General features: G+C 41.7%; 1 long non-coding RNA gene across 1 annotated transcript; it reads left to right on the forward strand.

The window, feature by feature from the left end:
• The first annotated feature begins 42,929 nt into the window (after window positions 1-42,929).
• Window positions 42,930-106,596, forward strand: LOC149122241 (uncharacterized). Its single transcript, XR_016220484.1, has 2 exons — window positions 42,930-43,404; window positions 106,149-106,596. It is a non-coding gene; the product is annotated as an uncharacterized LOC149122241 (long non-coding RNA).
• Window positions 106,597-144,179: the final 37,583 nt, after the last annotated feature.

Here is a 144,179-nt window from a genome sequence, read left to right on the forward strand (position 1 = left end):
GTGCTGGATACTGTATTAGTATTGGTGATACAGGATTCAATAAAACAAAATCCTGCTCTCAAAGAGCATACATACTAGTAAGGAAAGACTGGCAATAAAAGTATGCATACAAGTAAAAACCAGCATATAGTATTCAGATGAGTGGTACTGTGGGAAAATAATAAGGGTAGACATTTGGCCTAGTGGGTAAGGCATTTTTGTGCACATGGGAGTGCCTGGGTTCACCACCCAGCTCTAGCTCCTAACTCCAGCTCCCTCCTGATGTAGACCCAGAGAGGCAACAGGTGATGTTTCAAGTAGTTGGGTTCTTGTTACCCAAAAGAGAAACCTACATTGAGTTTCAACTTCTGGCTTCAACCCTGGCCCAGCCCCAGCATTGTGGACATTTGAAGAGTAAACCCACAGATGGGAGCTCTTTGTGTTCTCCATCTGTCTTTCTCCGTAAGTCTGTCACTCCCTACTCCCTCCTAAAAGAAATTTTAAAAAAATTAAAAATAACAAAGAAAGATAAAGGAATGAGAGTGGGGCATGGTAAGGCATTCCCATTTCACTGGTGGACAGGAAAGGACTTGTGTCAAGGTGACATCTGAGTAAAGATCTACCTAAAACTGACGGAGCAAGCATTGTTGGTATCTGATAGATGTATATTCTAGACACAGAGCAAAACAAGTGAAAACATCCCCTTGACTTTCCAAGGAACGGCAGGAAAGTCCATGAACCTGGAGCAAAATGAGAAAGAGGAAAATCGGTAGAATCTGACATCAGGGGGCAGTGGGACAGGAGTTCACATGGGGCTTGACAGGGCGGAAAGGATCCGGGGATTGCCTTCGGACTTAGACGGAGAGGCGAAACGTGGAGCGACTGAAAGAGAGTAAGCGACTTCGGGGGAGCTCTTCGCACATAGGAAGTAAACAAAGAAAGATGGCAGCAGAATGAGGAGCGAGATGAGTGTCAGAGGAGCAACCAAAAGGAGCCTCAAAGTTCAGATGTGGGCCCATAAAGCTGTAACTATCTACGAGGAAGGCAGGGAACACTACAACAAGGGCCTTCTTTCCCAAAAGCCTGAGGGAAGCCACAAGCTTCTAGGCCTAGTCTCACAGGTGGGGAAGCAGGGTGTGGAGGGGATTATACAGTCCTGTGACAGGGAGCAGATCAGAGACAGAGCCTGACATAGGGCTCCTACTTCCACCAGGGCCTCTGAGTAAGGGCCTAAAGCGTCTGTACACCTCCGTGAATGGGGCTGTAGAGGTGCTGAGGGAACTGGTGGAGGAGCAGAGGCCTGAGGTCAGGATAAAGATGCTTTTGTTAGCTTCAAGTGTACTTGCAAGCAAACAGCCAGGACCATGGACTTCCGGGGTGCTTGTACAGAACTGATCTCACTCCGGTGGTCACCACCCATCCACCCAGATGCTGTCTGGGTGGAAAAGGAAATCCAAAGGCTTAGCAGCCTTTCAGAAGAGATCATCTTAAATGTGAAGAGGCTGGTTTTGGCCCTACCACCCTTCCCTGCCCACCACTAGGTGATGGGGAAGGTCATGAGAAAGAGGAGATTAATCACTTAGAGACTGCAGCATTGCATTGTGATTTGTATATTGTAACCCGCTGCACGCCCACAAGTTGTAAATCCAATTTCATATGTCAAGAATCTAAGATCTGCCTCCCATATCAAAATGAGCTTCCCGCTTTGTATGAGCTGTTACGTGACCAAGAAGTCCAGTTCGAAAAGTAAAAGTGCTCTTAGCTTGACTTTATAATCAAATCAAATTTAATTGTTCAAAAGCTTGACAGGACACCTGCTGCATAGAAACTTCTTATTATGTAAAATTTAGCCATCTCGGTCATTTGGTAAAATGCTCCATATGCTTCACACCAATTTACTGATTGGATGGGACTACTAAAATCATCAGCTTTATTAGTCCTGTAATCAAATGTTTAGATTTTAGCATTACATGACTTAACTGCCCCTAGCATGTTCTATCCATACCCAGCTGAAAACAAAACACTGGCTCTCAAATTCATTGAGGGACTTTTGCATTGCCTCCCTCTCCATTTACACACAAGGCAGATATCATTATTTGGAAAGTAATATTTGGATAAGATCAGGAAACCAGTCTCAACAAGGTCCTGCACATGCTATTCTTCTGGAACATCCACTGCTATTTTTGTATGCATTTTTCTTTCCCTCTTCCTTACAGTCCTTATAACTTGATCCTCACTCAGGTTTGTCTGTGTTAAAAGCAGATAAGCGAAAGTGAATTCGGGTACTAGCCGGAAGGCAGCAGGCAGGAGAAGAAAAAAGGACTGGTGGCCACAATCGAAGGCCCTGCCTTTCAATAGCAGCTCAGCCGCTCCAGGAAAGCCTCTTCATCTCCTTTCATAACTGCTGGTAGGACCACCTTTTTTCTCTTCCTCCACTGTCTGCAGGGCTATGAGCTGTTTGAGTATCATTACAAAAGGCAGGTCTGCTCCGGATCCTGTCAGATCATTCATCCCCGTGCCTGCTCTCTGGGTCTTCACCACCCCTCACGTCACCGTCACGGGAACTGGGCCTTCATCCTTTTTATCCGCACCAGTGTTGTGCGAGCCTAACCCTGTCTCAGGTGCCGCGGGCTTTCCCTGTGACGTCTATACAAATACCGGGCTCTGGTGGGGTGTCACCCAAGGCAGCCACAGCAGGTGTCACCTCTCTCATCGTGGAGATTACCATTCATGCAGTGAAGAATACTGCCAAAAACTGAGCTGTATTTTACAGAATCTTAGAGACCCATTTGTGCTTTCTTCATTTCTTTAATTAATTAATTAATTAATTTTTACTCTGAAGCCTTTTAGTTATGGTATACAAACTTCACGTATTTCATAAATACAACTTTAGGAACATGGTGATTCTTCCCACTCCATGTTTTTAATCACCTGCTGTCTTTGTCTGGAATCTCACAGCCTCACCCCAGATTTCACAGCTTACCTTTCCATTGCCTAAGCATTTGCCTTCCATTTGAATAACAGTTTAATCAGATTTTCTAAAGTGTTTATTACATTATTTTAGTGTGACATAAATAATATAAAGTAAGCCTGATTTCATATTGGATACCTTCTGTGGCGCTCACACTTGGTTATTATTTTTTTTTAATTAAGGTGATTCCAGCAGTCATTTTTGACTCTGTGACATCGTCTGCAAATCCTCTCCACTTTACTTCTCCACCGAGGTTCATTTGTGTCATTCAAATCTTTCCTCTTTAAATACCCACTTATGAATTTATGATGGCAATGCATTCGTATCTTTACATTTAACCCGAAACTCCGATAACAAGCAGGAGGTGGAATGAAGGAGTAGCAGACACACTTGACAAAATTAAAATGCTCTCCTGTCAGAGACCATGTGAAGTGTTACAAGGACAGGGGAGCAGTTCAATCTCAGCCAGTTCTTCTTCCTCTTTCTCACTCTTCACTCCACCCTCTCCGGCTATCTGTGGACCCTGGGACAGAAGATCCAGGCGTTAAGTGCCCAACATCCTCCCAGAAGCGTTGGGGGGCATTTGAAGATCATGGGTTCTGAATGACACAGATGAACTTCGCCGCAGCACTGGTGCGGTGGGGAATTTATCATTTTGTTAATTAAGAAGGGTTTCCAATAGTCACTCCAGAAATTGCCTCTGGAATATCATTAATTAACAGTCCCATTTCTACCACGGGAGGGAGGCGCAAAGCCGGGCAGCAAAACTGACAAAAGGAGGCACTAGGAAAGCACACACACATAAAAAGTTGAGAGGCACCATGAGAATCTGCAAAGTGGGAGGGAGGTTATTTGCAACCAATGTTAAAGCATCCTCAGAGTTAACAAAAAGAAAAAAAAAAAAACCTTCACTTGAAACATTAAAGCTACGCTTGTTCACAGCCCTGTGCTAGTCTCTAAACAACTTCTTTTTTTTTCTTTTCCAGTTTTTTTTTATTTAATAAATGTGAATTTACAAAGTGCAACTTTTGTATTGTTGTGGCTTTCCCCCGCCCCAACCTCCCTCCCTCACGAGGCCCTCCCCTCTCCCACTCCCTCTCCCATCCCGCCCTTCATCGAGTTTCATTTTCAATTACCTTCATATACAGAAGATCAACTTAGTATACACTAAGCAAGGATTTCAACAGGCTGTACTCACACAACCGCACAAGGTATAGGGTATTGTTCGACTAGTAGTGTTGTCTTTAAGTTTCATAGTAGAACACATTAAGGACAGAGATCCTACGTGGGGAGCCTGTACCCAGTGACTCCCGTTGTTGAGTTAACAATTGGAACTCTTATTCATGGAGTCAGCAATCACCCGAGGCTCTTGCCATGAACTGTCTAGGCTATGGAAGCCCCTTGGGTTCACCAACTCTGAACTTGTTTAGTCAAGGCCGTATCACAGTGGAGGTTCCTTCCTCCCTGCGGAGAAAGGCACCTCTCGCCTTGATGGCCTGTTCCTTCTGCTGGAGTCTTGTTCACCAGGATCTTTCATTTAGGTTGTTTTTGCCACCGTGTCATGGCTTTTCATGCCTGTGAGACTCTCATGGGCCTTTTAGCCAGATCCAAATGTCCTAAGGGTTGATTCTGAGGCAGGAGTGTTTCTAAACAACTTCTCTAGTAAAGTTTAAAAACTATTTATTTGAAGTCAATAATTCTCCATGTTGTTTGGAATTTGAAGTTTAGTTTTTTTTTTTTTCCACGATGCGATGACTGCTTTCTTTCTCAGGAAGAAGAAAACAAGTCTTTTTCTCTCCCAGTTTTCTTATTTGTTGAGTATCCAGGTAACCAACTACTTAAAATCAACCAAACAAAACTTGATAATTGGCCCCATCCCCATCCGAGCCACAGAAGAGTGTAACCATGGCAACTGGTGGTTTAGCGCAGACCACCTCACATACCTTTCAGAAGTTAAGTATGTGAGAATCTATCCATTCCTGAGAGCATTATCATACCAGGAAGCTTGTGTTCTTTATGGCAAGCAAGTAGGAAGGCAGCCTCTTAAACAGCCCTCGACAAGGTATGCAGGTGAAAAACAGGTCCAGGAGTTGTGAAGGACACAGATGCATGCACAGATCTGAAGTTCTTTCTGGTGACTAATAACACAAGAACGGACATTATCAAAGGCAATCAGTTAAAGCCCCAGTGGCTGCAGCGGAGTCGGTGGCTAAAACCTAGGTTTTCAAAATAAGACTCTTACCCTGTGAAAACTCCAGCAGCCTGACCTAAGAGAAGTGCCTCCTCTAGGTTAGAAGATCATGATCTTTGTCTCCACATTTAGCATACACCAGCGAGTACTATTCACCTCGTGTTTGTGTTGCTGCTGTGTTTTGGCACTCTCTCTTGATTGAATAATATATGGAAACAATTTTTGAGTGATAAAGCTTATATTGGCTTTATTTATCATAGACTCTTATTTAAATGCATTTATTTCTTTGGGACAGAGAAACAAAGAGAGTTCCCGTCCACTGGCTCCCTTGCCAAGTGCTGCACAATCCAGGTCTCCCACACAAGGTGGCAGGGAATCAGCCACTTCAGTCATCACCCTCTGCCTCCCACGGTCTGCAGCAGCAGGAAGCCGGAATGGGGAGCTGGAACTGGGAACTAAACCCAAGCACTCAGTTGTGAGACAAGGGCATCCCAAGCCGTGTCCTAACTGCTCCGCCAAATGCCTCTCCCGGTGCCACAGATTCCAATCTTCAGTTGTTCCATATTCGCAAAAGGAGCTTGACAAATGGTTCCTTGTTGAAGACACTCTTGGTTGGTTCGCTTCTTTGACCATTAAAATAGAGAAGTCAGGACTAAACTCTGTGATTGGTTTTCACTCCAGCAATAAATAAAACTGTCAGTCAACTGCTCCATTTCCCCAAGAGTAACTCTAGGGCAAGAACATCAAGCAAGCCTGGCAAATGAACAGATTGCGTTGTGGAGACGGTCAGAGTGGTGAGCTTAGGGGGAGCTGGGCGTGTTCTCTTCGCAGTCTCTGCACCACAGGGCTGGGATGAGTGTCTGGAGAAAACTCCTGGGTGCATTTTTGCCCTCTGTTGTTTAACATGCTTTCACACTTCTCTATCTACATCACTGCTGCGCCAGGATCACAGTGAACGGTGGCTAACATTCTTATCTACGTTCAGGACTGAAGCACCTGCAGTCGCTCTCTAACTCCTAGTCAAGTCCGCAAGTGTGCACTGAGCACCGACTGTGTGAAGAGTACTCAGCAAGGAGCACTGGGGTCTGCCAAGAAGCAGTACCTGATGTAACCTGAGGCTTAGGTAACTTCAGGGTTTCTGCCTCGAATGATCCTCTTCCCAGAAGCTCAGAGTCCCAGCAATTGTTAATTCAAAGAATTATCAGTGGCCTTTAAAAGTTCTTCTGAAGCTGTCTGGGCTTTAGGCTCCAAAAAGCCTAGATGAACTTCCCCATCACACCCCACTATGGTTTAACGCAAGTGTCTGACCCTTGGGTGATTTTTCTTTGAGGAGCTAGTGTAGGAAGAGTGCTGGGGAACAGTGCATTTGGAGACCCAAGGGGCAGAAAGAGCAGAGCCTGGACAGCATGGTTCACAGGCAGCCATGTGCCGCCTGACATTTGGGAAAACGGGGTGTGTTCTCTCTACGCACTCACGGCCGCATATAGGACAGTGGTCCTGTAGGATGCTGTTGCTTAGCGATGTCATAGCCATCTTAGCATACTCGGTGGTATTTAAACAACCAAGCAACTGCCTAAATCATCTAATGCTGCTGTTCTCAGAGTACAGACCCACGATTCCACACCATGTGACTACACAGAGATGAAAGCTCAGTAACGTAAAAAGCCTCTATTTTTCTGGTTGGGCGCCTGTATTTAAGAATTTTTTTTAATATGTGAAAGTTCTTAGAATTAATTTAAAGAAACCATTTGGGATATTTTCTTTTGGTAGCAAATGTATGAAGCCTAAAGCGAAGGAATGTAAATGCAAGAACATATAATTCCTATCAAACCTAGGCAATTCTAATCATAGGACTCCATTTGTTGACTAATGTAGTTTTGTGTAGGGCAGTATGTGAAAAGTTGTGTGTACACTGAATTATCTTTAAAAATCTATGCTTTGATCCTGAGATTATCTCTGGAGATTATCTCTGTTGCCAGAGGGATCTAGAGATGAGAGAGATTAGATAGCATTCAAGAAGTTATACTGCTTGTAACCACTTAAACTCTCATTAGAAAAAAAAGACTATCAAATTATAATAAAGAAAAAAGGACTTTTACAGGATCTTGATTTCAGATTATAAATTAGTAAAATCTCCCTTGAAAGCAATTTGGCCACAGTAGTTTGGTTTTTTTCATTTGTCTGTTTGTTTTTAACTAAAATACCTTGGGGGCCAATCATTCCATTTCTATCAGAATAATGGAAAACATGAAATTACACAAAGATCTAAAGCCAAAAATATTCACTTCAGCACCACAGATTCTAAGAAATAACAATATTTAAAGTTAAAAATACAGGATTATATTGGAATATGGAAGAAAATTTATATGTTAGGGTGACACAACCATTTGAAGTTTTGTTTCATTTCATCTGATATGGTGATGTGAAGACATTAAATGAGTACAAAATACATTTTTTAAAAAACAGACTGAAGCAAATGTGCCAAAGTGAGTTGTTTGAGATGGCTGCACAGGTGGGAAGGTTTTCTCTGCACCTGAAGGCATGAAACTGGGTCATAAGACAAGTCTGAAACCCAAAATAACGATGAAATCATCAAAATGAAGCTGAAGCCAAAATAAACCCACAGCATTAGGGGAGATGCCAGCATACTTCTTTTTTCAAATATTTGGTGCTTCTACGAACTTTTGAAATCTCTCATTTTAAGTTTATGTTACCTGTACAATAAAAAGATTTTAAAATGAGGGATCATTAAAAACTGAAGATATTGAAGGATTTCAAGAGAGCTGATTTTTCTTGGATCTTAAAATATCCATGAGTCTTACAGGAAGAAAAAGCAGAGGACAACTCAAACCCAATAGCAGAATGAGTGAAAACTGCAGTATGGGATATGCAGGTTGCAGCCACAAGCAAATGTCCTTATTTGATGGAATCTGGGATGGAAAATACATTTAAGCTGTGTGACACACAATTATTGCCACAATACAATTCCATCTTTGGAGTCTGAATTCTGTTTAGTAGCAGCTCTGGGTCTGTTAGAGCTGTTGAGTGGCACACAAACCAGGCCCTGGGAAGACAGCTGGAGCGGCCGAGTGTGGATGGGAGGAGCCACACAAGTCAGGGAAGGAGCACTCGATACTAGTCCTCAGCATGCAAGGATTCCTTTTCAAACCCGCTTAGTCACAGCGACAGTGCAAGGACTGTGCAGGCCCCAGGGTTAATTTTTTTTTTAAGATTTATATATTTTATTTTGAAAGTCAGAATCATAGAGAGAACGGGAAAGAATGAGAGAGATATTCCAGTCACTGATTCATTCTCCCTAGATGGCCACAATGATCAGCACTGGGCCACGCCAAAGCCAGGAGCCAGGAGCTTCTTCCAAGTCTCCCATGTGGATGGCAGAGATCCAAACACTTGGGCCATGTTGCACTGCTTTTCCCAAGCCATTAGCAGAGAGTTGGATTGGAAGTGGAGCAGCCTGGATGCAAAACCCGTGCCCAAATAGGATGCTGGCCTCACAGATGGCAGCTTTACCTGCTACGCCACAACGCCGGTCCCAGAAGCCCCAAAGTTTAGAGGAAGACTCTACAGGATTTGATGCACACGAATGTGTATGGAGAAGATAATAGGAGAAAACATAAGCCTTTGTGGAAGTCTTGAGTCCCAGTGATTTCAGGGGATCATTTTTTTAAAAAAAGAGATAAGGTACAGCTTATTGGGGGGGGGGGGGGGGGAAGAATCTCAAATTTAATTAGGCTTGGATTCAAAAGTTAGCACACCATGGGAGTAAGTCCCCAAGGCAGTTGAGACCAGCACACTGAAGCTGGGATAAGTTAAACAAAAGTTTCTCTTATGACTCAAACCAAGCGCTGAGCCAGAGGAAGGGGAAAGAAACAATACACTTTGCCTGGCATCATCAGAGGGTGTTATCAGTTACTCATTGTAAGTGTCACTTTGCAAACAGACTTAAGCCGACCTTTTGGAACCTAACCAATGTATAAATAGAAGTTCTGTAAAGAGGAGGCCCATTAACATGGATGCAAAAGTCAAAACCGTGAGTCACAGTGGATCCGGGGAATGCACAGGAAACACAGAGAGAAGGCCAAGACATAAGCTCTGGGCATGTCCACAGATATGAGAAGAACCAAGGATTTAATTCCCGAGCAGAGCGCCCTTACCCGTGCACTACTCTCAGATGTGAGGCTAAATTTGCTTTCCAAGTGAGATGTGCCCAACCCCACTGAAAACCTAGAAAGAAAAAGCCAGACAGGGACAAAGCCAATCCTTCTAATCAGAGCTCAGAGTGTACACTGTTTAGTGAAAAGCAAAACAGAAACAAAAATTCAACCAGTCTATGGCCATATTTCACAGAGGAAATTTATCACTAATACAGATAATCCCCGAGGAAAATAAGGGGCAGATATATTTCAGTTTCAGACTCAATTACAAAGATAAAAGAACACATTTACCTGGGAAGTGACCCAATTAGCTGAATTAACCTGTGATGTTAACCTCGAAGCCGTTACATTTTCCTTCGAAAAATACACATATGAACCGAAAGGACATAAAAGAATAATAAACTGTCCAATTTTCACAACCTTTTCTGTGGGTTTTTACAGTGACCTGCCTTCTGTGCAAATGTCCCTTTTCAATCACAACTTCAGAAAGGTACACTCAACTCTCTCTCCTAGCATCTCACTCTTGTGGATCCTCAAGTACTATTTCACTCTCACTCGAATTCGAGCAAGCGTGTTCTTTCTCACGACGCCCAAATCCCGAGAGGCCTAGTTAAGTTGAAGCTCGAGAGAGGTGCTAAGTCTCAAGGGCCCTTACTGAGGATCTGTGGGCGTGTCTTGTCCACAGGGCTATGGCAAAACCTAGCCCTGTGCTTGAAGCCTTACAAAAACTATTAGAAATGTCAAGCTTACTCTCAGATGGTATCCTGAAAAATAAGGCTACTTTAACAACTTTTTATTTGAATTTAACAATTGCCCATATTTTTCTGTTCTTTTTTTTCAAGTCATATTTTTAAGAAAGAATCAGTGCAGATAAATGTCACGTTTTCTATATCACCTCCAGACCCAGTTCACTCTTTCCCTCCATAAAGGCAAACTCTACAGGTGGATTTTCTACTTCAGAAGTCTGCAGTGGAGACTCAGCCTTGCCCATAACCAGGAACTGCAGATGAAAGCCACCTGACACTATTCTCCATGCATCCCATTGAACACGGTTTATAAATCCTGGCAATGTCAAGTACTGGTGCGTCTGTAACGGGAGTTCTCTTATGCACCTGCTGGGAATATAAGCTTGGAACTTTCATTTTGGGTAGGAGGTTGCCAATATCTTATAAATGTGTTCACCCCCTGGGGTGCAATCCCACAGCGAGGTGGAGGACATAAACCCGTTCTTCCCTCCTCCTGAGCAAATACTAGGATTGTACTCTCTCCTCACTCTTCTTGCACTTGGGCAGGGATAGTTCTGGCCAATTGTTTGGAGGCAAATAACGGATGCCATGTACTGCTCCAGGAACTTCTATCCTGATTGAGGAAGTCTATGCTGAAGTGTAGGGGCCCTAGAAGCAAGAAAGCCAACAACAATTTCCCACCAACATTTTGAAGTACTATCATATCCTTCGGATTCTAAGTAAACTGGTCCAAGATCCACACAACTTTGACAACAAGGAGTCCAAAATTGTGCCAAATTTCTGAAACTGAGACATAAGGGCAGCAGACACACAGTTAAGGAGAGAAGTTTTGTGGCACTAGCTTCCTTTTCTTTTTCTTCTTCTTCCTTTTTTTTTTTTTGACAGGCAGAGTTAGACAGTGAGAGAGAGAGAGAGACAGAGAGAAAGGTCTTCCTTCCATTGGCTCAGTCCCCAAATGGCTGGCGCGGTGCGCCGAACCAAAGCCAGGAGCCAGGTGCTTCTTCCTGGTCTCCTATGCGGCTGCAGGGCACAAGCACTTTGGCCACCCTCCACTGCCCTCCCAGGCCACAGCAGAGAGCTGGACTGGAAGAGGAGCAACCGGGACTAGAACCCGGAGCCCCATCAGGGACTTCAACCAGGGGTGCCGGCGCCGCAGGAGGAGGGTTAGCCAAGTGAGCCGCAGCGCAGGCCTCCTTTTCTTCTTAACAGTCTCTCAATTATGTTTAAAACTACAAAGCCTGATTCAGAGAATGGATGGTGAAAAAGAGACAGATGCCTAATAAGTACTGGCATTAACCATCTGAACTTGGAGGCTAAGTTGGATTGATTATTGAAAAGCTCAAAATTCAAAGCCATTTGCTCCGCTGATAAGAATGAACGTTTGCTGAAGATTGCCGTGATATGGCAAAAAATCGGTGACCCTCAGTGGTCGTAGCAAACTTCTGGAACCCCTGGAATAACACTGAATAGAATCCTACTCATTAACTCTTCAGATCTTTATGCTTCCTTTCTGTTTCACACTGACAATTATCTAGGATGCTAATATGCAGATAAATTCAATAGGCCTGATTTAATCTTCCATAATTTTTAAGACTGGATGTGAAAACCTAGGCTGCTGTGTTAGGAACATACTGTCAATGGCAGGCATGTGGTCACAATGCATTTAACTTTATTTGAGGATGTTCCTTTCGGACACATGCATTTGTGAGAAAGTGCTGATGGAAGGCCAAGTCAGTACCAGCTTGCCACTCCATTTTAAATGAACATGGCGGTGGTTTCACCATTTCATGGGGAACAGCTTCTTTGACTACTCTGTACATGTAATTACAAGAGGAGATATAAGTCATTAAAAATGTCTAAGGGCCAGCACTGTGGCGTAGTGGGCTAAATCTCTACCTGCAGTACCAGAGTCCCATATGGACTCCAGTTCAAGTCCCGGCTGCTCCTCTTCCAGCCAGCTCTCTGCTATGGCCTGGGGAGGCAGTTGAGAATGGCCCAAGTGCTTGGGCCCCTGTACCTGCGTGGGAGACCCAGAGGAAGCTCCTGGCTCCTGGCTTCAAATTGGCTGAGCTCCAGCCATTGAGGCCATCTAGAGATTGAACCAGCGGACAGAAGGCATTTCTTTCTGTCTCTCCCTCTCTCTGTAACTCCACCTCTCAAATAAATAAATAAATAAATCTTAACAAAAAAGTCTAAAGTCCTCTCAAAAATCAGGCAAAGGAGTTTGCCTTATCAACAAACTCTGTGTGAAACTAGTAGCATAAACATGTCCCATATGAATTATATAGCTTTTTCTTTTAACACATCTCTTTTCTATGATAATATTGATAATTAATAAGTATGTTTGTTGAAATAAAGCCGATTAGTTTAGGGATTTTAATTTTTAGAAAGTTAACACTATTTTGCCAACTAAACTTTATCCTTGGAGAATTTTATGTCTTGTAGGTTTCAATAGAAATAAAAACTCATTAACAGAATATTTTTTTACCTAAACCATTACAACTTCATCATTTTGAATCACAGCTCATTAAAACAATTATAATCAAACGTTTCATTTCTTTTTCCCTTGTGAGAAACAGCTGAAAAGGTTATATTTGCTTTTCTTTATGGAAATCTCTGGGGTCATATAAACAGGCTACACAGATTCTTGTGCTGGTTTTCATTTATCTTTTGACGTGTCTCTGATGCACGTTTGAATTATTTCATACTTGTTTTCACATTACTTCAGCAGAATTTCAAGACTCCATATTAGGAGCATAGTTGAATTAACAAGAACTTAATACCATCCTCTCAAAATTCAAATATTAGCAGGTGATTGCTTAATGGATTCAGTTCCATTCCCCTGCAGGTGTATTCTATTTTGGATCGCTCCAAAATTGAAAGAGGATAAATTCTTAATGGTTAGTTTGTCTTCTGAAGTACAATATAATGCACCGTGTTACCTGAGCAACCATGGGGTGGGGGTGGGGGTTGGCCAAGCAGACAGGGAGAGGGACACACTCTGGCTTCTGGTTACTTAACTGATCTGAAATTGAGTACAGCCATGAATATTCTGAGAGCATGGAGCTAATTGTGTTCATTTGTCACTTTTATTATTTTTAATCTCAAATACATATAAATTAAATATGAGTCCAAATTCAAGGTTATATTCAAATTGACCCATCCAGGTCTCTGAACACCTAACAAGATATTTGCCACCAGAAAGACATTTCAAACAGAAGCTTGGTATCTGACTGCAGCTTCCCAAATCAGTGCAATCCCATTATAATATGTCATATTTGTGGGATCCTCTTTCCTTTATTAACTACTCCAACAACATTTTGGTGTTTTAGTTAATAATTAACAGCAAGTATACAATTACCAACTTAATCTGACACAACTCTATACGTACAACTAAATATTTTACACCATAACTTAGGTAGTGTATGTAACTATTTTGCAGCTTTATATTAGAATATTTATCATTTAGCAAATATTTATAAGATAATTATTCTGTGTAGAGTATTGCTCAAAGGACTATAAAGAAGTGTGAGGAAACATACTATATATACTATAGTGTGTGTATATATATATATATATATATACTATGACAAGACCATCTTTCTTGAGTCACAGCAAAAGACTTTTATCAGAAGTCTTTCATCTGTTCTTAGTTACTTAGGTTAGTTATCATACTCACTTTGGACATAAAAAATATATAGGAAGAGTGAGATTTTGACATATTGTTTTCTTTAAAACATATTCATTCCAACTGAATTATTGTATCAACAACATCAGAGTATAGGACAGATTGCCGGCGCCGCTGCTCACTAGGCTAATCCTCCGCCTAGTGGCGCCGGCACACCGGGTTCTAGTCCTAGTCGGGGCGCCGGATTCTGTCCCGGTTGCCCCTCTTCCAGGCCAGCCCTCTGCTGTGGCCAGGGAGTACAGTGGAGGATGGCCCAGGTGCTTGGGCCCTGCACCCCATGGGAGACCAGGAAAAGCACCTGGCTCCTGCCATCGGATCAGCGCGGTGCACCGGTCGCAGCGCGCCGGCCCCGGCGGCCATTGGAGGGTGAACCAACGGCAAAGGAAGACCTTTCTCTCTGTCTCTCTCTCTCACTGTCCACTCTGCCTGTCAAAAAAAAAAAAAAAAAAAAAAAAGAGTATAGGACAGATTAAGTGAATAGATAAAATCCCAGGTTACTGTTATCAACTGAATCTACCTTTCTTTTCAAGTTTCAAATCATGAAAGAGTAAAAGGAAACCTCTATGTCACAATGTTTAAGGACTGAAGCTAAGATGACCTGACTTGAGTGAAATGAATTTCTTTCTAATGTACTTACCAAATGATTTCCTGTAACCTAACTTAAATTCTTGACACTATTTAAAATTTGCAAAAAAAAAAAAAAATCCATTTTTGCCCAACCAGACCTGTGTATATTTTCTATGGAGAATAAAATGGTTCCATAAATTTCTTCCTAAGGGTGACCATATCTAAATAAACAGTTTAAGATAGTTGAGTTCAGTTTTCCATAATCAAGTTATGTACCATGTATCAGTATACTCTTCTCCAGTCATTCAGGAAACCAGTAAGTCCAAAGACCCTACAAAGACTTATTCATCTTGGTTTTAAATATGCACATCTGTTATCATATTAGTGTTTTCTGTTCTGTGATAGGGAATATATATGGGCAATCACTGGTTACAGAACCAATTAAAAAATCAGATGTATCCATGTTAATCTTGATGATATATGTGTTCATTGAAAAGTTTATCTGAGTCTTCATAGGTAAGTCTTATCCATTGGAAAGTTTATCTAAATGTTCATTTCAATGATATCCAGAAGAAAATACGTACTAAAAATCTAATTAAGACTGAAAAAAATAATTTTATTCCATGAGCAAACAAACAAAAAAGAGCCCAGAAGGCAGATATTTGCAAAGGTCAAGTTAGAGAGGTGGGACCTAAACTTATACCTCCTGATTCCCCCTTTTCCTATTTCCCACCAAATCATAGGCTTCAGTCAGCATGGCTGACTAACAAATGATCCTTAAAACCTGGTAACACCACTGTCACTAGGATGACATTTATCCAAAATAGATATAACACAAAATATATACAACAATGGTTGGTTAAGATGGAGTGAAATTGGAACCCTCATAAATAGTAGATGGGATTGTGAAATGATTCAATTACTTTGTAAAATAGCTTAGAATTTCCTCAAAAATTAAATGAAGAGTTCCCAAGTGATCAAAAATCGTAAAAACATATTCTTACAAAAACTTATACGTAAGTGTTGGGAGCTGCATTATTCGTGATAGCTGAAAAGCACAAATAACCACGTCCAGGAACAGATAAATATATTTTTAAATGTGGCATATTCTTATAATGGAATATTATTCAGCCATAAAAACAGTGATGGGGTAGGAAGTTAGCCTACTAGCCCAGGAAGCTAAGACATGAGGTAAGATGTAGGTTAAGATGCCCACATCCTAGATCAGAGTACCCGGTTTTGATCCTAAGCTTCAGTTCCTGATTCCATCTGCATGCTCACCTGGGCCCCAGGAAGCAAGAGCAATAACTCAAGTTGTTGGTGCCCTTCCACCCTCATGGGAGAACTGGATTGTGTTTCCAGCTCCTGGTTTCAACCCAGCCCATCCCTAGCCATTGCAGGCCTTGGAAGAGTGAGCCAGTGGATAGACGCACTCTTACTCTCCTTCTCTTTCTTTCTATCTCTCTCCCTCTCTTTCTAATAAGTAATTTATAAAAACGTTTTAGGAGCTAAATACTGATATCTGCCACAACATGAAGCTCCAAAACAGTATGCTAAGTGAAAGGTGTCAAGCACAAAAGGCCACGTGTTATCCCATTCATTTAAGATTCCCAGAATAGACAAGTCCATAGAGAGAGTAGAGGTGGCAGCTAGGGCTCAGGGGAGGTGGGAATGGTGACTCCTGATGGGTATGGGGCATCTTTTTCAGGTGATGAAGATATCTGAAATTAGAGAGATAGATGGTTGCACAACCTTGTGACTAGACTACAGATCGCTGATTTGAAACACCTCAGCATGGTGAATTTGATGATATATGAAATGTGTCTTAACAACTGAATAATCAACATAAAGAAAATGCCTCAATACATATTTCATTAAATTTGACTTAAAACAACAATAATGTTTATTTCCTCATGAAGCTGTGGTCTTGTCTGGGTTTGTGGGAACCTGAAGAGGCCTTCGTGGTACTGAAGGCCTGGAACCTGGAGATTCACTCACTCTCGGTCCCTGAATCTGAAACACTGGAGACTCTTCTGTCTCCAGGGTGACTTCTAGGAAGCTGTACCTCTCACATGGCAACTCTTGCTTAATCTATCATGTGTCGCTAGAGAGAGAAAGAGACAGAAGCCACATAGCCTTTTACGACTTAGCCCCCAAAGTCACACAACATGAGTTTCATCACATTGTATTCATAGAGGCAGTTGCTAGCACAGATGGGCTCAGGTTCCAGCTCTGAGACCAAACAGAACCCACCTCTTAATGGAAGGGCATCACTGTCACATTGCAAGAAAAGTGTGAAGAATGGGATAAATAGCAATGCAGCCATCTTTGAAAATGAGATCCACATGGGAGACCAGGAGGAAGCATCTGGCTCCTGGCTTTGGATCGGCACAGCGCGCCGGCCATAGCGGCCATTTGGGGGGTGAACCAACGGAAGGAAGACCTTTCTCTGTCTCTCTCTCTCTCACTGTCTAGCTCTGCCTGTCAAAAAAAAATGAAAAGAAAAAGAAAATGAGATCTGCCATACCATAATTGGCACCCACTTGGGAGACCTGGAAGAAGCTCCTGGCTCTGCGCAGCTCTGCTGTTGCAGCCATTTGGGGAGTGAACCAATGGATAGAAGACCTCCATGTCCTCTTTGCCTCTGCCTCTCTATAACCCTGTCTTTCAAATAAATAAATAAATCTTTTTAAAAAAATGTAAGCAGCTAAGTCATCAATTAGGCAGAAAGAATCAAATGAAAGATTGACTACTTGGAGCTGGCTTTGACTTCCTGCATCCCTCTCATCATTTCATTCTATGTCTAAACTCTAAACCACTTCCTGCACTAAATTCTAAAATTTCAAGATGAGAGAACAAGTATTTAGTTACTCTTGGCCTCAGTTTCATATTGCCTCTTTAATTTAGGTCACTGTGTTTTGGCACATTAGGTTTGGAACAGTATTTTCTTTTATAAACTATGGAAACACAAAGTAATCTTTGGCAAAGGAGACAGGGTAGCTAAGATATGGATTATGAGGGAAATCTTAGCATTGGCCAACTTCCAAAAAAGGAAAGCATAAAAGGAATCAGTAAATAGAAACTCATCTTCACTTAGCAGACCGAATCCTGAAAATGTGACTCATTCCCAGTTTAGAATAATAATTTGAAATTAACGGAAGAATGAAAATAGGTAGGTGACAGATAGACACAGATATCAATATAGATAGATACATACAAGCATAGGTCATGTGATGCTATGATTATAAGTCTTCTTTTTATTTCACTTTATTTTACTATTTTCATTTTATTCCTCTGCATAAGAAAGAGTCTGGAAAATAAAGTTGGACCTTTTGCTGCATCAGAATAAGAGTGACACTCATCACTTTTGCTCATTTTTCATTGGCTAGGATTAGAAAGTAACTTTTCCTAACTGCTAGGTTACTGAGAAAATAACCTATTCTTAAAAGACAAGAAGAGAACCAGATACTGAAGGATCATAATGAGATTCATCATAATTTTTTTAAATTTATTTGAGAGGTAGTTACAGACAGTGAGAGGGAGAGACATTGGTTCACTCCCCAATGACCGCAATGGCTAGAGTTGCACCGATCTGAAGCCAGGAGCCATGAGCTTCTCCCTGGTCTCCCATGTGGGTGCAGGGGCCCAAGGACCTGGGCCATCCTTCATTGCTTTCCCAGGCCATAGCAGAGAGCTGGATTGGAAGAGGAGCAGCAGGGACTAGAACTGGCGCCCATATGGGATGCCGGCACCACAGGTGGAGGATTAACCAAGTGAGCCATGGCGCTGGCCCCATAATTTACTTCAGTTCCTAATCCATCCAGAAAAGTACCATGGGTATTCTTCACCAATACCCACATTTGGGAAATCTGATGAACTGGATCTTCCTGATATCCACCAAGAAGTCTTCTTTACACAGACCATAAAGGAATAGGGTAAATGGCTTGTTCGAAGTTTCTTACTAGCACAAACATGATGTCTGTAGTTAGCAGTTTCTCTGGAATTTCTGCATAACAACTCTTAAAAACAGCAATTTCGTTGGAACAGGGAGCCAGAGAAATAACTTAAGGTGTGTTTTCATAGCAAATATCTTCTCTGTATGTGTCAGATTTTATACTGAGCATTATGGAATGCTAAACTGCCACCACTGACCTCACATGGGTGAAGTTCTGACATCTTTTATTTTACTTTGTCATTTAATTTATATCTATATACAACTATTAATTTTTGTTACCTTCAGAATTTTCAACTACATTATATATTTGTTTCATTTGTTAATCAAACATCACATATGAACCCCCCAAAAGTGATTACAGCTTGCTTACCAGCTTCCTCTGTCCATTCTGTCTCCTGCACAAGTCTGTGATATAATACACCTTGGTGGTTGATATTCCATTAACCAACTGCTACTCTTTGAAATTATTTGGGTGGGTAGTCATCATTTGGATGCCTCCAATATGATGCCATGCAGGTGAGGAGTCCATTCCTCCAAATATATTACAATTATAAAATGCATTATGCTATATCACAAATCACTTGTCTCCATTCAGTAACAATTCCTAGGACTTAACTAAAAGTCAAGTACTTTTTTTTTCTTTTCTAAAGATTTATTTATTTACTTATAAGGCAGAGTTACAGAGAGAGAAGAGAGAAGAGAGAAGAGAGAAGAGAGAAGAGAGAGAGAGATCTTTCATCCACTGATTTGCTTCCCAAATGGCTGCAACAGCCAGGGCTGAGCCAGGCCGAAGCCAGGAGCAGGAAACCCATCCAAGTCTCTTATATGGGTAGCAGGGGCTGAAGAACTTGGGCCATTTTCCACTGCTTCGCCAGGCCACAACATCAGCCTCCACCGAGTATTCTAGTCTAAATACTTCCCATTACCCACAAGTACCTACCTCAGAGTTAGTAATTCTCACAGCTCTGGGGAAGATTCTAGCATTTTCCCCAATTTCATGAATAAAGAGATTATGTAACTTGCCTTGAAGCCAGCATTAGGTAATGGTCAAGAGTAAAATCCAGACAGTGTATTCCAGACACTCATGCTGTGTGCAGATTGCATGGTTAAAATTGCAGTTTGATTTCTCTGGAAAAGATCTGGGAGTACTAACTGCAGCTTGATTTCCCTCTTCCTCTCCCTCATCCTATCCATCTCAGCCTAGTGATTTCTGGAACAACCAGCTTTCCCATTTCCATCTCTAGGTATCTTGCTAGAGCCATCAGGCCTTTGCAGTTGAAGGAACTTCAAAAGAAACAAGCCACTTTGCTAAAGCACTCTTCCCTACACTACACTCCTGATCACAAATCTCTGGAAATAACTTATACACAGAGATATAATGCATTTTTATCTGCAAACATTTGGAAATGAATCAATACCTTCTGGTTCTCAATTACAAATGTCACATGGACCATAAAAATAGATCCATACAGAGAGATTGGGAGGAGCTGTGGTGGGGCATTGGGAAGGCAAGCCTGAACCAGTCTTTAAAAGGACTGGAAAAGAACTGTCATCACAATTTTTCCAACATTCCTCAGGTTTGCAATATTCCTAGAAATGTTAGGAGGCCAACATCAAAAACAGATATTTGAACTTCTTTCAAGTGCCCTTCCAGGTTTGGCTCCCCTAAACCCTTCTGCTGATAGGAATTATCAGAAAGCATCCAAACATTGAAGGAAAAGGAGGATAAACAGAGGAATATAACTACAACACTCAGATTTTCTTTGAAAACTGAGAGTCCAAAAACACCGGACTTTAGGGAACACCTTATTGATCCATTCCAGCAACCGCAAGCTTGTGAAGCTTGGAAGCGTACTGCAGACACTCATCCTCCTCACCTGCGTACCCCACCATCTTGTTTTCTTTAGTACCCCACTATCTGTTTTCTCTACAGTTTATCCTAAGCCTTCCCCTTGTCCTTCCTCCATGTGTCTACACTGTATCCACCATTCAAGAAGAATTATTTTTTATAGAAAACTTTTATTTAATAAATATAAATTTCAAAAGTACAACTTTTGGATTATAGCGGTTCTTACCCCCATAACCACCCTCCCACCCATAAACCATCCATCTCCTACTCCCTCTCCCATCCCATTCTTCATTAAGATTCATTTTTAATTATCTTTATATACAGATCAATTCTCTACTAAGTAAAGATTTCAATAGTTTGTACCCACACAGACACACAAAGTATAAAGTACTGTTTGAAGACTAGTTTTACCATTAATTCTCATAGTACAACATATTAAGGACAGAGGTCCTACATGGGGAGCAATTCTTTTAAACACCTCCTTGATAGAGTGGTCTCCAGATCTTTTTGCTCACTAGTCTCTTCTTCATAGGACATTTATGAACATACCATTGTCTCCACAGATATCAATTGCTGCTCTGATCTTTTCTGATAAAAACCATTAACCCTTTTGTATTGGAACAGTAGGTTTAACTTTCTGATATCCCTCAAAGGATATACTATTGTGCTTTTCATTAAGTAAGGCTTCAACATGTATATCTGGAATTTAAATTATTCCTTTTTGTTTTGTTTTTGCTACTCTTCCATACTTGGAAGTGTTGGAAGGTACCTATTGTAATTTGCATGATTATATCATTCTAGCAAACTCCTATGTCATGTATTTAAGCTATACTTTGTTTTGGAATGTTGACAAAGAAGTAATAAATTTTATTTATCAATTTGTCTTTCCAGATGGGAATGCATTTCTTTACTAAAGTATTAAACTGACTTGGACATTGCATTTGAACTTCAAAAATAAGTCGATTGTACATTTATATTTGAAGGCCTAGTTCCTTCAAAAGCAAATTACAATGTCTTTCTATAAAAATCACTTCAGAAGATATTACTTAAGAATAAAAAGTTTGCACTGACCCTTGACTTGGAAAACTCTCACAACATAGTTAGTCACAAACAATTAGTTATCATAAAACTCTTCTCTCTAACACTAGCCCTCAAGATTATCTCATTACTGAAATGAACAGAGTTTTGGAACTAAGAACAAATTCCTGACATATTCTGTCTCCAGCCCTCTGTGCCACTGGACATTGAATTCATTCCAAAAATGAATTAGTTTATCTAGCAATGTCAAACTGTCAATCGAGTTGTCATTCATCTATCTAGAACTGTCGAGTTTGATAAGAAAAACAACTGCTAAAAGAAGTAATAAGAATCATGGGGCAACTACTAAATTGTTCTTTTGGAAATGGGTACTGAAGAAAGGCCCCTATATGGCTCTTCTGATGCGCACCCTAATTTCCATACCTGAAGCCAAGACTTAATCATCTTTCCCATGCATCTTAGACTCTGAGGGCTCAACATCTTGGGCTTAAGTCTTGGCCTTTCTCATTTGGGGAAAGTTTGCAGTTGCACACCAATCATATCCTGCAATAAAGTAGAATGTAATACTATCTTTCCATGCAATCACTCTCCTCTTTGTCAAAAACTCTTATATTTTCTCTTCCAGCAGAGATTTCATTAAAATCAGTCTTTTGTATCCACTCAAGATCTACTGGTTTTTGTTTTTGTTTTTTTTTTTGTTTTTTTTGGTAAATAACTTCAGCAAATTTGCTATTTTAAAAGCTGCATATCTCCCTCTCTCTGAATTTATAATGGAGGATGTTAGGTCCACCTTCATCACAATTCAACTGAAGAAATCAGTTTTATGGGAGACTAAGACCTCAAAATTGTGGGAAAAACCATAAAAGATAGACATGACTTTTATGATTACTATGTTAGTGATATTTAATGTCAACATGAGCCATCAGCAAAAGGTATCAGAGGGGACCAGTGTCCCATATGGGCACTCAGCTGCTCCACTTCCAATCCAGCTCTCTGTTTATGGCCTGGGAAGGCACCAGAAGATGTCCCAAGTACTTGGGGCCCTGCACCCATGTGGGATACCTGGAAGAAGCTCTTGGCTCCTGGCTTCAGATCAGCCCAGCTCTGGCCGTTGCAGCCATTTGGGGAGTGAACCGACGATGGAAGACCTTTCTCTTTGTCTCTCCCTCTGTTTATAGCTCTACCTCTCAAATAAGTAAATCAATCTTACAAAAAATTAAAAAATTATCTTTAAATCTTTTTTAAATAGTAAGAAAAGATAATATATATCTAAATACTAACTTTAAAAAAATAAAAAAACTTATCTTTAAGAAGACAATAATATCCTGACTATAATATATATTTTTCATGGTAAACTGATATCAATATTAACCATTGTTCCTCTCTCACTACCAGAGATGTCTTTGCTCCAACACTTAAATGAAGGATTAGAGCTTTAAAGCCCAAACAAAACAAACAAGCAAAAACTGGCAAATGTATTTCACCTTTCCCCAATAATACTAGAGTGATAACATTTTTCTTTTTATTGAAAAGCTTTAATGATGTACTGCTGCTCAACATTTAAAAAAATACTTGAACTCTTTTCTTTAGCATCAGCTGAGTTTCTCAATGGGTAATGCATCATGCAAACACATTACAGAAGGTAGATGTTGCATTCTGTCATGCATTTGGATGCTTCTAGCTGGATGGTAAAACTGCCAGCACCTCTGGAGGTTACACTTATAAATCAGTGCACCTGCAGAAAAAAAATACGCCCCTATTTGAAATTATTGGTGTTCTGCATCTTGTTCTTCTGGTTACCCCAAAGAAATAGGAATTCCCCTACAGGAAAAAGATAGAAATATTTCATTTAGGGCAAAATCTGCCCCTTCTTTCATTAGAAGATATTGAGTTACATGGTTTTCCTTCAAGAATGATGCACTATATGCCAAATTCTCTACTGATTAAAAATAATAACAGTGCAATAGTTTTTTCCATAGTGAGATCCCTCATTGACATGAGCCAAACTACTTCCTTAAGTACATCAAAAGGTAACCTGAATAAAATTATAGTGAAATAACCCGTTCATTTCATGTCCGCAGCCACCAAGCCATACAGAAAAGGGTTAACTCATCATTCCTGGACTTCTCAGACCCTGCATAGTGCAAGGAAAGCCTCTCTCCAGAACAAGCCTCTGGCCTGGCTCCCTGGTGAAGCTCTCTGGGCCTGCAGTATGTTCTGCCTGAGAGGAACATCTTTGCCCGAGCGAGGCCTGGGGCCACTCAGCATCAGTGTGGGGCTAGAATCGAGGAAGCTGGTGTCAATCACACAGGTACTACATGTCCACACGAAGGACCCCCCAACAACCCTGCACACAAGCATGGCTGAGCTGCTCAGGTTGGCAACGCAACACATTTTGTCACACTGAGAAGCTTGCAACTGGTTTCCCTGGGCTTTGCCCTCCAAGATTTTCTTACTTGCTGATTTTAATTTTTGCCCTTTCATTGCAATAAACTCTGACTGGGAGTATCACAGCTTTACTGAGTCCAGCTAGTCTTTCCCTAGCTCCTGAAGCATCTTGGAGCTTGAGGGTGGTTTTAGGGTTCCCCAGCACAAAACTTGATAGTCTTCAAAGGAAATCCATGTGATTCTCTTCAGCCAAGTTTGCACTAACGTATAGGGGATTCCTGATCAGGGGTGTGGAGACCCACTTGGGCTCCCCTGACTGCTCCCCATGCCTGCTGACCTAGCTACAGCCCCCTTCCACCAGTTCCACACTGTGCACTCCAGTTCAGCTGTTCTGATGAAACTGGTGACCCAGGGTTGATGCATCATCACACACTTGGGGGTAGACTTGTGTCTCCAGTGACCTGGGAGTAATGACAAATAAGATAATGCATTTTGCAGGGGGTGAGATTTAGGAAATTCATGATGCACAAATCCAGGACCAGCATTGTGGCATAGTGGGTTAAGCCACTATGTATGGGATGCCATCATCCCATATGGTAGCATCAACTGAAGCCTAGGCTGCTCTGCTTCTGGTCCAGCTCCCTGCTAATGTACCTGGGTCCTGCCACCCACATGGGAGACCCAGTGGAGTTCCTGGTTCCTGGCTTCAGCGTGACCCAGACCTGGCTGTTGCAGCCATTTGGGGTATGAACTAGCAGATGGAAGATCTCTCTCTCTCTCCTCTATCACTCTGCCTTTCAAATAAATATTTTTGTTCAAATTAATAAATCTTTAAAAATACATGAATTCTGACACAAATCTTCACTACGTTAGAATTAAAAGATTTGCCCCTTACTGTTGACTTTACCTTAAACAAAAACTCTACTCACCCTCTGAAGCTGAGAGAGAGCCATCATCTCATTATGCTGGAATTCTCCTGAATGGCTTTATTTCTATTGAACACACACTTCTTTGAACTTACACTAGTGCAACACGTTGGCTTTTGAAATTCTATTCGTAACTGTTAGGCACCCTGAGACTACTTTATTTAGGTTCAGCTACATGAATTTTTCACAATAAAGACTGACCCTAAAGTCTCATCAAAAATAAATCAGTAGAGGCCAGCGCCTCGGCTCACTAGGCTAATCCTCCGCCTTGCGGCACCGGCACACCGGGTTCTAGTCCCGGTTGGAGGCGCCGGATTCTGTCCCGGTTGCCCCTCTTCCAGTCCAGCTCTCTGCTGTGGCCAGGGAGTGTAGTGGAGGATGGCCCAAGTGCTTGGGCCCTGAACCCCATGGGAGACCAGGAGGAAGCACCTGGCTCCTGCCTTCAGATCACCATGGTGCGCCGGCCACAGTGCACCGGCCGCAGTGCACCAGCCGCAGCGCGCCAGCTGCGGCAGCCATTGGAGGGTGAACCAACGGCAAAAGGAAGACCTTTCTCTCTCTCTCTCTCTCTCTCACTGTCCACTTTCCCTGTCCAAAAAAAAAAAAATCAGTAGAGACCATTTATTCTAATTAAATTATGTTTTTAAAATCACAGGTACGCAGCGTTCAGTAATTCTAAATAACATCAATTATTATTTTTACTACGGTACTGAGGTTCTGAGTTGAGTTTGTTGATTTCTCTAAGTTGATTGAGGAATTTTATCTTTCCAAAGATTCTAAAAGCGTTTATCAGGCTGAATTAAGTGAGGATCAGTTAAATGTATTTGAAATTTAACATAATAACATCATAATTTTTTAAAAGCCTAGACCCAGGTTTCCAAGTATAAGCAGAGAAATCTCCCTCCATCTGCCAAAAATGAATAACCTAGGGTTTGTTACTCGAACACTGATATTAATGAATAAAAGTAGTTGGTAATTAATTAACAGGACATATCCACATGCCCAATGCCGGTTCATCAGTTGTGTCTTCCGTGAACTTGCACAAAGTCAAGCCTTCAGCTAAAAAGGGACAAAATGCTGGTTCTGTCTTCAAGGTTCTGGGAAATGCGAAGGGTGTTTCCACTCGTACAGGGAAAGAGGAAAGGCTCACAATTCAGGGACAGGAAGCTACGATTTACATAATGAACATGGCAATGAGACCTATAAAGAAACAAGACTTAGATGGCAGAAAAATCACATTGGCTCCACTCCAAGGCACCAGGCACATCCCTGGAAAATTCTGACGTGCCGGAATATAACAGTATGTACTTTTCCCAAAGCCAGAATCAGTGCAATATTTGGCTTTCCTACTTACACTTGGAACATGGGATTCTTTTTTTCTCAGATCCTATCAGAGTCCCATTTATGTTTAGCACCTGCATGCAGCCCAGGAGCTCCAAAAAGACATTTTATATAAAGATACGAATTGCTTAACAATATAGTCACTTTGCAACACAGATGCATCCATTTTGATCATCTCCATACTCTTCATTATCTTTCATGAGGATCAAAGGGTTACACTTAACCTCCATTGTAAAACTCCCTTTAAAGTGGGGTTCTACAAACTCCCCCATCACAAATGGAGAGATGTTGTTCAGTAATGTGATACACACTGATAGAAGTTTATCAGATAGTCAAAGCTGGGCCACTACATAAAACTGGGCTTAAGAGCCCACGTCCTGAAGTGTGAATCTCTGCTTTACCATTTAGCAGCTCTGTGACACTTAGACGGTGGCATAGTTTCTTCACATGCCAGCTTTGCCACCCTTGAGTAGGGGGAATAGTTTGAACTGACCAAGTGCTTGGTTCACAGCAGGTGTCCACAAAAGTTAATGCCCATGGAGGCTTTGAATGCAGAAGGTCCACTCTTCTCTCTCTGCCACTCATGTTGGCACTTGCACAGGAAAAGACACTGAGTGAGGGTATTCAAATTCTCCAAAGAGAATGATGAAATCTAACAAAGAATTACTCTCCACTCTTTGAGAGCAGAAGGACAAATAGAGGGAGCAAAGCATCAGGGTCAGGTGGGCACAGATGCAGATGCCACACTGGGATAAGAGGCCAAGAGACCCGCAGGGGCTGAAAATGTGAGGAAACAGGAAAAGACAGGAGATGTAATCTATTGGTGTTGACAAAATCCTTCAGGGTCTGCTAATCCAGAGAATTATATGTAGAGATTGAAATGTTTGCCTGAAACATGTTTTTAATTTTGTTTTGTTTTGTCTTACAGCAGCACATTCCTGGAATGGATTTTTTCAGGTCACAGAGCACAGAGTTGTAATAAACTGAACTGTGCCCCCCTAAAAAAAATTCATGTTGAAGTCCTATCTCTGAGTACTTCAGCACGGTATTGCATTTGGAGGTAGTCACTAACGAGGTGATGAAGTTAAAATGAAAAGGTGAGGCTGGGCCCTAATTCAGTATGAATGGGAGACTTAGAAGAAGAAATTTAGCGAGACCCCAGGGATGGGCCTGTATAGACAAAAGACAATGGAAGGAAACAGCAAGAAGGCAGAAGAAGCCACGGAGAGAGGCCTCAGAAGGAACCAAACCTGCCAGCTCCTTGACCAGGGCTTCCTCGGTCAGAACTGGGAGAACATCATTTTGATGAGTCAAGCCACACGGTCTGTGATAATCTGTGGCAGTATCTACAGAGACAAGAGCGGTTTGTGTTAGTATTAGCTTTTAAAGGGGCAAATACACTCAGTGATTGAAGGGATGGGATAAGGAGGTTGCCTTGAATCAGACAAGTCTGCCTTTATTTTCTTGTCCCACGGCGTTTTCCTTGTATGGCCTTAAGCAAATTGTTAATTCTCTTTGTACCTAAGTTTTCTTGGTGGTGGGGGGGAAACAAATGAATATTACAATAGTGCAAACCTTGTTATGTTGTTTTCAGGCTTAAATGTGATAAAACACTTAATACTTATAGCAGTGTTAGGCATATAGAATTGATCGATTATCTTAAATAGTTTAAGGAGCTATTGAAATTATTTTTAAGGCCTCTGTCCTACATATCTGCAAGCTTATCTCCCCTGGGCTACGATTGCATTGTGCAGAGGAGCCCTGGTCAGTGGAAGTGACCATAGCTGTGGGGGACCAGCGAAGTGACACAGCTCGGCCCTAATCACCTGTATCAACAGCTCCTCACTGGGGCTACAATGGGGGAGTCTTTTCATTTGAGACCACCCAATTCATTGGAAGTAGGTATCCAATAAGGAAATCTGGATCCAAATCACGTTGGAAAGGCAAGAGAAAACATCGCACTTTGGTCTCCAGAATGTGCATTTGTGGCATACAACTTTTTTTTTTTTTTTTTTTTGGACAAGCAGAGTTAGTGAGAGAGAGAGAGAGAGAAAGATCTTCCTTCTGTTGGTTCACCCCCCAAATGGCCGCTATGGCCAGTGTGCTGCGCCGATCCGAAGTGTGGCATACAACTTTTAAGAGCTAGGTCTCGGCTGGCGTTGCAGCTCAATAGGCTAATCCTCCGCCTTGCGGTGCTGGCACACTGGGTTCTAGTCCTGGTCTGGGCACCGGATTCTGTCCCGGTTGCCCCTCTTCCAGTCCAGCTCTCTGCTGTGGCCCGGGAGTACAGTGGAGGATGGCTCAAGTGCTTGGGCCCTGCACCCCATGGGAGACCAGGAAGAAGCACCTGGCTCCTGCCATGGGATCAGCGCGGTACACCGGCCGCAGTGCGCCAGCCGCGGCGGCCATTGGAGGGTGAACCAAAGGTAAAAGGAAGACCTTTCTCTCTGTCTCTCTCTCTCACTGTCCACTCTGCCTGTCAAAAAAAAAAAAAAAATAGCTGGATCTCACTCTTCTTTCTGTTACTGTGCCTTCCTGGACGCTGAAGGTTGTACAGCTGGCAAGTAGCTGTCAGGACTCGAATCCCCAGGGTCTAAAGCCAGAGCCCATGCCCTTATGCACTCCGCGTACCAGAAGTTTGTAGAGTGTTTTCTCAAATGTATTGAACGCAAAATGTTTACTCCCAAGATGATATGGTACTGTCCTTTATGCTGGGGAGAAAAATATGTACAGTTCATTCATTTGAGCATTACACAAATGCAGATGCATTCTATTTCGCTGGTTAAAAACAACATTCCTGTCATTAAGCCAGCGTCCAAGACCTACATAAATGTAGGCAAGCTATGTAAGCTGATCTACATCAAATCACAGAAGATTGTTTGCAAGAGGTGATTAGGAAAGGTGACGAGACAGGAAAATCTAATCATATGCCCAGAGCATTATTGCTCACTTTGCTTAGAGCATTTAGGGGATACTTAAAGGAGTGGAAATAACTCTAAAAAGGTAGAATTAGAGTCAGCTTGGACAGCCCCTTGACTGAGAGTGCTGTGACATCACGTGTGATTTTTTTTAAAAGAGAATTCCAATAGGCTCTTGAGCCAGTATCCCCGATAGGGTGGGGGTGGGGGGTAAATGTAACAGGAGCAGCTTAGAATGAGTCCACAGCAAACACTTCAACTTGGCTGACAACAACAGCTGCGCCAAAACAGAAAACAATGAGAGGTGTTGAAGAGATTTGGCCACTCTTTAGGTAGGAGCAGAAGGAAAGGACAACTTAAACTTCAAAGAAGACTGAGGTTTGTCGAGTCCAAGTTCCTTGATTCACTCAAGTGCTATCAAGAGAAAGAAATAGAAGGGTATGCTTCCAAAAGAACTTCGAGTTTATGAAGCGCAGTTCACTTTTGATCCATATAAAAACATTTCAGATATTTGTATGTTGGGAACGTAAAGATAGTTCATATAAGTCCTAATGATTTAAAACAGCAAAGACCAAGAAGGGGCACCTTTGAATTAATGATATATAAATTCAACATTATTTGATTTTAAGTGAGCCAAGCAAACACATAATGAGATTTTTCCTTCAGGCAAACCACTTGCTATTGACACAAATTACTGTTTGACCAGGATGTAGGAAAAAAGAGGCAGAAGGAGAAAACAAATGCAAACACTGTTTAATCCTCTTCCTTTCTATTTTTTGCTAGGCACTTTACAAATTGTGAGTTAATGGTGACCACTTTCGGAGTTTAAAAAACAGTTGTTTGACATTAACTGTGTTTACAGGCACATTGCTCTGGGGATCAAATTTCCAAACTTCCTATTTGTAAAGATAATACAATCGGGATGCCAGGGGAATTGCTCTCAAATTAGAACTGGTTTTAAAATACCAACACTGAGTTAATGAGATTTTATTGAATTTTTAAGAATTTCAGAAACATGAGATTCTGCAGGAGCACTGAAGACCATTTTCAAAATTTACAGCAGAATCTCCGGAGTTTCTTTCTTTCCATGTTTTATTTTGTTTTAAACAGTCATTAGGCTTCTACAGAAGCCAGGCATTCTCTGGAGTTTAAACAGAGGACATCTTTCTCTCTGCCAGCAAAGGACTCCAGGGTGCATGACAGACCAATGAGTCACTCCAGCAAAACACTAAACGGGGGCCTGAAAAAGCTGATGCACCTCTCCAAATGCCAGATTTTTACAAAGTGGCCTACTTAGAACATAGGTGTCAGCCCAGAGTATTATACACATTAAATTTCTTAATAGCAGGCATTCCTTAATATCAAAGTAACAAATAAAAGCAAATACACTATGACGACAGTATTTGCTTTGCTGACTTCTCAAGGAAAAAACCGTTGGATAAGAACCTTGCAAAGCTTCCACCCATCCCCCAAAGCATAACTAAAATATAGAAGAATGTCAGCAATTTCCTCATTTTGGTGTTTAAATGTGTACAATTAGAATAGAGAGTAGCCCATCTTTAATTATGCCAAGAATACAGGCAATGGGTGCAGAGCCAGACCTCCCCACCAATGGGTTCACATCCACAGATGCACAAACCATGACTCAAAAATATTTGGGGGTGGGAGTGGAAACAGCAACTATTTTGAACCTGTAGGGATATTTTTTGTCACTGTACCCTAAGCCATCTAACGTAACAGCTTTTATATGGTGTTCACACTGTACTAGGCACAGTAAGCACTCCTGAGTTGGTCTAAACCATGTGGGAGGTTGTACACAGGTTACATGTAAACACTACACCATTTAATATGAGACATTTGTGGGTTTTGGTCTACAAGGGGACCTGGAGCCAATCCCTCAGATACCAAGGAATGGCTGTACATACATATGCACATGAAATTCTATTTATTGAAGCCATTCTTCCCAATATTTAATCTTGTGTTTGGGGGTAAAAGCAAAGTGTGTTGCAGAACGTGGGTTTGGGAATTAGCAGATCTGCATTCAAATACCAGCCTTGTTGCTTTCCAGTTTTGTGACTTTTGTGAAATTACTTAGTCCCTCGGAACCTCCCATTCCTGATCCATAAAATAACAATTACCCCTATAAGATTAGTTTAAATGCTAAATAATTACTCTAAGTCATGTAACATTGGGCCTACAAAGGGTACACAGTCAATAAATAGTGGCTTTGAGAATAGAGACTCTATTGCTTGTTTTATTACACTCATTAAACTATAAGTATTTGAAGGCAATAACTACACCATACCACGCTTCTATAATTCCATATATTGTGTAACACTGCACATGTGACTCCCAGGCTTGACTGATCACTTTTTGAAGATTGCTTCTCTCTTATCTGTGAGACACTAAGATATCTTATCATTCCCTACATTTAAATGTCTATGAAATTTATAAGGAAAACCAGCCCAAAGCAGAGATGTCACCAGTGTTTACTTTGAAAGCTGGAAACAGAAACACTGGGCCAGAGGCAGAGCAAATGTTCTGTCCAAAAGGTAGGAAAGCTTTTCCAAAGTTGGAGCCTCCACCCCCGTAAGGTCCTCACATAACAAACCAATAATACTGGGGCTGGCACTTTGGCTCACTTGGCTAATCCTCTACCTGCGGCACCGGCATCCCATATGGGTGCCAGTTCTGTCTCGGTTGCTCCTCTTCCAGTCCAGCTCTCTGCTGTGGCCCAGAGAGCAGTGGAGGATGGTCCAAGTGCTTGGGCCCTGTACCCGAATGGGAGACCAGGAAGAAGCACCTAGCTCCTGGCTTCGGATCGGTGCAGCGCCAGCCATAGCAGCCATTTGGGGAGTGAACCAACAGAAGAAAGACCTTTCTCTCTGTCTCTCTCTCTCTCACTGTCTATAACTCTACCTGTCAAATAAATTAAAAAAAGAGAATAATACTAATATTAAGAACGTGCTTGGTCATATTCAGTGTTTTCATTCATATAGGAAATATCACTATACTTCCATTGTCTTGGACAAAGTGTTGCCTGAACCCCTTCAGTGCTCATCCTCTTTGCAATTGTAACAAAGAGTTTGCCCTTCTGAGTTGGGAAGATAAGACTCTTATATGAAACAATCTGCAAGCTCTCTTGGAGGCAAAGCTAAATATCCTTGATATAACTTTAGAATCCTTTGAGAGTCAAACCCTCGGGAAGGTAATTACACCAGTGAAAATAGAAGTTCTGGACTCATAATCACACTGACAAAGGCTCTGAATTTTGGCCTAGATTATAGCCTTCTCCATACTTCCCATCAGCTCGAATGCATTCTAAACTTGGATGCCAGAGTGATCTTTCAAAACATGCATTTTATTCTGTCATGATCTTCTCCAAGGACTTTCATGGATCTCCAATTGAAAGGTGAAATCTAAGCCCTTAGACCAACACCCAGGTCATTATGGGTCAGCCCCTTCCTATGTCCTTCAGCCTCTTCTCAAGCCTCTTCCCATCCACACTAAGCGTGGGCAGGCTCCCATTTTCCCTTGTTTAGACTACCCTTTCCTGTCCCTTCAGAATCATGTTTAGTCAATTTAAACAGGCGCTTGGTATAGCAGTTAAGATGCCACTTTGGATGGCCACATACCGTTTCAGAGTGCCTGGATTCGAGTCCTGGCTCCACTTCTGATTCCAGCTTCTTGCTAATGCACTCCTTGGAGGTAGCAGTGAAGACCAAAGTGACTGGGTCTCTGGCTTCCATGTGGAAGACACAGGTTGAGTTCTGGGCTCCTAGTTTGATCTGGCCCAGCCATAGCTGTTCACGGTGTTTGGTAAATGAACCAGCGGATGAAAGAGCTTTCTCTCTCTCTGCTTCTCTTCGCCCTTCTCTCTCTTTGTCTCTCTACCTTTCAAACAAAATGGAAATTGACAAACAAAAAATTTTTAAAGAACTATTTCAAATATAACTTCCACAGGAAAATTTTTTGACATATCAAAATTAAATCAAATTCTCTTCACTCAATCATTAATTCAACAAATATCTGAGTGCCTACTATGTGCCAAATGTTCTCTAGTCTGGAAATAACAATGGTGACCACATTAACTCAAATATTTCCTGATTAACTCAAAATGTTTGCTCCTTGTGGAGAGCAAGAGAGAATAAATACACAAGTGAGACAAGTGGGTCAAAGCAAACCATGAGAGATGGCAGAGGGTCCTAGGCACCTTGTCCAGTGGAGTAGCTGCCCTGAAGTAGGACAGTCTGGGAAAATCTTACCGATAACAGGTTATATAAGTGGTAATCCCAAACAAATAAGGGAACGAGTCAGGTGCATGTTTAGAGCAAAACCCTCCAGACAAAACAGCAAAGGCAGGAACTTGCTTTGTTAAGTTTTAAAAAGTAGGAAAGATGCTGATGTACTTGCCTCTGTGTTTTCAGTGGCAGAGTGGGACTGGGAGATGGGCAGATATGTTGGGCTTTTCGCTCCATTGGCCCTGTGAGGATTCCAGTCCACTGCCTGAGGGAGTGGAGAAGCCACTTGGGAGATATGTGCTCACGAGTGTCACTATCTGACTTATTTCTAAATGCCTATTCTGGCTCCTGGCTCGACAATGAACTGTATTGAAACCAGTAAGAAAGCTTACAAATCAGTCTAGAAAACATATAACGGGGGTGGGGGGACGTGCGCCATGGCACAGTAGGTTAATCTTCCGCCTCTGGCGCCGGCATCCCATATCTAGTCCCGGGTGATCCTCTTCCAATCCAGCTCTCTGCTGTGGCCTGGGAAAGCAGTGAAAGATGGCCCAAGTGTTTGGGCCCCTGCACCCACGTGGGAGACCTGGAAGAAGCACCTGGCTCCTGGCCTCAGATCGGCTCAGCTCCGGTCGTTGTGGCCATTGGGAAGTGAACCAACAGAAGGAAGACCTTTCTCTGTCTCTCCCTCTCACTCTCTGTAACTCTCCTCTCAAATAAATAAATAAAATCCTTATAAAAAAAACTGTATAATGGTTAAGAGGAAAGAAAGGGGACTCCTGATGTACTCCTCTTGCAAGTGTACCCTCAGTCTAGCCTCCCATTATCCTGCTCTCATGCATCAGTCTTAATGAAACTATGACCTCATCCAGAAACTGGCTTTTTGTCTCTGTATTGTCAGCACTTCACCAAGAATTTGCCAAATTGTAGCACTCAAAAAATATTTAGTGAATCAATAAATATACCAACATAGTCTTTTAAAGAATGTCAGAACCTGAAATGCCCAAACATCACAGACATCTTAGCAGAAATGTATACGTAAAAAATAATTTTGGATGATTCACTGAAGGAGAGAAGAGCAGGTATCAGCCTAGATTTTTTGTTAAAATATTAATCCTCAATGTTATAAAATAAATAAGCAAAGGAATAAAATTGAGCCGTGAGCCAATCCCATAAATAGCAATTGAAGTAATAAAGGTAATAGATTTTGATCAGTACCAAAAATGAAAATATGAATTTGCATGGAAAATATGAAGTGACATTAATAAGTAAACATCTGTTTTGTATTATTAAGAACGGTTGGGGAAAAATCCAACTGTAGCAAATATATCAATTAGTGTTCTGGCAAAAGCATTTTAAATTTGAATGATAATGAAATGAGAAAAATCCATGAATCAAAGATAGCTTTAATATTCCAGATCCTTACTAAATCACATACAAGAATAAAAAAGCATTTGTGTATGTACCAGTTTGCTATTGCTGTTGTAATAAATTATTACAGACTCAGTGGGCCAATGCAACACAAACTTAACATCATACTGCAGTTGGTCAGAAGTCCGACACGGACACTAGGGGACAACAGGTCTCCTGGACTTTCCCAGCTTCCAGAAGGTTGCATTGCTGAACTCAGGGCTTGTCTTCTCCAGTCTCAAGGCCAGCCACTGAGGGCTGAGTCATTCTCACATTGCATTACTCAAGTCTCGTGCTCTGCCTCCCTGTTCCACCCTTAAAGGCCACTGTGTTTCCGTCAGGCTCATCCAGACCGTCTAACTGATCATCAGCCTTGCTCCCACCATGACATGAATTTCCCTTTGCCATGTAAAGTAGCATGGCCACGTGTCACAGGAACTGCTTCATGGACATATTTAGGAGACCATTATTCTTATTACAAGTGTAACTCGAGTACATGGGGTCAAAAAGTTCATGGCAAATCTGTATTATGAAAAAACTGTGCATGGATTTCAAAAATTTTTACAGAAAAATAAATTTACCTCTCAATTCCCCTTTTCCATGATCTTTTTGAAATACTATAGTGTATCGTTGAAAAGATAATGAGGGGCCAGCATTGCGGCACCGTGAGTAGAACTGCTCCCTACAATGTCAGCATCCCATATCAGATGGCCAGTTTGAGGCTGTCTGCTCCGCTGCCTATCCACCTCCCTGCTAAGGACCTGGGAAAGCAGCAGAAGATGGCCCATGTCCCTCAGACCCTGCCACCCATGTGAGAGACCCAGATGGAGCTCCAGGCTCATAGCTTTGACCTGACCCAGGCCAGATCCTTGTGGCCATTTGGGGAGTAAACCAGCAGACAGAAAATTCTCTCTCTCTCTCTCTCTCTTTCTCACTTTGTCTCTCTTTCCCTATCCACTTTTAAAGAAAAGATAATGTATTTAGAGAAACATATATCAAAGGACAAATTACAAATATGAAGAAAGTAACTTTGAAGAGCTTTCAACATCAAAGTTTACTAAAAGTAATACTTCAAAAAATGATTGCATTTAAATTAATCAACATTACATCTATACTAAAAATCTAAGATGCTTTAGATATGGTTTTCTGTTTATTCACTCTTCATACCTTTGCAGGTAATATCCATAGTTCATAAAACCTAACCAATTTTTCAATAATCTTATTTGTGAATAACATTTGATCTAGCATGAATTATCTAAAACATGAAGAAACACGAGAGAGACAGAAAAACAGAGAAAGAGAAGTTAGTGACTAAGTTAGGAATAATAAACACTGCAAAATGAAATGCTATTTTCCTCTACTCAGAAAAGTTTATAAAAGTCTTTAATATTCAGTGCTGGAGAAGACACAAAGACATAATCACCATCTTATATTGGTGACAGAACTACAACTTTGGTATTCTTTCTACTAAAAATTCAACAGTATAAGTTAAATCTCCAATTCATATGCTCTAAAAATTCCTTAAAAAGGTATTCATCACAGCAGAAGTATAAGAGCAAACATTAAAACTGGTACACCATCCACATGATGGAATATGATACAGTCAGTAAAATTAAGTTTATAAAATTTGCAGTTATCTTGTAAGATGGAAGTGTGCCTGTAATATGATTTCAACTACAAGGAAACTACACATGCATGGACAAAAGACCAGAACAAGATATATTATGGTAGCTATGATAGCTTCTATGTGTTATACTTTGAGTGGTGTCCACTTCTTTATCTTTTCCTAATTTTCAAGTGGACTTTGATAGCTTTTACTTTCATAAATGTATACTTTTTTAAAAACAATAGTACACATTTGAATTAATCATCCATGTTTCTATGTAAATATTTTATTTTCTCCTTTGGGTATTTTCTTTTTTCCTTCTCCCCAATCAAGCTGGAAGTAACTAATTGGATTTAAGAATGTATTTTAGAAATAAAAAACTATAAATTAAAAACATGCAGGAGTTGCATCTCTTAATTCATGACCCAAATTCTTCAAAGTACTATGTATCTTCAATCCAATGCTATTTTGGATTTCTTCGTGTAAGTTTCAAACAGTGTCTATTTTCCCTAAATTCCACTATCTTATTCTCTAGCTAGACAGTAGGTAACCTTTTCAGGAAAGACAGGATTTTAAGTTTTAACACTGCAAGTCATTCTCCTAACTTTCATGTCTGTTAAAATAGTGTAGCATCCGGTGATGCCCTGGCATCTACAACCCTGAAAGGCAGGATAAAAGAAGAAAAGGAAGGGTAGGTAAATCCATGCCTTTTTGTCCATTAAAAAGCACACAAAGTTTGTCTTTTATCTGCCAAGTTTAAATGCTGAAACTACAAAGCTGACATTCAAAATCATCTGAGCTACTTTTTTCCCACACGGTATATTTATGCCCCTATGCATATGTGCTATTATCTTCAAATAGGAAATAAGCGTAGTTTAATATTAGAGAGACAGTCCCAGAGCCATGTTCTTCTTTGATAATCACTCTTCTCCCACTTAAACAACCAGCAGCAGGGGGGAGCATTTGACATAGCAGTTAAGGTAACACTTGGGGTGCCCACATCCCATATCAGTGTATGAGGGTTCCAATCTCGGCTACACTCACAATTCTAGCTGCCTAAAAATAAACACCCAGAGGAACTCCTGCAGTAGATGGGTCCCTGTCACTCACGTGGGAAATTTGGATTGAGTTTCTATCTCCTGGTTTTCACCTGCCCTAGCCCCAGGTCCTGTGGGCATTCGGAGAGTGAAACAGCAGATGGAAGATAGCTCTTGGTCTCTCTCTGCCTTTCAAATAAATAAAATAAATTAATAAATTCATTTTAAAGCAAACAAGAAGCATATTTATTAAGGGTACAATCAGACTTGTCTTCTAAAAACTTACACAAATGCCTAGACTCTGCTATCTTAACATTAATGGTTGATGTATTAAGGATGAAGACTTGATCTAACTGTGGTTGCTAGGAGGTAGATCTGGTGGGAGAAAGGTGGCTTTCATGAGACAGTTGAGTACACATTTGAGTTTGCATTCTGCCTTAATTTTCTTCGCAGCTCACCACATGATCATCTCTTTGTACCACCATGATCAGATTCCACAAACTCCAGAATTTGGGACCTCCCAGTCCTGAACTATAATCTCCAAACTGTAAGCTGAAATAAACCTTATCTTTCCATTAAGCTTCTCTCAGGTATTTTATTTAAAGGAATTGGTGCTGGTACTTTGGTGTAGTGGGTTAAGCTGCTGCCTGCTCTGCTGACATCCCATATGGGTACTGGTCCAAATTCCAGCTGCTTCACTTATGATCCACCTCCCTGCTAATGCACCTGGGAAAGAAGTGAAAGATGGTCCAAATGTTTGGGTCCCCGCCACCGAAAAGGAGACCTGGAAGAAGCTTCTGGCTCCTTCAAACTGGCCCAACCCTGGCAGTTGTGGACAATGGGAGAGTGAACCAATGAGTAGAAGATTCCCTCTCTCTCTCCCTCTCTCTCTCTCTCTCCTCCTTCTCTCACTCTGTAACTCTGCCTTTCAAATAAATTTAAAAAACTTTTTTAAAAAATAAATGAATGAAAAGTGAACTAATACACTTCTCTTGATTGATCCAAACTTTCAACATGGTACACAGTTCTGCAGTATAAATTTCTATGGTGACTCTCAAGGGAACAATTTAAAATACTGACTTTTTAATCAAGACACCATAAATGCATATTATGGCTTTCTGAATGTCCTTACATTTATTCTAGACCAATTTCCACCAAGATCTAAGAGTGGTATTAAAAACAGGACAATTTGGCCCCACACTGGAATGTTTTGACCTTGATAAACTTGTCGAGGAAAGCAACAGGAATTAAGTCAATGGCTGTCAGTTACTCCACTTTGTCCTTCTCCTACTAACATTGCCTTCTAACATTGCTCCTGGGGCTTGGGTGCAAAACAGTGCAGGTGCAGTCCACCTAGTAAATCCAAATGCATGTTAAGATTCAACCACTGATTTGTCCATCGGAAGCACTTCTGCAAATCGTGATTACCATGGGGAAACTCCTCGACTTCTGTTTTCCAACTTTGTAAGTTTAAATCGAGACAAGACAACATTTTGCGACAGAAAGTAAGTACATTTAGTGAAGTAAGGTGCCTTGACATGAAAAAATAACAGAAATGACAGTCACCTGGAAGCCTTAGGAAAGCCTTGATGTGCTGAGAAGTTGGATGCTAATAACTGGGTTAAATCCTTTTACATATCAGATGCCTTCTAATTCTCTGCTTTCAATAAAATTGAAGAAAGCCCTAATCAAGTTGACAGTTTTAATATGATTCTAACTGTATATCACCATAGGATTTTTGACATATGATAGAGAAAGAATCAAGCAACCGTGACAGGCTTGTAAAAAGTAAACTTTTATCTCCATCTGCTTAGTCATTTGAAAAATATTTAGCATGTATTTTCACTATGAAAACAAAAAGGGATAAAATAGATGTAAACTTATCTTAGTAATAAATAATATACACATAAAGGTACTTTTAAAATTTAGTTTGTGGAAAGTGGAATTAAAATATAAGCTCATTTTGTGCAAAAAAATTTGAAATCCATGCGTGCTGTTTCCATAATACACATTTTCATGAACTTTTTGAACAATCCTTACATATCCATGAATATATGATGCCATTAAAAAACAATAAAAACCAAATAGGTTTTAAATATTTCATACTTTACAAAATTTATAATATTTACATATTATCTCATCAATTATGTACTACTACTAACTGTAATAACATTTCAATCTTAAAAAATTTTAAGCTACAGCTTTATGGTCACAGGAAATTAACTAATTAATATATCTTTGTTGCAAGGAATTAAAACAAGGTATACTATAAGAAGTTTTCAAGCATTTAAGTGAATTTTATTAGGCCAAATACCCTGGGGAGGGGTGAGTGTTTGATGTAGCAGTTAAGATGCCATATGGGATGCCTGCATCCCATATCAAAGTGATTGGGCTTACGTCCCAGTTCATTTTTGCATCCAGTCCCTGCTATGTGCCCCTTGGGCAGGAGCTGGCAATGGCTCTGAGAGCTGGGTCTCTGCATCCACAGGGGAGTCCAAATTGATTTCTGGGCTCCTGGCCGCTCTCTAGTCCAGCTCTAGTGGCTGTGGGCATCTGGATTAAGTCAGAAGATGGGTGATCCTTCTTGCTCTCACTCTTGCTCTCTCATTTAAATAAATAATAATTTTTTAAATTCCATGTGGAAACCGAGATAGTTGTATGAGGTCAGGGGCAAAACTCCCCAAATATTAAGACATCCAGTACAACAAACAGATGATGGTGCATTTGATATCAGTGTGGCATTTAGATTCCATTGGGCACTTTTAAAAGTGTGATACTTTAGTGTTTGTTTATAATAGAAATATTTATAATGGACTGGAAATTACACCCTTTGCAATTCTTTAAAATTAGAAGGAAAATTTTTAGATAGCAGCTTAAAATTGTGGAAGATACCATGCAAGAATAAAAATGATGACCACTTTAATACTGCATGCATCTCCTTTTTCTCTTTCAGAATAAATAGAAGAGCAGGCATCCAGAAAAGAAATTTATGACATTCTCCATTTAGGCAGATTTCTACAGAAAGGACCAGGTAAAATTTCCATGTGCAATGATTAGCTAGCTGTAATGGGCTGGATATGCAGGACATGATATATGCAATGCCTAGGCAGACCAAATAAACCAACAAGTACTGTCTGTTTGGCTGATGTTATGCCCATGTGGTAACTTTGAATGGTTGAAGGTTGACTAGTATAAATACAGCTAATTATCCAATATGGCTGATTAGTTTGGGAACACACTTAACTCAGAGAGCACAGAGCACCTATGAGCTGCCCAGATACGCTTGGATTGGGTTGATCACGATGTCAAAGGCAGAAGACTTTTTTCCGCATTTAACTGACATGAGCACTTCCTCTTAAACAGTGACTAAAAGTATGTTTTCTTTTAAAAATATTTTTGATGCATTTAATTTCTTTTCCTTTTATTGATAACAGAGAGAGAGAGACAGAGAGACCGAGAGTGAGAGCAACGGCGTGCGAGAGAGAGGGAGACAGAGAGAGAGAGAGAGAGAGAGAGAGAGGAAGAAATTGCACAAATCTTGAATGCATAGCCTAAATGACTTGTGAAGTGCATCTGTCCATGGAACATCCTTCCCGAGGGAAGTGCAGACTCTCCCTAACACTGCAGAAGCCTTTTCTTGCATCCTTCTAGGCATTATCAGTTCCCACTACTAGGTAAGCACTATTCTGACTTCTAGGTAAGTTTCATTTTTAAGATTTATTTTGTTTATTAGAAAGAGTGACAGAGAGAGGGAGAGAAAGAGAGAGCTGTTTCATCTGCTGGTTCACTCCCCAGTTGGCCACAATGGGCAGGGTTGGTACAGGCCATAGACATAGGCCCAGAACGCAATCCTTATCTCCCCCATGTGGACGGCAGAGGCCCAAGTACTTGGGGCATCTTCTGCTGCTTTTTCAGGTACACTGGCAGAAAGCTTAATTGAAAATCGAGCAGCAGAACTTGAACAGGTGCTCCAATATGGGATGTTGGCATTGTAAGCAGTGGCTCCACCCACTGTGTCACAATGACAGAACACAGGTAAGTTTGCCAGCTTAAGGAATTTCACAAAATAGAACCATACAATATATACTCCTTTGTGGCTGATTACTGGGGAAAAACAAAAACAAAAAACAGAAATCAGAGTGTGTGAGAGGACATTGGCAACACATACTGACTGGAGACTAGCACCCAGATATACAAATGCAAAACACAAAGTAAAAAATAGACAATTGGATTGAAAAATAGGCAGAGTCTTGAACAGGTACATTGCTAAAGAGAATATTCAAATGACATTCCATACTTGCTGGCTATTCAAGTCATGATAATAAAATATTCAGGATATCAAAAGCAATCTTCTACAGAGATCTTTGTTTTAAAGCAATTATAGTTTCCATATGAGAAGAGGAGAAAACTACTGCAGCAAACACCAGGAATCTTCAAAAAGTTCTTGGAAGCACATGTTATGAAGACACCATGCATGAATTTAAAAAATATTGCACCAAAAGGAACTTATCTTTTAATTCCATTTTTCCAAAACTTTTTTTTCACAGTCAGTCCGAATTATTCAAAGAAAATAAACTCGCAGAGGTCAACCAACTGCCAGCATGCACACAGACCAAAATCATGGCAGAGACCCAGACCCCAGCAGGCTGGGCCTTTTTATATCTCAGGTGGGCTAGGAGTGGGGTGGGAGCAGTAGGTGGAGGTGAGCTTCTCCATGCCAGTCCTTCAAGTTTGGTCCAGTGGCTTCCAAACCTGGGGAGAATGCAGGGGGTGGGTGGGGAACACTACAGGGTGTGAGATGGAACTGATCTCTTGGCAGAAGGCAGGTCTAACAAGAACCTAAAGCGGCTGAGGCTATGTCCTTGTTCCACCAATCCTGACTGAGTATAGATAAGGAGATGGGGCTTGGTTTCTTTCTGCTACTTCCTGCCCGATATGGGCATTGACATGGGCAAGCATCTAAACTTAGGAAGGGAGTTACTGGAGAAGAGCTGTCTTGTATTGATCCTATGTGATGGTTTAGGATATAGGAGTCATTCATTCTTGCAAGAACCTTTGGAATAAGTTAATTATACACGGCAGAAACAGGAGCATTATGATTACGAGGATCAAAGGAGATATTAGAGACATCGCCCATGGTGGAAAAGACTGAAGTTGAGTTCTTCAAGCTGAGTAGGGGCAGAGTAGGGACTTATGGTCAAGATAGGGTTCCAGCAGGTGGCCTCTTGAGGAGGCTGCGGCACCAGCTCACAGAACCTGTTTCTATTTGAGGTTTCATGTGCATGGCCATCTAGAATTTTATTGCTGGAGCAAATGAATCTAACAAGCAAAGTAAATACACAGGGTCTAAAACTAAGGACAGTCATTACTAGCAGACCCAAGAAAGGTGCTGTCCAAACCAGGAGGGAGTTTTCCCATTGAGAGGCAAAGGGGGGATGAACCAGTCACGAGCACAGAGGTGACAGAAACCTCTCTTACCAATCTGACGGATTGAGAATTAGGTCTGATGTGGGCATGTAGTGATGAGATCTGACAAAGGCTCTGGCTGTGAATTCGTTGGGAAATGAGAAGTGCAAGTGGGAGTGAGAAAGTGTTCTGGAAAGGCATCTCCCAGAGCCGTCTGGGTCAGAAGGGAAAATGAGATTGTAGGAAAGATAAGATAAGGAGTGGGCAGAGACAGTAAGAAGGGGAAGGAGTTCAGAAAGGAGAAGAAAGCTAGGACGAAGAGTGGGGATCCCAGCTCTTTCCCAGAGAACACAGGAGTGGCTGGTTTGGGCAAGATGCCAATCCCTTGCTCCCCTCTAACCAAAATATCAGGAAAAGAGGGCAGACTGGTACTGCCTGACACGGGGCACCGCATGTAAGGAAAAGAGGAGAGGAGCCAGGGTATGAACTCGCAGCTAGACTGAATCTATTCCAAGAAAATGAACTCACAGAGGTCGGCTGACCGCTGTCATGCTCACAAACCAAACCCGTGGCAGAGGCCTTCCCAAACTTTCTGAAGTGCTCTCGAACACACCAAAAGCTGTGAAAGTCAGAGCTGGACCTGCAGCGAGGAGGAAGAAAACGGAGAAGGAACAAAGGTGGAGCAGGAGAAAGAGAAGGAGAGGCAGAAAGAAAAGTCGCCTATCAAACTGGAAGTTACATGAGCTGAGGATTTTCCAGGGCAGGCCTTTGGCAAAGCAGTTAAAATGCCACTTGGAATGCCTACGTCTCACGTTGGAACGCCTCAGCATAAGCCCTGTCTCCACCCTTACTTCCAGGTTCCTGTTAATGGAGACGCTGGGAAGTACTTGGGTCCCGGCCACCCACATGCAATACCCTGGCTGAGTTCCCAGCTCCTGGTCTTGTCCTGGCCCCAGCTGTAGAGAGCATTTGGTGAGTAAACCAGTAAATGGAGACCTCTATTTTTATCTCTGTGTGTCTACTTTTCAAATATATATATATATATTTGAAAAGTATATATATATATATATATATATAAAGAAAGCAACCTCTTTACTCAGATATTTTGAAATTTAATTTTTTAATGGGTTAAAATCAAGTCTTGGGAAATTGTGATGAATGAAGAGGTTGGGCAACACACATTTCCTCAAAAGAACCAGAATCATAAATGTAAAGTTGCAAGAGAACATTTTCAAATTTAAAATGCATATGAGGCCGGCGCCGCGGCTCACTAGGCTAATCCTCCGCCTAGCGGCGCCGGCACACCGGGTTCTAGTCCCGGTCGGGGCGCCGGATTCTGTCCCGGTTGCCCCTCTTCCAGGCCAGCCCTCTGCTGTGGCCCGGGAGTGCAGTGGAGGATGGCCCAGGTGCTTGGGCCCTGCACCCCATGGGAGACCAGGAAAAGCACCTGGCTCCTGGCTCCTGCCATCGGATCAGCGCGGTGCGCCGGCCGCAGCGCGCCGGCCGCGGCGGCCATTGGAGGGTGAACCAACGGCAAAGGAAGACCTTTCTCTCTGTCTCTCTCTCTCACTGTCCACTCTGCCTGTCAAAAAAATAAATAAATAAAAAAAAAGAATAAAATGCATATGAAAAGTAAGAGAAATAATAATTGACAAAGCTGGAGATGCAGGATGTGATGAGTTCATGAAAAAGTGAATGACTGGGAAGGCTAAGAAGTCAGTTTCTGTTCTTGGCATCTCCTCCTCTTCCTCTCTGTCTCCTTTCCTTTCTTCCTTCCTCTCTTCCTCTCTCCTATACTTCCCTGCCCCTCCCTCCCTCTCTATATTCCTCATTGCTATCTGTGAACTTTAGCTTTCCTCCTATTTCATTTACAATGACACATCCGTCCTGATCATGATACGAAAGAATGCAGGTTTTAGTCTCAAAACTTCAAAGTTCACTTATCCAGATCAGCCAATCTCTTCTTTGGTATATTCATAACACATTTGCTGAGCAGCCACTACATTCAGGGCGCTATGTAAGTACAGAGGTGAAGCAGATAAAGGAAGCCCGTGGCCTCCATAAATGAAGCAGTTCTTGAAATGAGGCATGTACAGTAATGTTTATGCAAAGTAATAATGGTTCATATTCGGCACATACCAGTTCTCAAGTAACTTAGTTTCCATTCCCTTCTCATGTTGAAATGGTCAACCTGGAAGACCAAGGTGTCTTGTTTGCTTTTGTTGTGGACATTCTGCTACTGAACAGCATATCTCCAGTATGTAGCTTTACATAATGATTTTGAGATACAAAGCACAGAATTGAATATAAAAAAAGAAAAAGAAATGAGCCATGTAGAAAAATGACTACAACTCCTTGTAAAATAGCAATATTGGCTATAACAGAAATAAAATGATTACTGTTCCTATTTGCCATGTGGGAAACTGTTCAAATCCCCATTAAGCTATTAGGAGAATAGCTAGACAAATTATGGAATTTGATGGAATAATATTCAGCTACTTAAAGTCAAGATTTTTGAAGACTATTTAGTAACAAGGAAAAGGCTTATAATGTGACAAGAAGTGAAAAGACCAGGATTTTAAAACAAAGCCATGAGTAAAAGTGTAGGACATACACGGAGATTTAAATAGTGGCCATCGCTAGATGGTGACACAAAGAATGATTTTCATTAGCTTCTATATTTTTTTATCAATTTTACATGATGGGCATTTACCATTTTAAAAGCAAAACAAAGCACAAGTTAAAAATACATACATAGGGAGTAGCCATTCAGCCTAGCAGTTAAGATGCCTGACTTACATCAGAGGACCTGAGTTCAAATCCCGCCTCTGGTATCTGACTTCCCTTGCCCACCAATGCAGATTCTGAGAGGCAGCCCTGAGGGCTCACGTAATTTAATCTAATTCCTGCCATGTGAGAGTCTGGACTGAGTTTCCAGATCCTGGTTTCAGTTCCACTCCAGTTGCAGCAAAAAATTTAACCACCAAAGACAAAAACCAAAGTATTGGCTCCGACAGCCCCAACCTCTTGAGTATATTCACTCAGTTTTCACATATAAATGATCATTATTCACATTGTTTTTCTCCCTAAGAATGCAATTTTCCGATTTGATATGAAATAACGTGTTAAATACATTTGAGTTGGGATAACTAACTTAAGTAACTGTAGAAACAGTATTTTCACTTCCTACTGTCACAGCAAAGACAAATACTGCATGCACTCTTAGTAATAAATTTGTTTCACGGAGGGATATAGACTAACGACTGTAAAACTATCTCGTGTGTATGTTAGGATTTAGAAAATAAGTAAATATATTGTGAGTAATGAGAGACAAGTCCGTATTGTCAGAAAAGATTTATTAGGAAAGTAAAAGAGGAGGCTACTGAGCCATAAAAAAAGAATGAAATCCTGTCTTTTGTAACAAAATGGATGTAACTTGAGACCATTCCACTTAGTGAAATAAGTCAGTCCCCAAAAAGACAAATACCTTATGTTTTCTCTGATATGTGGTAGTTAATATAGAATGCAAAATGAAACAATGAATAAGACAGACACTGACATCTTATGATTTGATTACTGTTCATAGCCTTTGTCTATATTCCTATGGCAAAGTGTCTTTCTCCTTTTTACTTGTTGAACACTATGGTTAGTGGTGCATTGAGCCTGTGATTATGAAGTAAATTGTAAGTGTGTTATTGCAGAAATTAAAGGGAAAAAAGAAAGAAGAGAGGAGGAATTGAGAAAAGAAGGAAGGGAGGGAAGTATGGTTATCTTCTTATAATTGTCTCTATAATAAATACATGAAATCTGTTCTCTTTACATTAATAGAAATTTTTAAGAGAGAATATTAGAAAGGACCTAGTGGTTTCAGATTAGAACTGAATGTATCGGTATACATTTATTTTATCTATGTAATATATAATTATATGTATGATGTGTATGTATGTATGTGTTTACATGAATATATCTTTCCTAGTTCTGTTCACCAAGAGTGTCTAGAATAGATTACTCAGTAGCAATGAACACATATTGCTCCTAGAGTTTGGTTTCTAAATACCATTCTCCAAGGAAAGCAACCAGGGCTGGGGTTGCAAAAATACAATACGAGCCTGGAACGTTATGTGGATTAAGATAGAGTCTTCAGATATGAAGCCCTAAGACAGACACAGAATCACTTCTCTCAAGACTTGGCAGACACGACAATCAATCGCATTTTGGGGAAACTCGGTTGGACCAGGGCCAGATAAAGAACACTAGTGAGATAATTAGAGAAATGTGAAGGAGACCTGTCGATACATTAAAAGTAACAGGTTATTGTTAATTTCTCAGCTGCTTCTCTGCGAGAACATCAAATCGTGGGGGATGGCCTATACTGCCAAGAGGCCATGCACAGAGGCATTGGCTGCAGGGCCTGGGGCCAGGATGAAGGTCTTGGAGCTCCCAGGGGAAGGCTGAGGAGAAGGAGTGGCTCCCCTCACCTAACTGGGCTGCCCGGTTAAGGACAGGAAGATCACATCTCTGGGGATTTGTCTCTTCTTCCTGCTCATTTAGGAGTCTGGGGTCATTGACTTTTTCCTGGGGGCATCCTTCAGTGATGTGGTTTTAAACATCCTGCTTGGGCAAAAGCATAATCACACTGGTCAGCTAACCAGGTTCAAGGCTTCGGGACCCTCAGGGATGGCAATGGCCATGTCAGCCTGATGTGAGGTCCTCCAAGAAGGCAGCCTCTGCCATCGGAGGGGCCGTCATCCAGGTCAGTATGGAGGGCCTACTGAGGGAGCAAGATGGCAAGCCTCATCCAGTGTGAGGCGACAGGCTGCTGGGGCTCTGTGGCAGTGCACCCCCTCCTCCTTGCCATCAGAGGCACTGGCACAGCCTGGGCTTTGTGCACAGGAGGCTGCTGCTGAGGCTGATGGCCAAGGGCTGCACTGTCATCCTGGGCAATTTAAGTAAGGCCACCTGTGATGTCACCCAAGACCTAAGACTGTCTGACCCCTACCCTCCTGGGAGAGACTGCGTCCAGAAATTCACTGAGTACCCTCTAAAGACCCACCCCCAAGTCTCTCAGATAGAGGACTGTAGCTCCAACTATGGAAACAACATAGAGTTTTGTTTTTTTTTTTTTTTAACTTTTATTTAATGCATATAATTTTCCAAAGTACGACTTATGGATTACAATGGCTTCCCCCCCATACCGTCCCTCCCACCCACAACCCTCCCCTTTCCCACTCCCTCACCCCTTCCATTCACATCATGATTCATTTTCGATTATCTTAATATACAGAAAATCAGCTTAGTATACATTAAGTATGGATTTCAACAGTTTGCTCCCACACAGAAACATAAAGTGAAAAATAATAGATGATTTTTTTAAATGATGATGAAATCAGAGCAGACCTATTGTCAACAACATAGAGTTTTTACACACAAAAAAAAACTAAATTAAACTAAATACTAAATACTAAATTAAACTAAAATAATACTAATAATTTCCTGGCTTCCATAATTGGTTATACAAGATGTAAACATATGTAGAAGGTTGATAAAGAAACTCTATATTCTTTTCATATGTGTTTAAGTATGAAAATATTTCCAAATATAAAATTTTTAAAACCACATTTAATGTAGAATAGGGAAATTTGTTTAGTTTGATGGCACTCAAACTATCTTTCAAAAATTATTCCTAATTTTCTACTTAATTGCTATCTTATCTTTTTCAAAGATATTACTTGCTATAGCATTAATGTTCCTACAAAGAGAAGAGGAACCAAGAACTATTATGCAATAAAATCTCACTTTTTCTCACTCTAATAACTTTCTCCTTTCTTTTTAAACTACAAATTTGTTATTCTCCCATTAAATCCATAGGAGAGAAAAGCTCTTATTTTTTTTCTAACACTTTATGTATTGTAAACTTCCAACATCACTGAAATACTATAATAATGTGATTCTGGACACTGTGGTTAAATAATTGCTACTGTCTTGATAGCTGCTCAGAATAATGTAGTTAGAGCATTATTCTAAATTCTATAATTAAATAATTAGAGTTGTCTTGCTTGCTATTTTTATTATTAGCTCTGTTTTTCCTATTTTTTTTGCTTCCTGAGGCAATGCTGACATATCTTTGGAATATGCTGGATTTTGTTGTTGTTTTCATTTTTTTGATTTTTCATACTTTTTTTTACTATTTCGTAGCAAGAAATCATTCCACCTTTCTAGTGATTTTTCTTCTTTTCCTTTTCCTTTTGTTTTCTTTTTTCTATTGCTTTGTAATTTTTATAATCTTCATGATGTTTTTAAGTGTACTATTTAGTATCATTAAATATATTCACATCATCAAAAAACTCTGGATATGGAGTGCTTCTGCTGTTCGTGCACAAACAAAAAGAAGCAAAGCAAAAATAATTTGCTTAGTTCCAAAGGATCATTATGGAGAGAGTTTCATGAAGTTTTATTTAGATGTTATTTGGCATAATTCACATGAGATATGAATAAAAGTACTACATACAATTTTGAGATAAAATTATTAGGAACAAAATCAAGTATGTAGAAGTGGATAGCTAAAACATTGTCTCTCGTGTACAAAACAGGACTATCCAAGAACTCAACTAGGGGCTTCAAAAAGTGCATAAAAAAATAGAATGAAAGATAAAAATAAAAACAATAAAATTTATTCTCAAGATAAGCTCCATCAAGTTCAAGAAACTTCTGTAATGATACCAACAATGTAGTCCATCGGCAAAGAATAACTGTGTCAGCAGTCTTGTTAACATGATTGACAGGAGAAAATACGATGTCCTTTATTTTTTTCACTCATTTTGTTTTTTTTAAGCTTTTTAAAATTATTTAAGGAATAAAAACTTCATGCATTTCATATAAACAAATTTAGGAACACAGTGATTCTTCCCAACCTACCCACCCTCTCATGCTTCGTCCTCCTCCCTCTCCTATTCCTATTATTTTCTACCAAGATCCATTTTCAGTTAACTTCATACTCATAAGATTAACCATGCACTACATGCACTAAGAATTCAACAAATAGTATGAAAACAACAACAACAACAAACACTGTTCCTCAATAGTCAGGACAAGGGTTGTTCAAAATCATCACATCTCAAAGTGTCAGTTTCACTCCCAGAGAATTTGATGCCTTTTAAAGGGTGTTTCCAGTATAAGAAATCAGAAGGAGTCAAATGATGCACGTTGAGGCGGATGCCTAATGATTTTCCATCTAAACTCTCCCAAAATTGTTCTTGTTTGATGAGGTGAAAGAGCATTGTTGTGGCTGAGAGAGATTCTGGAGAAGCTTCCCCGGGTGTTTTCCTCCTAAAGCTTTGGCTAACTTTCTCAAAACACTCCCCTAGTAAGCAAGTGTTACTGTTCTTTCACTCTCCAGAAAGTCAACAGTTAATTACGTGAGCAGCCCCCAAAAAACTGTTGCCATAACCTTTGTTCTCGGCCAGTCTGTCTTTCCTCAGCTGGGCCTCTTCCCCTTCTCGGTAGCCATTGCTTTGACCGTGCCTTACCTTCAGGATCATACTGGTCAATCCATGCTTCGTCCCCAGTTATAATTCTCGGAATAAAGGCTTCAGGGTCTTGACCCCACTTGTTTAACACGTCCATTGAAATCTCTGTCTTGTCTGCAATTAATCCAGGCACAATAGTTTAAGCACTCATCGAGCAGAAGTGTTCCTCCACTTTAATTTTTCGGATGGAATTGTGCCAGTTGAAGCAGTTGCAAGGCCTATGAGGCTGGCTATTGCGTCTCACTCCCCTTCAATTACAGAATGAACAAAATTTTTTCCTTGCAAAGTGCTGTGGAGGGTCACAGGCTGCATCTGCAACATTATCACATCCTTTGTTACCCATTTGTAAAACACTGATTTCTCTGAGGCATTGTGTCCATCGACTTGTAATAAAACATCAATGATTTCACCATGCTTCTACCAAGGTTTCACCATAAAATTGACATTTGTTCTTCCTTCAATTTTAGCAGAATTCTTAGCAGAATTCTTGTTACTCTGTTAGGGACTTTCCTCAAATTGATGTCTAATCCTTCTGAGTGCCTCTACCTAGTTCCTATTCAGAAATGTTCTAAAAATTAGTATGAGGTGTGTAGGTTTTTTCTGGAGTAGGAAACAAAATAATTTTGGAATCCATACATAACCTTTTTTTTCCATAATACACACTTATCATGAAAATTTTGAAGTTTCCTGGACTATTTTTTCAACCTTACTAGAAAAAAATCACATAAATGGAAAGTCTCCAAGAGCAAAATTAGTGTGACAATATTCATGTTTAAGTTCATATCCTTCAGGTATAGAAGAATCTCATGTTTTTATTTAAGATTTTATTTATACTAAAGGAAAAATCACCAGAGACTAAAAATAGCAAACATGAGGTAAAATAAGGCACTCTAGCAGATAATATTCATACTATATTGAACATAAGAAGCTACATGTAGAAAGAAGCAGAAAAAAAAAACCATGAAAAGCCAACACAATGTTATTATACATAAATAAATGAGGGCATTGTTTCCAAATGAAAATTAATTTCATATTTCAAAAGTTCAGAGAGTTTTAAGTAATTAAGATATGTTATGCTTATAGTTATATAATCAGTGTGTTCTATTTTCATTTATTTTTTTGACAGGCAGAGTTAGACAGTGAGAGAGAGAGAGAGACAGAGAGAAAGGTCTTCCTTCCATTGGTTCACTCCCCTAATGGCCGCTATGGCCAGTGCTGCACCGATCCGAAGCCAGGAGCCAGGTGCTTCCTCCTGGTCTCCCATGTGGGTGCAGGGGCCCAAGCACTTGGGTCATCTTCCACTGCCTTCCCAGGCCACAGCAGAGAGCTGGACTGGAAGAGGAGCAACCAGGACAGAACTGGCGCCCCGACTGGGACTAGAACCTGGGGTACCAGTGCCACAGGCAGAGGATTAACCTAGTGAGCCACGGTGCCAGCAGTGTATTCTATTTTCAAATATAAGGGATAAAAAATTACTAATGGGCTACTTAAATATTATGGTATTGTCAGGTTTCATTTATGGGACATCTGCCTCATTTTAGGCCTTCCATTTAAAAAAAGTAACTTTTATTTCACTATTGCTCTGTTGTGTAAAATGTGATGTTTTGCACCAATGTGTGGGAAGAGATTCATATAATGATTTTGCACTAGAATCATTTTCTTATTACAGAATAATGTCACAGAACTAATTATCTAATTTAAAAAAAAGTCAGTAATGAGAAATTTTTCTTTCTTTTAAAATCTACTTTTTCCCAAATCTTAACTTTCAATTAAATGTTTTTTTACTGTACATGCAGCATTGGAACAAGATATTAAACATTGGAAAACAAAAGTTGAAGTGAAAACGGACCAGAAATGCAGAGATATTGCTCAGGAAATGATTACAGACATTGATAGAGATGTTTATGCCTCAGGTCGATGCTCTTAGACAAACAAAAAAAGCTTAAAAAGAAAGCCCCAGTGAGACTAAGCTCTGGGACATCAAGAACCCTGTCTCTTTGTCACTGTATGGCCCATTTCTGTCACATGGAACAAAGAATATCTGAGCAAAATTAGAATCTAGATGGGGTGCTTTTCACCAATGACTCTTCTTATTTTTCAGTGTTCCAGGAACTAAGGAGTTAGGACACAGGAAACAGCTAAACACAGTTTCATTCTGGACCATAAGTTGATTATTGTAACAGATCCTATGGATTCAATGTAGAATTTTTTTAAAACTAGCTCACAGATCTTCCCCCCAGAGGTTTAGTAATGATAATAATGATAGAAGAATACTATTTGTGTTCTAGTTGCTTCCTCAAATCATGTGCCTGATTTGAATGCATCCAACCAAAGAAATTTCAGAACCTGGGTCCTCTGAATTCTTTCAACATTGGAAATTTATGTCTAAGTAGCATATTTTTCTTTATTGATATATGTTGAGTATCTACTCTAACTAGTTTCTCATTAAATACTCTAAATTTGGTAGTAAGGAAAACCAACAAAATCTTCTCTCATGGATTCTATATCTTGGTAAAGAAGACAGACAAAAAAATAAAATACAAAAGAGTAATGAAATTAACAAAGAAGGAAACATAAAATATGGGAAACATAGGCTGAAAATAAAAAAGGAAGACCTTGGAGGCAAAGCAGAGTCAGACAGTCAGGAAAGACTTCCCTGAAGAGGTGACACTGAAGCTAAGATGTAAAGAAGAATGAGAGGCTTGATTTAAGAGAAGTCAGGAAACATGACCTGAAGGAGCCATCACACTGAGGAGTTGGGACAAGACCAGGTGGGCTGGAAACTGGTGACGAGGTCATGGTGAGCAATCTTTCACATTAAAAGCACTGAGCAGCCGTTGAGAGGGGAATAGACAGGGGATTCACATTCTAGATTTCTGTGGTCTGCTTAACATGTGGTCTAATTTCCTTAGTTCCTAATCTAACGGAAATAAATATTATTCATTTAAATTTGATTTCCTCTAAAAAATTCCTTCATGCATTTGAAATAAGGTCTTACCAATCTTTGTTGCTGGAGTATGTTTATGCCAAACTGAAACAATTTTAATGGCTGTTTTCCAAACAGCATCCCTTAATGAACTCACCAAACTCACAGCCACTTACGCCCACAATGTTTCCTTCTAACACCTTCATAATTTCACAGACACCTGGTCCCTGCTTGGTGGTAACAAGCAGCATCACCCATCTGCACTGAGGGGGGGCTCTTCATGGGGCTGGCAGCGTCCCCACCCTACTGAGGCCCAGTCCCCATCCCTGATGTCCTACAGGAGTCAGACATATCACTTGCTCAAGTCCTGCCATGAATAAAAATAACATTAATTGCCATCTATATTATGTATCCATATTTAATGATAATGGATAAGGTCTCTGATGACATTTTTTCAAAATTTGTTTCTCCATTTTCCCTTCATTTGGAAAAATGCCATCCTGTGTGTCTGTCTGTATTGTTGGTTTTAGAAATGCTCAATCTGAGCCGGCGCCGTGGCTCAATAGGCTAATCCTCCACCTTGCGGCGCCGGCACACCGGGTTCTAGTCCCGGTTGGGGCGCCGGATTCTGTCCCGGGCGCCCCTCTTCCAGGCCAGCTCTCTGCTATGGCCAGGGAGTGCAGTGGAGGATGGCCCAGGTGCTTGGGCCCTGCACCCCATGGGAGACCAGGAAAAGCACCTGGCTCCTGGCTCCTGCCAGGATCAGCGCGGTGCGCCGGCTGCAGCGGCGGCCATTGGAGGGTGAACCAACGGCAAAAGGAAGACCTTTCTCTCTCTGTCTCTCTCTCACTGTCCACTCTGCCTGTCAAAAAAAAAAAAAAAAAAAAAAAAAAGAAATGCTCAATCTGACTTTCCCCTAATGGTAGAGTTAGAAACCTGCCAGTGGATTCCAATTCAATCCCATCAAGGTGGCATGTACCATTGCCATCTCACTAGTCAATGTGATCAGTTTCAGTTCATAATTGATCATAAAGATAGGATTAAGAGTCAAAGGGTTCACATAAACAAGACTAGTGTCTGTGAATACTAACTGATAGAATAAAAAAGGAGAGAATGATCCAACATGGGAAGTGGGATACACAGCAGACTCATAGAATGGCAGATGTCCTAAACAGCACTCTGGCCTCAGAATCAGCCCTTAAGGCATTCAGATCCAGCTGAAAAGCCCATGAGAGTATTTCAGGCATGGAAAGCCAAGATACTGTGGCAAAAAAAAAAAATTATCTAAATGAAAGATCTCTGTGAGTGAGAGCCCAGCAAAAAGAACAGGCCATCAAAGAAGGAGGTACCTTTCTCTGAAAGGAGGAGAGAACTTCTACTTTGACTATGACCTTGTCTAAATAAGATAGGAGTTGGCAAACTCAAGAGGCTTCCATAGCCTTGGCAACTCATGATAAGAGCCTAGGGTGATTACTGACGCCATAAACAAGTGTGTCAATTGTTAAGTCAACAACAGGAGTCACTGTGCACTTACTCCCCATGTAGGATCTCTGTCCTTAATGTGTTGTACTATGTGAATTAACGGTATAACTAGTATTCAAACAGCACTTTATACTTTGTGTTTCTGTGTGGGTGCAGTCTGTTGAAATCTTTACTTAGTATATACTAAACTGATCTTCTATATATAAAGAGAATTGAAAATGAATCTTGATGTGAATGGGATGGGAGAGGGAGCGGGAGATGGGATGGTTGCGGGTGGGAGGTAGGTTAAGGGAGGGAAAGCCGCTATAATCCAAAAGCTGTACTTTGGAAATTTATATTTATTAAATAAAAGTTTAAAAAAAAAAACAGAAAAAAAATATTTAAAAAAGTATAAATGCAGGTCCACCCCCTAAATCCTGTATTATAATCAGTTCACACAACTGCCTTCAAAGATCTCAATTTTACCACCTAGAAGGACAGCAGGCCTCACATAACTGTTCAGGAAAGTTCTCTGTACAACCTCCAAGCAAGGAATCACACATGCAGCTAATATCTTTGTGTTTCTTCAAGGGAGCAAGATTGATTTTCTAGGACACAGAATGGTTTAGAAAAGTGATAGAGGGAGACACCTTTTTCTTCCCTTTAAGAATTATTTATTCATTAGAAAGTTAGAGTTACAGAGACAGAGGAAGAGACATTACACACACACTAACACACACACACACAGAGGGAGAGAGAGAGAGAGAGAGATCTCCCACCCACAGGTTCACTCCTTGGATGGCTGAAAGTCAAGTGCAAGTCAGAAGCCAGGAGCTTCACCTGGATCTCCCACGGGTGTGGCAGGGACCCAAACACTTGGCCATCCTCTGCTCATTTTCCCAGGCCATTAGCAGGGAGCTGGATCAGAAGTGGAGCAGCTGGAACACCAACCATGACACAACTCTGGCCCCAACATCTTTTTCTTTAACACATATGAGGCTGCATAATTTATACCTTCTAGCACCTGGCAATCCTCACCTGCGATAATCCTGATTCCCTAGACTTCATAGTCTACACCCTTTCCAAAGTTACAGGCAAAGGAAAGGTACCAAGTCAACATACACGGCATCACTCCTTACACCACCTGCTTGGGGACTCTTACAAACTGTCATTCCTTTGGCAAGACCACCTCTCTGCTGTGAGGACAGAGGAGATAATTTATGCAAAAAATACCTTGAAAGACACAACGGAGTGGGAAAACATAAATACTAAAGCCATCAGTTATTTGTCTTTGTTTTCCAGGGGCTAATATATTACCAGGGAAATAGTAAGTTCATAGCAGAGAGAGAGACAGAGGGCTCTCCTGTGAACTTACTGTACAAATATGATGGTATTTCAAGAAAATAGAATTGAAAGATATGTTTATCTTGATTATTAAGAGTTTTGAGATCAATGCAATGTTTAATAATATACACTTCTATGAACTTTTTTGAAGACCTCTCATGTGTCTGCACATGTGTGTATATGTGTGCATGTGTATGTGTGTGTGTGTAATAGATCAAATAACTGCATTTGAGAATTGACAATTGAATTTAGCTATTTTTTCTCTTTCACTTCTTATGTTATGGTTATTATCATAATGAAAGATTTACTATGTATTTTTGGCACTACCACCTCATCTTTTCCATGATCCTCTACTATTAGCCCCACTTTCCCCAGTATGCACGCATATATGTCCAGGGACTTCCTGGCTGGCACTTGGGGCCCCACACACAATACTCAGCACCTCAGCTCTGTTACCTCCAAACTTGGCATTGCCACCTCCCCATCAGCTATTCTGTGAAGAGCGCAAATCCAAGGCCAGGCCTTTGTGTCTCTACAACTCTTTTCACCCATCGCTGGTCATTTCCAAGGACTTTCTAGCTCTGATGACTCCATACTGAATGAAGGGCCTTACTGACATCCCTCCCAGCACTCATCATGCACCACTGCCTGGCCCACGGTGAGTAAAGGCTGTCATTCTTAGAAGTCACCTTTACGGATCAGGAAGCAAATGGGTCAGACTTTCAGAAACATGAGCTTTCTGTGTCTAATGGAAGATTCAGACGAGAACAGAAATCCTCTCCTAGAATCATCTTCAGCTCTTCATTCCTGTGCTCTTGAAGCCGGGGACTGTGAGCATCAGGTTTGAGGAGTCTTCGAGACACAAGCAGGTGTCTTATCCCTGGCTGACTCAGGGGCAGCTCCGTCACAGCAGACCAGCCACTAGCCAGAAGTTGTCAGGTACTCAGAGAGCTGTGGTCTCAGGGATTCTGAGCAGCTTTTCTCTGTTTCTTGGGAGGACTAAGTTGAAACACAAAGAATGCAGGATGGATTTGTCTAAGCGTAGCATACACAAATGGAAGGAAGTGAGCTTGACCAGTGGCAACACAAAGCAGAGACCTCTGAATTTTATTTTTTAAGAAAAGGGAAATTTCCCATTTCCTTAAAGTTGTATCAGGTTGGACTTGGGAAAAGGACTGCTTAAAAAGTGGTAGACTAAAAGCAAGATAAAGATCGCTCCTCCCAAAACACAACCCCAGTTCCCCTCCCAAACTCCTGCTCACCAATTTAAGGAATTGTAATGACAGCAAGTCATTACATGTGTGAAACTCACCTGTACAAGTTGATATGTGGTAGGATACCACTGAAATCAAGTATGTTTCTCAGGAGAATTTTAAGAAAGGGTACCATTTTCTCAAATGAAACATTGGAAGGAAACTAAATTTTGATATTCTTTGCAAATTGAAAATTCTCTCTCTGATGTTTATAAAAGCTAACTGACTTATAATGAAATCTCCTATATAAGACATTGCTTCCAAATACTCCTATTGATACTGATCATGTTTTGAGGCTAAAGCAAGATAAATGTTGTCACAGAAGCTATACATTGACATCTTGAGTTTAATAACCAGCTATTTGAATTGGCCAGATAGGCTAATAGCTTCAAGCCAAAGATATTTCAGAGAGATAACTGAACACAGCTTTGTGTTTTCCTTCCGATTTGTCTAATGAAAATAATATGGTCCAGTTATTGAAGTGAGTTCTAGAGGTATTTATAAGGTTGAAATTAATTTCAAGTTAATCTAAAATACAGAATGCAAGCTACTACTTGAGTTTCCTGAATGCCTTCTATTTTTAGTGCAGCATAGCTCTTTAGTTGCTGGTATTAGTTCCTCAATCTGTTGGAGGGAGCTCCTAAAGAGAGTTATACAATAGACATACATTTTTTATGCGACTTGTTTATCTATCCTCCCTGGAAGACAGGATTGCAATGAGATTTTATTTCTTGCTCTCATCCAGGGCTAGAACTTTATCAGGTCCCTGCCAGAGCTGAGTTCTGCTAGTTCCAGAAGGAAATCCTATAAGTGGTTTAGTAAATGCTAAATGGAAACCCTGGGATATCTGACTACATGAAATTCAAAAGTAATCGCTTAGTAATTCAAAAAAGAACTTCTGTGTCTCTTATGCCTACATGGTAGACAAAATGAAAGAGCTCCATAGTTTTAGCAGCTCAAATCCCACCCGACTCACCACAGTTCTAAGCAGTCCCCAGTAATAACAAGGCAAAGTATAAATGATGTGCCCAGTTCACCATGGAAGCACTCCAGCCTCACTTATTTTGCTGAAGTGTGATCACAACAGTCTTTGACATAAGTGTCCAATGATAGCAGACACATAAAAACAGCCACGATGCCTTTCTTTTTCTCTTTCTTTGTTTCTTTATTTTTCCTTTGGCCTGCCTGCAGTCACTATGTCTTCCATACCTCAAGGGCTTCGGCAAAACAATCTCTGCTCTTTCCTGTAATAAGGGTCCAATTCAGTCAATCACAAATTAGGCTCCAAAATGGCAATTTGATTTGGCTCCAACAACACAAATTAAACCAAAATCTCCATAATAAGGAGAGTATTTTGCGAAAGGGAATGGAAAAATTGCTTTTCCCTTTAATGAAAATATCATGAACTCTTAAATGGAGCTTAACACAACTGATCTGAATTTGGTTTTAGCTTTGACCTCAGGTAATTTTCCTTTTTTTTGTAGAAGGCATAAGAACTAACAGTTGTTTGAAATTTCATTGAAAATTATTTGGGTTAGGCTTTCTGGAAAGCCTGCAACTGATTCTCTAAATCAAAATTTTACTTGAGTAGGTAAAACAATGTAGCAAAATCAATTCTACTTAACACTCATTTCATCCACAAGATTTTTCGTATTAAGTAAAGTTTCTGGAAGGTAAAGCACCATATAGACTGTTAAAATAATTAGAACAGCACTTCAGATATCCAGGACTCCACTCTACAGAAGTCTTATCTATCAAGAATCTAAACAAGAACACAAATGTCTCCAAGCAGCCAAAATGGATGGCATGATCCATAAACAAAGCATGTGTCTGGCGTGTGAGAAGGAGGGAGGGATTTACATCCATTCCCTCTGGTTTTTCTGGCCAAGGAATATGCACTAAAAGAACAGCTGAACAGAAAAGTGAATATTTTTATTAGTTTGGGAAAGCGTCCCTGGTGTCTTTTCACTACCTCTGTTCTCTCCCTATACAACTTCCATCATAAGGAGCGAAGTTTAGAGATGTGCTCTCAGCAAGGATTCCCACTCATTTTCACAGAAACTAAGACTTTCGAGCCTCAGAATGTACCAAACGTGGTTGATTACCCAGCCATACATGTTGAGAAAGACTGAAACAGAAAGAGAGAGCTCAGGAGTTTGTAGAGTGAGCCAAGTTTGTCTCTAGAAAGCAGACTCATTTGATGTTTTTAATACAAGGGAGTCAACAGTGGCCTGAACAGGATTTGGAAAAAAGATGGGTCATGGCATTAGAGGTATAATAACCCTCCCTATCTGAAAATGTGGTTCAGTAAATGGCCTGTGCTTTAAACAATGAGACTATCAGCTCCTCCTCCCATAGGATATAAACAAGGAAGACAGAGAAAGAACAAACTAGCTTGCTCCAACAATTCCCTCAACACAATTCCCTATGTACTATCATCATGAAGTAGCTCCCCGGGAGTGTCCCTGAAGCCTATTCAATCCAATACTTAGAGGCAATTCTATTAAGCTGAGACTCAGCCTAAGGTAATATGGAATATGCAAACCATGGCAGAGAGAAGAGAGATCAATAGGGAAACTGAAAGGCAGGTCCACGGAATGAAAGTGTGGCTGGAAGAATAAAGGATAAAGAGGGACATCCTGATGTCTTAGAGCCTTAGCCCTATGAGCTCCTCGAAGTGGAGGCAAAATACCCTGGGGTCCCTGCAAGCTTCACTGTGTTAGGAGCCAAAGGATTTTCTAATCCTAGCCTTCAGTTGTAAGGAAAAGTTATTCCTGTATTTATATGAGATAGAACATAAACTAACAATACCAATCACTTTATATTTGTATACATTTAAAGGTTTTTTGGCAAATAGATGATAGATAGATAGAGAGATAGATAGAAAGATAGATGATAGATAGATAGATAATAGATAGATAGGAGAAATAGGTACACAGTCTTTTGTGAGTAGGTGAATTTCCAATTGACTTAATTCTTCTCAGAAACCAGAACAACTAAAAGGAAGAATTCCATGTTAAACTCTTTAGTTTATTACTTTCCATATAATTTCATGTGCCCCATTTCTTATATATAAATGTTCCTGGAAGGCTCAGTGGTTTTCTCTCATAATCTGAACTATATATGTCTTATAATCTGATGCAAGTGGTATGGCTACCTAGTTTCTGGCAAAATTCTCTCTGTATACCATAGAACAAACTCACCCAGGAAATCACTTTGAGTTTTCCATATGCAAAGTTATTTATCATGCAGATTATACATACTCAGATTTAAATCTTTACCTATTATGTTTCCAATCTGGTAATCATATGCAAAGGAAATTTTAGATAGATAGATAAACAGAAATCTTTCGCTGGTTTTCCAAAGCATATTATGACTATATTTTGTGTATTTGAATTCTACATCACCTGTTATTTGTCCCTGATAAAAAATGAAGAATTAATTTAGCTTTTAAAACTACAATTGACAAACACAAAAATCTCCCATCAAAATTATGAAATTTTGAAGTAATTCTAAGTTAGCTTTCTGAGACATTTTCAATGTGTTCAGTATTGAATATCATGACAAAATGCCAAAGATTATCTACATAAACCTGAGTTTATGGGTAAAATAGTATAACTTTTGGAGACAAACGTGAACTTACCACACTCTGTTCTGTTTTGATCCAAGTGCTTGTAGCCCATGGTTGCATTTGTATTTAAAATTTGATACCTGTGAGATAGCAAACAAGTATGAGGTCAGTTTGTTCTGAAAATTGTCTACAATTGGGGCTGGTGAAAAAAATCAGGTAGGTTGACAATGGGAAAGATACATTTTTCAAACCTCAGTCATCTAAGTATGGATGAATCAATGCTAGAACACAATTAATTATTAAGATGAGGAACTCTAAAAACACCAGAAACCTATAATCAATTGATATTTAGTAAACTATTTATTATTTTGGCCTTTAAGATGGGAAAAAACACTATACATTAAAATTACCAAAATAATTTAAGTTATTCACTTATTTCTCTAACTTTTCCTCTTTAAGTAACATAATTTTTAAGATTTAATCTTATTTATCTCGATACATGATTTGTAAAATTCATAATCTTAGCACCAAAGTTGGCCAGCAATATATCTTTATTTTCTTATGGGTCTGTTTCATACCAGATACATTCAGCTTTCTCAGCCCTGCTAGGCTCACATTATTTCAAAACACACCTGTTCTTTGTAGAAATTTTGGAATATTCTACTACTCTTGACTCACCCCGTGTATGCTAATTCAGTTTCCTATAAATGTGGAATTTATACAGCAAGACACTCAACTGAAACAAGACTGGTAAATCACATTTTAGTCCCTGAATATCCCTCTGGCTTTCCAAAGAGCATCTTAGAAGGGGCCTGACTACCCCATTTGAAGAACTGCTCAATAATTAGAGTTTTTCAACACTAATATTAGCATCTCAGACAAGTGGATGGTCTTAGCCTAAAAAGAAATGATAAAAACTAGGAAGTTTGAGGTTCAGAAAATAGGTGGATTGACATTAAGTATCAGAGGCAAGATCTGTAGCTGGCAAAGTATTGAAAGGTAAATGATTCTCAGGCATTCTTGTGATAATGTTTACATATGACAATTATACATTTTAGAAAAAGGTACTTTTGAAATCCGTTACATTATTGTGTCTCAAATTTTTTCCACTGTATTACACATATCAGATAATGCTTGCAAGAGCCATAAAATTTGGTGAGAAAATTAAGATTTTTTCTGAATTTTTTTAAAAAGAGAAAAAATAAATCAGACCAAATAGTGCTATTTGTTTAAGTTAGCATTGTATTCAAAAAAGTATTTTTTATTTTTTTTAAAGATTCATTTTATTTATTTGAAAGACAGAGTTGCAGAGAGGTAGAGACAGAGAGAGAGGTCCTCCATCCACTGGTTCTCCCCCAGATGGCTGCAATAGCCAGAGCTGTGCCGAGCCAGAAGCAGGAGCCAGGAGCTTCTTCCACATCTCCCACGTGGGTGCAGGGGCCCAGGGACTTGGGCCATCTTCTACTGCTTTCCCAGGTCATAGCAGAGAGCTGGATCACAAGAGGAGCAGCTGGGACTAGAACCGGCGCCCATATGGGATGCTGGCACTTCAGGCCAGGACTTTAACCCTCTGCGCCACAGCGCCGCCCCCAAAAAAGTATTTTTAAAGCATAAGAATCAAATCATACTTTTAAGGATCACAAACAAATAGTTTTATAAGGCAAAATAAACACAGCTAAGACTTTCTTGCATATTAAAATGGAATAGAATACTATTCAACCACAAAAGAATGCAATCCTGTCATTTCCAACAAAATCGATGAAATGAGACAATTATGTTAAGTGCAATAAGCCAAGCACAGTCATACAACGGTCTCATGATCTCACTCATAGATGAATAGAACAAAGTTAATCACACAGAAGCTGAGAGAACAGTGGTTACCAGAGGCTGGGGACGGCATGGGGAGATGAAGTGAGAAAGGTTGATCCATGGATGGTAAGTCATAAGTTACTGTTAGGAGAAATGCTTGTAGGTTGTGGTGTTCCAGTGCACAATGCTTTCAGTATAAAGAAATGATAAATATTTGAGAAGATGGATATTAAACATTACACAAAAGTACACATGTATTGGAATATCACATATTTCCCTAGAAGTATGTGTAATTTTTCTGTATCAGTTTCTAAAAATATGTGTATAAATGATTTCATTATAGGAATAACCTTGTCAATATTCAATCATTGTGGGCGGAACTTAACTCAGTCCCTGTTAGGTGACCCTACCATTAGAGAGTGGTCTCCCTTATGCTAATTGCAAATGAGACTTGCCAAACACAATTTGTTCCTCCAGACTGCCTGTCAGCACTTTTAATCCATAGTAAAGTAAGCATGCTTAGAAAAGAAAAAAAAACTAAATTACTTTCACAAAGTTTTAGAATGATTTATTAATTTTTTATAAATATGTGATATTTCGGCCTTTCATGCCTTGTCTGATCTTTATTGAGATTCCATCAGTGCTGAGGAAGTGGAGTCACTGCTTACCTTTGAGAGTTTTGTGTACATAAGTATGTGTGTGTTAGAAAAAGTCCTCACTGTCTAAAAGTGTCTCTGGAAGAAATCCAATAGAAGATATTGATTCTGTATGATGAATGACATGATAGGAAAATCTGAAAACCTGGAGTTCACTATTTAAATCCTGATTCCTGGAGAAGAGATTGTATTTCCAACAAGGGCAATCCTTTTCCCCACTCAAGAAACAAACTGTTCAAGTCCCTTCACAGTTGAATGCCTAAAATAATCAATACATCACATTAATTTACCATTGTACAGAAAAAGGTAAATGCTTACAAAATTTCACAAAATAAGTAAAGCTACTGCTTTTCTTTAAAATCATATTTTACCTCAATGAAGGTCTGCAAAAGCACTCCAAAAGAGACAGGAGCTACTGGATCCTTTTGAGCAGTTCTCTTTTGACACCTATAAATAGTCGTATTCAAGAATAGACTGACTGTTTTCCCCTTTTCTGGCAAAATGATATGGAAAATCATTGTAAATTATGACAAATAACAGTAGCAATCCATAAAATTCCCAATCATGTACAAAATAGTTTTTTCCTAAACTTCTATAATCTCAACTGCAAATTAAATTTCACTATCAGTGCAGGTTAACTTAAACACACACACACACACACACACACACACCCCTCTTTAAATATGAAAAAAGGGAGACTTCTTGAATATTGCTTGTGTGTTTAGCATCATGCTAAGAAATTTTGATGTATTACCTCACTTCATTCTCAACACTTGTGAGGCAAATACTATCAAAATCCTCAATTTACCCATTAGAAAAGGAAGTTTAGAGGGATTAAGCCACGCTTAAGGAAGAACTGCTTTAAACATAGGTCATTTTAACTTCAAAACCCAAACTACTTACCACCTAACACTCCTCTGTGAGAAAAGTGCCCCAGTTGGGCTCTTGGAAAGAACCCGTAAAATCTCAGTGTTAGAAGCCCCTTGGTGGTCCCCTAGCCTTTGAGTTTCCTCCCTTTACTCAAGGATCCAAGGCTAGTGTAGACTCTTGGTTTTATGAAGGCGAGGACAATATCTTACTTTTGGTTATTATTTCTTCCACACAGGACCTTGCTTTTCACATAGAGAAACTGATGTTTGATGCACTCACATGTTTTTGCCTTTCACAGTGTGATCCAAATCTCAGCTAATTCAAGGTTGAGTGTCTTCATCAATCAAGAAATACGTTTTCATGGATCACCTACTACAGGTTTTTTTGATTTTTGTACTTGAGAAAGTTTGTACATACAAGGATATGTCAAAAAGTTTATGAAAACATGAAATTAAAAGATAAGTTTATTTATACACACATACATACACACACAAAAAAAACAGTTTTGAAATCCATGTAGTTTTATCATATGCATTTTCCATGAACTTTTTGAAGAGCCTTGTATTTTCCCTATGCAGCAAGTAAGGGTACTCAAAATTCAAGATCATACTAGAGTCATAGGGAGTTCATTTACAATCCATACACATTAATAATTTAAACAGGCTGAAAAAGAAAGCTATCTGAGTTGATAGACTCATAGTTGTAGTAGTAACCTGTTATTCAGGCCATACACAGTACAAATAAGACCATCAACTTATTTAAACATTCCAATAGCATTTCTGCTTTAAAACACTCCTTGGAAAGGCCTAACCTCATCTGAAATGTAGATTAAGAAAAGCATTTATTACTCCTTTAGGCAACGTGATGCCCAGTATTTTCTTTCATCCCATATCCCAGAACTGTACCTCTTCAGAATGAGTCACTTCTTTCAAGATGTATTTCAAGGTATGTATTTCTCATGATTTCAGAGATTCGATTACACTGCTATGTTACCCTCTGGCAAGGTCTAGGGGAAGTGAAACCTGATAACCTCTTGACAAACTTTCCTCTCTCCTCTTAACTGGAAATGAAAGAGTGAAAATTTGTGTTGAATGAGATCCAACCTGAGGATACATCTACAAAAGAGAAACAGACATTTCAAACACATCCTCCCCTCTTTCTCTGGGAAAACATAAAGAGGACAGTTCTCCATGGGGACTTTTCCTTTCAGAGTAACAATACTTGAAAGTGGAGGCTTCATCCACTTTTACCACTTGTTTAAAATGCCCAAGCCTTCCTTGGCCTATTGCAGCAAGTGGTCTGTAAATTTGAGCAAACTCGGATTCCTTCCATTCCTCCCACCTGCCACATTTTCTTAACTGAAAGCAAAAAGAGTTGCAATTGTATGTATTCCCGTGAGCCTGCAGAGATTCACAGTTCTAACAGACATTGCCTTGCGTTTTTAAAATAGGACAAAGCAGTCTGAAAATAGTGAGGTTTTGGGGTAGCTCTGTTTTTTAAAAAAAGACTTAAATATGGTAAAATCAATCCAAACACTCTTCTCGGCAGCTGAGAGGCTGGGGATAACACCAGCACGGGGAATAAAGAGCGCTCTGAAGAGCCAGTACCAGTTGCTAATACTTAATCTCTTTAAATAATGAATTAGCTGCTCATATCTACTGTGGCTGCTAAGAGAAGGCACTTTCTTTGTGGAGTGAAGTAAAGCTTGAATACCCATGAATTATTCAATATAAAGTGTGCCAGTTAAAATGCCTTGATATTGGAAGTCAAGTGTAAGATTATCTCTTGTCTGTCAAAAAGCATCTCTACTGTGTTACTGAGCCCTAGAGGAGGGGCCCAAGGAGTGAGCAAAGAAAAGAGAAAATCCGTCCAGAAACAACATAATGAGGCACTAAGCCGTCCAAATGAGCTGGGAGCCTCTTCCTCACTATGGGGCAACTTTCACGGACATGCCCTCTCCACGCAGATCATGCTGCTGGTTACAGCTTCTGTTTATACCTGCCTCTGTCCTCCACGATGACAAGGCAAAGTTGACTAAGTTCTTTTCTTTCATGCCAGCCCTGGCTGACTTAAAGAAATTCTTTCCCTCCTAAGGAATCTGCTGACAGAGGTGAGTGATGACCTATTGGTCAATTTAGAATTTTAAATCAAAACTGATTGAGCACAAAGCATATTGGAATACAGACCCTGGCAACATTTCAATGTGCAGCATTTCATTAGCTGTTACTCTATGAAATGTTTGCCTGTTCAGCTGGATATCTTTATTCTTTTCAGTGTCTTCTTCAACATGGGCCTCATTCTGGATAACTCAGTGATAAAATCAGGTACACAAACAAATCAAAATCCTAAAAATCAATGCACTCTTTTTCAAAATGAAACACCTGAAAATTGTGCATGCTGTATGTATTCACAAAGCATCATTAAGCACTAGTTATGGGAAGGCACTGTTCTAGATCTTGAAAAGAGAAAGACCAATAAGAGTAGTCTCTTCCCTTAAAATGCTTGTACTGTAGAAGTAGAAACAGAGGCATAAAGATTAAATTCCTAAAGTATCGTAGGTGATGACAGAACATCATAAACTCTCTTCTGCTTGAGTGGGGAATGGTGATAGCCATGGAAGCTCATAGAAAACGCAGTTTTGGGGGCTAGATTTGAAAGAAAATGAGAAGCATTCATCAAAATAGGTGGGGGTAGGGTGAGAGGGTGGCTTTTATTAACAGACATGAGAATGAACAAAGAAAAAGTGCCTTAAAAAGCATCTGGCATGGCCAGTGCCACGGCTCACTAGGCTAATCCTCCGCCTGCAGTGCTGGTACTTTGGGCTCTAGTCCCAGTTGAGACACCGGTTCTGTTCCGGTTGCTCCTCTTCCAGTCCAGCTCTCTGCTGTGGCCCAGGAAGGCAGTGGAGGATGGTCCAAGTGCTTGGGCCCTGCACCCGCATGGGAGAGCAGGAAGAAGCACCGGGCTCCTGGCTTCGGATCGGTGCAGTGCCCTGGCCGTAGCAGTCATTTGGGGGGTGAACCAGAGGAAGGAAGACCTTTCTCTCTGTCTCTCTCTCTCACTGTCTAACTCTGTCAAGCACCTGGCATGTTTGAAGAACTGCAGCCACATAAGTGTCATAAGCTTCCCCTCCAGGCTGGTCAGCCAAAAACAGATCAGATTATAGTCAGTCATGGATACCCTAACCCCTTGAATTGTCTTTCGTAGAATAATGATATAATAATAGGTTATTTTCAATAAAGTTCAAGCTATTTAAGGGGTTAGGGCTAAGCCGATTCGTATGATGAGGTTCTTGCTAAGGAAACTATGGTGACATGGAGAGTAAACTGAGAAGGTAGAAAGCTGGAATTGGGGTGCTGTGTTCCAAGAATCAGTGACACTGAAGTGGAGATTAAAGGAATCAAGAATGATTGATAATTAATATATTATGAGGGAAGACAGGAACACGGAGATCTAACTAGAATTCCAGGAATCCAAGTCAGACAACTGAGGATAAGGTAACACTATTCACTAGATAAAGAGTAGAATAAGCATAATAGGTTAGGAGATACAAATAATGAGCTCAGCTTTGGTGGATGGTGCAAGCTTGAAAGTCATCAACTTAACACACAATGAATACAGACATAACAATGGGAGAATGTACAGAGAGAGTATATAGGCCCCTCAGAAAACCAGCACTTAAAGGGTAATAATAGGAAGAGAATAATAGAATGAAAACTTAAAATTTAAAGACACTCAAGATAATTAAAGATTTGAATTTGAAACTACAAGTAGAGGAAACATTAAGAAAAAAAGAGGTGGTCAACAGATTCCAATACCCCATAGAAATCAAAGATGATGAGAACTGAAAATTTTTTAGGGGATTTGGCAATTAGGGAATCATGGTGACTTTTGTCATAGTAATTAGTATAGAGTACTGGGAATGACAACCAGTTTACCCGGGAGTAATTAAGATGGTAAGAAACTCAAAACAGTGACTGTAGACAATTCTTTATAGAATAAGGGCAATAGGGTTATTCTAGATTGAATCATGTTCCCAAAAAAACATAAGCTCAAGTTCTATTCCCTGGTACTGTGAATGTGTCCTTACTTGGAAAAAGAAGTCTTTGTAGATGTAATTAGTTGAGCTGGCAACCCTTGACATTCCTTGGCCTATAACCACATCACTCCAACCTCTGTCTTCACTGGGCTTCCTTCACTCTGTGTGCCTCCACATCAGGATACCTGTTATGTTGAAGAGCCCATCCCATTCCATATGTCAGAATCTTAGATGATTACATTTACAGCGACATTCTTTCCAAATAAGACTGCATTCCGAAGTACTTAGGAGTTAGGACATCACCATATCCTTCTAGGGGTCACAATTCAACTTATTAGAATACCTTAGACAAAGTGATTTAGTGACTAGAAATAGAGGTGAAAATGGAAAAGGATATAGATAAAGATATAGATAGAGATAGAGATGGAGATAGAGATATAGATAGATAGAGACATGTAAAATAATTGAGGCCCAGAAGTTTTATTCACTCACCCAAGTAGCATAGAAAGTGCTTATCCCAGCCAGCACTAGAACCCAGGTCTGCTGATTCTCAGTTAGCTACACTTTCTATACTGTGGCACCCCTGTGCAACTCATCCAATGGCTTCATTAGGCCCTGCAGATGTGATTTGAATTCTTCAATGTGCTCTAAGGACCTGTGATACCTGGCCATAGCCTAACACAAGCCACTTTTCCTATTCTCCATGCCAAAGTAACACCAGCAGTTCCACAAACTTCCGTGCCTCCACACAGGTTCAGTCCCTCCTGCCCACGCTAGTCCCTCTCTCTCTGGGAAGGGGTCTCACTCCTTGACCAAGCTCACACTCCTTCCCTCTTCCCAACTCACTAGAAAGACATTTCCTCAAGAGAAGCTCACACTCCTTCCCTCTTCCCAACTCACTAGAAAGACATTTCCTCAAGACTGAGCACCAGGCTGGATTAAATTCTCCTGGCATATTCCTCTGGCATCTCTTACCCCTTGGAAAACTTTTCAGCTATCACTAAAGCTTTATGTGTTTACTGTGTAATGTCCCTAATAGATTTTAAACTCTGAGATGCCAAGAAGCATGGAAATCTCAAAAACCCCTAGCAGAGTATTTGAGGTGAGCAGGAACTTACCAAGCATTTATTGAATGAAAAAAGAGGCCTGAATTTGCAAGCTGTCAGGTGCCTGACGAGACAGGCTGGACATGAGGAGACACTTGGCACCCCGTTGTTCTTACAGTGCAAAAGTACAAGGGATGCTCTCTCTTTCTGGGACATGCTTACCCCACATGTCTTCTTAGCCTCATTGCTTAGCTTCTTCATGTTTGTGTTCAGTTGTCATCTCAGTGATACTAAATCTGAACTTGGAGTTATAACCTCATCCCCTTATACCACTCTACTTTTCCATTTGCCCATAGCAATTATCACCTTCCAAAATACTCTAATTTACTTATTGACTATTTGAGTATTCACTGCCTGCCTTGCCCTAGTGAACATGTAAATTCTAGAGCAGGAAGCCTTATCTTTGATGCCCAATGATGTATCTGACCACCAAGAAAGTACTGGGTATGAAGCAGCCCTTTCAAAAATAATTAGGGAATTAATGTATCCCGGCAGCATGGAAAGGCATTACTGGAGCTATCTTCTCTGCGAAATCAGTACAGACCCTCTATTGCCAGCATTAGAATGGAAAAGAAATGGAAACAAGTACATGATCTCAGTTTTATTTGATGTAATCTTTTTAGAGAAACAGGAATATGGCTATATTTTGTATGCTTTGTGGTCCACATAAAAATGTCAATTTCAATCAGAAAGAGAAGTACTAAAGTAAGAGAAATAGCGAGGCTATGTTTTCTAGTATTATTTGGTAAAACAGAAAACTGAGCATGAAATTCAGTAAGTGAACTAATCCCTGATCCTTACTGACAACTTAAATCACTTGACATATTGCAATATTTTTCTGCAATTTTCAGTGATTTGCTTAAAACCTGCTTCCACCTACTGCTCAATGCACATAAAGTAAAGCCAGCTTAGACATAGTAGTTTATGGACATTTCATAAATCTAACAAAACCATAACAATGATCACTGCTCCAATATTTACATTTAGATTTAAGGGTAAAATATAGTAGTAAAAGAAAACCTTGGCTCAATTAGAGCTAATATACTAATTTATGTGGTTCTCGCCCTTCCTGCTCTCATGGTCTCTTGTTGATGCTGGACCATCTGCAATTGCTCAAGGAAGACAAGATCTTAAAGTACCAGTTGAAGGTGATCCAGTCACCTACTGTGCCCCTTCATCACCTCAACATTACAGCTGTTGCTTCTAACTCCATAAACAAGCTTCTTAGAACTCACACTCTCCCTAAAGTATTTTGCTGTTTCTGCCAACACAGTCACTTTCTCCTTTATTAATTCTATTCCCTTGAAACTACCTTGTTCAATGCTCCACGTCCATAAGAGAGAGAAGCTGAGTAAGTAGAGGTCTTGTCTAGGGACTTTCTCTGCTCGATCAGGAAACCAAATTGATTCCATGGCAGCCCAGGATGGTTCTTTGCAGATCCTTTTCAGTACTAGCACAGAAGCCAGGAGTTTTTTCCATGGTAAAGCATGGCTATAGTCCCCACATGCTACAATCTCTCTGATGTCCCTGTGCTCTGAACAGTTCTGGATGACCAAATAACAAAAAAATCATGCAAAGAATAGAGATTATGAGATACTTTGACCATCCCCCCTTTCCTAATTTAACTTACTTTGCACAGAAATCTGTGCAAATGGATGTGGAATTCTGCAGCTAGGTTTCTAGTACAAGTCTATCAACTTAGTGCATCAAAGTTGTGTTGGGGAAGTGACCATTAATGCTACTGACTTATCATCAAACACTAACTTAGAGCATAATTTAGTTTAGTTTACTTCACTTATTTCCACGATAGTGGTATGTTTGCCTTGAATTCTCAAGAAATCTGTTGCCCATAGAATGCAAAGTTTTTGTTTCGTGAGATGCCCTTGAAGAATTAGAAGTCCAGTGTATGATTACAAAACTGTCTAGGTCTGTGCAAAACTAACTTGCTCTTATCACAAGTATTTTTTTCCTCTTTCTTTAACACTGTACTCTGCGCGCTGAGCTACGTCGTTCATACCAATCAACACAATAATGTTAGAAGAGCAGAACTGAAACATACCCTCAGATTTTGGGGATGGAGACTGCATCCACACTTAAACTGATAACAAAAGTGACTTCACTCACCATCTCATACTATTGTACCATACCCTAAGCCCTGGGGATTTGAGCTCCTGATGTAGCCTGCCTCTTCTGCCTTCCTGTAGTCACTCCTTGAATCAGGCTATCACATCTCTAATCTAGCTTCCTACAAGATCTCCTGGCCACATTCATTACTGAAGCCAGAAGGACCTTCTTAGGATGCAAATCCAGCTGTGTGATTACCCACCCCACCTACATACTCAGAATTCTCTGGTAGGTCTCTGTGGCTTGCAGAGGAAAGTCCAAACACTCCAGCACTCCAGCACAGCACCAAATGGGGCTTTTCCCAATAACATGTTCTCAGACTCTAACATCCCCTCCCTCATCTTGACCCCACACTTCAGTTAAAACACACAAGTAGCTACTTTTAAAATGCTCCACACCCTGCTCGTCTCCTATAATCACTGTTTAACATTTCACAGGAAGACATCTGATAGAAGATATAAGAAAAGAGACTCTACTAATTGCATGTTTTTCTACATCAGATGTTATTAACTGTGTTTTTATTCAAGTTAAAGGTAATGGAGCTGAGTAGATATAGAGGTGTGTGGGCAAAGTCGATGAGTGTAGCCATTTGTGTAACTATCTTGAGATACAAAATAATGTTTAAAGGCCATGCTGAATCCATTCTTATTCTCAATGTATTTTCTGTATAATTCTTTCAGAAATAGTTAAGGTTAAAAAAAATCTCAGATTTTTCTATGAATAAAATGCAGACAGTAGAGAATTTCAATTTGTCCCAACTGCTATCTGAACTGCCAAGTTCCATGCATCTCATGAAAATGATGTCCACCCCTGCTCCAGAGCAGAACAATATTTAGACTTGGATTTGATGTTGTTTTAGAAAGTACTCAGCAGAACGTTGAAGCTTTTAATGTATTTTACTTTTATAGATAGACACTAGGCTTTTAATATTCGATTTCCCATTTATTAGCAGAAAAATCTTTAATGCTTCAGCAAATTACGAATTACAGAATTCACATTGTTCAAATAATTAGAGACTTTTTGTCACCTTTCAGGATGAGGAGGGTGAAGGGAGGATTCCAGATGGGAAGAAAAAAGCAAAAGATTCAGATGAGGAGAGGGAAAGAAGAGGGAGGAGAGAGAGGGAGAAAGAGAAAGAATCTTGGCCAAATGAACTACTATAAAGCTGAATAAATGTTTTCTATTAGTACTGCACATAGCTTTAAAATTAGGACAATATTGGAAGAGGACAGGAATAAAAGAAATCATGCTTTTTAGGTTAGGAAGTACCAAAAAAGAAGGTGGGTATCCAAAAAAAGAAACCAGCTAAAAGCAACCAAGAAGGACTGAAACATGGAAGCTGCCAGGGAGGTATACGAAGCTGGTGTTGTTCCCAGTCCCACCAGTGAGGTCGCTATCTCTACTACTCACTCCGGACCAGGAAACAGGGCTCACTCACACACCTGACAAAAAAGAACCTCCTTTAACGATTTAGATCCACTAGATAACCCACATCCCCTTCATTGCTGAAACTCAATAAATATAAATATATATATATATATATATATATATATATTTGCTGGTAGCCTCAATACATCTTAGAATTATGCTTGTTCAGAGATGTATGTAAGAAATCTTAAAGGAGTAATCCAGGTAAAAATTATGCAGCTGAAATATAGCTTCCTTTTGAATTCAATTTCAAGTAAAAACTTCTAAGTTGAAGGTAGTTAATACATTTTGGGTATGGCGCTATCTTTGCATTTTCCATGATGATTCCAAATTAAATAAAGCCATTTCTCTGCTCAGAAATATCCACCTATGGAAAGCTATTGTAAAAGAGGTTTTCAAGTGATTTGAAACCAAATCCACTACATTTAAATCTAGTAACAAATTGTTATGACTTCAAAAGGATATGTCAACAAACTTGAGTTTCACAATCACAATCATGAACTTTTTTTTAAATAACAAAATAAATGTATAGTTTTTAAAATATTTGTAAAAGTATCTTGGTTCTTTTTTATTACTTCCATCTTAATTATCACATCATCTTGGTTTGAGATAAAATGTTCCTTTCTTTTAGAGACATATACCAAAAAAAAAAAAAAGAAAAATTATGGAAGTTTATTTCATTAAATACAAATATAAAATGAATGGCCAGATTAAAATATTTATTTCAGAGACTATTGATTGAGAATATAGATTTATCTTAAAGAATCATTATTGGAAACATTTTCATTCATTGAAAATGAGCCTATGAAGATTTTTTGTTATAAAAGATACTTGAGCAAAACATTTCTCCCACTCCAATACTTTTGACCAAAGTATGATCTCAGGGATTTGCTTCCATAGATATTAACATTCAGAAAAAAAAGGAGTTTACACATCACATAATATAGAACATAATAGCAATCTAGCTGTAACCATCCTTCTCTTTGATTCCTCTTTCTCCCATACACAAACTAAATGATTCTATATACGGAAGACCAGGCAAAATCTTTTGGTTGGGGACTTAAGAGCCTTCAAAAGCTAGTATTACAGAGATCAGCTAAGTGCAATGTTTCTTGTGGCGAGTGGAACTTTATTTTGGCAAAGCTCCAGATCAGAAGTTAGAGAGTAGCTATGGAGAAGCCTCTTTAATGATACAGTAAAAAAACAATCTCACCAAAGAAAAGTTTATGTAGAGCTCAACTACTTCACTTAATTAAGAATACAGACCCACAATTTAAGGCACTTATGCGCTGGATTTTCATATTATGCCAGCTTTTTCAAACTGTGTTTATATATACTATATATATATACATATGTTTGTGTGTGTTTACTGTATTTGATCCATTTATAAAAATGATATATGCGCACACAAATACAAGTTTACTTCATAAAGTTTATGAAAAACCGACCTAAAATAAGTTTATTTGGTACAAAAATATTTTGAAATTCATGCATTCAAGGGGTCTACAAGAATTTCATGGAAATGCGTATTATGAAAAAACTATAGCTGGCGCCGCGGCTCACTAGGCTAATCCTCCGCCTTGCAGCGCCGGCACACCGGGTTCTAGTCCCGGTCGGGACGCCGGATTCTGTCCCGGTTGCTCCTCTTCCAGGCCAGCTCTCTGCTGTGGCCAGGGAGTGCAGTGGAGGATGGCCCAAGTGCTTGGGCCCTGCACCCCATGGGAGACCAGGAGAAGTACCTGGCTCCTGCCATCGGATCAGCGCAGTGCGCCGGCCGCAGCGCGCTGGCCGTGGCGGCCATTGGAGGGTGAACCAACGGCAAAGGAAGACCTTTCTCTCTGTCTCTCTCTCTCACTGTCCACTCTGCCTGTCAAAAAAAAAAAAAAAAAAAAAAGAAAAGAAAAGAAAAGAAAAAACTATAGTTTACAAAATTTTTGCACCAAAATAAACTTATCCTTTAATTGCATTGTACCATGACCTTTCTGAAGCACATCATTTAGAGATATGCTATGGCATTATTGAGTGTAAATGAACATGTTACAAGACATAGAACTTATATCATTATGAGTCATCCACTCAACCCTGTCAAAGACTATACAGCATATTCCCCATTAACTCACTTACAATGCTGACAAGTGTTTAATAATCAGTGTGTTCTAGAACTCTGTATTTCCATTCAATGTCCATTGGGGAACAGAATATATTTTGTGAGTTAAAAATCATTACCATCGTGCTATTCAAAGACACAAATTAGTAATAGATCCAAAGAAGTCTTGAAGGAACGATCTTAGACACATTCAAACATGAATAAATGCATGAAGAAAGAAAGAAAGAAAGAAAAAGAATGTTGTCGTTGGTGCTGAAACCTTAAGTTCTACTCCTGCGCCTGCCCAAATGCTTATAATAATTGACGCCCCTCACTGGCACTGTTTTCTTCCAGAACATTTTCAGTTATAGTCACATTTTAATTTTCATCATAACTTTATAAAATACAAAAATAGTTGCTTTTCTGTTCTAGAAATAAAGAAAACACAATTATGTTAAGTTGGGTTTTTAAAGATTTATTTATTTTATTTGAAAGATAGAGTTACATAGAGAGACAGAGAGACATCTTCCATGTGCTGGTTCACTGCCCCAAATGGCCACAATGGCTACAGCTGGGCCAGACTGTAGCCAGGATCCAGGAACTTCTTCTGGGTCTACCACATTGTTGCAAGGACCCAAGCACTTGGGCCATCTTCCACTGCTTTCCCAGGCACATTAGCAGAGAGCTGGGTCGGAAGTGGAACAGCCCAGACTCGAACTGTTTCCCATATGGGATGCCAGCACTACAGGCAGAGGCTTAACAAAACATGCCACAGTGCTGGCCCCAATTATATTAAGTTTTAAGTTGCTTAAAGCCATACAGTCAAGATTAGAATACACAGGCCCAATAGTACAAGATTGTGTTATTTCTGTAGATTCACCAAGCACAAATACTTCTGATAATGTATGGGTTGTTTAACAAAATTTTTATCCTTTCGAATGCTACACAAGTAGAAATGAAATTGGGGAAATCAGATTTGATTCTTTCTTTTCTTCTCAAGTCATGGTCATTAAGTTCTCTGTTCTTAAATACCATTGAGTCCCACTGGCAGCTACTTCCCTGGCTAATGGTAAGCATACATCATGGCTGAAGTTTATATATATATATTTTTTTTTCTAATACATCATTATTTAAATCTTGTTTTGTCCATTATTATGAGGCTGGAGTAGTAGAAAGGTGACTATGAAGTTGAGAAGATTTCTCACAGAGAAGAGAATAAAGACAGAGATTACCCTTTGGGAATTAGGTCATGTGAAGAAATAGGTACTAGTACAGGACAACTTCTTTTTTCCTGAATGGCACTCTAGGAACCAGTCCCATGGGAAGTAGACATCCCAGATATCTTGAGAGGAACACTAAAAGCAAAAAGACTTTTCCTCTGTTCTCATCTGGAACTGCAGGAAGGTTTGGCTTTATGGCCATTTAACCACCATTAACTTGGGAGTTTCCAAAGAAGAATATTAGCGATGGGCAGAGAAATAACCTGACTTAATGCTGCAAAGGGGAGCTCCACTTCTAAGTGCTGTGGAAGGGACTTGAATGTTCCCTGGTGCACTGATACAGAAGTAGAAGGTAGCTGAGGGTCTAGCTGGGGAACGTGCTGATAGCATGGGAAAGACAGATGGCAAACGAGAGAACTAGTCCACTATTACTCACTCAAGAGGCAGGAGCAGCCTAAACAGAGCCATTAGAGAGGAGGGTGGGTGGGCTCCTCAGAAACGCGAGATCCAGAACATGAAAACAAATCATGAGGTACACCAACCATGGATTACAGCAGCAGGAGACCAGAACACCCAGTGCACTGTCATCTAACCACATATCAGTAGAGGCTAGCCACCCAAGGTCAACACAGCTACCCAGTAGCCAACATCAACATGGCACCAAGCCCTGAGGGTACCAGTGGTTCTTCTGAATCCAGGTGCCATGTTGGGAAAAAGGAAAAAAAAAATCTGTGGATCTGAGGACTGATCAAAAGATCAGTTAAACTGGAAGTCTAAAGTACACTAAACCTGTAAGTGGTGTTACAGATTAGGTTTTGGTTTTCGTTGTTGTTAGTATTTTCTCTCCATTACTTCACATGGTTAGGACAAGATGGGTAGGCACTAGAGACCCAAGTGATTCCAGTTACGAAATAAAGAGAAAGAAGTAATATTTTCCGTGGACCTCTAAGAAGACAAAGAATAAATTTTTAAAACACGACAGAGCCAATGCATATTTGAAATTCACAAAGATGAGATTCCACAGATAATCCTCTTTTTTTTTCACACTTTCCTTCTTTTCTGTTCCCCTCCATGCTTTGTTTTATTTGCCTTTTGAAATGAGATGACACAGAAGCTGAAAAAACAGAATGGCCCCTGCAAGTGTCTGAATATTTGTTCTGGCGTCCTATTAACTCATTTGGAAACCAAAGCAAAGAATTTACATCTTACTGCTTTCTTCTAAACTCCATAAAATGGAGATAGCTTAACAAGTTCACTTCATATTGAGTTGAGAACAAAACCTTTCAAAAAATGCTTGCCAATCATTTGCAAATGTTATAAAATATAAATAATGCTTTATTTTTCTAAGTGCTCCCATAAGAGAACCTGGGCTTCTCCTACTCTCTGGGGGTCAAGACAGAGTTAGGAAAGGAGGTCCCTTCTGCTCCGTTACATTTCCTAGTACCTATTGACCGAACCAGATGTTGGCAGGTATAAAATCTGAGACATCTGGTTATTCAACCCCTTAGGGCCAAATGCTCCAAAAAAAATCACTTTTTTTGCAGCACACATCCTAATTCAGAATCTCTAAGCTAATTATCAGGGTTGTGATTCTCAACCTAATCATTTTTACTCTGCCTCCAGAGTAAGAAGAAATCTAAAAATTAACACTTAGCATGCGGAATTGTACACAGACAAAATGCAGATGGCCTACACAAGTATGAATTCTTGAGTCAGTTTCTATTAGTGCCAATGCCTCTCTAGGTCTATAAAACCATCAAAGAACTATTTACTGAATACTTTCTGCATGTACTGCTCTTCATATGGACATCAAAAAGTAACCTATTTCCTATTCGATTCCTTTTTGAATTCAGAACCTGTAAAAGTTGTAATGCAGGTGAAGTGGCAGTTATGCACCTGACCTTGCACAGAATACAGGTAAAAATCACAAACATGTGATTTGTACAGTGGATTCGGACAGTGGATTCAGGCACAGGGCAATTGGTAATGAGAGGTATGGTTTGTGTTATTCTTTTTCTAGTCTTTCCAGAAAGACTGTGTGGAGATAACAAGACTGGGTAAGATTCAAAGCATGTGGTGAAGAATGAATGAGCTGTTGTGGCAGAGTTTGGTATTATGCTTATCATAGACACCAGCATTTGTAAAAGCTCACGGGTGAGAAGTGGAAAAGTGACTTTCATGACAGTTACTGACATTTTGCTTCACGCTATGAAGATACACAGTACTTCAAAAAGTTTGTGGAAAAATGAAAGACTGTACATTTACTATGAACTTTTTGAAGATCTCTTGTATATGTACACATAGTCCACTATACATCTGCATCAGCACACACACGGAGGGGCAGCTTAGTGTTCAGGGGTGGAGTCAGACTACTTGGAGTCAAAACCTCCAAGTAGCACTTCTACAACCCTTGACAGAGAACCTGCTTACCTTCAGTTGTCTCCTATGTAAAATGTGGATAAACTTGACCCCTACGTGTGGGTTGTCATAGAATTATCAGAGAATATATGTGAAGTTTTAATGTAATGCTTGGCACAAGAAATGAATGAGGTTACTTATTGGTGTTATTGTTGTTATTGTTATTCAGAAACGGATTCCTGGGACTGATTTTAGAAAAATGTGAATTATTCTAATCTGATTTTCAATCTCAATGTTATGTAGTACCTGACACTGCAAAGCCTAAAGTTTTGTCATAAAAATTAGGAAAAGATTAGGTCCTCCAAATAAGTGATCCTTTATAAAATAAGTATATTGATAATTTTGTAGCAATATTACTGACAATTAAATCAAAGCCTGCAAGGGAACTGCTTAACATGGTTTACAGCTCTTTAGTGCTGAAACACTGTGTGTTGTGCTTATCATCTCCACCATCATCATCATTTCTGTGATGGCGTTAAAACAGAAACCTTGACCCTGATCCCAGACAGAACTGCACCTATGCTTTACTACATGTGTTTCTGCTAAATGCTTTGCCAGCACTGGCTTTCATAATCCCCACCATGACCCCGGAAAACAGGAGCTAGCATCATCACCCCTGTACTGTCCCTCCGTTCTCCCTGGAGAGGTGTGTCTTGCTCAGAACCTCACAACCAGCAGAGGACACAGTCGAGACCTGAAGACGAGTCTGCTGACCATTAATTCAGGTTTTACCTCCCATGTGACCCAGGGAGCTTTGAAGGAGGAACTAGAAGGGAACAGAAGAGGTCTGTGAAACAGTGTTTGTAGCTTCAAAGTCAGAGCTACCCAAGACTTCTCCCTTTATGGACAGACCCATTCCTCCAGTATGTGTTTGGATTTCATCATTTAAAACTATGAATCCTTTTGGGACAGCTTTCCAGGAGGTTCAATGTTTGAAATTATTCTACTCATGGCAGCAATCTACTACAATCCCTACAGTGCCTTCTATAAACAAATGAAAAGGGAGATTGGGTTAATTTGGGGAAATTAAGTCTAGACACCAAAAGAAAAAGCAAATAAGTCAGTGACTATGTAAGATATGAGGAAATGCACACATATACATATACATGAATAAATTAAGCATTTGAGACAAGAAACCAAAATTAAAAGAAAACTCAACTACTTATAATCATGACATATTTTTCATTTTCAGTTTCTTCACCAATGAATGTCAAAAGTTGCAAATACCCAAAGGCCAGAAAACCACAGTATCTGAATGTTAAACAAGAATACATAAATACATACACTGTCAAGAGTATCCACAATTGATAAAATAATAAGTCATGTGAATATTTTTCCTTAGATATTATTAAATCAACTATAAATAATTTTTAAATAAATTGAATCTTGAATTTTAACCCCCTGGCTATGTGAATACAAAAGTAAGGACTAACTCATAACATTCCAATATTTTTCAACTCTGGGTCATTTTTTTACCCCATGTAAATGAGGAGAAACAAAAAAAAGTGTAGCATTTTATTAAGTACCAATAACTTTAGAGCACAAGTTACAGATTCCAGTTAAATTAAAAGTTGAGTCAAGCAGAACACACAACCACATCTTCCACCATCCTAATTAAATTTCAGTTCAATGGGGAATGCTGTCATTTCTTCCTCTGATCTTTGCATTGTAGGCCAACACCACTGATATTCTGCAGCAAGTACTTATAGATATCAGCCAAATAGCACTCTATTACCAGGAAGCGGATTGTTTAATTGTTTCTAATTTTCCTATACAATCATTGCTTTTGTGTGAATGATCACAGGTTGTTTCGGAACAGACCCCGGGTGACTACTTGGCAAAACTCAATAGGCAAAGCTGAGGCTTAAAGCTTTCTCTCGGGGCATCTCTGCAGTAAATTGTGTTCCTCACAGCAACTTCAGCTACCTAATTTTTGAAATCTTACTAGAATAACAAGTGGCAAATTAGTAGATAGGTTGCAGGAATGTTATTTGCAATTTACTTATAGTGCACCCGTACTTCACATTCAAGTTTTGTCGGTATGTAATTGACTTAACAAGCAAGTATTTATCACACTTACTGCTGGAAAACATTAATTACCTTTGATCTTGCTAAACCCCTCACCCACCAATTTTTTAGAAAATTTGACCAGGTTGAAAATTACTTCGATAATTACAACACATCTTTTATTAGCGATTCTTTAACATGAAATGTTTCACCTGTAGATGTCCCACAAACTCATTTAAACACATCCGTAGGTCTTAGGCAAAACATATTAATGATTTAACAGTAAATTTAAATAGCCCATGGGCTGGCGCTGTGGCATAGTGGGTTTAGCTGCCACCTGCAGAGCCGGCATTCCATATGTGTGCCAGTTCAAGGCCTGGCTGTTCCACAACCAATCCAGTTCCCTGCTAAGGTGCCTGGGAAAGCAGCACAAGATGGCCCAAGTCCTTGTGCCCCTGCACCCACGTGGGAGGCTAGGAGGGAGCTCCTGACTCCTGGCTCTGGAACTGCTCAGCTCCAGCTGTTGTGGCCATCTGAGAGTGAACCAGCAGATGGAAGACCTCTCTCTCTGTCTCTCCCTCTCCCTCTCTGTAATTCTGCCTTTAAAATAAACAAATCTTTTTTTTTTTTCAAATAGCCCAAAGGATATTGGACTATACAATTAAAGTAAATTCAATAGTTATTCCTTTTCAAAGTTAATGAGGCTGGAGTGCTTTAAAGGCTACAGCATATGGATGTCTTCATGTGACCACGTTCCTGACTGCCTGTTGTGAAATGCATTGCTCTTCTTTGAAACAAAAAATAAGACCCCATGATCTTTAAGTTCTGGGGCATCTAAGTTGTAAGCATTCTCTTCAAAACTCATTGCTAGTGATAAAAAGTCAAGCGTGGTTTCAGGTGTTAAAAGTGTTCTGAACACATATCCAGCTGTGACTAGCATTTAATTACAACATGAAAAAAATGATCAGGATGCCCGAAATACATTCCTTGCATAACTGATTGGATATTCAATAGAGTTGTAGCCTAAGCTCATTTGACTTATGCAAAATTACTCACATGCTTTCAACAATTTTAAAAAACGAAACAGGCCAGGTGGTTTTCTGCACTTTTCCATGCAGTGAGCACACCAGGGGAGACCAGCATGCCAGCTCCCTGGGCCTCTAGTCCTCCCTATTCAAGGAGCCCCTTGTCATCTGGGCGTCCCATCATGCTAAGGGCGTTCTGGTGCCAACAGCAAACATTCTCCGTTCAGTGTGTCCTTTGCAAAAGCCAGCTCGTCATCTGGTTCTCAACCAAGGAAAGAGCAGCCTTTTAAACACTGGGAGTGAAAGATGGGTATCTTGGACTCCATGAGACACAAGGTACGTCCAGGTCCCATGTAACAACTTCTTCAGGGGATTTCAGGGTCATCCTGACCCTCTGCAATTTTTGCCGCACTTGTTCATCTAAGAACCGAATCCACCTGTAAAAAGAAACTTTCCATTGTATCAAACCCACCACAGCCGTCTATTATCTCACGGATACCCTACTTCGTTTCTCAGTAGTGCCAAGAAACATTTCTCCTCAGTGCAAAGTAGATTATATTTGAATATTTACATATCATATAGAAGCATAACATACCCATAATGCATAGCATATTCATAATGCAACTTGATTTGAATATGTGAATCTCAATAAATATGAATATTTAAATTTCAAAGCAGATTTCACATAATGTGTCTATACTTGTAAAGCAATTTGATATTTGTCTGGTATTATAGAACAACTCAAAGAGTTCGTGCTAGCTGTCCATTGGAGGTGCTCAGTACACAAGCTTTCCCTGAACGCATGTGAGGGGCCACAGCAGGACTAGCCTCAACAGCATTCCATCTATGCCAGAGGCTTCTCTCGGGTGGAAGACAGAGGAGAGTTCAGTCACAATTCTTCCTGGAGAGACCAGGAAGGCCATTTTAACTTAGCTGAAACCCAACTGAGATAAAAACAAAATCAATTCACAAAGATGTAGTGAGTTTTTAGTGTGCATAGAACTATTACAGAAAATACAAGGGAATAAGTATTTTCACAATTATGCTAAAGAGCCACTTGAAAACAGGTCACAAGGATAGCAACAAGTAGGTTCTAGGGTAATTAGAGTCTGGTATAGTAAAGTAACAGAAAAGTGATGAAGTTGGGAGCGTGAGAAAGAAGTCAGAGTCATAGTTGGCTCAGTTCTAATTTGGGAGGGATGATGATTGCATTTAGACAGAACACAAAGGAAAAGTTTAGCTCAGGAAATATAGCATGCGTTTTGCTCTGTTATTTCTGTTTTTTGATATAGGGATTTGGTTGGAGAGTGTTGTCAATCACTGTTTTATGTGATTTCCTAGGCTTCAATAGTCTGAACTATTCTCACACAGATGATTATCGAACAAGTGGACATAAATATAATTATCCAATGAAAGGACAAACGGCATCAAGCATGAATTGAATCCATCAGTTTCTACACTTAGGGACCTACAGGAGGACTAAGAATGGTGATATGGATAAAAGAAAAACTTATGGGTTAGGATATTTGTGACACCAAAGGAAAAAACCAGTCTTAAGAGAGAGGGTCTTGGGCTGGCCCCGTGGCTCACTTAGTTAATCCTTCACCTGTGGCGCTGGCATCCCATATGGGCACCGGTTCTAGTCCCGGTTGCTCCTCTTCCAGTTCAGTTCTCTGCTGTGGCCCGGGAAGGCAACGGAGGATGGCCCAAGTGCTTGGGCCCTGCACCTGCATGGGAAACCAGGAAGAAGCACCTGGCTCCTGGCTTCGGATCAGCGCAGTGCCGGCTGTAGCAGCCATTTGGGGAATGAACCAACGGAAGAAGGACCTTAGGGGGAAAAAATGGTCTCATAATTTCTGTTCCTTGTTACATTGAAGTCACAGAACAGAATAGTAAACATACTGGCTTTGTCTTGAGCAATTAGATTATTTGCACTTTTGAGAAGCTAAGGAAAGGGCAAAGAGGAAAGCCATCTTTTTTTGGTAACAAAAAGGAAATAGGAAGTAATAAATGGAGATAGAGGAATAGCACAATCATACAAACAAGAAAGCAGAGAAATCAGATGGGCACTAATGCAAGATAAGACAGATATTTTTTTAAGGTAGGTGTATTTTGTTTGCCTTTGCCATAACAAAATATGTGAGGCTGGGAAACTTATAAAGCAAAGTGTTATTTTGCTCACAGTTTTGAAGATGGAAAGCTCAATAGTATGTCTCTGACTGTTTGCAAGGGTGTCCCTAGCTGATTACATTATGGCAGGAAACATCATGGCAGGAGCCATGCGATAAGAGATTACCCTGCAGGACAAGAAACCAGGAGTAAGGGGCGAGACTTGCTCGTTTATAACAACCCTCTGGCAAGAACTACCCAAGCTCCTGTAAGAACTACATGAAGACCTTCTGACTGTAGCACCAACAGTGACCAAATCAATCACCTCCCACTAGACCCCACCTCTTTAAAGTTCCACCACCTCTTAGCATTGCCATGCCAATTTCCAACACAACTCTTGGAACACAATCACACCATATCCAAATTGTAGCAGTAACAGAGCACCTTCCAATGAGGGATGATCAAGAATCATAATAGTTTCTGTTAAGGTCAATCTAACTATAGAGACTTTCAACTTCTCATTTGCACCCACTCAAACTCCCTCTCACTGTCACATGCTCTCATCTCCCTGCCTGAGCCAGATTTTCCAGGGGAGGCTAGACAGAGTGTGGCAGGTTAAGCACATACTAACAAACCTGATACACACCTTAGGTGATGTACTATGTCTTCCAGATCTCTTTGGGATGCACCTTCCGAAATGCGTGGAGTCTCCCCTGTTACTCTAAGACACTGTGGATGAGGAAGCAGGGTCATGGTTTAGCAGAGAATGCAAGCCTCACTTCCACGATGGAAGCCAGTCCCATCCGCTAATGGTGCTGAACAGAGATGATGCTAGATTATGTGTCCAGATCCTGAGAGGCCAAGTTAATCTCAGTAAGCACATTGGCAGCAGAAACTAGCACGTGGGAGAAGCATGAAGGCTGAATCCTTGTGTCCTTGGATCTAACACAATACCTTCCATGGAGCTTCAGTGACTTTTCTTTTGAATTGAACTGGATTGTGTGAACATTTGACCTGTCTAAAGGCCACGTTACAGCATCAAGAGCACAAGACCAAGTCACAGAAGATCAGTGCTTTCAGTTCATCCCTGCAACTTTGTGGTCTTTTATCTCTCGATTAGTCTTCTCAACTGTAGTCTCTTTTTGCTACTTTACAGATATTTAGATGGGAATACATAAAAAATACATGTGAAACTGGAATATTTGTGTAGATGTTAATGCACATTTTATTACTTTTTAAGGTGATCAGATGTTAACATAAATGTGCATTTTTTTCTCTAAGTTGGCTTAGCTACAAGTGTTATGTTGTTCTTATTTACCCCTGTTTATGGAACCTCTGTTTGAAATCTGCTAAACTATTTGCCTATTTATCATGGCAGCCCTAATTTGGAATACTGAGACTAATGGCATTGGAAAATTGCACTGAAAGGAGTCACCCATGTACTCTGATAGATCATAAATATGGATGACTGGAAAGTAAGTTGCTTCGCTTAAGATGCAAATTAGCAGAGAATGAGATGCAGTGAGTTGTACACCAGAGATTCAATTCCTGATGCAGAAGTCCCGTAGGGTCACCAGACAAAAAGCAAGTTTCTGTTGTCACTCCCTGGCGAGGCTATAGACACTGCCTCAGTCTGTCATGCAACACTAATGAACAGGCTGGTGATATGAAAGAAAGTGTGCCAGCCACATCCCTGAGTGAAGAGCTACAGATTCAGTCTAAGGAGGCTCTCCATGCAAGAGTCATGGGGCCCAGAACTACAATCCAGCAATCTACAGCCAGACCAACCACAGTAGCAGAGGGGCTGAGAAAATGAGGACGTTGGAGAGGGGGAGACAGAGGTTTTGTAGGCAATGCAAATAGTCCTGATGGGGACCCACAGTCCTCAAGAGAAAGTGTTCTTCAATCCAAACCTCTCCCTTCCTCCGTCCCGTAACTTTGGCAAAGTGCATCCCCCAAATCCCCATCCCACCAGTACCCACCCCCAGGTCAGAATCAGAGGAGGAAACTCCTGCTGCAATGTTTCAGATGACAGCGACCATAGGTTGGGAGTGCATGTATTCATGGAGATATGGCAATGGTGTGTAAATACAGCATCTTGCGTTTTGCCAACAGCAGGAGAGGGAGAGAATTTAAAAGTCAAAGACAAAGAAGAGAAACACCACTATGTGCAATCAGACTAAACCGTGCCTTCCCCGGGAACCCTCAATAGAGACAGAAAGTAACCAGAAAGCCACAGTCACTCAGTTCTTTTTGTTGTCCTTTTGCTCCACGTGTCTTCTCTTCACCGCCTGTTTGCAGTCTGTTCTCAGAATCAATGAGACAATCCACCCAGGCCATGGGCTTGGACATGTGGAGAGTAAGTGCGAGAAGCAAAGGCTAAGAGGAAAGGGAAACGCCAGAAAATAAGCACAGAAACAGAAACGAGAAGGAACAAAGGGGAATATAAGAACCAGGGTTTTGCTACCGTGGCCCCAGCTGTCAACACACTTCCCAGGAATGCAGACACACGTGCAGGTCACGGCACCAGGACCGAAGTAGGGTAACGAGCAGCTAGCTCCTGAGTCTGTCTTAACTGAGCCCATTCTAAAGAGCATCATCTGTTAAAATGAACTGCAGATTTCTCCAGCGCAGATCACTTCACCAGATTTCCAATACTTCCTGCTTCCAATCACAACATGAAATCCCCAATGAAACTGACTCTCTCCAGAACACAGAAACCTGACCTGGAATAAAAAGGCAAGAAAGGAGGGGGGGAAAAAAGAATACAGTTGGAGCTTTCACACACTCCAAGAATCAGAATCAGATTTCACAAGCATCTTTAATATCTTTTCAATAAAGGGGAAAATTAGAATCAAAAGTATTGTAATTTACCCAGATCATATTTAACACAACTATATTCAAAGCACTTCAAAACCAACAACCCAGTCCTCATTCTCTCAAGTAGCTATGTGGAGTGGTATAGATCCATTAGGAGAACTTTATTGAACCTCAATACAGTTATTTATTTATTTAAGAGGCAGAGAAAGAGACAAAACTTCCATCTGCTGGCCCACTCCCCAAATGACTGCAATAGCCAAGGCTGGAGAGTGAGAAGCCAGGAACTCAATCCAGGTCTCCCCAGTATGTCGTAGGGATCCAACCAGTAGGGACATTACCTTCTGCTCCCAGGATCTGTACCAGCCAGAGTCAGGAATCAAACCCAGGCAGTCTATAACCAGCATGGGTGACATACTCCAGATCAAAATACAAAATAGGGCTAGCGCTGTGGTGTATCGAGTAAAGCCGCCGCCTGCAGTGCCAGCATCCCTTATGGGTGCCAGTTTGAGTCCCGGCTGCTGCACTTCCAATCCAGCTTTCTGCTATGGCCTGGGAAAGCAGTAGAAGATGGCCCAGGTCCTTGGGCCCCTGCACCTGCATGGGAGACCCGGAAGAATCTCTGGCTCCTGGCTTCAGATCAGCACAGCTCCAGCCATTGTGGCCAACTGGGGAGTGAATCAGCAGGTAGAAGACCTCTCTCTCTCTCTCTCTCTCTCTCTCTCTCTCTGCCTCTCCTTCTCTCTGTGTGTATCTCTGACTTTCAAATAAATAAATAAATCTTTTAAAAAAGTGCAAAATAACCTGAATGTGATCTCTGTGAGGAACTAGCCACAACAGCTATAGAGTATGTGCCAAAAAAGGGCAAGGGGTCACAGCAGTACCTAACATCTACTGGAATCCCACTGCATGCGTGAGCATCAGGCACTAGGCTGACCTCACTGAATCTTTACCATAATATAAGATAAGCATTACCATTAGGAAATCAAGCCTAGAGTTATAAAGTATTTTGCTGAAGGGCACATAGTGACTGACTGGTGAAATCAGGCAGATTTCACACCCAGGTCCATGATGCCAGAGCCTGTGTTAAGCCCTGTGCTAAACACCCACTTGCTTCCAACCTGCCCTTCATCTGTCTACTCGTCCTCCCAAACAACCCAATGATCCGTTCTTCTACACAGATTTTTTTTTTTTTTTGCTCTTCCTGTAGATCTTTTTGTCTCAAGAATTATCTTGGTCTCCATTTGTTTCTCCTCTTTTTCAAAATTTCTCTGTCTCTCTCTCAGGTCCTCATAAATCAACTGAAACATGGAGTTCAAATAAACTCTTAAATGAATGACTCAGGCTGGTGCCAAGGCTCACTAGGCTAATCCTCTGCCTGCAGCGCTGGTAACCCAGGTTCTAGTCCCGGTTGGGGTGCCGAATTCTGTCCCGGTTGCTCCTCTTCCAGTCTAGCTCTCTGCTGTGGCCAGGGAGTGCAGTGGAGGATGGCCCAAGTGCTTGGGCCCTGCACCTGCATGGGGGACCAGGAGGAAGCACCTGGCTCCTGGCTTCAGATGGGTACAGCACACCGGCCACAGCGGCCATTGAGGGGTGAACCAATGGAAAAAGGAAGACCTTTCTCTTTGTCTCCCTCTCTCACTGTCTAACTCTGCCTGTCAAAAAAAAAAAAAAAAAAAAAAGAATGACTCTATTTTATATCTTTTCCTCTCAACTTAAAGTAGATTGGCAGTGCAGGAGAAAGGGGTACCCTTTTATACATCTATGTCTCTTCCCCCCACAGGAGAAAATATCAAATCTAACTAGCTTTTTACACCTGTGTGGCCCTTGAAAGATTTCATGCTATCCACAATTGGTCTTATGGTGGCAACTGTGTCCTACCAAAATTTTTATATTGAAACCCTCACCCCCATGCAAGTGTAGGGAGAACACATCTTTACAAAGATAAGTAGGATCAAATGATGTCATTATGGTATAGCCCTAATTTGATAGAGCTGGTATAATCACAAATATCAAATATCTCTATGTCTATCTACCAACCACACGAAGATATAGAGAGAAGACAGATGTCTCCAAGCCAGGAAGAAAACCCCCATCAGGAACCAATCTACTGGCACCATGCCTGCAGATCTGTGAGAAATGAATTTCTGTTGTTCGAGCCACTCCGTCTACGATATTTGTCAGGCAGCCTCAGCTGGCTAACATAATTGGTCTTAAAAATATGGCTCTTCTTTATGTGAAAATTTCACACTTTAAAATGTTAGTAGTAGGATTTCTACTTGAGCATTCATGCCATTACTGAACGGTTTTGAACTGTCTGAGCCTTGGTTAAAATATTTTCTAGACAAAAAGAAGAAGGAGAAAAAGAAGAAGGATTTCTTTCTTTCATGGCCAGCATTGTGGCACAGTGGGTTAAGCTACTGCCTGTGATGCCAGCATCCCATATGGGTACCAGTTCAAACTCTAACTGCTACACTTCCGATCCAGGTTCTTGCTAATGTGCCTGGGAGAGCAGTGGAAGATATCCCAACTGCTGGGCCCCTGTCACCCACATGGGAGACCCAGATGGAATTCCAGGCTCCTGGCTTCAGCCTGGCTCTACCCCAGCCATTGCAACCATTTTTGGAGTGGACGAGTGGCTGGAAGCTCATTCATTCTCTCTCTCTCTTTCTCTCTCTCTCTCTCTCTCTCTCTCTCCTCCTTTCAAATAAATGAAAATATTTTAAAAGAAAGGAAGATTTTTTAAAATACTTACATTTAAAACAGATCCAATATTTACATCACTTGTCCAAGATGTACCTGGATATTTAGGACTTAAAAACAAACAAACAAAAAAAAAAAACCCACTTCCCTGAAAAGCTAAGAGATTTTGACAAATGTGCCCTGGATTCTTCCTGTGAGAAATAAGAAGCAAGGAAAGAGAGGCCCCTGGATATATTTGCGTGTGGGTTTGAAATTTGCTGACTTTCATTCTGAGTTACTTTATTCAATATCCAGTGAATGACCCTGCTACCAATTTCATCTCCATCTGATAAAAGAAAAACAAACCACACAACCAGCTTAGGTCCCGAAACGAAGAACCTCGTGCAAGAGAGTGCTTTTTTTCCAAGCCCCTTTGCTGGCCATGCTTACAGTAGCATGGCAACCTCTGTGCAGCCACTCACTAGAGCTGTTGAAACATCAAACAGCTCGAGAAAAACCCAAATGGCTTTAATTATTTCTCCATTTGGAATCCGTCGCTTCACTCAAGGGGTATATATGGGTTGTCTGATGTCCAAATGGTAACAGAGAAAAGAAATGATACAGGGAACATCCCCTACATTGTCCCCTTCTGGGTCTCAGGAAACATCAGCACAACCTGATTAGAGCAGTCCTGCTTCCTCTTCCCCTGACAGAAGCTGAGACATTAGAGGGGAGGGGCCTTGCATCTGAGCCTGACTCTGATTCAGCCGGAACCTTTGCCTGGAGCGCTGGATGTTTCCTCCTAGGTAGTCCGCTGCTTCTCCTCTGGCTTACCCAAAATAGCTGGTCGTAGATTTAGTCCAGTTGGCATGCCAGTGTTTATAGGACCGAGTGTTGTTGAGTTGCTTTCTGTGGACAAGCAGAGGTTTTCCCAGACTGGCAAGGACCAAAGGAAAGGAGGTCTTGCCTTCTGGCTTTGATCCTTGGAAGGGTTACAGACCCACTCTGCCTCCTCACAAGAACCTCAGCATAAACAGATCTTTGCAAGACTTAATCTCCCGCTTGTTACCTTCTTGTAGTCTCTGCAAAATCCTTTATCCCATTCTGAAACCCCAGTGCTGGAATTACCGCATACCATTATCAATGTATTTATCATCTAAGATCCTGCAAAGGCTAGAGAGGCAGAGACATTCCTTTCTGGAAATTTTTCCTATGCATTATTTCTAGGTATTCTATTTTAAAATACAAAATCTAGTACTTGGAAGCAGAAAGATAGGGGGTAGAGAAAACAGTTCCCACTTTCAGGAGAGAAGAATAGAGTAGCTTTCCTTCCAGCTGTGTGTTGGTGGGGTGGAGGCGGGGAGCTGTTGTTTTCACTTACAGTATTTGCTGCTGCATTTCCCTCCTGGTCCTCCCTTCCTTCCCATCTCCCCTGCTCAATATTGCCCAATAAAGGCAGCGGCTCACTAGGCTAATCCTCCACCTGTGGCACCGGCACACCGGGTTCTAGTCCCGGTCGGGATGCCGGATTCTGTCCCGGTTGCTCTTCTTCCAGGCCAGCTCTCTGCTGTGGCCCGGGAAGGCAGTGGAGGATGGCCCAAGTGCTTGGGCCCTGCCCCCCATGGGAGACCAGGAGAAGCACCTGGCTCCTGGCTTCGGATCAGCGCGGTGCGCCGGCCTCAGTGGCCATTGGGGGATGAACCAATGGAAAAGGAACACCTTTCTCTCTGTCTCTCTCTCTCACTGTCCAAAAAAAAATATTGCCCAATAAAACACAAATACAGTCTAGGTCCTTCCCGCCTGTTAAACTCTCCCTCTCAGATTGCTGCTCCCCAGGCGTGTCCGTCAGGAGACGCTGCAGAACAAAAGGCAGGCTGGTGATTCCACTGATTCTCCTTTTGAGTACCCAGTTATTGATCCAGGACAGAGCTCTGACGTGGAGAAAAAAGGCAGGTGCTGCAGGTTACACCCAGGAGTTCTTCCCTCCTTAGAATCACTGCCTCTTCCTGTAGCCTCAAGAAGTCTGCTCAGTGGCTCCAGGGTGGGCGCATGACCCTCAGAGGCCCTAAGCACTCCTCAGGTCCCCGACTGCCCACCTGCAACCCGCCATTTGAAACACAAGCAATACCACACCAACAATGAGTGTGTTATGTTTCCCAAAATTACACCAAATTCATGTGCATGCAAAAGTCAAATTGGGTTCTATCCCTATGTGCAAACGTACGTGTGTTTGTGTCTACATTTGCTTTGCTGAGTTCCTCAGTGCAGGGGTTTTAGCATCGGTCTGAGACGAAGCCCTGCCTGTTGGATGCTGTTCCTTTGACTTCACTCCTACTTGAAATGAATGACCCAACCTGACACGGCTTGGTTCCATGGAGAATGTGCCAAGGAAACAGTGAGAAAAAGCACCAAAGATGATCAAAGACCCATGTCTGGGTCCAGCTACCAGTGCGATTGCTCCCTGATAACAGGACAAAGGCACCAGGAACACCACATGTTTACATTTATTTTAAAAACACCAGCTCTGAAAGGAGCTGCTCTTGGCAGAGCATGGCAACATTGATACTGGAGCTTTCATCCCCTGCACTTTTCAAGCATTACCTCATTAATCTTCAAAGCAACCGCAGAAGGCAGGCGGAATTATTTGCTCTGCAGTTTTAAATGCCCCCACTTAACAAGAGTGGAAGAGAGTGCAGGCACAGTGCGACCAGGGCTGACCCCGCATCCCTGGTTGAGGCTTAGCCTCACCCTTCCGGGTGAAGCAGTCTCTCCCAGAACTCCATCTGCCCAGCTTTTGCTGTCCATCTCCATCTCCCCACCACACTCCCTTCTTTCTTCTGTACAGAAACTTTTCTCAGTGCCCCTCATCCAAACCCGCTCAGCTGTCTGGAATCCCACATCTGCCTGTGTGCTGAGCAACACTGAGCTAATCAGAGAAACGACTTTGTGTTAAGCATTTAATATGCCCTCCATGTCACCCTTCTATTTATATTTTGACAGAGACCTTTGGAAGAGGATTTCTTCACATAAGGAAAGTGATAGGAAGAACAGGATAAACAGGAGGATCTGGTGACTGTCCCTTAAGTGGCATGAAACCACTGAGGGCTCTACCTGGTCATTTGGGTCTGCCAGTGAAGTGGGTCAGCTGGGTGGATGGAATGAACTTTCTCCACCCTTCATCTTCTAAACACGTGTGTAAGTGTGGGTGCACATGTGTGTGTGTGTGTACACCTTTAATTGAAGACTAATATTGCCCAGGTTTGTGTTCTACTTTTGTATTTTAGATACTAATTTTGCATCTGAGATATTCTATTTACTATTTGGTGCAAAGAGAGTTGATGCTCTATGCTTCTATCTGCCAGAAAACTGGCCAGTCCTCATCAGTTCTGAAATGGTTAAAGGCATCGGTAATATTATTGTATCCTTACTTTAATAATTGAGAAATATTAGCCTCAAGAATCATAAGAAAATTACACGATGCCATCTATTACTTTGTTCGTATTCTAAGTGTGCACTCAATATTTCAGCATCATCAAATCTTTTGCTTTCTCACTAAGATTTCTCAATTGAGGAGTTCAGTTTTAGTTTTAATCACCTAATAACCCAACATGGCTTGACAAAGGCAGAACTGGTCTCCTGGTATATTGAGGATGTTCTATCGAAATCCTGGCTTAGGTGGCTTAGATTATGTCTCAAAATTACATCAGAAATTAACATTTAATCCATATAATGATGCCATCCCACGTCCCCCTAAGAAATCTGCACAAAGATACCACCTAGTGCAAAAGGATTCCTCCAGGGAAAGCTTGAGAGAAAAAAAAAATCTTACATTAATCTGGATAAAAAGAAAAATCAAGTCCTCAGGAAGAATATTCTCTGAGCGGAGTGGTCTATAGGACAACTAAACTCAACAGCTCCCTCTACTCTTTAAAACTACACCTCTAGAGGCAGGCATTTGGCCTGGGAACTAAGATGCCCACACCACCTATCAGAGCACCGGGGTTCAAGTCCCAGCTCCCAATTCCAGCTTCCTGCTGATGTGTTCCCTGCGAGGCAGTAGGTGAAGACTGGCGTACTTGAGTCACTGCTTGAGTGCCTGGCCCCGCTCCAGCTGTTGTGGGCATTTGAGATGTAGATCAGCAGATGGGAGATGGATCTCTCTCTCTCTGTCCCCACCCCCACCTGCTCTTCCCCTCCCACTGTCTCTCTGCCTCTCAAAGAAATAAAAAGTGACCTCTTTAAAAAAGTTTACCTCTGGCCAGCGCTGTGGCTCACTAGGCTAATCCTCCACCTGCGGCGCTGGCACCCAGGGTTCTAGTCCTGGTTGGGGTGCCGGATTCTGTCCTGGTTTCTCCTCTTCCAGGCCAGCTCTCTGCTGTGGCCCGGGAGTGCAGTGGAGGATGGCCCAAGTGCTTGGGCCCTGCAACCACATGGGAGACCAGGAGGAAGCACCTGGCTCCTGGCTTCAGATTGGTGCAGTGCGCCGGCTGTAGCAGCCATTTGGGGGGTGAACCAACGGAAAAAGGAAGACCTTTCTTTCTCTCTCTCTCTCTCTCTCTCTCTCTCTCTCTCACTAACTCTGCCTGTCAAAAAAATAAAATAAAATAAATAAAAGGTATGCCTTTAATACTATAAGCAGGAATTCTTTATGGCCTTCAATATGTGTATCATCAGATGCATGCGAATGTCTCTAGTGTCCAACATGAAGCCTGATAAAGAAATGCTAAGCAAAATTTTTCTGAAAAAAAGAAATGAGTAGAAAGATATTCAAATCCCAAATATTTATCATTTTTGTACTATATTCAATTTCATGTTGCCCAAACTTCTATTTTTGTCCAGTAGAGAAAGTCATCAGCAGTTAGCTAGAGTTTAATTATATTTTAAGAGACACACAAAAAACATAAAATCTATGCTCCTAAAACATAAGCCAGAAATCCCTAACTGCCTGAGGCTGGTCATTTTCAACTGCCCTCCATTAACATGTTCCCTTATTGCCAGTTCCAGATATGTGTCTTAAATAAGTAATAAAATAATTATCTCTGAAGCATACACACCCAATTGGCCAACTATTAAAATAATACACGACCTTGAAAAAAATAATGCTTTATAAAAAGGAGTCATGGAAACTAAGTGGCAAGCACAATGATCCGGTTGCAGGGAGGGGCTGAGTGAGACAACCAAGTACTGGTCTCCATGACTCCACTTCAGCATGGAATATTCTGAATAGGGCAGGGGTCCTTGTGGACATCAGGAGATCAAGGATGTGGCTAAAACCAAAAGCCAAGCAGCCACGTGAGCCTAGGCAAGTGACAGCCTCCAGTCTTGGAGTCATTTTTGTATGGTTTGCTTTGTTTTTTGCACACTGGAGACACTGAATAAATATTTGACTCATCCCAGAAGTCTTTTGCAGGACTAGCCCTCAGTGTTTCTAAAATTTAAGAGTTTCTTTTACACAGGATCAAAGGCTTACTACAGTTACAAGAAATGAGGCATCTGCTGCTTTCTGAAATTCATCATCAACCATCACAAAGCACTGGATCTACCCAGAACTACAAATAGGGCTTTGCATTCTCTCTAATATCAAAACGCATCCATCCATTGTGGTAAAACTTAGTATATTTTGATTGCTATGAAATTACGTGAGCTTGGCTTCTTATTGTTACCTGAGAGACAGCCTTACTTGAGAACTGGTGTTAGAAATCCTGCCGTGGTCTGGAAATCAGCAGGCCAGGTTGCTCTACGCTGTGATCGTAACTAACTCAGCTCTTTCACGTTGCAGAGACATGTCTACACTAGCATGCCCAGAATCATCCAAATTAGGTCTTCAAGTAGCCCCACTGACTCAGCTGAACAAGGCTGACTGGGAACCATTTAGGTTTGAACACTGAACAAGTACTTACTGACCACTTCTCCTGTTGCTGGTTCCAAGCTAGACGGCGAGAAATCAGTATTGAAGATCTGACCCTCCACGTTCGTAGTCTGGGGTTACATTTGAGTAATGTGAGTACAGAAATACAGAGAGAAGTGCAAGGAAGAGATAAGAACAGGATGGTACAGTAGCACATGGAAGAGATACCTCACAGTCTTGGAAAGACAGAGAAGGTATCCTGAAGAGGTGATACCCAAGATGAGAACGAACAGACCAGGGAGTAGGACAAAATGGTCAGACCTTGGGGCAAAGCAGCCCATCTGCCAGAACGTGAAGTTCAGGGTTGACTGATGCTGGGGCAACAGACAGTGGAGCTATGCTTAGCTGAGGTCCCCTCCCACCTGCTGAGTCCCATTTTGTGGAGATGCTTACTGTGTACATTTCCAGGCCCAAGCCAGCCTGATAGAATCGGAATCTCTTGGGGTGCAGCCCAGAGTTCTGAAAGCAGTCACTTCGTGCCAGCAGCTGCTGATGCCCAAGGGCTGGTAATGGCCAGTTTGTCTACACAGGCAGATGGTCAGCAAGAGAAGATGGGTTGGGTTCCCAGGCACTGGTTTGGAGTTTTGGAACAACTTCAAGTTACTCAAGAAAAGGAATTGCAGTCGTGGGCAGGTGAGCAAGCCAGAATTGTGCCACAGAGGAAGATGTCAGCATTAAGGAATCAGAGCTGGAAGACAGCGCAGGCCCAAGTGTAGATTTTAATTAGATCTTAAGGTCAGAGATAAACTGGCCTCATGCTGTGCGTCAGGATGTGAAGGCAGACCAGCATCGAGGAGTCCATTGGACTTTGATGTTGAAGGAAGACTGCTTATGAGACTGAGAAATCAGGCAGGCCCCAGATTTCCTGGGAAAGGGTGCTACAGCGTGATGCACTGGGTTATGTTAACTGAGTATTCCCATAAACATGTGAATCCATTTTGCCCTACTATCATTCACAGTTCATGTAAATGAATGGCTCCCAATATTTTGAAGGTCTCCCCTTTATAAATAGTAGAAACTCCTTGTCAGACCTAAGTCTCAAATTGAAGTGATCTGAGAGGATTAGAGACCCAATTGTTTGATACTTGAGATACACATCTGTGATTGTGATTTGGAATCACTGATCAATGCTGGCCTGTCATCTTTTATTCAAAGCTGTTTTCTGACTTAATCTACAATTAGAGGGTAATTCACTTCACTCATTGTTCCTACACTAGCATTATTTCTTCTGGTCATGGAACCCACGCAGTAATGAACAGCTCTGGAATGTCCTGCTATATTAATTACTCCAACCCTGGCATTCTTGCTCTTGGCATCCTAGCTTGGATGACACACGTCTACCTCCTACATACACAGTAGTTTTAATCAAAAGGTGCATAACACACTCCCAAGGGCTCTGGAATTACAAATATCTGATTTCAATCTCATTTTGCATTGATTAACTTGTGTGAACTTTGGCAAGTTATTTTTCCCCAAGACCCTATCTGTGAAATCGAGGTGATCGTGTTACCTTCCTTTCACTGAGCTGCTTTGAGATTGCAATAATTGCACGTGAGTTGAAAGCATTCAGAAGAGCATGTGTTATGTTAACTACCATCAGTTTTGTTGCTGGTGTTATACTCCAGTTTACAGGTACTACGTGGTCACATTCCCAGAAATCACCCATGTTTTATTAGGATATGTATCCCTAATACAAAGCGACCCCCAGGTTTTCTTTTTTTTTCTTTTCTTTTTTTTTTTTTTTTGACAGGCAGAGTGGACAGTGAGAGACAGAGACAGAGAGAAAGGTCTTCCTTTGCCGTTGGTTCACCCTCCAATGGCTGCTGCAGCCAGCGCACTGCAGCCGGCACACCGTGCTGATCCGATGGCAAGAGCCAGGTACTTCTCCTGGTCTCCCATGGGGTGCAGGGCCCAAGCACTTGGGCCATCCTCCACTGCACTCCCTGGCCACAGCAGAGAGCTGGCCTGGAAGAGGGGCAACTGGGACAGAATCCGGCGCCCCCACCAGGACTAAAACCCGGTGTGCCGGCGCCGCAAGGAGGAGGATTAGCCTAGTGAGCCGTGGCGCCGGCCAGACCCCCAGGTTTTCTCTAAAAGGAATCTTGAAACTCCAGAGGGAATGTGGCCTATAAGCAATCTACTACAATGTGGCATCCATCATCACCTTCCGCTCTTGCATGGTGCTCCAACTTACATCAGCTATCCCTGCCTTGAGGGATCCACACCACTGACGCTACTGTTGGTGACAGTGCTAAAAAAAAACCAATGATGTCTTCATGTTCCACACCTAGACTAGGGGACTGGGCACAGTTTTCTGTGGGAACAACTTTTTTTAGCTGCCATGTGCAGTCTCACTCTCCACGCCAGCCAGCTCCACCATGGTTGTACAAACTAAACCAAGATAACTCTTTCTGAAAGAAGCCCTGGACTGTCCCTTAACCTTATTCCCCCTCCCAGGCTCTGTTCATTCTCCCTCCACAAATCAAGAGGACAAAGAACTAACTTGCCATCCTCCTACATGTGAGAATCTAGGCAGAGGCTGTCTGCCATCAGGAAGCAGCCACTCACCAGAAACCTATCAGACTGGCACCCTGACCTTGGATGTGCCTGCCTGCAAGACTGCGGGAAAGAAATGTTTGCTGTTTAAGTCAACTAGTCTGCGGTGTTTCACGTAGCCCAGATTCAATGAAACAACGCCTCTTAAGACAAAACCAGGTCTTCCTCAACAATTTAAGTGAGTCACAAAGGTTTCTATTCCAATACTTTCATAGCTTCCCTTTTAAATTTACTTGAAATGGCTACTATGGGCACAGCAGCTATTGGAATGATGAGAAAATAATATGGAACTCTGTTTTGCAAAGCCAGAAACCAATTATATCCTATGTAAGGTCAAAACATCAGGTTTACAGAAGATTCATTCTTTGTTCTATACAAATTTGCCACCCAAGCAGATTAGTTGAAAACTGACACATTGATTTAATTATATGGAGCCATTGTTCCCCAGATTCATTCCCTCATTGAAAAAAGGCAAACCATATGAGATGTGTTCACATACTTACTAAAGACAGTTCAGCCTATACTATTGATAGTATTTGTAAATCACACCTAAAATATAGTATTTTAATTTAATTTAATCATCGCATGCATTAGCCATGTAAGGAAAGCACAGCAGATACTGCTTTTATGTCACAGATAAGGAATCTGAAGCTCAGGAAGCAGAGTAACTAAAACATGACAAGTCATGCATCCAGAAATGCTGAAGTCAGGACTGGAATCTAAGACTTGAATCAAATCCCATCTCAACGTTTGTTTAGGGTGACACTGCTGGTTTAAAGTACTGGCTTTGATTATTTTGCTGTAAATGCATTTTTTTTTTTTGACAGGCAGAGTGGACAGTGAGAGAGACAGACAGAGAGAAAGGTCTTCCTTTGCCGTTGGTTCACCCTTCAATGGCCGCCGCGGCTGGCGTGCTGCAGCCAGTGCATCGCGCTGATCCGAAGGCAGGAGCCAGGTGCTTCTCCTGGTCTCCCATGTGGGTGCAGGGCCCAAGCACTTGGGCCATCCTCCACTGCACTCCCTGGCCACAGCAGAGAGCTGGCCTAGAAGAGGGGCAACCGGGACAGAATCCGGCGCCCCGAACGGGACTAGAACCCGGTGTGCCGGCGCCGCTAGGTGGAGGATTAGCCTAGTGAGCTGTGGCGCCGGCAGTATTTTGCTGTAAATGCATTTTGATAGGGTAATCCATCACTCAACAATTCTGCCTGACTCCCTTACTGCATTTATTCTATCATGTCTCACCATGTAATGCCAAGGAGCATCAGGATTCCTTGTCCTTCTCTGACCTCTCTTTTAAGATTCCTGCCTGGGAACTACCTGGGGCAAAGAGAATCCAGAAAGCTGTTTATGAAAGAGTCAGGAACCATGAGTCACAAACATGGAGCTCACCTGGTACTGGTTCAGAGAGTTATCTGAACCTCTTTAATGAACCGTGGTAAAGCAAAGTCAGGGATGCCAATTGCAGAACTTCTCAAGCTGTGCCCTCTTCTCAACTCTTCTTAATTCTAAGCCCATGATTCTTATCTCGGGTTGCACCTAGAAATTCCTGGGGAGTTCTGTCAAAGTGCCAAGGCCTGAGCTTTACCCCAGGACAATTAAATCAGAAATTATGAAGTGGAGAAGCCAGGATATGGATAATTTACAAAAGCTCCCAATTGTCACCAATGTGCAACCAGAATTGAGAATCAGGGCAAGACCTAACCACCAGAGCTCAGGGCAAAGAAAAGTTTAAGAGCCATAGCAGCTCTGGGAAGAAGCTCCCATCACTCCTCCAGAGAGGGGCAGAGATCTTGAGCCAATATGGCCCCAGGGGAAAATGGGAAGCTGAGCCAAGAGACAGACACATCCAGACTCATCACATCAGCCCTACCAGGAGGTGCTAGGATGGGACCTGTACAGGGGACATCCCTGACCTCATCCAGGCTAAGTTCCTTATTTTCATTTTGCTACCTCAGTTTTTCTAGCTGTAAAAGTTACCCCTTTCTCAACTCCTATCATGCCTTCCATGACCATGCTGTTGATGTTGGTGGAACCTTGTTTGGTAGGGTGACTGGTTTATTACCAAAAATAAACAAACCAACAAAAGAAATATAAATCATCCAAAATTTGCCCTTCAGGAAAGAATCTACAAATGTAGAACCCAACAATTGTATCCTTTCTATCATCTCTCCTTTTCTTATTCCCTGAAATTTCTTTTTACCTAATTATGTTGTATATTAAAATTAATCCATCTTATTAGAGATATTGAAGGGTTAAGAAATAAATGTAACAAGAACAGGCTAATATTAATGATTTTACACGTATGGTAGTAGTCTATTTAATTTATAACTCCTCTCCTTGTGACTGCTGATACTTACAATAGAATTCAGGTTGCAGCATTTATTGAGCTTCATGTGACCTGAGAGTAAGTGACCCATTGCTTCTTGTACTATCGTCAACTCTAAACATATTGGGGAGTGGGGAGGTGGACATCCTAACTTTGCCATTGATTTTCATAACTAACATTATTTTTAAATGTGGACTCATTCATTAGGAGTTTTCACTATATTTCAAGTGGAGGTATAGATTCTGAATTTGTCCCATCTGCCCTGATAAAAATACAAGCTATAGATCCAAAAATCTCCATAGGAATTCTTTAACTCTGTATCAACAGACAAAGAAATCATTCTTGAAATACATCTGATGACATGATAGACTGGTAAAGTCAAATCTCTCCAGAAGCAAAAATTAACTATGATTACTTGATGTAAGACATCACTCAAACCAATCAAATGTTATTTTGGGAAATCATAAATTTATATCCAGCGTCAGTTTGTCACTCATTAAGTTCTTATAAGAATGATTAGGAAATTATCTTAATAAGTAAACGTTAGTCTTAACCTCTTCTTACTTTGATGGCTTAAAAATACAAGTTTATATCAATTCATTGAGTCTCTGAAAGTCTCTGCTGGATTGGAGGGCTATTTATTATAGTTTCAATAAACTTTATCCAGGATTGACAAGAAATCCTTACATTGCTGCAATCTTCAGCAAACCAAACTACCATATGTAAGCAGAGCTTTCAAAATATATTCTATAATTAGTCGAAACAAATACTGGAAACCTACTATGTTCCAGGGACTGTGCAAGATGCTGCAAATACTCCAGCATGAGAATCTCACTGCCTTCGCATTCCCCTCATCCCATACCCACACACAAAACCCCAGAAGCCGACTGCAGTCTCGCCAAGGTGTCATTTTAGTGACTGACATGGATCACCACCCCCTGGCAGTCAACAATGACAGCAGCCAAAGCTGCTTCACGGGGAGTCACTGATCCTCCAGCTGTATTTTGCTTGTCGCAGCTTTGAAAGATGCTCACTTTGAAGATCTCAATCGTATGAAAGACAAAAAGCACAATGTAACCTATAAATCAAGGAACAGAGAGGCCTTAGAACTACAAGGAATAACCTTGCCACTAACTCAAGAGTCTACAAAGAAGGCAAATGTGGTGAAGAAAATACAAAAGGATGCCGCGAACCTTGACGATCAAGACGTCCGTCCGTCTCTTTGCCAGTAAACATTTTGTTATGGACAGCAGCTAGAGTGGAGTCCCCTTCCCTCACCTGCCCTGCCCAAAGCAGGAACATTCTACTCTAAGGAGATCCCCAGCCTTTTGATGAGAAGCAACAGGAATTGCTTCCCAATCACTCCCAGCATAAAAGCCAGTGCGCTCTTCCTTCTTTATGGAGCATGGGGCGAAAGTCTCCATATCCACTGATCACTCATCAATTCCTGTTACTGACAACACGAACTCCCCTGGGGCTGCCTAGTAAGCCTGCTCCTTAGGATGATGCTCCGCGTTTTCCATGCAGCCACAGTTTGGATCTCTGCAGCCATTCCTTCACTTTTTCACAGAAATCACATAGCAAAATGGTGACACAATTTAAATTCCATCCAATTTACTGAATTGTAAATGTTGTCTACACAAGGACAATGAAGAGCTAAGACTATAGAAAATGAGTAAACAATGGGATCATGGTTAACTACTTTAAAGCGAGCCCAAAGCCTCTGAAATGACCACAAAATCTCATTTGTTTGGATCTCATTCATTTAGAACTCGTGACAGTCTGCATGGCTGAAGTTGCTCTCTGAAGTTATATCTACATGTGAATATCATCAGTTCTTCATGTCCAGACAAATTGATTGGACTCTCTAAGCCTCTTTGTACTCATCTATAGAATGGGGGCACTCTGTTAGCTATCTTTACTTTTTCTAATCACCCCTGCTGCTACCACTCCATTCCATACCTCAAATACCTTGGGTCTAGAATAATACAAAAACCTACTCAGCATTCTCCCTGCCTGCTTCCTTGTGTATCTACTTCCCCAACAAAACATAGGCGAGGCTATTATTTTCACGGGGGTCAGAGGGGTTGATTTTTTTTTTTCATCTATATCAGCATATGTCACTCCTCTGCTAGAAACTCTCTGATGACTTACCATTTTACTCAAGAGAATCCAAATTCCTTCCAATGGCTGACAAGGCCCACAGGAGACCCCTGCCCTGCCACCCCGCCCCCTCTAACCTCCTCTCTTACCTCTCTTCCAAGTGGTCCTGACCCCCAGGCATGCTGGCCTCCTAGCCTCACACGCCCCGTGTGAGCTCTGCACCCACCTGAAATGCTTCCCCCCAACACTGCCTGGCTGGTCTACCTTTTGGTGCTCAAGTGCCATCAGCTCTGGTCAGGTTATTCAAATTACCTCCCATTCTTGATCTTCCAGCCACTCCATTCCCTTACCTACTTTGTTTTTCTGCTTCGCCGTACTTCTCAGAATGTGACTTAGAAACTGTCTTTTGTTTAGTGTTTGTGCCTCTTTGACAGATAAATCTGCAGGAGGGGAAGAATTTTCATCTCTGTTATTCCCTGCTGTCTTCTTTGCATGGAGAATGGTGCTGGCATGTAGTAAATTCTTAGCAAGTAGATATTAAATGATGGTTTCTTCTGCTTAGCAATGCCTTCCATAGCTTATTTTAGTTACATAAAAATAATGACTTCATTTTTCTTAAAATACTCCATAACTCCAGTTTTTCACTAGCTCAGATCTGATTTATACCTAATTAGTTTAAATAAATGTGATTCTGTCATGGGATAATAGGTGGCCCTATAAAGACAAAAACATTGTAGCATATCTTTTTGAAATGTTACAACTACTTTATTTTTTTTTTTTTTTGGAAAATCAACTAAATTTTGTGGGTCTTTTAGATTTATTTATTTATTTGAAAGGGAGTGTTACAGAGAAGCAGAGGCAGAGACAGAGAGACAGAGAAAGGTCTTCCCTCCACTGGTTCACTACCCCAGGAGCTAAGCCAATCCAAAGCCAGAAGCTAGGAGCTTCTTTCGGGTCTCCCATGTGGGCGCAGGGGCCCAAGGACTTGGGTCGTCTTCTACTGCTTTCCCAGGCCACAGCAGAGAGCTGGATTGGAAGTGGAGCAGACGGGTCTCAAAATGGCACCCATATGGGATGCCGGCACTGCAGGTGGAGGGTTTCTTTACCTGATATGCTATAGCGCCGGCCCCCAAATTTTGTTCTTTTTACCAATTTCATTTGAAATCTGAAAAGATTCTAATGATGATACCTTGTCCCTAATAACATTGATTAATCATACAATTGCTGGAACAATTGAAAAATACTGAATTATCAAAACCTATTTATTCCATATTAGAGTTTTCAACTTAAAACCAGCAACGTTAGATGGGGTGATTTTCAAATATGGCTCCAGGAGTGGGTGTTCTGGCACAGTGTGACGCCAGGGATCTTGTCCCACTTCTGCTTCTAATCCAGCTTCCTGCTACAGCGGCCGGGGGACAGCAGATGATGACCCACAAACTTGGTTCCTACCACCCAAATGGGAGGCCTGGATGGAGTTCCTGGATCCTGGCATCAGTCTAGCCCAACCTCAGCTGTTGTGGGCATTTGGGGAGTGAGCCAGAAGATGGAAGATCTCTGTCTCTCCCGTCTCCCTGTCACTCTGGTTTTCACATAAATACATTAATAAAACTTAAAAAAAAAATGATATAGCCCCCAATTCCTTGGTATTTCTCCTACTGGGAAGTAGGATCTCCCTCTCCTCCCCCTGCATCTGGGTGAGACGGTGGCTGTGGGACACATGGATTGCAGAGTCCCCAGGCCAGGTCAGATTGGGCCACTTAACTTCCCTCTCATTCTCTGGGGGAAGCCAAGCACCAGGTAAGAAGCCTGACTCCCCAGTGACCTCCACGAAGAGGAAGCCACGTGCAGACTTTTCCATCAAAGTCCCAGCTCAGCTCCCGCCTGGCAGCCAGCGTCAACTGCTAGCCACCTTGGATGTCCAGCCCAGTGCAGCCCTCAGATGGCCACAGCCCTGGCTGCCATCAATCTCCAACCAAATGAGAAGCTGGCAGCAAAGACCATCAACCAAGCCCTTCCTGAATTTCTGACCTGCAAACATAAAATCAAATGGTTGCTGTTATACACAGCAAAAGAAACATATACACTGGGAAATTACAAGTTGAGCTTCTCATCTATACCATTTCCCTGTGTTGTTGTGACTGTATTTTTCACATGGTAAGAAAAATGATCCATGTGTAATGGGGCAGATTTTATAAATATTGGCTTTGATCCATATAACAAGACAGAAAAATATTAACACTGGAAGGTGTGATTGATTTCAGCGTGAATAAGTAGCCCGTAGCTTCTCAAGAGCACTGAGTTATAACACGAGTAGTCACACTACAGGCCTGAACACCAAGTTTAGCCCCCTCCTCTTTTACATACAGTAAAGTAAATAGAGCCCACAAATCCTAAAATATTGACTATCTTGCCCTCTACCAAAAAACAAAATAGTCAACCCCTGAGTTAGTGAATGACAAAACTGAAACAGGAATCTAATTCTAAGCAGTCTTTTTCACTGGGTTGTCTGGCTAGAGTAAATTTTTCATTAACATCAGTACAGTTTCATGGGTTTATTTCTTGATTTCTGTCACACTTCTCAAATTTTGTAAGCCTTTTTTTCTGGTTTTAGACTATTTATTTGTCCTGCTGTTTGACCTTTTTGTTTTACTTTCAGTTTTGTTATCAAAAAAAAGCAACGTTAGTCACGAGAGAAAAAATATACACTTTTTAAGTTTTCTATGATACCATCAGTGAAGCGAAAGAGAATATTGATAGCTTAGGTGAGGGGTCAGCATTTTCTCTAAGGGCCAGAATATTACTAGCCTTGCAGATCGCACCCTGGGTGTCACAACGACTCAACCTCACTCCCTCACACGAATGCACCCACATTTCTATGGCTGTGTCCAGTTAGACTTCATTTCTAAAAACAAGTGGTAACCAGAGCTGGCCTGCAGTCTTAGGTTGTCACAGGTCATCCAGGGCCCATGTGTGCACAGGGCTGCCACAGGGCAGGGGTGCTGCTGTCTGTACTGAGTTTGCAGCTGCACAGCCTACACAGCGTAGGGCAAAGTCACATGTGCCTCTTTCACTCACTCTACTCTCAAATAATATTTAATATCTGCTTTTAAGATAAAATTGAATGAAGAGTTGAGTCAATATTACTGAAAGACCTCATGAGTGAAAATCCCATCTCTGCTACTCCAGCTTGACCTTTAGACAGTTGATTTAATTCTTCAGGAGATAAAAGAGGGCCATTCCAGATATCAACAGGCCCATCAAAACAACTTCGAGTCCTAACGAAATCTGATATTTCGTTCTCTGTTGCCAAACCCTCCCAAACCCAATATTCTCAGACTATGGGATATGTTTTCCTCCTGGTTTTCAGAACCCTTGAAGTTTTCTTTCCCCTAGACCCCCAGAAAGACTCAACTTCACCACTGGGAGAAGATTCTCCTCTTTCCAGGGGGAAGATCTCGAGATTCGTCCACTGGCTTCATAGAGGTGTCCAGGTTCATGTCCCTGCTGTCCCCTGCACCTTTGTGGGGCAGAGAGGGAGACGGTGCTCCGATCCCCCTACTACCACAGGGGAAATTAAAGCAAACTTTTGGGGGAAAACTTGTATTTTTCAACTCAAAAATAAATGCCTGCTGAACAAAAAATAAAATTTTTCCTGGGGCCGGTGCAGTGACGTAGCGGGTAAAGCTGCTATCTGCAGTGCCAGCATCCCATATGGGCGCCAGTAAGAGTCCCACTGCTCCACTTCCAATCCAGTTCTCTGCTATGACCTGGGAAAGCAGCAGAAGATGGCCCAAGTTCTTGGGCTCCTGCACCTGTGTGGGAGACCTGGAAGAAGCTCCTGGCTTCAGATTGGCGCAGCTCTGGCCATTGCGGCCATTTGGGGAGTGAACCTGTGGATGGAAGAGCTCTCTCTCTCTCTCTCTCTCTCTCTGCCTCTCCTTCTCTCTCTGTGTAACTCTGACTTTCAAATAAATAAATCTTTAAAAAGCAAATTTTCAGTGCTAAAAGGAAATACAAGGATTTCTCAGATATTAAAAAGTAAAAAGAATATTTTCTCTATGCCTCTGATATATACACAGATTTTCCTATGCCATGAAAAAGCAAACAACTAATTAAAAATTAGAAATTCATAGACATATTGATTACAAAATATATGTGTGCATATATAGTAATAATTATAAAAATAAAAATACAAACATTTCTGTATTACTCTCAACTACTTTTTTCTAAAGAAAGAACAGGAAGTTTTGAAGTGTTTGTTTTGAAAGCTCTTAGAATTATCCACATGTGAAAAATCCAAAATTGCTCTAAAGTGTAAAAATTATCCTTCTTTCCACCTACAGGTAAGTCAAAATTGCTGTGCAAGTTTTCTTCAAACTTTTAAAGAAGAATTATCCAGAAAGGAAAATCTCTGAAGCTACTCAATAAAGACTTAGAAAATAGAAGTAGGGGGCCGGCGCTGTGGCATAGCGGGTAAAGCTGACACCTGCAGTGCCAGCATCCCATATGGGCGCCAGTTCTGGTCCCAGCTGCTCCACTTCCGATCGAGCTCTCTGCTGTGGCCTGGGAAAGCAGTAGAAGATGGCCCAGGTCCTTGGGCCCCTGCACCCACATGGGAAGACCCAGAAGAAGCTCCTGGATCCTGGCTTCGGAATGGCGCAGCTCTGGTCTTTGCGGCCAACTGGGGAGTAAACCAGTGGAGGGAAGACCTCTCTCTCTGCCTCTCCTTCTCTCTCTAACTCTGACTTTTAAATAAATAAGTATATCTTAAAAAAAAAAAAAAAAAGAAAACCGAAGTAAACTCTTCTCGGCGCCTGTATGCATGGGACACATGCCAACAAGCCGCCTCTACATGTAGGCACACATGCACACACGCATGCATGCACATACACACAGACATGCACACACACATGCAACTCTCAGAAGTGTGCTTATGTTCATTAACTTCCCCAAATGCTATGGAGTGCCATGCACAATAACTGGTATTTGATGGTACATACATAAACATGCATATGATATGCACATATTATGTGAACATAAGCAGGCATGTGAATATGAGGATTCTTCAAAAAGCTCATAGGAAAATGAAATTGAAAGATGATGCTGAGGCGGGAGTTTGCTGTAGCCTTTAAGACGCTGCTTGGGATGCCGGCATCCCATAATGGAATGCCTGGCTTCACATCCCAGCTCTACTTCCAATTCCAGTCTCCTGCTCTTATGCACCCAAGGAGGCAGCAGGTAGTAGCCCAAACAGCTAGGGGACCTGTGACCCATATGAGAAACCCAGTTTGAGTTCCAGGATCCCAGCTGTCCCAGTCCCAGCTGTTGCAAATATTTGGGAAGTGAACCATGAATAGAAACTGCCCCCCCCTCTTCAAATTTCAAATGAATTTTAAAAAATGTGTTAAAGATAATTTTCCATAAACTTTTAAAAGCCTCTTTCAGCATCAATGAGAATAAAGCTGAGAACAAGGCCCAAGGCCAACCAGACATGCTCAGGTAGGGAGGAACCAACTACCAGAGAGCCGTGGAAATGACCCTATGGAGCAGGGCCTATGAGCACAAGTGTCACAGTCACCCAGAGATTGTATGGAGAACGGGACGACCTCAGGGTGCCCGTGTGGACTAGGGGGCTGCAGGGGTCACTGGTGGCAAGGGTGAAGCAGCTCTAAGTCTTGAGAGGAGGACGCGAGGGAAAAGCCCCTACAGGCCGTGCCACTCCACTGAGGAAGAGTCGCCACTGAAATGTGCAGTTCCCCTCCGACTATTTTAAAGGACATCTGAAGCTGTCTGAAAGACGGCTTAAATCTGTGGCTGCCTGGTTGTAATTAACAATGGTGAGAAACGGTTTTCACCTCTAAAGACAAAGTAAGGGCCTGCCATTAACGTCTCTCCTTGATCAGGCAAATGCAGATTTTGACGGTCGTTTGTACTCATGAGCAAGGTACCAAATCAGCAAAGCTGATAGGAGTCACTGTTCCCGTGGGTAGCAGCTCACCCAGTCCCAGGCCAGCACGGCTGCTCCAGGTACCAAGCACCCAGAACCAGCATAAAATTACATCTGAGGAAAAGTCAACACGACTTAATATTAAGCAGACAGTTCTGCAGGAAGGAAAATGAGTCATTAACAAAGCCAGAACTTAGATTTCCAGACAGATAGATAACTAGCTTTTCATTCTGGCTGAGAAATATGATACACACACATTTCAGAAACTTGTAAGAAAAGTAAATAGGAAAAATCTCTAGGCCCTAGGAATTGGGAAAACATATGTATATATTCATTTAGTTGATGTGGAAAGAATGGCATCATGTGGAATGCAGGGAGAAAACCTTTCTCTCCATCGCTGCTGCCACAGAGCTCAACACTCCCCTTACCAAGAGGAGATGGCTACCGTGAAGCTGAAGGAGTTCGGCAACCTGACCATGTAAGGGTCAGAGTCTCCTAGGGACAGAGCACGGAACAGAAGAGGAACCCAGAGGGCGTAGAAGAGCAGGGTGCAGGAGCACTCGGGTCAGCAACAGTGACCTCACCACCCTCAACACTGAACTTCCCTGGTCTCTGCCTCCCATCCTGTAGCAATAGCACCAGACCAAGCCTGCTCACCTGTTCAGTCTTCATCCCCACCCGAACCAGCCCAGGCTCTCACTGCAAGTGATCAGGGGCTCCTACCCCATGGCATCTTCTCCTTCCTTGCCCAGCCCCACAAGGCTACAGTGTGCCAAACATTCGCAGGTCAGAAGGAAATTCTTAAATAGGAAGATAATAGCCTTTAATATTTTGAACACCATGATAACTTCTTGGAAGGTTGTAATGTAATAATACCTTAGTTAAATGTAAGCCCCTCAGTATCACATTCAACTTAAGAAGTCTATGCAGAAAATGATAATAATAACGATGATGTACAAAGATTAGTTCCGAGCTGTAGCTCCAGTACCGACACTTCCTCTAGACAAAGATAGACTGTATGTAACAGCTCTCCTAAGCCCACACACGGTGAGCAGCCAGCCTTGGGTGACATAGGGATCATGACCCTGGCTGGGTATTTGGCCTAGTGGTTAAGACATCAGTGAAGACTCTCGATTCCCATATCAGAGTGCCTCATTCAAGTCCCACCTCTGCCTCCTGACTCCAGCTTCCTGTTAGGCATATTCTGGGAGATAGCAAGTGAAGACTCAAGCAATGGAGCTCCTGCCACCCATATCAGAGACCTGGATTGAGTTCCCTGCTCCTGCCTTCAGCTTGGTCTGGCCCTAGCCATTGGGCATTTGAGGAGTGAATAGGAAAGTGTTTCTCTCTCTCTCTCTCTCTCTCTCTCTCTCTCTCTCTCTCTGTCTCTCTGTCTCTCTCTCTCCCACCCCACCCCCCCCAACCTCATCTCTCAAATAGAAGGAGAAGGAGGAAAAGGAGATGGAGGAAGAGGAGAAGGAGGAGGAGGAGCAGCAGTAGTAGCAGCAGCAGCAACACCAGCCATGGCCTGAGGTTGGCTCTGCTTCCTCCAGGCCCCCAGGAGCCAACAGCAGAGGCCACCCAGCTCAGCCGCCACCCTCTGGTCCAAAGCCAAGTTGGCTGAAACTTCCCTACACCACACCCAACATGGCTAACAAGAGTCTTTGTTCGCAGTCATTTGATCATCAAAATAGCATCACATTTCCCCCAGAGAAACCCAATTTCATCTCCATCTCAAGTAGTTTGATGTGTGGTAATCGGAGGGAGACACAAATTTTGAACTTGAGCTTCATGTTGTGACTATCATTAATTTAAATACCCGGCATCAAAGAACTGGGCTGTCCCTCTAAACTGCTTGAAAACCCACCACGACATTTTGTTGTTTCTGAAACCCCCAGCACAATCTGCAACGCATTACATATTTTAAGCACAGAGTCTTATCTATATTTTCTTGTGCATTCCAAAACTCCCCAAAATACCGATCAGAGACGGTGCCCACATTCCAAAACTAGTGCCACAAGCTTGCTGCAAGTCGAGGGAGAGAAGAATCACAGGAACAGATGTTTGGGTTGCCTGGTCCTGTTATTTTCAAAACTTCAGCAACAATGTACAACTTTAAATTAAAAAATGTACTACGGTTCCATTGTTCCCGATGGAAATTTTTAACTAAAACCAGAATCTAAGAATTCATTTTTAAACAGTCAAACTTTGTTTTTCAGGGAAAATATCTACATATAGCCTCTCAGAAGAGAAGTCAAGTCGGATCAGCACCCCCTCCGCTCTGCACCACAGTGGGGAAGGGGTCAGTGGGTGGGAACTTGCAGACTTGGTGGCTCCATGGAGTGTGTTCCCCAGGCTTCTGCTGGCCAAAGGGGAGGCGGAGGGGGATGCTCGCAGTCCCGCGACAGCCGGGAGGTTATGTGGATCTGGTCCCCTCCACTCTCAGGTTGGCTCCACATGAGGTATTCTGGCTCACTTCAAAGACGGGCGAGCTTTAGAAGCCCCTGCAGAAGGCTTGCCTGCATGCATCCGCCAGCGCCACTGCTCAGCCCCCACCAGGCTTTGCGTGTGCTGGAAGGAAAGTTATTAGCTTCCTCTCAGCCTCAAAGGGAACCCTGAGCAGAGCTCCTTGTTTGCTCGCAAATCTGCATTGCTCGTGGCTGTGGGTACACATATTAACACACTTCAAAGGGACAGCCACACAGGGCTGAAATTCCATAGCGTTTCTCGAGAGCTGTGATCCGGGCTGAGGATGGCGGCTGAACCACTGAGTGTGCACTAATACAGTAGAGTACGGAGAAGCCTACACCTTTTTGCTGTTTGTAGACACTATAACAACCTTCCCATGAAGCCATCTCCACCAAAACCCCTCCCTGCTCGGAGTTCTTAAAAACACCAGTAGTATCTGCTGCCAGCTTAGCACTTTATTAAATACCCACCTGTAGGTAATGTCTCTCCAGTATATTTTTAATACTGACTCCCCAAATTGATGTGGAGCATCTCAGAGGCAGACAGAAAGTCCTGTACTTACCCCCAGGGCCTGTAACAGGGATAGTGGGGAGGGTGGATCCAAGAGGGCCATTTGGCATCGGCCTCATATTCAAAGCAGGCCTCAAATTTAGCTTTCTGACTATATCTCCAAATAAGGTTATACCTAGACGTTCATAGACATACTGGCAAGAGTTTTAAAAAGAAGCATTTCATCCAACAACTTTAAATTCATCAGTTTCTATGATCCTCTTTTGGCATTACTTTATTTTAATACCCCAGAAGCTTCCAAAAAATGAAAAAGAAAATAAAAAGAAATAGCTCAGTTTACCTTGGGTTTTCGGTAATGCTCAGAAGACACTCCATAACAGTCAATGGGCTTTTGCAGAGGGAAGGAAGGAGTGTAGAGCAGGCACGGCAGGGGGCTCAGGCACCAGCAGGTAAGCAGAAACCCTGCAAACAGGAAAGGACACTAGGGTGGCAGCTCACGAGCAGCGCCCTCTGAAGAGCTGCCTGGTCTCCCTCCTGGCAACATTAGCATCCAAAGAAGTGGGATATCCACTTTCAGAACTTGACACAGTAAAATTCTGGAACAACAGTTGTACTGAACCATCACAGGAAGCTGCCTGTGATAAATCGCCCGCAGGGTTGTGAAAACCCAGCGATCTCATCAGCGTGGTATCTAGAAGCAGTCTCAGGGAAGCTGGACTGGAATACGATTGCAGCGCAGCCCTCAGAATCCCACACACTTGGGGACCAGCACTGTGGCACAGCAGGTAAAGCTGCCGCCTGCGATGCTGGCATACCATATGGGCACCAGTTTGTGTCCCAGCTTCTCCACTTCTGATCCAGCTCCCTGCTAAGTTGCATAGGAAAGCAGTAGAAGATAGTCTTTGGGCTCCTGTACCCATGTGGAAGACCTGAACGAAGCTCCTGGCTTCAGCCCGATCCAGCCCAAGCCATTGTGGCCATCTGGAGAGTGAACCAGAAGATAGAGTAACTATCTCTCTCTCTCTCTCTCTATCTCTCTCTCTCTCTCTCTAACTCTACTTTTCAAATAAAAAATAAATCTGTAAAAAAAAAAAAAAAAAAGGAACCCTGCATTTAGCAAAGTGGTTAAGACTCCAGCTGCCACGCCCACATGCCACACCCCAGTGCCTGGGTTCATGTTCCAGTTACACTCCCGATTCTACCTTCCTACTAATGCTCAGTCTGGGCGGCAGCAGGTGAGAGGTCAAGTAGTTGTGTGCACCCACGTGAGAGACCGGGATGGAGTTCTCAGCTCCCGACTTTGACCAGGCCCAAATCCAGCTGTCGCAGGCATTCGAGGAGTAAACCAGCTGATAGAGTTCTCTCTTGCTCACTCTCACTCTTACTCTCCTTTTCAAATAAAATAATTTTTTTAAAAAAATTCCATCTATTCTTTAGAGAAATATATTGTGATGTAAAGAATGTGATTAACAACTAAGCTGATCTTCTGTATATTAAGATAATCGAAAATGAATCTTGATGTGAATGGAAGGGGAGAGGGAGTGGGAAAGGGGAGGGTTGTGGGTGGGAGGGACGGTATGGGGGGGAAGCCATTGTAATCCATAAGTCGTACTTTGGAAATTTATATTCATTAAATAAAAGTTAAAAAAAAAAAGAATGTGATTAACAAAGGGAAATACAGATTAACCATGACATCATGGTGTACGTTGACTTAATGAAAAGGCCCCAGGGCTGCCAGTCATTTGATGACAGCTCCAACACAGCCCTGCCTCCAGGGCACTGCTTCCTGTCTCATTGATGATCTTGGCTGATGTGATAGTCATTAGTCCTGTTCACCAAGTCTTTCTGGCTCTCCACCTTCTGGAACCTTCTAACATGGCATTCTCACATTCTTTGTAGCCAGGCATGGCCTTGTGACTTGCTCTGGTCAGTGAAGTATGAGTGATCTAAATATGGTGAACATGCATTGCATCTCTGTTGCCCTGCCTTGCCCACTGTGGGTCATGAAAGCATAGAGACAGTGCCTCCCTCCACCTGGAACCTGTGTGCAAACAAGCAAAGCTCCCACGCCAGCCAGTGGGGACCACTGGACACGTGTTGTTTGAAGCCACTGCAATCATGAGAAGATTTCTTTCCACAGTATAACCTACCCTATCCTGATTGACATAAGCAAGGGCCAGCCTACAGTATTTAAACCTGTGCTTCTCTTTGGGGTATACTGTTCTGTGCCAGTGGATTGTACAAGCTAGCAGATAAGGAAAGCATATATTTATTTTTTATATTCAGTCAGACAAACATATACTGATAAGTGTGAAATTTCATAAATCCTTACAATAAAATGGGAGAGTTCCAGGAATTTTGGAAGCAAAGCTTTGCAGGATCAAACAAGGAACTGGAGCAGACAGGGGACCTCTGAGAGGAGCAGCCTTAGTGAGCAAAAGAGCACAGTGAGGCCTAGAGTCTCCTAGTGACTTACGCAGTGTGGCTTGGCCAGGTAACAAAGACCAGGGGCACCAAGTCCCAACCAGGCTCTTTTTGCCACACCTGAGCATATGGACAATGATTCTCTGTGCTCTCAACAATCCAGGAGGATAAGAAGTTTCCTCAATGCTAAACAATCTCTTAATAGCTGCCTCTTGGATAAAGGCAAGGTTTGAATAAATAAGCTTCTGCAGTCCGTTTAGTGCCAGACCATTCTTAAAAGCAATTATCTTAGGTAAGATTTAAAAGCAACAGTTATGTTTTCTTTTTTAAATTGGAGCTTAGTTTTTTTCAAAGTTTTTTGGAATTTTATGAACCTAAATTTTCAAGTGGGGAAATTCAAAGCAGATGAAAACAACCAGATCATTTTAAAAAAAGCAAGGAACTTAAAAATCATAACCCACCCTCACTCAGTCTTTCAGAGCTAATTATACATATTTAAGATAACTTAATCTGAAACTCTAAAGTACCCTTGCCAACATTCTTTCTGCCTATAAAAGCAGTCTGTGATAATGTAAGATCAATGGCTTATAAAAGTCAAAATACAACGTCCACCTCGCTCAAGTGTGATCAGATTTCCAACACAGTAATTTTCAGAGGCTCAACATTATGGGATGCTGTGGGCCATGTAAAGTCCAGGTCATAAGGTGTCTGCAAGCCTCAACTCAGGTTCCCATGAACTCTTCTTTTTTTGTGTGCCCATCAGTCACAAAAGAGGAATCGACACTGCTTTTGCCTAAGTCCCTGCCACTTTGAGAGGGCAAAGCTCTCACAGTAGACTTTGTCTTTTTTGTATTCTTTCAATAGACAGATTCCCCCTCCCACCGTATGGCCCTGTTCCTGGAACATGGTTGGCAAATGGCGAGCACAACCCTGAGTCTGATTTTGGTGACTCTGCTGTTAGCATTGCACTTACAGAAAGAACATTTGTAAGAAACTTCCAGAAACCCACAAACTAAAGGCCCTGGGGTGGTCCTTATCCTCCTTAACCAAAATTGTCCCCACAGATCCTCATCTGAGTCTTCTGTGCCAGTCAAGGCCACCTGCAAAGCAGCATCAAGAGCTGATTCTATCTCCATGCTTTCACCTGCACTCTTTCTTTTTCTTTCTTTTTTTTTAATTCACAGGCTTTTATTAGGGTTCTGCTCCTGGGCAAGGTTCCCCGGTCCCAACAGAGCAACAGAGCGGGGGCGGGGGAAGTCACGTGTCAGAGGTTGGGAGTGCTCCTTTTATAGATTCAGGGCATGGGGGTTAAAGGTTGAGGCGGGTCTGATCCTCATTGGTTGACCTTTAGGCACCTGCGGGGACCTAGACAAGGACTTTCTTCCCCGGAAGTACAGGTAGGAACTTTCCATTCCTGGAAGTATAGGCCTTCCCTCCATGCAGATCCCAAAGCTTCCATCCCGACCTTTTGATGATAGGAAAGGGGGCAACGATGAGTCTCTCTGGTTACTTCCTGCTGACTGGGGACGTCATCTACAGGGGCCCGCTGTGGGTATCTTGGGGCTCCACAGGGACAGGCATGTATGGATGGAGAAGCATCTGGTTGACTGCCTAGTTGCTGAAGGCCTTGGTTCATTCCATTATCACCTGCTGTAAACACTTAAACAGATACTGTAGTATACAAGTCAGGGTGAGAATAGCAACCAATGATCCTAAGAGTGGCATTAACCAGGTAATGAAAGGATTTCATAGAGGAGAGGAAATGAGAGGGGTCTCTGGCCCTTGTGAGGATGGTTTGATGGACGTGGTTTAAATCTGATCCCAGCCAAGACTGGGAGAAAAGCCACTCAACTTTTGCAGGTAGAGGGGTTTGTCTGTAGAGAAATTCTGAATAATCATACAAATTAAGTGGAAGAGAGGACCATCAATACACACAGGTTGGGAGTAGAGTCAACTAAGTTTTCTGATTGAGAGGCAAATAGAACCTGACAGAAGGGGCTTGATAATAATCTGGTGGGCTTTAGGCCTTGTAAGTTAAGAGGCCCAGACCTATCTATCTCTTCACATGGGGTACATCCTAAGGGAGGTGTGAACCTCCTTGGGGAGGGCACCCTGTTGACTTCCATTACCTAGCTGGCCTGGGAGGAGAGCTGGCCAGGTAAAGGCAGGTCGCAACTCCAACAGGAAACTTACAACTCTGCCTGCAATGTTGCTGACCCTACTTGGCCGTCCCCTCAGCTGCGGTGGTCACTTTGGAAGCTGGGCTGAGTGAAGGGCTTTTCAGCTTAGAGCTACTAAGATCTGTGGCTCTGACCTGAAGTCCCTCGACTCCAGGGCAGGTCCATTTCCAGTGATCCAACTCTTGGCTGGCAGAGCTGCAGGGCTCTTCATAAGCTGACTTCTGCTGAAGCCCAGGCTTACCACACTGAAAGCCACTGCAGTGGACTGGCCTGTTGGGTCTCCTTGAGGGCAGATCACTGTACAGAACAGCCATTAATAGGCCTGCCACCCATAGCTTCTGATGCCTAGCTTTCTTTTCCTCCTGGTTTTTGTTAAAGCAGACTACAGGATGCAAGTCAAGGGGGTGCCAGTACCAGATCACTTACTGACAATAGTAATATCAAATAAAAATTTAGAAAGTAGTTTCAATCATTAGATATCAAATAAATCAGTGTCAATACTATCTTTTTAAACTCTGTAACTGTTTTTTTTTTAATTTACCAATTGATTCAAATTACTTTCTGCTCTTAGTAAACTCAGCTAACCATACCTTCTCTCAGTTGGAACCCATAATACATTGTTGGCTTCATCTGTTTACAGCACCATCCCAAAGCACTGATTACAATGGAAGTGGCTGGAAAAAGTCATCGGAACCTATAGGAGGACATCTAAGCACAGAACCAACAACACTTTAGTTTTATGAGCAGCAAATCTGATATATAGAACTGTGGATGACAAAAGACTTTAAGTTGCCACATTTAAAATTATAAACTTATTATAAACTCAACAAGAGGCACGTGCCTACTTCACATAGCATTTTTGAAAGCACCTGTAAGATTTTACAGAACATTTAACTCTTTAGACCTCTGTGGCTATCTCATTAAGATCCAAGATTTCTTCCGTAACCTTCTGTGATTTCCACACACCCTCTTCAACTTACTTGAAACATTCCATCATTTCCATTCCAGTCTAGAGTAAACTAGCCATCAGGATGAAGTCAATCTTAGAAACTTTGTCCTTTCTTTATTCAAAATAACTCTTTCCTTTTAACCTTCCTTACCAAATGCACATTTCTATAACATTTTTAACACAAATTTAACATGCTGAGTATACAAAGAGTTTACAATAAATTAGCAGTTACACCTAAATGACTTAAGATGCTGATATTAAATATCGCTATCTGAATTCAATTAAAATTAAAATTGCATTCATCGAAAACAAGTACTAATTACCCATTGTTGTTTCATTGAGTACTGATTACCCAGAAACCTGTTAAAATAAATTGCAAAAATAAGTTCAGCAAGTTACAAAGCAATATTTTCAAAGGTAGTGATCTACTTAGATTCAAAGAAAGGAAACCAGAGGAGGAGGCTAGACAGCCACGTGTGTTCAGGAACAGGTCCTTTTAAAACTTTGCCAGAGGGCGGCCAGGGAAGCAGGAGCAGCGAATCCCATTAGGGTGGGGGTGGGGAGCTTGACACTGGTGGTTGGGCCACGTGGCTACCTGGCTTCCAGCAATGGCGGCGGGGAGAGGCAGGACATGGGGTGGGGCAGGGCAGAAGAATGTGCATATGGGGTGGGAGGTTCCTGGCTAGCTGTGGGATCCCCAGGAACTCAGGAGGGTCCGAAAAGGTGGAGAGTGGAGAGTTTGGCAGTAACACAGAAGAGGCGTCCTTAGGAGGTGGGGGCCTGATCATGGCCAGCAAGACCTGGGCTGTGGAACAGGCAGAGAGGAAAGTGGGAGAGAAGGGAGTAGGACGGGAGCGGAGGTTTCAGAAAGCCTGCATATATGGGACCTCTGACCATTTTCTCTCCCTGCAGCAGAAATTCTCAAGGTAATTAGACCATGCCTGGGTGGAGTAGAAGATTAGGCATTTACTCCATAGGTCCTGGGCCGGTCCCAGTTGCTTCAAGTTCTTTAGTAGTCAGGCCAGGGGCATTTTGAGTCCCACCCTTGAGATTGGCCAGATCCCATGGTCTCCCCGGTAGCCCAGATCTACTGAAATTCAGTCAAGGCATCCCCTGTCCAGGGCTTCAGCAGACGGATTAGAGGTCAGTCCTCTACGGGGCCAAGCCAGCGGCGGGACGTCTCCACAGCCACTGGGAGGCTAAACAGTGGAGAACAGAGCCCACGTGTGCACGATTTGGAGGTCTCTGTCCGGACTGAGAGCTAGCTGGAGATCTCAGAGACTGGGCCAACCCAGAGGAGGGAGGGAGAGCAAGGGAGGAGTTACTTACAGTTGGTTGAGCGTGGTCCGTAGTCAGCCTGGGGCACCAGACAGGTTCAATGAGCGAGGGGTCCTCGAACCCAGAAAGGGGAGGCTCTAAACCTCAGCTCCCGGGTTTCAGCACCATCTGTAAGGTGTCCAGTGCGTTACAAATCTTCCCAGGCAGACGAATCAGTTAATTCACAGGCTTTTATTGGGGTTCCACTCCCGGGCGAGGTTCCCCGGTCCCAACAGCAACAGAGCGGGGGCTGGGGAAGTGGCCTCACCTGCACTATTTCAACACACACACACACACACCCCTCATGTCTGTGATGCACAAACTCTCTACCCACTTGAATCCTGCCCAAACCTCAAAGCCTACCCCAAGTCCCAAAGCTGCCTTGAGCACTTTCCATATTAAATTTGCCCTCAGCAGGAACTGACTTACGTGAATGATGTTGTGTTTCTCATTCACTCTAGTGTGCAGCCTTATTCCACTTTGCCTCATCACATAATGATTCCAGTAAATATGTCGCAGGTCTTTAATTTGATCAACAGGTTATGAAGGAAAGGGAATAGGCATAAACCAAAGAATAAAATAATTTGAGATGGACCTACTTAATGAATAAGTCGACAAATCCTTCTGAAAATTCTTACATGATCAGTTTTTCAGAAATGTGCTGTGAGCCTTGGAGGCACACAGAGCTTTTCTCCTTCCCATCTAACCCAGGAGCACCCTTGCTGAAACTCAGGTGAGCCCAGTGAGCCGCTCCAGCCAATGGACTAGTTCACCAAATCTGAAACATCAGGCCAGGTGGCAGCACACAGCACTGAACCACCACCTGTAACCAGAGGATATCAGTACCTGGCCACTTGTCAGCTGCAGACTCTGCCCTCAGCACCACCAGGTATAAGCTAGCCTCACCCTCAGGAAAATGGCCTGCTACACGAAGATGGCCACAGAGCCCAGGAATCCTTGATACCCGCAAGAAGTGGGATCTTGAAAAGTGACACCTGTATCATACATGCAAGCTTTTCACCAGATAAAAATAAGGATAAAGTTGGAGATTTCTGGTTTTTTTTTCAGAACCATTTATGGCCCCATATGCCTGCAAATGTGTGGGCTGCATGGTGGCTTTGGTGGAGAGTGGGGAATGCCCAGTATTTTTCCATCGTTAGTCAACATTATTGCTCAGGTGATAAGTCCATTCACTCTTCTTGGCATCAATAGAGGTACACTGTGGCTCAAACTTACATACGCAATTTTCCTTGGACTTTATTTTTATTTTTATTTTTTTGGTTAACATTGCAGTCAATATGCAGTGCAGGTATTCATCTATATGGAGACAAAATGCTATTTATTTATTTATTTCCCTTTTATTTGAAAAGAGAGAGAGAGAGAGAGAGAGAGAGAGAGAGAGAGATGGAGATCCCATACACTGGTTCATTCCCTAAATGCCCACAACAGCCAAGCCAGGCCAGAACCAAAAGCCAGGATCTCAAACCAAGTCCCCCATGTCAATGGCAGGGATCCAAGTACTTGAGCCATCATTGTTGCTGTCACTCCCCCATTCGCGGAGGAATGACACTGGACCCTGCACTGTTCTTTTTGCCCGGCCCTTCCCGGGTTTGCTGCCATTCCCTCACTCACGGAGGAACGACGCCGTCCCGGGTTAGCTGCCGCCCCCCCCCCGCCTCTGCCGAGGGGCGGCCCCCCCGCCGCTTTCCCCGCTTCCGCGGGGGAGCGGCACACCACCGGCCGGCTCTCTCAGGGGTTGCTCAGGTGTTCCTCAGATGTTCCTGGTGCATGTTGTCTCTCTCCTCCTTTATAGTCCTCTTCCACCAATCATGCTCTGCTGCCCACACGCCGAGCACGCTGCTCTCCTCCAATCAGGAGCAGGATCAGCTCCTGCAGCTTATCAGTCAAACTGGCGAGACAGCTGTGTAGAAGTTGTTTGCTGTCACTCAGTGCCATATTGTGGGAGAGCAGATGCATAGAATTAGTCCTAGCAGTTCCAGTAATTTAGTCTAGTCTCGGTTGCTCCCCACAGTTCCCCCTTTCTTTTTATTTTTTGGCATTGATACGCGCCTGTCTTTGGTGGCCTGCAGCGCACACTCTGCTCTGCTTGCTAGAGTTGCCCACAGGTGCTTATAGCCCTACCAATCAGGCAAACTGAATCCGGGTCCTCTCATCGCCATGTTGTGGGGAGGCTTTTAGGTGCTGATGCGTGCCTGTGTTTGGTGCCCTGCGGTGCATACTCCGCTCTGCTCTGCTAGAGCTGCCCACAGGTGCTTATAGCCATACTAATCAGGCAGACCAAATCCGAGCCTTCTCATCGCCATGTTGTGGGGAGACTTTTATTGGTGTTGATATACGTGCCTATCTTTCGTGACCTGCGGCGCATACTCTGCTCGAGCCGCCTGCAGGTGCTTATCACCTTACTAATCAGGCAGACCGAATCCGAGCCCTCTCATTGCCGTGTTGTGGGGAGGCCTTTTTTATTTTTCTCTATTTCTCTCTATCTCCGGGCATTCCTATTTCTCTTATTTTATTTCTATCTCCCAGCATTCTTATTCCTCTCATTTTATCCCCATGGGTTCCTGGCACCCACCCTGCGGCGGCTTTCCAGCTCTGCATGGCTTCCGTGCTCACCCCGCGCTTCTCTTATCTGCGCGGCTTCCCGGCTCCGCGCACGCTCCGCGGTCTTCGCGCCTTTCGCGCTTGCCCCACGGCCTCCACGCTAGCCCCACGCTCTCTTATCTGCTCGCGCCCGGCGCACTCTCTGCTCGTGCCCCGCACGCGCTCTCTGCGCTCGGTGGCTTCCGCGAATCATGGCCTAGCTCACGTTTCCGCTATAGTTTAGCTTCGGTCTTTGTTCCCGGGCTAACCTGACGAATCCCAACCTAGCTTAAGTCTCCGCTTCTGGTTTGGCTTCCCGTCTTTTGCTCCCTGGGCTAACTTGACGAATCCCAGCCTAGCTTATGTCTCCGCTTCAGCCTACCCCCGCGGCTTCACTTTCCCTAGCTTATATTTTTCCCTCTCTGGTACTTTTCCTAGCCTTCCTCCAGCAATATTTCTCTCTCATTTCTCCTAGCTTCTCCCCACAGTCCATATCCGAGTCTAAGTTTTTTCCAGCTTTCACTTTCACTTTTAATCTTAGATTTCTCCTAGCTTTTCTCCGCAGTCTGTATCCGAGTTTATGCCTAGGCTTTCACTAGCTTCTTCCGGCACTTTTTCTATCCGGCGTTTCCCTAGGCTCTTCCCTAGTCTCTCTCCAGTATTTCCCGCTTTTTCCCTCCTAGGTTTCATATCCAAGTTATGGCACCATTATGTTGCTCCCCGTCTCGTGGAGGAATGACAGTTGCCACCCAGGCTGTGTATCAGCGGGAAACTGGAATTGGAAGTAGAGCCAGGACTTAAACCCAGCTACTCCAATATGGGATGCAAGCATCCCCAAGTAGCATCTTAACCAAGGAAACAAATGTCTACCCCCGAAGTGCTATTTTAAAAGTTATCTCAGCAGCAGCCTTTCAGGGTAGCAGTTGAGGCACTGCTTGGGAGTCCCTGGGTTTGCAGGTTCCAAGCGACCTGAGAAACACAGGGAAAGGAGGTTGAGCATAAGCAGAGAAGAACACCTGACAGCCAGAATGCCATTCTGCAAGGCAGTGAGGGAGTTCACAAGCCAAAGCTGGCTCTTGGAGGAATCATGTGTGTCTCCCAGGAGTCACTCTGCAGTGGTGTCCCTGCCAGCCCTTGGGAAGTGAGACCTCAAAACAGAGATGGTGAGAGATTTCAGAGTACAGCAGCTCAGGACCTTGGCCGGTTACAGCTGTATACTTAGAGATCATCCTCATGGCCACCTCACGGATAATGCCACGACCAGCTTCTGGATGGCTGGAGGAGGGATCGCCAGGACACAGGTCTGGACCAACCTTCTGTTCATGGGCCCTCCACGCTTCACCTGCATTCCTGATGACCATCTCAGTAGTATACACTTGCTAAACAACTGAGAGAACAAAGAAAAGAGAGGCTGAACTCTCTGGGTTCAGCAGAGCAGTAGAAAGAAAACTAGCTGACTTCCTGGAGTACCGACCTGGAGAGACACTGCACTGGTGCCAGTCTCGAAAGGATCTGAGCCGGGCTATGGTGCTCAGAACACGCTCAGCACACTGGGCATGCTGCCAACGTCTGTCCTGTGGTGACTGCCAGTTCCTCTCCAGATTCAGCACCACTCTGCTGGAGACCCATCATTACCCACATGGAACTCCTAAGAGAAGATTGAGTTGAATAAATTATTAGCAATTTCATCATAAACTTCAAATCATCTTCCATACATTCTCTCCAAACTGCCAGAGTAATTTATCTATTAAACATTTAGATAGTACCATCCTTCCTTGTCAACGTTCTCTTGTGGGAGATTGTTAATAGTAGACCATTACATTCTAGGAGTTTAAGTTCAGAAAGGCCTCCAGGCGGGCTGGGGGCTGAGAGCCTTTTCTTAGACATCCAGCTCTCTGCTTTTATGCTTTTATGATTTCAAAGGAAGACCTTGATAGCATGTTGAAAAACTGGCCCACAAGAGAAAAGGAATTTAGTGAAGAAGATGGCCTTGGGATGTCCTGCTGCTTGGACCATCACGAAAATATGGTATATGTGTTTGAACTATTTTTAATCATGTTGTCCCTTTATTTCTTTTTTTTTTTAAGGATTTATTTATGTATTTCAAAGGCAGAGAGAAAGAGAGAGAGAGAGAGAGAGAGAGAGAGAGAATCTTCCATCCTCTGGTTCAGTCCCCAAATGGCCACAACAGCCGGAGCTGGGCAGGTCCAAAGTGAGGAGCCAGGAGCTTCTTCTGGGTCTCCCACGTGAGTGTAGGAGCCCAAGCACTTGGGCCATCTTCCGCTGCTTTCCCAGGCACATGAGCAAGGAACTGGATTGGAAGTGGTGCAGCCAGACTCGAACTGGTGCCCATATGTGATGCCGGCACTGCAGGCAACAGCTTTATCCACAACACCACAGTGACAGGCCCCTAACCCTTTATTTCTAAACTTCTTTTGGCAGAAGTGGTCATTAGAACACAGGGCTATGTTTGTTTGCATTTGTCGACATTCCAGAAACAGCAGGCAGAAAGAGAAGTGAGCCTCATGAATATGACCATCGCCAGCTACTGGGTTGCTGAGTGGAAACATCACCATGAGATTTTTCACTGGTGTAGAGGAAGTGTCACCAGTACCCAAGTCTCAGCTGACCTTCTGTTCATAGGCCTCCTTTCCACCTTTGCAACTGATGCTTTCATTATGATGAACATCTCAATAACAAATAGCTGTTCAACAACTGAGACTAAGAACAAAGAATGAGAGAGGCCAAACGAGAGAGGCCAAACGAGATTTTTGCTTTTGCTCCTATACAGAGTTTCAAGCATGACCATCAGTTATTTTTCTTGTAACAATGTGGTTCATTTCTCTCTTGCGTCTTAGCCACACAACTGCAGCCCAAAACACAATCAATATTGATACAGTGACTTCAGACAAAGTTAAAGTCAAGTTGGCCTAAAATACCACAGACATCAGCGATGTCTCTTGGTGGGTTATTCACTCAAGTCCATATGCCTTTTGGTGACTCTGATGTTAAAATTACTATACACATTGTTTTCATCTTCTTCTTTTTGTGGAATGCTAGAACACAATGTTACTAACTTCATAGAGTATGTGTCCCTGCAAGCAGGCGCGCGCACACACACACACACACACACACACACAGTCATACATGCGCATAAAAAAAAGCTCAGCTTGTCAACAGCTTTGGTGAAGTGAAATACAAATGATAATTAGAAACATGTGTCCCCAGCGAAGAGGCACAGAAACTCAAAGGTCATCTTTTTTCAAATGACCTAATTAGAAGAGCCGGGAGTACTGGCTACAGTATAATGGTTTTACACAGCTTTTAACTCAGATTTCCTGTTTTAAAACAGTGCAATTTACCGCTCTTGCAGCAAATATGAATTGTCACTTAATGCCAACAGAATGAGGCCTCCCCAAACCACCTGCCTCCAGCAATCTCTGCATTGTTAGACCATCCGCTGAGGACTGCTGATGTGCCATCCCAGAATGACCATTCAGAACCTCATCCCAGGATCGCTGCCAAGCTGAGAACAAGGATTTCATGTAGAAGAGAGCCCACTAGGTACTTTACATTAACACCAATTGAAATGTGCATGAATAGACCAAAGGGGAAAGCAGTTGTTCTGAATCCGACCATCAGTGAGTACTTCTTACATTCCTTTTTCTGTTCCCAGAGCTGAATAATTCTAATTGCCCAGAGACAACAGAAACACAGTGGCAGAAAATGCCACATGGTAGAAACTGAAACAGGCACCCAAATAGAATTGTCATTTCCAATAGAAGCCTCTGTGCTGTGTATTTAATCTCCATCACTTTTACTCAATATGGTTTTTTTGTGTTTTTTTTTTTTGTGTTTTTGTTGTTTTTTGTTTTTTGGTTTTTGGTTTTTTGTTTTGTTTTGTTTTTTTGACAGGCAGAGTGGACAGTGAGAGAGAGAGACAGAGAGAAAGGTCTTCCTTTGCCTTTGGTTCACCCTCCAATGGCCGCCGTGGCCGGCGCACTGTGGCTGGCGCACCACGCTGATCCGATGGCAAGGAGTCAGGTACTTATCCTGGTCTCCCATGGGGTGCAGGGCCCAAGGACTTGGGCCATCCTCCACTGCACTCCCGGGCCACAGCAGAGAGCTGACCTGGAAGTGGGGCAACCGGGACAGAAACCGGCGCCCCGACCGGGACTAGAACCTGGTGTGCCGGCACCACAAGGCGGAGGATTAGCCTAGTGAGCTGCGGCACCAGCCTCAATATGATGTTTCATTAAGGATTCATTATTGCTTGTCCATTCCATTGCCTCAGTTCTCCCATTTGAAATACCAAAATAATTCTATGAGCGGCAATGTTCATCCAGGACTGTGAAAAATGAAAACACAGTAACAACAATGGATGCCCAATACAGAGTATTTCTCTTGGCTACTCTGGTCACTGGGGGAGGTTGAATGACCAAGTGAGACTCAGGATGTGAGTGGAAGGAATGTACCCACCTGCCCAGTCAGCTTCAGAGATGGTTTGCCTGAAATTCACACTGCCCTGTTGCTGGCTGTGAAAAGATGGTTAATACAGCAACTTTGGGTGATTAAGTTTCTGTGATAGCCAGAGCAAGAGGCTTCTGCAATTCTCAGCAAGTGAATCAACCAGGCCCACTTTGTTACAATAGCTTAGCCTGTACTTCAAGTAATAAAGTCAAAGAGGGTGGAGCAGTCTTCTGACTAGAGCTTAAGGCACTGGTTTAGACACCAGCATCCCACAATGGAATGCCTGGCTTTGATGACCTGATGTGACTTCTGACTCCAGCTTCCTGCCAACATGGACCCTGGGAGGCAGAGGTGGTGGCTCAAGAAATTGAGTTTCAAGCTGGTGCCACGGCTCACTAGGCTAATCCTCCGCCTGCAGCGCCAGAACTCCGGGTTCTCGTCCTGGTTGGGGCGCCGGTTCTGTCCCAGTTTCTCCTCATCCAGTCCAGCTCTCTGCTGTGGCCCAGGAAGGCAGAAGAGGATAGCCCAAGTGCTTGGGCCCTGTACCCGCATGGGAGACCAGGAGGAAGCACCAGGCTCCTGGCTTCGGATCGGTGCAGCATTGGCCGTGGTGGCCATTTGGGGGGTGAACCAACAGAAGGTAGACACTTCTCTCTGTCTCTCACTTTCTAACTCTGCCTGTAAAAAAATAATAAAATAAAAAATAAAAATAAAGAAATCAAGTTTCTGCTCTCATACAGGTGACCTGGACTACATTTTTGTGTCTTGGTTCTGGTCTCAGTCCAGCCCTGGCCATTGCAGGCAACTGGGGAGTGACTCAGTACTTGGGAGCTCTCTCCCTCTCTCTCTCTCTCTCTTTCTTCCTCTCTCTCTCTCTCTCCCTCCTTCTCTCACCCTTCCTCCCTCTCTCTCTTTCTGTGTGTGTGTGTGTGTGTGTGTGTTTCTCAATACTTTCTTTAAAAACTGTTCAGGCAAAGAGAGCATCAAGAAGTTACATCCATTCATTGTGCCTTTGATTTGGTGTATATCTTCTGTGTTGTTCAATTCTTTGCTAAACCAAAGAGAAACAAACCTTAGACTAACCCTCATTTTTGCCAATCCGTGAGCTCAACTTGTCTGTAATATAACACTTGGTTCATGTAGAGTGTTCTGTAAAATGAGGGGAATAGAACAATTGAAATTTCAAAACCTTGTGGTCTAAGGTTCTCATCTTCACTATTTCTTACAGTAGATCATACCTGAAATATTTTTATTGTACTTTATGAAAAGCAATACACCTGTAAAGGCTGTTTCTATAATTTCCCAGATAAGGGGATTTTGAGACAAGCATTCCTCCATCTAATACTTTCTTTGCAATATTTTAAAGTCCTCTCTATCCACTGACCCCTTCCCTTTACTTACCCAAAGGGATAATTACAATTTTTAAAAGCCCCTCATGAGAGACCATGAGTACCAACATAAAGACTTATATGAGATGTACAAATAGAGTCCTAGGAGAGGAAATGCTTACTTACAGTTTTGTGTATTGTCATGTAAATTAGATGTTAGCAAACTGATACCTAAATTTCTCATAATAACTTACCTGGAGTGTACACAATTATTCTCTACATAAATTCACATTGGCAATTCCAGACTCACCACATTTTCTAGTCTGTTGGTTATGAAATTATCTCTCACTATAGTTTTTAATTTTTTAATTCATTGTTTACTAGCAAAAATGTGCACTTTATTTTATTGCCATCTTCATGAATTAACAATTTATAACTGATGATGGTTAATTTTGAATTCTGTATAATCCATTGTAAGTGTTTTCAAAAAGTCTGGAGGATAGCTTTCCAATTTTTACATGACTACTTAATGTACAGTATTACATTAAATTTAGCCAAAATTTCCAAAAAAAATCCACTAATTGTATTTTGCTGCCCCTCTGTTAATTATTTTATGCTCAATTATTCCTTTCTTTATCCAAATTTCTGAATATGGGGTCTAGATCAACTGCCTCTATATTTATAATCTCTCCTTAAAGCCCTAAAACCTACGTTTGCTTCCTCTCAATCTAATGAAATTTAGTTAAAAGATGACTACTTTGTTTTCCCAATCCTTATGTTCCTGGACTATTTATGTATGCATTCAAAAAGCGTGCATTGAGCCCCTCCCATGTAAAATGGAATAAACAGATCAGGATGCGAAGCGCAGTCCTTGAAGATCCCCAGTTTAGTATTGGACTGTTTCAAAGAATCTTCCTGAACTTCTCCTGATTTCCATGGAAACGCACTATCCTGCTTCTCCTCCTCCTGCTCTGATTATCCCATTCTGTTTCTGGGCTGCTCGTCATCTTCCAAAACCACTTCATAGCAGTTTTCTCCCATGCTCAATCCTGGGTCCCCTATTCTGCTCGGGGCCCTCTCTTTCTGAAACAGCCTCAGATCTCTTGGCTTCAATGACGACCTTCTGTGAACAAATCTCACCTATAAGTAAACTTCCACCATAGCTTTACGTTCATATTCTCAATTATACCGCGGTATCTCACTCACTCCCTGTGAAATTCCACCATTACCAAAGCTACACTAAATTCATTTTCTCTACATACATTCCCTGTCTCACATCTAACCGGATACATTCCCCTACTGCCTGTACCTAAACATTATTGTCTTTCTTTCTAGGTTAGACAAGTCTTCCTGGACAAGAAGAACAGAACTTCTGATCCAAGCAATACCATTGGCTCCTTTCCTTCAGACCAATCCATTCCTGGTAGCAAGGAAGTGAGCATTTACCTTTTCTCAGAGCCTGTTTCCTCCCATGCAGTGCCAAGAAGCTGGGCGAACAAAGGAAGGAATTGATAAGCAATGACACAATGTGCTCACAAATGGGCCCAACAAGACTCAGAGTAAGAAAGAAGTAGCTGAATCTCCAAAGAGTCCTCGAATATGAGTACATTTGAATTGAACTTTTATTTATTTGAGAGGGAAGAGATGCAGAGAAAAAGGAACAGAGACACAGAGAAAGAGAGATCTTCTGTCCACTGGTGCTCTCCCCCAAATGCCTCCAATAGCCAGATCTGTGCCAGTCCAAAGCTAGGAGCCAAGCACTCAATCTGGTCTCCCACATATTGGCAGGGATCCAGCTACTCAAACCATTGCCTGCTGCCTCCCAGGATATGCATTAGCAAGAAGCTGGAATTAGCAGTGGAGCCTGGACTCAAATTGAGGCATCCTGATGTGGGATTCAGGTGTCCCAAACACCTGCTCCGAGATGAATATATTTAGGAAAGACAACAACAACAACAATAAGTTGCCTCCATTCTTTGTCCCTTCACTATCTTCATCTGCGATGTTGGACTGACTTTCCTTGGATTGACCCTTCGGCACCATCACCCCAGAACCAAATCAGATGAGCACTCTGAGTTCCTCCTGTCTCCATGGTCCTATGAGATAGGAAGCTGCTCATTTCCTTCCCTTTCCTTTGTTGTGAATGATGTTAAAACCAGTCTATTGGCTGGCTCTGTGGCTCAATAGGCTATTGCCCGCCTGCGGCGCCGGCACACCGGGTTCTAGTCCCAGTCAGGGCGCCGGATTCTGTCCTGGTTGCCTCTCTTCCAGTCCAGCTCTCCGCTGTGGTCCGGGAGTGCAGTGGAGGATGGCCCAAGTCCTTGGGCCCTGCACCTGCATGGCCGACCAGGAGAGGCACCTGGCTCCTGGCTTCAGATCAGTGCGGTGTGCCAGCCGCAGCGGTCATTGGGGGGTGAACCAATGGAAAAGGAAGACCTTTCTCTCTGTCTCTTTCTCTCTCACTGTCCACTCTGCCTGTCAAAAAAAAAAAAAAAAAAGAAAGAAAAGAAACAAAAATAATCTGTCTATTGCCCTCTTATTTTTGGTTCTACATTTTGGCAGAGATCTGTATTTCTTGGATTACTTTTTACCCATGCTTATATGTCTCAAAAAAATAGCTGAGGCTTAACAGTGGTCTTATTTTATACTTCATCTGACCTATACATACTTTTTCTTGTTTGCTTTATTATTTAGTGTTCTTAGATGAGAAAGGTGTAAGAGGATTGGTAGAAAATGTATGCAGGATCTCCAAGATCATCTAAGGGTCTGGCTTGGTAGCAACTGCATCAAGTACAATGCCCAAGCCACAATGAGAGACTGCCCAGCCAAGACCCCACTACCTAACCTGGGACCTCCAGAGATTCTGCTGCTGCTACAATAGGAGGCCAATTTCTCTGTGAACACCATCATCATGCCTACGTTTTCCCTCTATTCACTTCTGCCCTGAAGTCTCACTGAGGGCCATGTGACAAGTCATCCACAAGGGAAATTCACCATTCATCCTCAGCCATGGAGAGGGACTGGTAGGGTAAGAAACATCTTCAGACTAGGGCATTCGAGGATTCTGTGTAAACAAAAGGGTCTGACAAACATCCACTACCTTCAAAGCTTCCCTAGAGAATTGTTCCCAAAATGTGGTCTTCCGGCCAGCAGCACTTGTACCACCAGAGTCAGGACTTGGTAGAAAATAAATTCACAAGCCCAGTCCCATAAATCTGAGTCAGGCTGAGCCTTCCAGATGATTCTGACACTTGCTAAGGACAGAAATTCTACTATATGGTGGATGGGTTGTAATCATGGCTTTGGAGTCAGGAAACTACCAGTGCGACCTTGAACAAGTCGCTAAATCTTGTTTTGTATCCTCTAAAACAGATACTGATGTCTTCATCATACGTTAATGGAGGGCTAATTCAAATGTTTTTGGGACATATGACTTCAATAAATTATTTCAGTTTTGGAATATTTTTTAAAAATTTATACTGTCTGGTCCAGACAAGCCAATCTTCTTAGCATTTCATACTCTTGTGCCTGCATTGTATTAACTGTCAGTAAAATGTTCCTGCCTCACTTTTTCTGATGGTGATTTATTCACTAGCTCTTTTAGTAACACACACTTCTATATTTGCACAGGTTTCAGTTCAGTCCCACCTCCTCAGGAAGCCTTCCCTTACTATCCTTAACTACTCTAACTTCTTATAGTTACATTTTATTGACTTATTGTTTCATAATTTCACATAACAGTGCATGAATTTATGTTACAAATGCCTGCAAGTCAAGAAGTCTGAATTAAACATCATCAATAGGCCACACTTTCAGTTATCTCTTCGATTTGGTTACATTTTAAGATGAACACTGTATAAAAAGTAGAGTTAAAATTAAACTTATAAATATGTGCTGGTGTTATTGCCACAACAATCTCCAAGAACTCGAGCCCTGGTGTCCCATATACCTGATCTTGAACCCTAACTCCAGCACAGCTGGTCATGTGACTTTGGACAAGTCACCCTTTCTCAGTCTCAGTTTTCTGAGGTGTAAAAAATGAGCAGTAGCTGCATCTACCTCTTTAAATGTTGTGACAGTTAAATGCAAGAAGGTATAGGAAATGCTTAGCAAAGTATCTGTCACACATTCAGCAGTCGGTTCATAATTCATTTATCAGTTCATGATAAAGAATTGTTTATTCTTTGAGAGTTTTATACCTAACTCCTTTTAAATCAATGCTTTCTTGAGAAAAAAAAAGCAGCTACTTTTTAACTCTGTTCTTTAGAAATAAAGATAAGTGATCTTCTATGCTTTGTTGCTGTATCTAACAAGATTATTTCACCATATTGAAGCTTAACTGTGTTACTGTTATGTTGGGCTGTTCATTACACAGAATGCTCTATGTAATCTCAATGCTTATGGATTTATCATTGCATTATATGCAGTCTCTTACAATCTACAGATTTTAATTCAGTTACTAAATAGTAGGAAATTCTGATTAAGAGTGCGCCAGAGGGGAGAAACCGAATTGAAGAGTGAGTCGGTATCATGGACCATTTAGCTGAATTAAAGCCAGTTTCCCTGTGATGGTACAGCAGATGATTAGAACTCTGCATATCCAGTTACTACACACATTGAGTTGATTACCAACCAATCTACATCTCTACATTTTCACACTCACCACCCGTGACTTCAGCGCATTTCAATAATGAAACTCTACAGGGAGAAAAACTGTTTGGGTGTTTTTCCTTCACCTTGTCTAGTACCACTCCACTACCCAATGTACACTGAAGCTGCCCCCAGCTGACACTGCTGAGAAACATGGAGAAAGGGAGGCATCAAGGAAACAGGGAGGGTGGAGAGGGCCAGGAGGCAGAGGAAACCAACCACAGACTGCAGATCACATGACTGCAAAAATCAATGAAAGTTCATTATAAAATCATACAGAAAGATGCCAAGATGCATCTGCTTTGCTCTGAATCCTACTTGTCATGCCGCTTTATTGTTTTGCTATTTGGAAAGTGCTAAGAGATTTCTACCACAGAAGCACTTCACTGTTTTATTAAAGATTATTTTAAAATGTGCACTATCCAATTTATGGAAAAATCCATGTTCTCTTTGGTTCAGGCAATTCAGTCCCACCTGTTCAGGCCTCAATAAACTCTTATTGCTTCGTATTATTGAATAGTATTGAATAGTTGCAACTATGAGAACAGAAATGTAACAGCTCCACATTTCCCTCATTCTTCACATTCCTCCTGGCTTTCTCTCTCATCTCCTGGTAGAGCGGTGTCCTTTCTTTTTACTTCACTCAACATGTTTCCTTTCACTCTGTCTAGAATACACGTTCCCATTCTTGAAATTGTGTTTTCAGATCAAAGCACAAGCCTTCCTCCTGAAGTGTGTAGGTTTCTTCTGTAGTTAGCAATTAAAAAAGAAAACACACTACTTGCACTTTCACTGTTCAGTTTCACATGCTTGTTACAATTGAGGAAACTGGAGATGCACAGCAGTAGTACGTACACAGTGCACTTCTTTCGTTCATCAAAGCACACATGGAAGCAGTTGATTTGTTGCCTAAGAATCAAGTATAAGAATTTTGCCCATTTTAAAAACTTGAACGTAGAAATCACAAATATCTTACTCTTCTAAGTGTTGAGGTTTTCATAGCAAATTTAAGTCAAAAGCAGAAGTAAGTGGTGTCTGCTGTTTTTGTCCAATAATTAGTAAAGGCAGTAGGTTCCTAAGGGCAACACTGAGAAACTCTTCTACACAGAAGATTATGAAACACTGCTCAGTGTAAACACACTTGAGATGGTGAAGTGTGCTGTGAAGAGTTCAGCTGTGGGCCCTGTGTGGGTTCACTTGTTTGTGTGGCAAACAAGCAAACATTTTAAAGGTTATCTATGCCTGGGAGCCTACATCAGGAAGAGAAACTATCACACTTTTCTTTAATGTGGACTTGGGACTCTGTGGCAATAATAATACCTATTATGAATGAAGAGTGGAAATTAGGAAAAGGAGAGTTAAAAAAAAAAAACACGATTTCTTTCTGGTTGTATAAATTGTTCATTGCTTACTTTTCCGAACAGCAAACCATCTTAATTCCTGGGAAGTTGTGGAAGCTGTTTTCCGGTCTTGTGAACTGGCATAGCCGAAGAGAAGATCTTCCTTATTGAAAAACCTGTTTTGTAGTCAAAATAATCCCATCAGGGCTTCCGTATTGGGTGGCAGCATCTTGATCTTTGAAAAGGAATATAAACCTTAGACTTGTTTGTGGATCCACTCACCACAGAGTGACCAATTAATTTTTGTGGAATCAACATTAGTGCTAGCATAGCAGCACCTACTGGCACATTGATGAAGTAAAGTTGAAACCAACATGGCCAAAAAGCATCCCCTCCATCTTACTGAGGAAAACTTAGAGCACAGTCTTGAGTTGTGCTGTCTACACATAAAAATGACTGCAACCCAAATGAAAGAATGGCAAGTGAACAGGGTTGTGCAAGAAAAACAACTCCTAGTGTTTAGAGTGCCACTGAAGAAACTGTTACACTTCTCTGTAAACCCAAGTTACCTAGTCCGGTTGCCCCTCTTCCAGGCCAGCTCTCTGCTGTGGCCAGGGAGTGCAGTGGAGGATGGCCCAAGTCCTTGGGCCCTGCACCCCATGGGAGACCAGGAGAAGCACTTGGCTCCTGCCATCGGATCAGCGCGGTGCACTGGTGGCAGCGCAGCGGCTGCGGCGGCCATTGGAGGGTGAACCAACGGCAAAGGAAGACCTTTCTCTCTGTCTCTCTCTCTCACTGTCCACTCTGCCTGTCAAAAAAAAAAAAAAAAAAAACAAAAACAAAAAAAAAAAAAACAACAAGTTACCACTCAGCTTGCTCCTAAAAATGACACCATAGAGTTCATGGCTGAGATGGATTCTTCCTCTCCTCCTCCTCCTCCGTTCTTCAAGTATTCCAGTTACAGGAAGCCATTCAGGAAAGTACTGGATGGATCAAAATAAACTGAGAGGCATCGGGTTTATTTTTACTACAAAGTCTAGTCACCAAACAATGAATAATACAGTAGGTAATGTCATAGTCTGCCAGTTCTTCCAACTTCTAAACTTCATCTTCACTTAAAGAGATCTTCAAGGAGAGTGCGGGCCACAGACCATAGAGTCTCAGAAAGGCTCAAAAGCAGAATACACCCATATAGCCATAGACCCTGAAGTCCAGGAGCACTGGGCCTCGCCAAAATTTGTAAAAGCCACACTTCCTGTTTAGTTAAACTCTTCTACTCTGTAGTAATTCCTGGTGGTGGGGGGCAAACAGCCCCATGGAACTGAACCAGAAGCAACATGCTGCTGGCCAACCAACTTGTGAGCTGAGTGCCGACTGACGACCTGAGGTCTTCCTTCGTGGACAAGCAGTGCCCTGAAGACATTCAGGGATTGGGCACCTGGATCTCGGAATCCATGGAAAACCGAGACCTGAAGGGGATTAAAGAGGAGCCACCAAAGCCAGCCTGGTTGTCTCCAAAGCACTGAAACGCAAACCTCTTCCCTCCTCAGTGGGATAGCTCATTTTTACCTATAGCTCAAGGATGATAGAAATTGAACCCCTGCCATTCTGAGTCTATGTCATGCTGCATTGAATCAGGCTCCATAACAATTTTATTCTCCTACTTAACGATACAGGTACATCCACAATCCCTACAACAACCTTTTAAGTGGCCCATTTGGTTTCAAGCTCCTGAGATTGATGGATCTGGGGAGGACATTAGAGAATTTTATATTCCCAAGATAGAAAAATGTAGATTTTTCGAGAGCTAGAATAAGTCTAAACCACCCTCACCTGCTGCCTGGATTCCTGAGGCCACCTCCTAGTTCATTCTCTCTCTCTCTTTCTCTCTCTCTCTCTCTCTCTCTCTAATTCTACTCCCTTTCTAGATGTTCCTGCCAGATTTATTCATCATCTTCAGTGCTTCCCTCTGAGTCAGATTCCATCTCAGAAATCTTAGTTGTGCATTTTGCCGAAGAATTTTCAACGTTCATTGCTTCACGTTCTGTTTGCCAAGAGAAAAGCCTGAACCGTCTTTCAACCCCAGTTCTCCCTAGCCAGAGACTCTGACCACAGAACTTTCAGGCTGTCGAGCTATCAGCAGGGTTGTCATCCTCTGTGTCTCAAATACACGTGCATTACTACTGCTTCTGGGTCGTAAGTGGTGTCTGCCTCCTCCTTCCGTGTTATGGGCACTTCTGACCCCGACCACGTCCTGCGGCCATGCCTTTTCCTCTCTTTCTATCAAAATCCTCTAACAGCCTCTATAGAGACCTTGTTGGTGCTTCCAGTCCCACTGAAGAATCCTCTGATCTTTGCATGCTTTAATAGCAATTACTTTGTAATTCACGCCTCCCTAATTTTTTTCACTGGATATCTTTCATTTTTTTAAAAATTATTTCTTTGGGATTTTGTACCTACCTATTAGAAATATATCTTGGGAAAAAATTGGAAAATCCTTTTATAAACTACTTTAGAGATTCCTGAGATAATCCTGTAAAACTATGTTCTGGAACATAAATAACTACAAATCCCATTATTTTATTCTTCTTAGTTATTATGGAATATTCTCCAGAGGTAATTTCCTCATAATAAAGGGCACTTGGCATCTCAGAAATAAAACTATCTTGGACTAAACCTGCTTGTGAAATGTATTGAATGTCCTGTGTTTTGCTATGCTTTGTTTTTTTTTTTTTTTCTACTATGACATCTGAAATTGCTGTTACAGTAAAGTAAAAGGTTATGATACACAGGCCTGTAATGAACTTCCTTTTGAATGTTCTTTCAATGTAGAATTTCCTTCCAGTCTTCTGTCTGAAACCAGAATCACTCTAGGTTCTTAAAGGGCAGAAGACATGGAGTCAACTTGAGAGCCCTGGAGATTAGGGGGCCAGCAGTCATCCCCACAGATGCTTGGGAGTGGGGACCAGAAGAGGAGTCAGAGAGGAGGAGAGAATTCAGCCTTGACACCGTGCAGTTTCTATGTAAGTGACTATATGAACAATAGTAATAAACCCAGAAGCTAAACAGAGTCACGAAGACTCTGGGGAAAAAATAGGCACCGAGCAAGACAAACAAAGCCCCGCCTATTGATCTAGACCCTTTAAGCCCCTCAGCTCGACTTGACACCACGCAACGGTATTTCCCTTCATAGCACCAATGTCTTGATCTGAAAACGGAGCCAGTCATGTCTCACTGAGAGGAAGAAAATCGCTTTGTTAACATCTATTTTTTGCTTAGGGTCTTTTATTATTAAATTCTTATTGAAACAGCCTTGATCTGACTACCAGGGAATTGGAGCACAACCCACATGCATTCTGCCTAAATCTCTTTTCCCTTTATTTGTTCTGTGGAATATTGATTTAGATTTTGGCCCATTCGCATTGCTTTAAACTTCTAAACACTGGCTCTAATAGCTGGAGGAAACACTTTGCTGAACTGAAATGATCACCCAAGAGAACTTACTGGGGAAACACGTAGACCAAAATTAGCCCTTGGCTCTGAATGTACAGCTCCCATTGAAACCAGTGCAGGCTGAACTCTGAGGATTTGAAGACACATTTTCCTTTACATTGAATATAAAGGCTTTTTGAAAGGGTTGTGATTGTTCGAGTTCTTGCTAAAGACGCTGAATTAGCTCTTTGTCATATTACGAGAAGAGAGGCAGCATTGCTTCTCCAATTTGTCTTCTAAGAGGTCTTTTGATATTTAACAAAATTGCACAGACATCCTTTTTTGTTTCTGTACACTGATTGTTGCGTATTACAAAGGATCAGGCATCATACCAAGTGTTTTCAGTCTTCTGCAGTTCCTACAGCATTCTACTATAGCATTTCCTAATCCTGTACAACCAAAGCAACAATAAAAACAGAGCAATGTTTAGAATCAACACAGAAAAAGACTAGAAAGTTAACAGGCTCTCTGATGACAGAAAACATTGTAAGCTCCAACCTCACCAAGTTTCTACCACCATAAATCCTTCTCAGGCTTCAGAACACTCTTCTGTTACACTGGAGATAGTGTCACTGAGAAAGGTCAGATCTCCAAAGATCTCACCACATGGCTAATACTGCTATTTCCTACTGAAATGCTCAGGATGTGTACAGGGCATAACCTGACTCTAAGAGTCTGTGGTTCCCTTTGTTCTGAAAAATGCAACTGGTGTGGACATGCTGACCCCTGGGAACACCTGCCCCAGCACATGGAGCCCTCCTGCAGCTTGACTCTGTGACAGAACCTTTACAGTTGGCATGTCCCTGCTAACACAGCTTACGCAGGCTGTCAATTGACTCAGGAGTCTTACCCTTTATGCTCCAGTTGAGAACAAATCAAAATGTATGCTGTATATTTTGAGTTAAGGAATAGCAATAGTCATGCTTCACTGATTTTTATATCTCCAGTCCCAGATGTCATTCATACACAAAAATAATTACCTAGCATTTATTTAATTTAAATTAATGAGGAATGAGAGATGTCAGATGACCCAAGGTATATCTTGTAGACTCATCAAACAGAAACCTTGAAATAGGTTGAGATAATTCAATCCAGTTCTCTGTTCATAAACTAAGACCACACTTAGACTATAGGCACAAGGTGAAAGAGGGATTTGAAGAACACAGAAATGGGAACCTGGCGAAGAATAAGAGCATCAGAGGAGGCTCCTTGGAAGTCTTAAATACCGAACTGAGTCTTCAACATTTTAGAAGGATAGGCGTGTGTGTGTGTGTGTGTGTGTGTGTGTATAAGGACTCCAAGCAAAGACAACGTTCAAGCCAGAGTGCTTAAACAGACAGCATGGAGATAGCATCTGTGTAAAATGTATGAGGCTGGCAGGACTTAGCACAGATTGGAGAGATGGGCAGAGACTAGACCATCAGGAGCTTTAGTTGGCACATTAAGAAACTCCAATTTAGGACCCAGTAGGTTAATTTGCCACTTACCATACCCACATCCTGGTATTAGGGTGCCTGATTCATGTACTGGTGGTTTGGCTTCCAAACCAGCTTCTTGTTAATGTGTGCTGAGAGGCAACAGATGGTGGTCTAAGTGGTTGGGCCACTGCCACTCAAACAGAAGACTAAGATGGAGTTTCAAGCTCCTGGCTTTGATGTGGAGCAGCCCTGGCTACTGCAGGCATTTACGAAGTAAACCAGTAGAAGGAAGCTCGCTCGCTCTCTCTCTCCCCCTCACTCCCACTCCTTCTCTCCCCTCTTTTCATGTGAAAACAAAATAAACAATTAGATTGAAAAGGAAGCTCTCATTTTTCCTTGTAAGCAATGGGTATCCACTGAGAGGTCTTAGGCTAGAGTAGAGATGGCAAGAGTCAAATGCATCGTGGGCCAATGATTCTGGCTTGTTGTTGTAGGATGGAGTTAAGTACAAGCCCTCAAGTGTATACACAGATGTTGGGGAAGTGGTTCAAATGACAGAAAATGAAGGCACCAACAAGGGAATGACACTAGTGGAAATGTTAGAAAGTAAAACAACAGGTCTTGGTGATTAATTATATGGGCAAGGAGGAACTGGGGTAGAGAAGTTGAGAAAGAAAGATTTACAAAAAATGGTTATAACTTGTGTGATTAGCTGGATATTGATCCCACTAAATGAGAGAACAAACATTAAGAAGACCTCAGATTTTTGTGACAAGAAATAAAAACAAAATAAAGGAGTGTCAGGTGTCCAAAACCAAGGGAATGAAGCATTTTAATAAAGAGAGTATTGCAGATAATGAGTACATTGAGCAAGCAGTCATTGTGGAGGGCAGCCATACACGCAACTTGATTTTGTCTTTGATTGTCCCTTCAAGTTCACTGAGTAGGCACAGCAACTCTTCCCCTTCAGATAAAAAAGTCAGGATTCCAATGAATTTTCTACTGATTTTTACACTATAGAAGTAGTAGCCATCAAGTTAAGACATAAATACTTTAATTATACTTTCTATAGTTTTCTTTTAGAAATAATTATATGAGTGCATTTCTAAAAAGTTAATGGAACATGGAATTAAAACATATTTATTTCATTACAAAAAATTGAAACACATCCTTTTTTTCATGTTGTGCATTTTTCATAAACTTTGTGAAGACCTCTCACTTATGCACAGGAAGTCACAAAAAGTCCCATAGACAAATTTTCTGGTCTCCTCCAATGGTTATATCCTGCACAACTATAGAACAGTATCAATACCAAGGAACTGATACTGGAACAAAGTGTATATTCGGTCCTAAACCATTTTATCACATGTGTGGATTTGTGTGACTGCCACTGAAATCAAATTATCAAACAATTCCATCACCACAACAATCTCCCTTGAGCTACCTTATATTGTCATGCCCAAGCCCTCCAAACACCATCTCTGACCCCAGGCAACCATTAAGATTATTCTAATCTTCATAATTTTATACTTTCTAGGATGTTGGTGGATATTTTAAGATTGGCTTTTATTTACTCTACATAATGTCCTTGAGAGCCATTGAAGAAATTGTAAGTATCAACAGTCTATTCATTTTCATCGATGACCAGTATTACATAGTACAGATGCACCACTGTTTAGCTATTCATTTTGATGATATGATAAGCAGAGACAGAAAAGATCAGCTAAACAAGCAGATGGAAAGACTTCCCAGCCACTGGTTCACTCCCCAAATCCTCACAGTCACCAGGACCTGGTCCTGTCCAAGCCAAGAACTTCAACTTCAATCCAGGTCTCCCACATGAGTGGCAGGAACCCCTAAATGAATTATCAGCTGTCTCCTCCAAGGGTCTGCATAGACAGGAAGCTGGAATCAGGAGCAGAAGCAGGACATCCAACCCAGGTACTGTGATATGGGACATCTTAACCACGAGGTCAGATATCCTCCCCGATACCACAGCTTAATCATTAGCTTATTGGGAAGCTATTTTGGTTGTTCCCAGGATTTGATTACAACAAAGCTGCTATGTATAGTCATGTACAGGCTTTTATGTGGACGTAATTTATCATTTCTCTGAGTCATGCAGTAAAGGCACCTCCAATTTTTTAATAAACTGGCAAACTACCTTTCAAAATGGCCTGTACAATTTTCCCATTCCTACAAGCAGCGTATAAGACATGCAGTCACTCTTCTTGTCTTGCTATCTTCCTAGATAGCAAGTGGTGTTGTCCCTGTGTTTTCTTTGCTCTGCTCTGCTAGACTGTGGTAATAGCTCATCATGGTTTTCATGTGCATTTTCCTAATGCCTAGTCTATTACTCCTTATATACCATAACATCTTGAATCCTGTAGCCATAATAATTATTGATAGGAGGTAAAAATGATTCTTCTAACTTACAATTTTTTCAAGACTGTTTTAGATACAATAGATTCTTAGCCTCTCCATATAAATTTTAGTAGAAACTTACCTGTATAGAAAAAAAAAAACTTCCTGTGATTTCAATAGGAATTGCATTAAACCTGTATATCAATTTGAAAAGAATTGACCTGTTTACTATATTGAATCTTTCAGCCCACTAACATATCTTCTTTATTTATGTACTCTTTGATTTCTTCCTCAATGTTTTATGACATACAATATAAAATAATAACAAAATAAATGTTTTGTTATATTTACAAAATATTTAATTCAATAATTGTAAATAGTATATTATTGATTTGTTTCCTATGTTCATATGTAGTACCTGTAAACATGACTGTTTTTATAATTTTGTGAGTTTTGTATGCTGTAGCTTTTCTGAAATGTACTTAATGATGCTTGTAATTTTTTTGTCTATAGAATCCTTGAGATTTTCTACTCAGACTTTGCAGGTGGCAGTGGGACAATAGTTTTTTATAATTGGCAGGGTAAAATAGTTATTTAATTTCCTGTCTCGTTAGACTCTTCCTTTCCTGGTTAAAAAAAAAAAAAAAGGAATTGGTTGTGTGTATGTCTTTGTCTGCACCCACTGGCATGTTGGGGTATTCAGCTTCTCCATTACATAATCTGGGATAAGTGAAGTGAAAAAGAAAGCCCAGGAACTCCCCACCATGTCATTGCTCAGGTCCAGTGACCCTGCTGGTCTGTCTGCTCTCAAACATTGACACTATCCTTGCATTTGCTTTATATCTGATTTCCAGGAACATTAGCTCAACCTAAGCAAGAAAAACAGGAAAAAGTGTGCATACTCCATCCTTCAAGAAGCAGTATCCCATCCCTTTAAGTCACAAACTTTTATGCCTCAATTATTTAATTGTTCCTTTTCTTTGTTGAGACCTCTAGTCTGAGAAAGGAAGACTAGCTGATCTCTCTCTCTCTCTCTCTCTCTCTCTGTGTGTGTGTGTGTGTGTGTGTGTCTTTCTCTCTTGCCCTCAACCCCGCTTAGTTTCTATACTATCTATAACTCTGCCAGAAAGCTGTAATACCACAGTTCCTAGCCCCTCTGTGGTTGCAGGAATGTGAGGAAAGAAAGACAATTGAAAGCCAGTACGCTCTCTACAGTTGGTGAATCTTTAAATGTGGCCATTTCTTGTATAGAGGCTTCCACAGGTTCTCTATAATCTCTGCCACCAAGCAACATCTAAACGTCACTACCTCGACGGGGAAAGCACCTCTCCTCTGCCACATGCTACCCATCACAGCTAGACTGCTGATTCCAGGGAACACACTCCACAGCCTCACACCACAGGGACGCCCTTTGACAAGATCACGACTCAAAGGACCCCGCAAACACCCTACTAAACGTTCCACATCTGTTCTAAGCTCTCTGGACATGACCTCTGTTTAGCAATCAAAGTCTTGTATTCACTTTCTCAGAGGCAAGTAAGGCCTGGTCCCCTCAAACTCCAGGAACAATATAATAAAACACCTCATCTCTCTTGGTGGGAGGGAGAAGAGAAAGAAGGGGTTCAGTTTTTAACAAAGAAATCCAACTCGTCAATTCATGACCTTTTGATGCGCTAAAAATAAACAAAGGGCTCATGAGCGATAAAACCAGATCTCTTAGCTGTCACAGCACAAAAGGGGTCTCGGAGACCCTTGTGCCCACTCAGGCTGTGCCATCAACAAGGGTTTGGTTGGCTAGGGCCTGCTCAGTGTCCCACCCACCACTGTTAGCAAGGGGCCTCTGAAGCCCCTCTCACGTCCAGCCCATGCCTGTGGGGCCATCCGGAGCTGACACAGCGTGGACTTTCTCTGTGGGGAGTGAAGGTGCCCCTCGGGGAACGTGAGGGGTCTGGCCCGCATGGCACTGCCGTTTTCACTTTGAATTAAAGGCACTGGCGGTGTGATCTCAAAAATAAATAAATAAAATTTCCATTGAAAATATGCTTAATCAAGTGCTATTTGGTTCAAAATTCCCAATTTAACATCTTGTTACATAGTTACAATGAGGGCAAACTCCGTAAATGCTCCATAAATGTATTCTGAATGAATGAGGTACTATTATTGCACTCATCTGACATTTCCTTTAATTGATTAAAACAAACCAGACAGAAGCTGAATTCCTTTTGTATCATCTCCAAAATGTCTGTACACAAAAAACACATAGTAGGCACTCAAACTTTAAATTGTTAAACTGAATTACACAGAAATACTATTGTTCAATCAAAGCCCAAGCAGCACATAATGAATTATCTGCATTCTGTAATCATGTGTTTTTGAAATTGGTGATAATTTACTTATTATCTGCAATGTGTTTCAGAAAAATATTTCTCTTTCCATTAAGGATTTTATTTTCAGGATTTGCTTGTCAGTAAAATCCTCACATCACTAATGTAACTTCTCATCACAGGCAGAATTGAATATTCATGCCCAGCTCAAATCACTGTTATTCTGGCCTGTTGTGCTCCCCCCTTCTCCCCCGATACTTAACCCATCATTTGTACGGAAAATTTGTGACATTTTACCATTTCTATAATCTCTTTCATTCTGCTGTTACATGAAGTGTACATTTGGTAAGAAATTACATTACATAATCATAGAGGGTAGGGCAGCAAAAATGGGGCACACTGAGAGGGCATTGGACCTAGTGATTAAGGTGCCAGTTGGGGGAAAGTTTTCAAGATGGCAGGATAGGGAAGGAGCTTACTGCTGTAGTCTAAGGGAAGACAGTTTTAACAAAAAGTGGAGAGGGTGCAATCTCAGGGAAGAGTTAGGGAGAAAATGACAGAGAAAACTTCATGAAAATTAAAGGGACACTGTGGATCTCTGTGGAGGGTGTGGACATGCATGAGTCAGGACCCCAGTAGCCAGGAGTGTTAGTACCAGCTTTGGAGTGAGGTGAGACCAGACTGCAGCAGCCCAAGCCACTGGTGATAGAGCTGCAGTAAGAGCCTGGCATGCGTCTGCCTTGGAGCCCTGTGGGGGACAGTGTACCTGCCAACCTAGAAGAAAAAAAGGGGGGGGAAGGTACGTGTCTCTCTCCCTGACCACCTGGCACCAGCATCCTGTGACTAGCCAAGAGAAGTCAGGAGCCATTTTGGACATACATACCACCTGGCCCAGCAACCAATTGAGAGGAGATGCCTGAGTCTGGCTGGGAGAATTGACAAGAGGCTGGTTGCTCGTGACTGTGGGAGCCTTGTGTGCTGGGACTGGGAAAACACTGTGGCTCTGTTGGAGGGTGCAGGGTGTGGCTGGGAATTTGAACAGTCACTGCGGGCAGCTCCACAAATTCAGGCTCCCTGATTCCCTGGCGATGGTCATTGCTGTGGGATCCCCAATTTGGAGAAATAAAGGGGCATCCAACTACAGGAAGTACATAGAACTCCTAATACACATGACCAGAAAAGATCTTCACCATGACACATTGTAATTAAACTCTACACAGTAAAACATAAAGAAATGATTCTAAAATGTGCATGAGAGCAATGCTGATTACTTTCAGAGGATCTCTAATTAGACTCACAGTGGACTTCTCATCAGGAACCCTACAGGCTAGGAGAGAATGAAGAGACATAATCCAAGGATGTGCTACTCACAGAAACACAGAAACATGGTCATAACTAGGAAAGAAGATGAAGGCAGAAAAATCTCCCAAGTAAAAGTTCAAAGAAAATCCAAAGCAAGAATAGGAAAATTTATGAAAAAATGGTAGAGCCAAGTCGTTGCTTATCAATAGTAACCTTGAATGTAAATGGCCCCAATTCTCCAGTTAAAAGATACAGACGGGCTAAATGGACAAAAAAAAATCTATTTGTTCCTATAAGAAACATATCTCACCAACAAAGATACATACAGATTGAAAGTGAAAGGATGGAAAAGTATATTCCATGCTAACAACAACAACAAAAAAAGAGCTGTTGTAGTCATCCTAATATTAGACAAAATAAACTTTAAACTGTTAAAAGAGATAAAGAAAGGCACTATGTAATGCTTAAGGGATCAATTCAAGAGGAAGTTGTAACTATTATAAATGTATGCACCTAATTACAAGTCACCTGGCTATTTTAAAGAAACATTAATGGACCTAAAGGGAGACTAGACTCTAATACAATAGTAATGAGTGACATCAATAGTCCACTTTCAGCAATGAACAGAACAACCAGACAAAAAATCAGCAAGGAAACAAAAAGTTAACTGACACTTCAGACCGAATGGACCTAACAGATATCTACAGAACTTTTCATTCAACTGATGCAGAATGCACATTCTTCTCACCAGTGCATGGAATGTTCTCTATGATAGACCACATGCTAAACCATAAAGCAAGTCTCAGCAAATTCAAAAAATCAAAATTATGCCATGCATCTTCTCTGACCACATTGAAATGAGGCTGGAAATCAACAACTCAGGAATCTCTAGAACATATGCAAACATATGGAGACTAAACAGCATGCTCCTGGATGAAAAGTGTGTCAGAAGAAATCAAAAGAGCCAGTCCCAAAAGGACAACTACCATGTGTTCTCCCTGATCTGTGATAACTAATAGAGCACCTAAAAGGTAATCTATAGAAGTAAAATTGACATTTTGAGAAGCAATGACTTGAACATCCCTTGTCTTAACTGTCGAGAATCAGTTTTTTTTCCTCTCCTTCATACTATTTGTTGAGCTCTTTACTTAACATAGAGTTAATCATATGTGTATAAAGTCCATTGAAAATAGATCTCAGTAAAAAAATAAGAGTTGGAATAAGAGAGGGAGGAGGAAATTTGTAACTATAAAGGTGTATAGTTCTGCATACATTCCTATGGACTTACT

The sequence above is a fragment of the Oryctolagus cuniculus genome, chromosome 14 (genome assembly GCF_051225735.1).
Source record: "Oryctolagus cuniculus isolate XC-2025 breed Fujian yellow rabbit chromosome 14, ASM5122573v1, whole genome shotgun sequence".
Classification (NCBI taxonomy): Eukaryota; Metazoa; Chordata; class Mammalia; order Lagomorpha; family Leporidae; genus Oryctolagus; species Oryctolagus cuniculus.